General features: G+C 41.4%; 11 protein-coding genes, 2 long non-coding RNA genes and 3 other non-coding genes across 27 annotated transcripts; 8 read left to right on the top strand and 8 right to left on the bottom strand.

Moving 5' to 3' along the window:
• Nucleotides 1-798: 798 nt before the first annotated feature.
• Nucleotides 799-1,064, bottom strand: LOC139433847 (uncharacterized). The gene is made up of 2 exons (XR_011643252.1): nt 1,010-1,064; nt 799-848 (listed from the first exon to the last, which is right to left on the bottom strand). It is a non-coding gene; the product is annotated as an uncharacterized lncRNA (long non-coding RNA).
• A 229-nt stretch (nt 1,065-1,293) lies between these two features.
• LOC117447324 (uncharacterized) lies at nt 1,294-2,609 on the bottom strand. Its single transcript, XR_004552215.2, has 3 exons — nt 2,330-2,609; nt 1,904-2,040; nt 1,294-1,387 (listed from the first exon to the last, which is right to left on the bottom strand). It is a non-coding gene; the product is annotated as an uncharacterized lncRNA (long non-coding RNA).
• Nucleotides 2,610-8,570: 5,961 nt separating this feature from the next.
• On the top strand, nt 8,571-17,681 carry LOC117446452 (retinol dehydrogenase 11). 2 transcript variants are annotated; one of them, XM_034082619.2, is made up of 7 exons: nt 8,571-8,730; nt 10,317-10,494; nt 12,643-12,882; nt 14,489-14,578; nt 14,717-14,905; nt 15,637-15,746; nt 17,269-17,681. In XM_034082619.2, exons 2-7 carry the CDS (start codon nt 10,338-10,340, stop codon nt 17,446-17,448), a joined length of 966 nt encoding a protein of 321 aa, XP_033938510.1. In that variant the 5' UTR covers nt 8,571-8,730; nt 10,317-10,337; the 3' UTR covers nt 17,449-17,681. The 2 variants fall into 2 exon arrangements, with proteins under 2 accessions (XP_033938510.1, XP_071059199.1); XM_071203098.1 differs by lacking the exon at nt 8,571-8,730 and having other exon boundaries at nt 10,228-10,494.
• Nucleotides 17,682-17,788: 107 nt separating this feature from the next.
• Nucleotides 17,789-31,187, bottom strand: mlnl (motilin-like). 3 transcript variants are annotated; one of them, XM_034082620.2, is made up of 6 exons: nt 30,195-31,187; nt 19,629-19,814; nt 19,028-19,158; nt 18,278-18,376; nt 18,070-18,175; nt 17,789-17,911 (listed from the first exon to the last, which is right to left on the bottom strand). In XM_034082620.2, exons 3-6 carry the CDS (start codon nt 19,145-19,147, stop codon nt 17,904-17,906), a joined length of 333 nt encoding a protein of 110 aa, XP_033938511.1. In that variant the 5' UTR covers nt 19,148-19,158; nt 19,629-19,814; nt 30,195-31,187; the 3' UTR covers nt 17,789-17,903. The 3 variants fall into 3 exon arrangements, with proteins under 3 accessions (XP_033938511.1, XP_033938512.1, XP_071059200.1); XM_034082621.2 differs by having other exon boundaries at nt 19,028-19,153; XM_071203099.1 differs by lacking the exon at nt 30,195-31,187 and adding an exon at nt 27,282-27,322.
• A 784-nt stretch (nt 31,188-31,971) lies between these two features.
• LOC117447446 (small nucleolar RNA SNORA26) lies at nt 31,972-32,092 on the top strand. Its single transcript, XR_004552224.1, has one exon. It is a non-coding gene; the product is annotated as a small nucleolar RNA SNORA26 (small nucleolar RNA).
• Nucleotides 32,093-32,110: 18 nt separating this feature from the next.
• nop56 (NOP56 ribonucleoprotein homolog) lies at nt 32,111-37,213 on the top strand. The gene is made up of 12 exons (XM_071203261.1): nt 32,111-32,140; nt 32,251-32,340; nt 32,430-32,544; nt 32,899-33,063; nt 33,260-33,458; nt 33,991-34,178; nt 34,490-34,641; nt 34,837-34,937; nt 35,443-35,591; nt 35,777-35,898; nt 36,133-36,246; nt 36,499-37,213. The coding sequence occupies exons 1-12, from the start codon at nt 32,111-32,113 to the stop codon at nt 36,778-36,780; spliced, it is 1,707 nt and encodes a 568-aa protein (XP_071059362.1). The 3' UTR covers nt 36,781-37,213.
• Nucleotides 34,257-34,377, top strand: LOC117447447 (small nucleolar RNA SNORA26). Its single transcript, XR_004552225.1, has one exon. It is a non-coding gene; the product is annotated as a small nucleolar RNA SNORA26 (small nucleolar RNA).
• On the top strand, nt 35,987-36,054 carry LOC117447456 (small nucleolar RNA SNORD57). The gene has a single exon (XR_004552234.1). It is a non-coding gene; the product is annotated as a small nucleolar RNA SNORD57 (small nucleolar RNA).
• A 1,166-nt stretch (nt 37,214-38,379) lies between the features above and the next one.
• ubap2a (ubiquitin associated protein 2a) lies at nt 38,380-52,966 on the bottom strand. 6 transcript variants are annotated; one of them, XM_071203096.1, is made up of 27 exons: nt 52,864-52,966; nt 50,921-51,058; nt 50,478-50,555; nt 49,950-50,060; nt 48,641-48,803; nt 48,434-48,520; nt 48,276-48,348; nt 46,614-46,711; nt 46,235-46,293; nt 46,062-46,132; nt 45,595-45,772; nt 45,214-45,484; nt 44,721-45,022; nt 44,003-44,226; nt 43,399-43,666; nt 42,994-43,036; nt 42,682-42,853; nt 42,368-42,413; nt 41,936-42,230; nt 41,679-41,770; nt 41,446-41,496; nt 41,273-41,354; nt 40,779-41,192; nt 40,117-40,221; nt 39,556-39,623; nt 39,260-39,451; nt 38,380-39,171 (listed from the first exon to the last, which is right to left on the bottom strand). In XM_071203096.1, the coding sequence occupies exons 2-27, from the start codon at nt 51,014-51,016 to the stop codon at nt 39,076-39,078; spliced, it is 3,735 nt and encodes a 1,244-aa protein (XP_071059197.1). In that variant the 5' UTR covers nt 51,017-51,058; nt 52,864-52,966; the 3' UTR covers nt 38,380-39,075. The 6 variants fall into 6 exon arrangements, with proteins under 6 accessions (XP_071059197.1, XP_033938891.1, XP_071059198.1 ...); XM_034083000.2 differs by having other exon boundaries at nt 41,273-41,366; nt 41,446-41,493; XM_071203097.1 differs by having other exon boundaries at nt 41,446-41,493.
• An 814-nt stretch (nt 52,967-53,780) lies between these two features.
• On the bottom strand, nt 53,781-62,343 carry dcaf12 (DDB1 and CUL4 associated factor 12). Its single transcript, XM_034082825.2, has 9 exons — nt 61,911-62,343; nt 59,842-60,132; nt 58,906-59,181; nt 58,090-58,150; nt 57,701-57,894; nt 57,072-57,137; nt 56,287-56,449; nt 55,839-56,017; nt 53,781-55,711 (listed from the first exon to the last, which is right to left on the bottom strand). Exons 1-9 carry the CDS (start codon nt 61,968-61,970, stop codon nt 55,553-55,555), a joined length of 1,449 nt encoding a protein of 482 aa, XP_033938716.1. The 5' UTR covers nt 61,971-62,343; the 3' UTR covers nt 53,781-55,552.
• An 812-nt stretch (nt 62,344-63,155) lies between these two features.
• Nucleotides 63,156-72,578, bottom strand: ubap1 (ubiquitin associated protein 1). The gene is made up of 7 exons (XM_034082874.2): nt 72,380-72,578; nt 69,892-69,938; nt 69,613-69,737; nt 67,122-67,928; nt 66,474-66,632; nt 65,962-66,063; nt 63,156-65,779 (listed from the first exon to the last, which is right to left on the bottom strand). Exons 2-7 carry the CDS (start codon nt 69,929-69,931, stop codon nt 65,639-65,641), a joined length of 1,374 nt encoding a protein of 457 aa, XP_033938765.1. The 5' UTR covers nt 69,932-69,938; nt 72,380-72,578; the 3' UTR covers nt 63,156-65,638.
• A 2,696-nt stretch (nt 72,579-75,274) lies between these two features.
• Nucleotides 75,275-84,566, top strand: ube2r2 (ubiquitin-conjugating enzyme E2R 2). Its single transcript, XM_034083406.2, has 6 exons — nt 75,275-75,864; nt 76,215-76,404; nt 78,950-79,036; nt 79,169-79,266; nt 79,774-79,908; nt 80,234-84,566. Exons 2-6 carry the CDS (start codon nt 76,228-76,230, stop codon nt 80,517-80,519), a joined length of 783 nt encoding a protein of 260 aa, XP_033939297.1. The 5' UTR covers nt 75,275-75,864; nt 76,215-76,227; the 3' UTR covers nt 80,520-84,566.
• A 765-nt stretch (nt 84,567-85,331) lies between these two features.
• On the bottom strand, nt 85,332-88,217 carry nudt2 (nudix (nucleoside diphosphate linked moiety X)-type motif 2). 4 transcript variants are annotated; one of them, XM_034083408.2, is made up of 4 exons: nt 88,109-88,204; nt 87,414-87,466; nt 87,187-87,314; nt 85,332-87,075 (listed from the first exon to the last, which is right to left on the bottom strand). In XM_034083408.2, the coding sequence occupies exons 3-4, from the start codon at nt 87,308-87,310 to the stop codon at nt 86,759-86,761; spliced, it is 441 nt and encodes a 146-aa protein (XP_033939299.1). In that variant the 5' UTR covers nt 87,311-87,314; nt 87,414-87,466; nt 88,109-88,204; the 3' UTR covers nt 85,332-86,758. The 4 variants fall into 4 exon arrangements, with proteins under 4 accessions (XP_033939299.1, XP_033939300.1, XP_033939301.1 ...); XM_034083409.2 differs by having other exon boundaries at nt 87,414-87,478; nt 88,109-88,194; XM_034083410.2 differs by having other exon boundaries at nt 87,414-87,463; nt 88,109-88,175.
• Nucleotides 88,218-89,578: 1,361 nt separating this feature from the next.
• On the top strand, nt 89,579-93,289 carry rfesd (Rieske (Fe-S) domain containing). The gene is given in 5 exon segments (XM_034082111.1): nt 89,579-89,591; nt 89,594-89,662; nt 92,163-92,321; nt 92,619-92,653; nt 92,939-93,289. Coding segments are annotated over 5 exon segments (627 nt in total).
• Nucleotides 93,290-95,870: 2,581 nt separating this feature from the next.
• Nucleotides 95,871-132,703, top strand: rhobtb3 (Rho related BTB domain containing 3). Its single transcript, XM_034083656.2, has 13 exons — nt 95,871-96,306; nt 96,669-96,900; nt 97,666-97,858; nt 104,961-105,118; nt 105,376-105,484; nt 107,815-108,010; nt 108,096-108,292; nt 114,588-114,697; nt 116,060-116,165; nt 126,538-126,711; nt 131,052-131,218; nt 131,456-131,552; nt 132,585-132,703. Coding segments are annotated over exons 1-13 (1,860 nt in total). The 5' UTR covers nt 95,871-96,304.
• On the bottom strand, nt 132,311-136,940 carry glrx (glutaredoxin (thioltransferase)). Its single transcript, XM_034083655.2, has 3 exons — nt 136,650-136,940; nt 135,373-135,504; nt 132,311-132,717 (listed from the first exon to the last, which is right to left on the bottom strand). Exons 1-2 carry the CDS (start codon nt 136,854-136,856, stop codon nt 135,391-135,393), a joined length of 321 nt encoding a protein of 106 aa, XP_033939546.1. The 5' UTR covers nt 136,857-136,940; the 3' UTR covers nt 132,311-132,717; nt 135,373-135,390.
• Nucleotides 136,941-141,315: the final 4,375 nt, after the last annotated feature.

The following is a 141,315-nucleotide window of genomic DNA, read 5'->3' as shown; positions in this document are numbered from 1 at the left end:
TTTTCAGCTGTAATTGCATTATTGCATACTTTTTATTGACAGTTTTGCATTTGGAGAGGCAGGGTGACAACGGAAAGCTTGGTAGCCTATTACTTATTAAGAACAGTGTATGGAAAAAGTGATGTGTGTTAGAACAAAACAAAGTCAAATGAATGAGAAGGAGAACAAAGAGGGTTAGGGTTCAACAGAAAAAGATTAATTCAGCCAAAAAACACAATTTTGATTAATCTAAAGTGTAAAACAATCTTCAACACAGACCAAATTAGTGCCCTTGGACAACAAAATATATGGTGGGGCAAAGAAACGATAAATTAAATTGAGAGAGTGGGAGACTGAAAATGATACTATGATAAATATTCAAACTATTTACAAAACTATTTACAGAAGCTTCTGTTGAACCATGGTTCAACAGAGCAACACAAACAGGTTTGTCAACAATACAAATTAAAATGACGAGGCCACTTTGCCAGGGGGAGGTGATCCAGCGACGAGACAATAAAGCAATTCATATTAAGTTCTGTTGAGACACCACAGGATATAAAACCTTCCAAGCGATGACCTCTCCTCACCTTTCACCTGTATTTCCTCAGGAGACTGAGGTCCTTCAACGTCTGCAGCACAATAAGCACCCACCCACAATTGTTGTTCGCACAAGCATAATTGTGCAAACAACAATTGTGGGTGGGTGCATTTTACAAATATTTACAAACAACTATTTGCAAAAAAGCAACTATTTACAAAAAAGCAATACAGAACTCTAGTCTAGGGCATCCAGGGGCCTAATCATTTTGAAAAAAACAAGAAGGTTCTTTGTGAAAGGGACATCCTCTTCATCTGTTTCCTGGGCCCTAAAAAGCAGAGCAAGAATAGGAACAGTGGTGAATAATGGGAGAGAATACAGTTGGGAGCAGACTGAACAGAGGACAGCAATATTCATGTTAAAATGTTTGCACAATAAATATTATGGCACTTTCGTTTATATTGCATTTTAATAGATCAGTTGTCATACATAGCATTTGGGTGCTCTAATCGATCCGAGAAGGGGTTCCGGATGTATGGCTTCCTAAGGACGTAGAGCGAAGGAAGAGATGGATGCCAATGGTCAACAGACAAAACCTGTGTCTGACAGAGGACAACAACAGCAGAAAACTCTGTCATGTAAGTAATGTTCACAGAGGTGACATGACTTGTTAACATTTGAAAGGGCATCATATTTCCAAGTGTAGAGAATTATGACTCTTCAATGACATTTGAAGTGTGCAGGGGAAACTGATCAAACCTACCTACCCACAGGTACACTTTGAAGACGACCAATATATTGGCAACAAATCAGGAGGAAATTTGAGGTTGAGGCCAGATGCTGTTCCAACAGTATTTATACATCGGCCTAAACCGAAAAGGAGAAAATTCACGTCAAGGAGTATGCCTCCAGCTGTCAGGAATAATGACCACACCTATTACTGCACATCAAACATTGGTATGATATATGAAGCTAACAATGTTTCCCATGTTATATAATTCAAGGATAGACTACACTCCTAATGCAACTTTCAGATTATACAGCTTCAAAGCTACCAGGGTTCAGGGATTCTCTGAAGATGCATATACCACATGTAGATCATCTGCAGATTTCTTCATACTGTAACATTGCCAATAGACGAACTTAGATGAATGTCACTATAGGAGTGTAGTGTACCCTTAAACGACAATAGGTGCACATGTAAAGGCAGCATACACATATAACAGCAAGATTGCCTTGTTATTGCTACAGAGATTCAGGGAGATATTGAGGTGGAGTTCCAAGGGAATGAAAGGGACATCACAGACAGAGAGAGTGAGACAGGTGTCAGCAGACTGCCAGGGGCCAGTATGTCAGGGGCCGACAATCAAGAGGCCACCTTACCAGAGATCAGTGTGCCAGGAGCCAGTCAGTCAGGGGTCAGCTATGAAGAGGCCAGTTTGCCATGGTCAGGTGCTCCAGGGACCAGACTGCCAAGGGCCAGTTGTGACCGGGCTCACGTGGAGGATCTAATGAGGCAACTGAGAAGGGAGAGATTACTAAGAAAGAGAGCCGAGAGGGCTCTGGTAAACCAGAAGAGGATTCATTCGGCATTAAAAACAAAACACAATTTGATTAATCTAAAGTTTCAAAAAATCTTCAACACAGACCAAATTAGAGCACTTGGGCAATCAAAAAAAGGTGGGATACGGTGGGGGAAAGACACCGTGAAAAAAGCAATACAACTAAGGTTCTGTTGTGGCACTACAGGATATAAATGAGAGAGCTGGTCTGCTGGTATTAAAATAATTTAAAAGGGGTGCACTTTACCGTCCATCAGATGAGGTTTTCACCCTTGTTCAGAACGTGGAGCAGCTGTTCCGTGTGAGGATGAGCGATTCCCTCATGGAGTCCTCAAATGCAGTGTCACAGCTGGAACAAGAAGCCATGTTGCTGGACAGCAACCTGCCCTCATGCCATGACCTGAAGAAAAAAAATCCTCTCAACATACATCAGGCTGAGGTTAAGGATTGCATCAAAGTGCATCAGGGCTGAGAGGAAGGATAAACATAAAGGGTATCTTGGCAGCAAGAGTCAGAGTAAGAAGGCAAAGAAGACCCAACAGACCTCTGCAGCGAAGGTCATAACATCTAGGCCACTGCCAAACACCTTACTCTGCCACACACCTATTCCCGGTCCTCCGTCAGCAGCCTCCAGCCTCCTCTTCCTTCAGCAGCAGCACCCTAGCAGTACCCTCCTCCAGCAGCAGCCCCCTCCTTCAGCAGCAGTACCCTCCTTCAGCAGCAGCAACAGCCATATGAGGCTGACATATGAGGCTGAATAAAAAAAAGTGCTAATTATTTTTTTTAAGTGTTTATTTTGTTAAAAATAAACATTTTGGATGCATGACCATGTTTTAGGCTCACCCTTCATTCACTGCTGTAGAGTAGCCTATTCAGTAGGCTATTATTTGTTTAAGACTGAATAATACCTTTGAAGAACAATCATTAAACTAGTGTGTATATTACAACACAAAGGAATCTATCCTAGCATGCCATCAAGCATTAAAAAGTAGCGCTAGGCTAGTTGTACAGTACAGATAAGTTAACACGGAACAGTACAAAAAAAAACTAAGTACAGTCAACGTGTCACATAATGAAATGTTAGTATATCCCAAAATGCAATGAAATATTTATCACAAACGCCACTAGTGCTAGCAGTTAAGTCATATCATACAGAAAAAGTCATACTATACAGAAAAAGCCGACTAAGGATGGCTGACACAGTCAGGTTCAGCAGATAAAAACCAAAATAACAATAAAAACACATAATCAATCTAAATCCTGCGTGTTAGTTACCCAGCATCATTGATATATAAGCTGCTAGCGATTCATTACTGAAATCTTACCTTCAAAGCTGAGGAAGTCGCGCTAGCTAACTAGCAGGCAATGCTAGCAAAATGGGTTGTAATAACCAAGATAAAATATAGATAATTACGCTGTGCATATACAAATGAAGACCAGTATAAGCATCATAAAGGGCCTCTGATACAATATAGACAGTTGACAATTCAAAAGAGTTCGATATTTCAGCAACTTACCTCTGGAACTAATCGACGCGCCGTAATGTAAGTGAATGAGGTCCAACGCCCAAATGACAATATGTTGAACTATTTCGATGTCCATACCCCGGAAGTAGGCGCCGCCATTTTTTACAACGGAGGTCTATGGGAGTGTCGTAACTCTTATCTCTCTATGGCTCTGGTCTGGTGGTTCCTCCATTATCGCTCCTCCAACCCACTAACCCCCGCTAGAACCGCCCCTGACTCAAAGCCACTGCCACTCATCGACATGTTTTGCCGTCTAGAGGGCAGCTGCAGTGGACAAAACTTATAAAACTCAAAGGAGACATGGATTATGTGTGTGATGAATCAACAAAAAAAAGCTAGATTCCTGGCACTTTATTTCTCACAGCTTCCAAGTAAATGTCTTTTGCATGACGCATGTTCCTCATTTCCATAGCACTATAGAATGCCCAGGAAACTGAGACATTGTTCATGAGCCAGAGAGACAATTTCACAGTCGTACAGTTAAACATTTGGAAGTGGTTGAGTCAAAAGGAATGTCCAAATCTGCCTTTTTTTGTATAACATCGACACACATTCAATACTGGAAAAAGTATGACAATACTTTCCAAAAAAAAGGAAAAGTATTGACACCACACTGGGAAAATACTTCAATTGCAGGATCTATTGTATAGTCCATCCATCCATCCATCTTCTCCCGCTTATCCGTGGTCGGGTCACGGGGGGTAGCAGCAGGGGCGGCGCCAGGGGGGAGCTAGGGGGTGCTGAAGCACCCCCCAGGATTGCCTAAGCACCCCCTAAGCACCCCCAAGAAATATATTTTTCCCCCCGAAAATTATTATTATTATTTTTATTAAATTAAATCAGAAAAAGTATTGATTACAAAAATGCAAATGTGAAACAAACAAATGTTTGACCAAAAACATAAAGCCAACACTGAGTGATATGATTAGGCACCGTATCACCTATAAACTCCTTCTTCTGACTTACAAATCCCTCCATGCCCTCGCCCCCCAATACCTGTCTGACCTTCTCCGCTACCACACTCTATCCCGGAAGCTAAGATCATCTGGACAGGATCTCCTCTCCACCCCCCGCACCAGGTTGCGGACTTTTGGTGACAGAGCCTTCAGTGTGGCATCCCCCACCCTCTGGAACTCTCTCCCCCCCCGAAATCCGCAGCGCCTCAACCCTGGACATTTTAAAAAAAGCGCTCAAAACGCACCTTTTTACCAAGGCTTTCTCCACTGTATAGTTAGTTTAATAGGTTTATTTTTCCGCTACTTCCCCCCCCCACCCCCCTTAACCTGTCTGCCTTTTTTCCCCTACTCCCCCCCCCCTACCCGACTTGTAAAGCGACCTTGGGTTTCCTGAAAGGCGCTGGCTTTAGAACATCCCACTCCACTGACACATGCCTTCTTTATTTGAGCGACCACATCAAACAAGAGGTGGACGAGGGCAAGTACTGCGGCATGGTGATGCTGGACCTACAAAAGGCTTTCGACACTGGCAATCACCCCATTCTGATTGACAAGCTAAAAGCAATTGGTTTTGATAAACTATCGGTGAGCTGGATGCAATCCTACCTGGAGGGGAGAGAACAGATGGTGGAGGTAAACGGTACTCTGTCCCCCCCCCTCCCAGTGAGCTGTGGTGTTCCACAAGGAAGCATATTAGGTCCGTTACTGTTCCTAATTTATGCAAATTACATGTCATCAGCATGTGACTGCAACTTGTTCCTGTTCGCGGACGACTCAGCCCTGCTGGTCTCTGACAGGAGCAGATTGCAGGTTGAAAAAACTCTCAGCTCCGAGCTCGGCAGAATCTGCACCTGGCTCGCCGATAATAAATTACACCTGGGTAAAACAGAGTCCATTCTCTTCGGTTTCGAAACATAATCTCAGCAAATACGACGACTTCTCAGTTGCAGTGGGTGACATTATTGTCACAAGTAAGAAGGAAATTACATACCTAGGATCTATTCTTCAGGCAAACCTCTCCTGTGACAAAATGGCATCCAATGTAATAAAAAAAGTCAATCAAAGAACTACATTTCGGATCTCCTCTCTGGTAAACAAAAACACCCTGAAAACTCTGGCAGGAGCACTCATTCAAGGATACTATGACTATGCTTGCACGTCATGGTACCATAGCACCTCCAAGGCGCTAAAAATAAAACTTCAAACATCGCAAAATAAACTGGTCAGACTACTGCTTGACCTTTCATCTAGAACCCACCTCACCTCTGCCCACTTTGACAACCTAGGATGGCTTAGAGTAGATGACAGAGTACAGCTACTTGCAATGGGCCTGGTCTACAAGATCCACTACACCTCTATGGTACCCATGTACATGTCAAAGTTCTTCCCAAAGGTCAAGGAATACCATGATCATAACACCAGAGGGAGCTCCACAAATCATGTGAAACCCAGATTTGGCACAAAAAAGGGGGAATACACGTTTCGAAATTATGCCACATCAAGGTGGAATGCTCTTCCCACAACTGTAAAGGAAAGTAAAACTTTACTTACCTTCAAAACCTCTCTTAAAGAGCACCTTCGGGGGAGAGCATTGCAAAACTGGCCCCGGTAATGGTACACATCTCAACCTGTCGTCCAATGGACAGCCCCCCCCCATCTATGTATATACTCGCATTCAGTGATGTACCTGAACGCGTTCAATGAACGATCGTTCATGAACGCGTTCATATTTTGGGCGAACGTGAACTGAACGTACTGTATTTCCGCTAGATAAACGTAATTAAGAACGCGTTCATTCTCAGCGCTGTATAACGGCGTTCAAAAGTGCGTTCATTCTCAGCACTGTATTATAACGGCGTTCAAAAGTGTGCCAGATTTCATATGCCTTTCAGCCGAAAACCCAGTTAAAACTAGGCTTCAAAATAATGCGGAAAACCACCCAATCTGGCAACAGCAAGCTGCCTGTGACGCGTACGCGCCTGTCACCCCTGGCTGTCGCACTAAAATATAAATATACTAAATATATCAGACTCCTCACAACAAACAATGTGGAACCGCGGAACCGGCGAGCATTGAATGAATGAATGAATTAGTATGGACGAAGCCGAGAGCAGCTGCAGCAGCACTCGCTCAGAGTGAGACTCTACGGCAGGGGTGGGGAACCTCCGGCCTCCGGTCGTATACGGCCCGCGAGACAATTTGGTACGGCCTTCGAGGTAATTTATAAACACACGCAAAAAATAAAAAAATGAAAGAAATCTAGACCGCAAAAAAATTAAACAAGCGAGTACCTGTTTTTCCTGGCCAAGGTCAGGGTCCTTGAACACAACACGAGCCTAACGTGTCATCACGTGGTATATGTCTCGACTGACAGGGGTGCAGTTCTGACGGAGAGCACCAGAACGCCGCTCCAGCACTTCAGAAATGGCAGTACCGATAAGTCCATACACATGCCGCAGTTTCTGCGTGTCTGTGTCTTTAGTTGAAAGCCCAGTGGCGATCTGCTCATCTGTCACACTGATCAGACAGTCAATAACTGTGTTGTTATCATTAGCATCTGGTTAGCTAGCTATGCTAACGAATATAAGAAGCTTTGTCTACAACCAGTGAGGTAAAGGCACATCTTTATAGGATCATTATAGTTATAAAAAAAATAAGAGAATAAAGTAAACAGGTATAAAATACTATATGACAGTTATTAATAAAGAAGAATACAGTTTGAAAGGGGAGTGATTTGTCAAATATCCATAAATTAAAAGAAAATCTGCTTACAGTTGTGTTTGGGTGTTGAGAGATGTGTCCATATATCTCCTAATGTTGCTCTCAAAGTGCAACAAATCTTCCCAGGGGAGCATGCCCCCCGGACCCCCCTAGAGGAGGTTAGCCCCCCCCCCCCCACTTAAATCATGTTCACATGGATAGGAAACTAAATACATTTGCACACATCTTGTGTCCATATCTTTCTGTTTTGGTGGTCACGCCACACCGTGCACGTGCATGCATGCGCGAGTCATGGTGAGATATCTGGATTAAGAGGTTGCTTTTTCTTTGCACAGCATGAAATGAATGGGCTGTGATTTTAGTTTTTTTAAGCAGAGGTCAATAACTTGTACGGCCCTCTGAGGATATTGTAAACATTGAAATGGCCCATTAACATCGTACAGGAGACAAATAATAGCTCGCAGCAACGTATTGAAAAAAGAACTATGAACTATAAATTAGTTCATTTTTGAAACCATGAACTTTAGTTCAACATTTTGAATTATGAACTATGAACTGAACTAGTTCATTTTAAAATGTGTGAACTGTGAACTGAACTAGTTCATGTAGAAAGTGAACTTTCCCAACACTGCTCGCATTTTAGACTATGTTACTAACTGTATATTTGTAGATTTGGTATGTCTTAAATGTCCGGTTAGGATGTATTAGAACGAAATCTAAAATGAAAATTGTAAATAAGCAATCTGTATGTAAAAAAACCACCTGTATGTAAATTGTAAATAAGCCATCTGTATGTCAAATATGTCTTATATGTCTTAAATGATATGATGAATTGGAAATGGGGGACCCTGATGTAAACAAGACGAAAGTCTTTCTCTGGTCTGCATCCCCTTAACAATTGTATTTTTTGAGCTGTACTTTACTGTACCCAATATACAAGCTGTTAATAAAGTTTTCAATCAATCAATCAATCAAACTATAAAAATATTATATATTATTATTATTATTATTTTTGACCTACCCATACGCTAAATTACTTTGTGACACTTGAGGGACTTCCTGTTAGCTGGAGCCCCAAATTATTTGCTAACAGCAAAGTGACAAATGGATCGGTTTTTAGTCCTTAAACGTCCACGTGTGGACACTCAATCAAAACCAACTGAAAGCGAGAGGGATTGTGCACATAATAGGCCTCGTGAGTACAAGTAGCTTACTGCTGGGTCTCTGTGTTTCATTCAAGCTCTGCTCTGTGTGTGGCACGAGCCATTTTGTGTGCGTGCGCAAGCGAGCGAGAGAGAGAGCTCGCGCACCGGTGGGTATCTACCGGAGATCGTTGTGGTTAGCATCTGGTGCTAGCTAGCCAAGCTAACGGATATAAGGAGCTTTTACGACAACAAGGTGGAGGGAGAACTCTCTCCTGTCAGACTCAGATAACCTCAGCTCAGGTGAAGTAAAGGACTCTCAGTGTTTAGATAGTTAACTGTAATCTAGTTATCTCAGTGGGTCTCAAACGGTTTGTTTTAAAAAGGGAGTGATTTGTAAAATATCTATAAAGAAATAGAAAATCTGTTTACAGTTCTGTTTCATATGTATGTTGAGAGATGTATCCATAGATCTCATCATTTTGCTCTCAAAATGCACCAGATTGATGCTTTTAACTTCAATACAATTTAAAAATAAATCTTCCCGGGACCCCACTAGAGGAGGTGAGGACCCTCCTAGAGGAGGTGAGGTCCACTCCCCACTTGTAAAAACGGCACTTTACCCCTGCTTACACCTATATGCCGTGAGCTGATTACCGAGCATTCATTGTAACAGTCGCGGGTACACTGTGTTTGCGTGTGGGGAGTGTTGCAGTCGAAAATTCAACTGTAGCGCTGGTACATTAATGGGAAACCCTTAATGTTTGAGCACCCTCTATGAAACGTCAAGCTACCCCACAGCACCCCCTAGAGAAAATCTCTGGCGCCGCCACTGGGTAGCAGTTCCAGCAGAGAGCCCCAAACTTCCTTTTCCCTGGCGACATCAACCAGCTGTGACTGACGACGCTGAAATTGGCTTCCGATTCAGAGCATCCGATTAGGCAGACCTACTTATCTGTTGAATTTTTATTTGCAACAAAAAATTATAATAAATTTGGGAAGTAAAGACTTTATTCTTCCTTAATTAGCTGTCCAAACTTACCCGATTTGATGAGTGTAGGTCTAGTGCTTTCAGATCAGGACCTGGTCTAATGTGGTCTACATGTAAAAAAAAAGCACTGAAATCTCCCTTGTTTGTATTTTCACAAATAGAATTAAGGTTTCACAAATCTGAAACTGGGTTATAAAGAATCTTTAGACCCTCTGGGATCATCCAGTCCAGATTTCATGAGTGTAGGTCTAGTGGTTTTAGATCAGGACCTGGTCTAATTTGGTCTACATGTAAACAAAAAGCACTGAAATCTCCCTTTTTTGTATTTTCACAAATAGAATAAAGGTTTTACAAATCTCAAACTGGGTTATAAAGAATCTCTAGACCCTCTGGGATCATCCAGTCCAAATAAATCGGCTATGCAGCGATTTAAGAGGTTCAAACACGGAGGATCGTTCGCTCAGCGCTGTAAATTAAATGTCCCTTAACGTTCCCCTTAACTGCCGAATCGGATGCTCTGAATCGGAAGCCAACTTCAGCGTCGTCTCTGACTGGGGGATCCCAAGGCGCGCCCAGGCCAGCGAAGAGATATAATCCCTCCACTATTGTATAGTAATTTACCTTTTGAATGCAGGGCTTTTACTATATTTTTGTTTAGTGAACTCATCAATGTAATTCATTTTATAGATTTTATAGGATTTTTTTATAGAGAATTGTGAAGAAAAATGTAAACCAGATGTTGGTGTGACGTGAAGTTTACACCCCCCTTTAAATGAAGCACAGCCCCTTTCTGCCCTCTCTTGGACTAACAGTTGCTGAATGTTTTAGTCACACCTAGCCTACTCAGATATACCAAACCGGCCAGCTGCTCCTGTCCTCAATCATTTCTTGCTGACAGACGCTGAGCTCTGACTGTGCAATGCATTGGTTGGATTTATTGTATAACCCGGTGTGGGTACTGTCCACGGCTGTACTGGCGCTCGTGGTGCGGATCCAGCGCAGAGGGAGCTGGGACCCGCAGTCCTGTAGCGTGCGGCTGAAGGGAAAGACTGCCATAGTGACAGGAGCCAACACAGGTCGGTCCATTTAACGCGTTCATTCTGCAGGACTGTAACAAGGGTTTGGCATGCACTAACGCAAAGTTACCAATATTAATGTGGCAAAAAGTCAGTGTTAGTCAATGTAAAGTCCTGTTATTTATATGTTTCCCTCTTCCTAAAACCTGGTTCAAGCGTTTCTTTGAATAGCAGTTTGGATTAAACAGGAAATGCCATTGAGGAACATTCTGACTCTCCTCTAGGGTTTAACAAACTATTAAAAGCATGTGTAGTAATTTTCCGTAATCAATAAAAAAACAAAGAGTCTAAAGGTCATGCTTTTTGTGATCATTAGACTGCTAACAGAGAAGATATTGATGGATTCTATTTGACTGATCAATAACTGAAATTGGTCTTGAAACACAAACCGCAGTAAGGTTTACTATATGCTACAACCTCATTTTCATTTAAAAAATCAATAAAAAAAGTCTATAGGCCTAAGCGCCTTTCTCCAAGGCTAACGGACACACAACAACCACAAATGCTCAATAAAAATACTCAATAACTTCCATGTCAGGCAGTGCAATGCTACCATAATCACTTCAAACATTAATGGTCTCCTACAAAACACTATTTGAATCATTTTGGAGATTTTCTTTTGTGGAAAATGTTCAAAACCCACCTGTTACCAGAATCATAAATGGTCTCATTCTGGTTTAACTACATCAACGAGTTGGAAATAATATTACTTTTTGCATAATTTCGGTGATTTTTTTATTGTGGTAAACATAATAAAACTCCACTGTAATTTAATGCTACTGAAATTGTTTCACATTTCAATGTTGTCTTGTTGGTTAAACTGAACCAATAGGTTTTGAAAAAATATGCATTTGCTCAGTCATGGTTAACATCGTTAAGGGAAAATATTCAATAACTTAAATGTTATACAGTGAAGGGTGGCCAAAATCTCTTCATACATTATTGTTGTTATTATGTTTGTAATATTACTTAAAAATATTGGTGGAATTTTCAATTACGTTTTACAATTGTTCTTCTGATTATGGTCTTCTGTTGGTTGTACTACACAAACATGAGGAAATTGGTCCTTTTGCTCCATCACATCACAACTTTAATGTTGTTGTGCGTCTACAGAATATGAAGCTGCCAAGACATTTGGACCACTAGCTGGAGGAAAGCTCCCTGTGTCCTTTAGAAATATCTGGATTTAAGCCTGACTGGAATCCTTTAAAATAATGTTAGCCATATAGCCGAGAGCGTTGAGAGCCATTAGTGGTGTTTTACCAGTTCTTGGATGGGACGGGAGACTGACTTCGAATCGATTCGGACTTGGCAACCATTTATTTATGTCATAACCTGTTAGTGTAGTATAACCAGCAGAAGACCATTCACGTGTGACATGAGAAGCACTATACTGCAAAAACGTGATGTTACAAGAACATTTTATACCAGAAATGTTCACCCAAATTAGCATATTTCTTCAGAACTTCAGCAGCAGCATATTTGAGCTTGTGGCAGTAACTGACAATATTGATTAAGCTCATCAGAGAAGTTGTTGTTTCTGAACCAGTTCTGGTGGTATGTCAACACAATGCAACCATCACCTTGCTACCTTTTCTCATAAAACTTGTATGTGTTCTCTTCTGCCTCACTTCAAGTAAGGCAGAGTTCTTCAAGTAAAACACTTCAAGAGCTAAAATTCCCCGGCAATTCCCCGGAACTGAGTCAGTGTAAACATGAAGAATTTTCTGTAGGATGATAAAATAGAAATAATTTCTCCAGAGAATCAGATTTTAAGACCTCTATTTAAAACGAGCAATGGACAAGGGCTTAAAACGCCAGCACATACTGGTAACTTTTCATATTCCACTTATAAGACACCAAACCTGCTGGAAATCACTTGACTCAAGGAACTTGACTAAGTTGGCAGACACAGGGACTACCTGCAAACTCTGCAAACATAGACAGGACTTAGTCACTTTTTTAATGAGAGCATAAAAGGACAGATAACCAACCCTACCGGTTTATTTAGATTTGAGGACAGTACACAACCCCAGGCTTGCATTTATTCCACAAAACCACATGACTGAACATGCTTAAAATAGAGCCCTGAAAAGCTGATGTTATCACGTATTGTAAGCCAAAGTTGTGCTCTCTTTGACTCCCTAGGAATTGGGAAGTTCATTGCCTTGGACTTTGCACGTCGTGGGGCCCGTGTTATTCTGGCCTGCCGAAGCCAGGCCCGGGGGTCAGCGGCGCTTGAAGAAATCAGGGAGAAAACCGGAAACTCTGATGTGCACCTGCGTCTGGTGGATGTGTCTTCTCTGGACTCGGTCAGGGAGTTTGCTGAGGGGATTCTCAAAGAGGAAGAAGCGCTCCACATCCTTGTCAACAATGCTGCAGTATCAGGTCACAACATAGTTTAATAGCAAAACTGGAATTATAAGCAACCACAACTTTTAACAAGATTTACTGATAAATTCCATTCAGTATAAAAATGCAATACAACAGACAATATGTAATATCATGCTATCGGAATTCTACTCAATCTTAAAGGTATAGGCTACCCCCTGGACATTTCGATAATCATCAAAAAAAGATGATTTGGACAAAAAGATGCTGCATATTTGGGCTAAATCGAAGATTGAAAATGTTATAATCAGGAGTAAAACAAATGTTTTTGGAAACAAAGTAGGCTACTTTGCTAATATAATTCCTGTTTATTATTATTATTATCAACATAGTTACTTTTTTATACAGTGAGGTAAATGGTAAATGTGCATGTATGTCGTTCAGTATGCGTTTACAGGTGAATACGTCAGCATTTCCTGCCAAATACTAGCCTCAAAAAGATTACAATATAATTAATGCAAATAAACTACTTCTACTAATAATCATAATCATAATCAATTCAATAATATAAATACTATATTATTGTATTGTAATATTGTTGTAATATAGTCAAGACAAAACATGCTGATTACATGATAAAAAACTGATATTTCTTAAATCTGTATTCAAATGTAGTTCCCTCTGTCAGCAATGTATCAACAACTACACACACATTTCTATCAGTATTTCTCTGTGTTGTGGTTGACATGATGATGACTGCAAGAGTTAAGGGGAGAGGCTGAGCATCACCATGAAATGTGCAAATTGACATAAAAATGAATAAAAGGGGTAAAAATGCTCCATGTTTTTTAGGCTGTAAACTTTAACTGATATATGATCCAACTAGACAGACAGTGTATCTCTCTTCCTCCTGTATATTAGCAGATAAAAGGCATCACATACTTGAATGAATGGTAAATAAAGAATGCTGGATATAACTGCATCTCCATTAGCCTATATGCTCTGCAGAGACTGCCTTCTTCATGTTCTGAATTGCAGCTGATGTTTTAATATGGCAATTGGCAATTTGACTTATACAACTTTCGCAAGTTGTACATTTGACTCAAACAATAACCCACCTTCGAGTGATGCTCTAGTTTCTTCATGTTTTATTTGTTTCCCCTCTTGCTTGCGCCGGACTGAAACTGTCTTTTCACCGACATCTCTTCACCTGCACTAGTGGCCGTATCAAAGCCGTGATTAGTCAGATGTCGATTCATTGCAACGGTGTCGGGTGCACAGCAGCTGAGGCCCTCTGGGCGGGGCCCCCTGCGCAAGGCGGGGCCCCATGCAGCCTGCGTGATTGGCCTGTAGGGAGGGGCGGCCCTAGTTTTAATGGACTCAAATACTCATTCCACAATGGAAAAATCCAGTCACCATGTGTTACACATCTGGAAGTAAAGAAAAGACATGCCTGTTGGAGTCTCTAACCAAAATAATTTTGCAAACTGACCCACTGCTATTTATAAGACAACTAACCATACTACAAACAGACCCAGCTCAAAAATGCAATATAATGTGATGCCATATCAGCAACAAGTTCGTTTTGAGAAAACATTATCTCCTCATGACCTGACTGTGTGTTTATGTGTACATTTAAATCTTACCTAATTTCAACCATCAGGCTTTCCTAGGGAGATAACCAAAGACGGGTTAGATGCTTCTTTTGCCACAAACCACCTGGGACCGTTCCTCCTCACCAACCTGCTCCTGGGTAAGACTCTGCAGTCTCACTTTATTACAGAAGCTTTATTGTGGATATTAACTGACTATCGCGGGTCATTCTTATGTAAATATTTATAATAAACAACATCTTTCTCTCGCTTCTTTTCCCTTTTCTGACTCACTCCAGACCTGATGAAGCGTTCTGCTCCGGCACGCATTGTCACCCTCTCCTCGGTCAACCACAAGAAGGGCGAAGTGGACTTCTCTCACTTTCGCGGCGAGAACCTCAACTATTTCATGGATATTGTCTACAACCACACGAAGCTGCACAATATCATCTGTACCAACGAGCTAGCACGCAGGCTAGAAGGGACAGGTAGGATCAAATGAAGATGTTTTTTGGATTATCAATCATCAGTATGGATAATGCATGGGCTTTCCTGTTGAACAAGTGCTACAAAAAGTAAAGTCTGGGTTTTCAGAAGCAATAAATATCAGTAAATAACACATCGGGAAAAATAGAAGAAATTCACCTTTTTTATAATTTGTAAGCTGCCTTTTGGTTGTGACCGGTCATTTACTAAATGCTTACTTAAGAGTACTAGACGAATTGTCAACCTTTACTGATCACACATCTAAGTGTATTTATTTCAGCCATTTGAACTTATAGTTCCTAAATGAAGCAGATGAAGGCTCACAGGCATTCTTTTAGCAAAACAGCTGAAACTAATTGTCTAAGTCACCTGAGGAGATCAGAAAAAGAAATCTGTAGAGGAAACCCAGTCACTGTTTCTGTTTTCCGGGATGGGAGTGTGTGTGTGTGTGTGTGTGTGTGTGTGTGTGTGTGTGTGTGTGTGTGTGTGTGTGTGTGTGTGTGTGTGTGTGTGTGTGTGTGTGTGTGTGTGTGTGTGTGTGTGTGTGTGTGTGTGTGTGTGTGTGTGTGTGTGTGTGTGTGTGTGTGTGTGTGTGTGTGTGTGTGTGTGTGTGTGTGTGTGTGTGTGTGTGTGTGTGTGTGTGTGTGTGTGTGTGTGTGTGTGTGTGTGTGTGTGTGTGTGTGTGTGTGTGTGTGTGTGTGTGTGTGTGTGTGTGTGTTATGTGTTTATGCAGGTGTCACCGCAAACTCCGTCCACCCTGGTATTGTCACAACTGAAGTGTTGAGACACTATCCCTGGGGTGTTCGTTTTCTTTTCAACCTCATTGGATTTTTCTTTTTCAAGGTCAGTACTGTGTTGCATTATACGTTGCAGAGTCAATGTCCACATTCATGTCTCCACTGTCTTCATGTCTTGCAACCATCAAGGTAGAATGTGATTGATTAATGTTCAGGAGCATCCTTTTGTTATATGAAGCCACTCCACTAGTTGGCTGGCTTTAGAGGTAAAAGACTTGTTTGGTGAATCAATATTGTGTAAAGTAGGGCATCTGGATATAGAATTAAAAGCCACCATAGGCTCAAACTCTAATTAGAAGTCAGGATGTTTGGAGATATGTTATTAATGATTAGCTCTGACAGCCAGGACTGAAGGTCAATGTGCAAAGATGACTAGCTGATCACATCAAAGTAATAATTGGCCTTCATGCTTAAAAGCCCATTTGCGTTTCACATCTGGGAGTATGAACTGAATGTATTCATCATGCTTCCAGGGAAACTTTTGTTTTCATTACAGGCTTTGTTCCAGACCTCCAGCAAGTCAGTGAGAGTCAGCCCTTGAAACAACAATTTGGAATCATTACAACCTAGATTTATATGTTGAAATTAAGTTGCTGCGATATCGAATAGCGTCTTTACTTAAAAGTTCAAGAAACTCACTGCCACCTGAAAACAAACAGAAATGGGTTTAAATAAGTCAACAATGTATATTAGGAAACGTGTTTGTTTTTGTGGGTGAAACTGGAGGAGAAGGCATTTCAATTGGTCCCTCGGGAAAACAGTGAACTGTGAAAACATCAAGGAAGGTGCAATTACAGATGAACTGAGAAGTTGTTCTGTAAACTTGAATGGAGGTTTGGAAGAGAACATGATGTGTTACAGCTTAGTTTTGTTTTTTGACCGACTGCAGGGTTTTCTCAGAATTGCCATCACATTGTTTATGTGTGTTTATACAAATAGCTTACTGGAACACACCGATAACAGCATTATGTAGCAGTAAAAATCAATGTTGGAAGAAGTACTCAGATCCTTTACGTAAGAAAAAGTACAAATGTTGTGCAAAAGTATTGGCATCAAAATATACAATATGCATAATGGATCTTTTCAAAGTATAATGTTAAATTGGTTATTATCTGATCCTGTGTTTGATACATGTAAGAGCATTTTAGTACTGTAGTTTGTGAATGTTGGACTGTTGAATTTAGATACTTGAAATACTGTGTACAGTACTGCATATACCATATCAGCAAATCATGTGTTCTTAAATATACAAAGTAGTAACTGTTAAAATAAATGTGGAGTATAATATTTGCCTCTGAAATGTAGCAGAATAGAAGTATAAAGTAGCATTACATGGAAATACTCAAGTAAAGTACATAATACTTTACTTGAGTAAATATACTTTATACCACTCATTCATCCATTCCAAACTCTGTGTGTATCTAAGCTTAACATCTGGTTATACTATACACACATCAGTGAGGAGATAACTTCTTGGCTGCATATCTGAACCGGCGCAGATAATATCTGTCCTTTTTGTTAACTGTGCTCTCACATTGTTTCCTTCACCACTCTTGTGTTCCTCTCAGACTCCAGAGGAGGGTGCAGTCAGCTCGATCTACTGTGCGTTGGCAGAGGAAATGGAGGGGATAACTGGGAAGTATTGTGACTGCAACTGCCACTTGGTCCTCCCCGCCCCTTTAGCTCGAGACGCTGCCCTCGCGGTCAAGGACTTTGAGATCTGCGAGAGGCTGACATCAAAGCTCTGAGACAACTATCAGGCAACGGGAGGCTTGATAACAGAAACGGGGTCAAATTCCACCCTCACTTACTACACCTCTTGAGTGAACATTTGTGACATGATGTGTCTTTAAAATCATCAGGAGATGTTTCTGAATACAATTTGATTGAAGTAATTTTAAACTCAATTAAAAAAAAAATGCTTTTTGCTTTTTTGTGAACACTATACCAAATATGTAATGTCGCTTTGATTCAGGTTTGATAACCAGTGAAATAAAAAGGGGTTTCGTGAGACATGCTGACATCACGCGGCCAACTCATACTTCCATTCTTCTTCAGAAAATGACAACAGACGTTCAATACAGTATGTGAACATTCACTTCCCTTTTATTGGATGATTCATTAAAGCATAATAAAACATTTGAGCATTCAGTGCTTTTTGAAGAGTTTGTACAGCGTTCATCCCCTGGTGTCTTCACCCTGGCTATTTGGCTGTGGAGACAGAGATAAAGAAAGAACAGCATAAGGTTTTGATCCAATCACTATCACTTGTAAGTGTGTATAATAAAAGAAGATACAAGGCCATGTTGTACTGTAGGTTTGCTTTTTTTTAATAGACTCTATACTGTCCATCTTCTTAAACACTTTACCTTTCTGACGTTCCTCCACTATATCATGGATGATCTCTTCGAGGACCGGAGCAACCTGAGCTAGCTGTTCGGGTGAAAGACGGATGGCAATCTCCACAGTTTTATCCTGGACAAACAGAAGAAGAAGTGTTAATGGCCTGTATTCAACATTGCTGTGGTGAAAACAATATTGTGGGTCAGAGGTGTGTGTGTGTGTTTGTGTGCTCACAGGATTGCCATGTTCCACCTCAGGAAGCTGTTGGACTGTAACCTCTTCAAACTGACCGTCCTCTGATCGAGGCTCCATGTCCTTTCTACCTTCTCTCTCCTGCAGCATACAAACACACATTTACGCAACAATAAAAACCTACTGTCATACAGTTAGGAAAAACAAACTTGAAAGAAAATGGAAAACTACAATGAGACCGTTTGGACTTCTCCATTCATTCTGTCTTTGTCCAGTATAAAGAGCCACAATGCTTACAGAAATCCCTCTAACAATACTAATGTTTTTGTTTCCTCAGCCTATAGTTTGTCACCTTCACACTGAGAACATCTGCTTGACCTATTTCTCTAACTTAATTATTCATATTTTGCCAAATTAAAGTACCCAATTAGACATCTCAAACTAAATATTAATCCGGATTTGATATTCCATCTTTCCAGTTGGATAACATTGACTCACAGTTGCAAAAAGTGGAGATGTGTTTTCATTAGCAAGTATAGATTGTTATTTATTTATGCATGTTATTCTATTCATTGATTCGTTGTTTGGCAATTAAATGTCTTAAACGAAACAGAGATGTGTTGTTGTCCAATTAAAACCCAAATATCGGGGTGAATCTCATAACTGAGAAACTGATAAAGTAAATCCACAGGACAAAAAAATTGATGAAAAAGCTCTTATGAGAGTTTAGTGGGAGTATGACATCACAACTGTGACTCAGGCTCTCCGTCCAATCAGACACGAGCTGCTTACCTTCATCAGCATCATCTCTTTGGGACTGAAGAAGGTGATGTGTCCCTCCGTCCTCTCAGCCAGCAGCACCACTAGGCACGCCAGCACCAAACAACCTGTCACTGCTCCACGCATGCTCATTCTGCTCTGTTCTGGACACACACACACACGTTCAAATACAAACACATTACATATAGGCACACATGCAGAACAATGTTTCCACACCAACATGGGGTGCACTGAGGCCAAGTCACTTACAGAATGTTCTTTTAGCAGTTGGAAAGAGTCAAAATAGGTCAAACAAAATCAAAATTAGACAGTGAGTGTGTGTGCCAGATAACTAAATTTAGAGTAACAAGGACACATGTCATTATGCAAGGGTCGACAAATAGTTGATAGAGAAAGAAAGAGGCGGGGGGAGTAGATGGGGGGGGGGAGAGGCGTGGAAGTAACAAACAACAGGCAAGATAAGAGAATGAGTGGACCAGCCATACTTTACAACAGCAAGACAGCTCTGTACACAATGTAAGGCAGGACGTCGCAGAGAAGAAAGACAGGAGCAACAGACAGCGGGGGTTAGAGACTGGAGGGTGAGTGAGAGGAGAAGACATATGTTACTCACGTGCTGTGTCAGCTTTGGTCAGTTGTTTAAAGAAGTGTGCGTTGGGATGAGCAGGGCTGAACTGTTCTGAGCGTCTGCTTGTCCCGGGCAGCCTTTATACCGAGCCCTCTCCTGATCCCTGAGCTTTTACTGACCTCCCTCACATCCGCTCCTCAACAGGCTCCTTCAGCACTCTCCTCCATGCTCCTGGAAACACACATATTACTCAGGAATCTGGCTTTCGTATTAGTTATTAGGGTAGTAAGCCTGCCATGCTGTTACTTAGTTGACCTTTAACACGAATGACAATAGGAGACATTGATGAGAAAAAGGAAAAGGAAGATGAATTTGAAAGAAGATAAACCAGAAGAACAACTTGGTTAAAAGGGAATGTGTGAATGAGTTAAAGAATAAAAGTATTAGCACCAAATTATATGAAAACTAAAATGGCTCATTATGCTGTATGGACTGATTCAGGGAATTTCTCAATTATACTTTTTAACATTATTTCCTATGCGTTACACAGATGGATATCCACAAAAATAGTACATACATAAAAAATGAAAAATACATATATTAAAATAATCAAATCAATATTATCTAAAAGCACAAAAAAGCAGGAATACATAAACAAAAAGTGTTAAAGCTAAATTAAAGTGAAATCTTTATACATCATTAAAATGTCAATGTAGGAGATAGTAGGACTTATTTAAATTAACTTATATAAAGTGTATCTGCTGTGTCAAAATTAAATAGAGTTATCAAATGGAGTGGAAATAAAAATATGTTTGTCTCTGATTTGGAGTGTAGTAGATAAAGTGGAAAAAAGTGGAAAAAGTGGAAAACTCAAGTACAGAACTTTGGTAAAAGTACTAAAAGAAACTTGTCGCATATTGACTGGGGGTGTTGTGTGAGCTACAGGACACATGTGTTCCTCACATACTGAAAAGGGCTGATATGATAGTGAAGTGTTACACAGAAATCTCTTATATCATGCTATTAACCTTCATATGAAGAAGATAAAACTAACTCATTCATAACTCATTTTAAAACCGACTACTGCTAACTGAGAAGCAAAATCTGTGCTTTTCAGTCACCAAGTTAAATATGGAAACAAATTATAGCGAGTAAGATGCTTGAATTTGATTGCACTTAGGTGAAAGTACCGTCATATTTTTCATTAAAAATTATAAATGTGCGAGTTTTTTATGTAAGATTTTGAATGATCAATTGGTGATAAATGATTGGTAGATTCATTAAATAGTACAAGACAATGAATCTTAAACTGTTTTGAAACTGGAGTGATACTTTTTTTTTTTTAAATGGTAAAACACAAAATATGCACTGGTTTCAGCTTAATACGGTATACTGGACTTTAATTCTGTGTGTGTGTGTGCGTGTGCGTGTGCGTGTGCGTGTGTGTGTGTGTGTGTGTGTGTGTGTGTGTGTGTGTGTGTGTGTGTGTGGGTGGGTGTGTGTGTGTGTGTGGGTGTGTGTGTGTCATAAATGTTCTGCTCTTAGCTAATATCCAACATAATGTGACATTTATGGCGTGCCGTTGATGTACAAACAGACCCACATGCATCCGTTCCTCGGTAACATCATGACCCTAAAGAACTCTAACAATGCTTTTCCTACAAATAACACTCATCGCAGGATATATTTATTATTATTTCACCCTGCAGGAGTGGACTATTAAAAGTATAGCCACCACTGTATCTTGTTTAGTGCACTTCAATGACACAAGCACAGCTTTGTATCTCCTCTGGCACTTCTAGTAACGCCACAATGATGCACAAACCATGGTTACATTTTTTCATCACCTAACAAAAGTCTCTTTAAAGGTTTCTCTTATGTACACGTATAGTTGATTTGCCTTTAGCCATATAAAGTGTTCAGAGCTTTATTTCAAACCCAGTTGGAGTAGCCAAAATCAGTGCACATGTCTTAAATACTGCTCACTGCACTGACTAGTACCGTTGGATGTTTCCGTTAAAAGATAAATCTGTCAATATTCTATACATTCTTAATAAATCCAAAAACGACAAATTCCCAACAAAGATAAATAAAGTGGTTAATTAATGCAATTGTCAATTATTTGAAACTGGAGGAGAAGGCAATGACAAAATATTTGTCAGCAACTGTTGTGATCATTTATGTAACTTTTAAGTAGCCCATGTTTAAAAAAAAATGCAACCATCAAAAACTGGTTTCAGCTTCAATATATTTGAGCAAAAGTCAAAATTATGAATAAATATTTTATTTTGATGTTTTTTGAGTATAGGCTACTTGTCAGACCAAACAAGATATTTCACCACGAACCTGAATACTAGACTTTCATGTGTCCTCCAAATGTAAAAAAAGAGAACAAAATCATCAAACTTCACTAGATAACAAATTACTTCAGTAATTCTTTATCATTACTAAGTCCCAGAGAAACATCCTGCTGTCTAAAATACATACTAAAGCACTTATGCTCATTTATTTGTGGCAGAAAATAGTCCCCAACAAATGCACTGTTGCTTATCTTTCTTACAGTGCAGATGCTTTTCTGCTTGCTCTTGCCTCTGCTTACTTTTTATGCTGATTTTCCTATTCTTATTCTCTGAAAACTTCGAGCAGCGGCTCTTGGACATTAACTTATCACTGGGACAGTTCATCTTCGTAAATAGACGGAGGGTTTCAGCCATATTTCAACATTTTTACGACGACCTCAGTCTTACAGTAGCGTGGCCTAGCAACAGCTAAAGCCTGGTAGGCTACTGCATGCTATTTAGCTTAAGCTAGTTGGTAGCAAAATGCCTCCGTTCTCTACAGATGACTTCCACAAACTTATACAGAAGATGGCTGTGTTGGAAATGAAAATGCAACGTTTGGAAGTTAACGTGGAAGTGAATGCACTATGTCGTGGGAATGACACCACTTTACCAGTGTTGCAAAATAATGGAAAAGGGTATGCTAACTCACAGCTAGTTAGCAGCTACAAGGATTCCAAGGAACAGGAGGGCTGTGTACTGGGTAATACATCTACAAGTGGTAGTCCTCCCTGGAACTCTCTGGGTGCAAGGCCGAAGAGTAAATCATTTCCATGGGATTTGGGAGGACGGATAACAGGCAGAGCCCAGCGCTCTGAAATCTGTGATGCGACCAGCTGGCCTGCATTGTTATCACCCAGGAAGAGCGCCTCTTCAACCCCTAAACAGCCGTGGACAGCTGCTAAAGGGAGAACTACAAACAATCCTCCTAAACCACCAAGTGTGCCAATCCAGAACAGATACGCTCCGCTGACCGAGAGCCGGAGATCTCTTTCTGATGACCTGGATAACCCGTCCTCTTCACACAGCAGGGTAAGGACCAATAGCTACTCCAAAAGTAAAAGGCTAGAGGGAAAGCTAACGACTGGGCCTGAAACTCTGATTGTGGGTGACTCTGCTGTATGAGATGTAAAAGGTCTGTGTAGTAAGAACAACACCAAAGTACTCTGTTTTCCCAAGGATGTGGTCTCTGACTTGGCTGAGAAGATCCTGCATATTGGGGCTGAACATCCGACTGTGAAGAATGTGGTACTGCACATTGGAACAAATGATGTTGTGAAACAAGAGTCAGAAGTGCTGAAAGAAGACTTTAAATGTTTGTTGGAAACTGTCAGCTCTCTAAATGCAGAGGTGTTCATCAGTGGCCCTCTACCGCCAGTCAGAAGAGGAGTGGAGAGATTCAGCAGATTGTTTGCACTGAACACCTGGCTTTCAACTGTCTGTATTGACCATTCTGTGCATTTTATTGACAATTTTTACTTTTTCTGGGATCGCAGACATCTTTTTAAGGCAAATGGAGTTTGCCTGAACAAGTCAGAAGTGAAATTGTTTATCTCCAACATATTCAACTGCCTGCGTCATCAATCTGTCCCCTCTGCCAAGGACAAGCAGCAAGAGGAATCAAAACAGGAGAAAGACACAGCACATCACGCAGAAAACCCTGAAGAAGTATCACTGCACCCGCCTGAGGAATGTTCTGATTATGGGAGACCTATGACACAAATGGAGGAATCTCCACTGCCCGTCACCCTCCCTGTCAACACCTTTGAGGATACTCTTCATTCATCCCCCAGCTCTCTCTACTCTCCGCTCACCCTCGCCCACCCCCCTGGAGTTCGATGACCGCATGAAGGCGATACGCAGGGTTGGCAGCATGTCCTTTACCCCCGCCCCTCAACGACGCCCACCAAAATCACCGAAGCAGAGATGCGCACCATCTCCCCCGGCTTCATCACCATGCCTACCACAATCATCCAAACCAAAACAAGACAAGGAAGATGGAAGCAGATTTCCAAACCCCCCTTTCTACAGTGTAGCCCTCACCCTACCCTCCTATGATGAGAGGAGCAGGGTGGTGGGTCCTCCCTCCCCTTCAAAGCCTGATAGGGATGTGTATGTACAAAACGCTGCAAACTGATATGTGCTGGGTCCAGGCTCAAGGGCGTATGGCACTCTCAACTCTTTCCAGGACATGCCGGGGCCCTGCCTGCCTATAGCTTTGCCGATATCTGTGTTGATAGGTAATAGATTAAGAGTGGTGAATCATCTTAGATACAGGAAGCGCTCAAACGTTTGTGTGAGTTTATCTAATTTAGCAGTGATTCTATGTCAGCCACAGCTTGTTACAAAAAACCTGACTGATAGTGTGTTTAACGAACTTAAACTAGCTTTATTAAATGTCAGGTCTTTGGCAGGAAAAACATTTTTAATCAATGATTTTATCACTGAGCACAATCTCGATTTTATGTTTTTAACAGAAACTTGGATTGAACAAAATAACAGTGCAGCTGTTCTTATCGAATCAACACCTCCCAACTTTAGTTTTATGAGTCAGGAAAGAATGCATAAGAAAGGGGGTGGAGTTTCTATTCTGTTCAATGATTCCCTTCAATGCAGGAAGACATCTTATGGGAACTTTGCTTCTTTTGAATATGTGGCCCTTCAGCTGAAATGCTCCTCTCGAGCTCTGTTCCTAAATATCTATAGTCCACCCAAATACTGTGCAAGCTTTTTTGATGACTTTACTGAACTGCTGTCTATAGTGTGTATTGACTTTGACCGTCTAGTCATTGTTGGTGATTTTAACATCCATGTTGACAACCCCCAGGACAGAGGGGCTAAAGAACTGTTTTGTGTTCTTGATAGCTATGGACTGACTCAGCATGTGACGGAGCCCACGCACAATAAGGGGCACACTCTGGACTTAATTATCTCAAAGGGTCTGAATATCTCTAAGGTTGTGGTGACTGATGTTGCACTCTCTGACCTTTCCTGTGTTTTCTTTGAGAGCTCTATTTCTGTTCACACAAGTGTTCAAAAAGAGGTAACCACAAAGCGATATTTAACTGAAAATACTAGAGAAATGTTTACTCAGAATTTTTCTTCCACACTTGCCCCTGCTAACATCTCAGTAAATGAGCTAGTAGATCATTTTAATTCAAAAATAAAAAATGATATAGATGCCATTGCTCCAACTAAGGTAAAGGAAGTGACTGGGAAGAAAATATCTCCATGGAGAAAGGCCATGACCGTGAGAACAGAAAAAAGAGAGTGTCGAAAAGCTGAACGTAGGTGGCGAAAAACAAATCTCCAGGTTCACTTTAAAATCTATAAAGAGAAACTTGGCCTTTATAATTTGGAATTGAAAAACGCACGACAATCGTTCTTCTCTGACATCATTACCAAAAACAACGCACGTGCCTTGTTTGCTACCGTCGACAGACTAACTAACCCCCCAGTGTCAGTAGCCTCTGAATTTCTATCCACCAGGGCGTGCAATGATTTTGCCTCCTTCTTCACTGACAAAATTCAGAAAATCAGACAAGCAGTCAGTGCCTCTGCATCAGGAACAGCACATGTGTTGTCTCTGTGTCCACTTAACATCGATTCAAACACCATGACACAATTCCATCAGATTAATGATAAAAACCTAGAGGACATTATTCAACTTCTGAAGTCCTCCTCCTGCTGCCTTGATATTATTCCAACAGGATTTTTCAAAGATGTTTTTCGTTACATGGCCTCAGATCCACTTCATATAATAAACAAATCTCTTCACTCAGGTATTTTTCCACAGGCCCTGAAAACTGCAGTCATTAAACCGCTCTTAAAAAAGAATAATCTAGATGCTTCAGTAATGAACAATTACAGGCCCATATCAAACCTCCCATTTCTAGGTAAAATCATTGAAAAAGTTGTTTTTCAACAGTTGAGTAATTTCTTGCATTTAAATAACTGTTTCGATGTGTTCCAGTCAGGCTTTCGTCCAAACCACAGCACTGAAACTGCTCTGGTAAAGGTCTTTAATGACATCCACTTAAACACAGACAGTGGCAGAACTTCAGTGTTAGTATTATTAGATCTCAGTGCTGCGTTTGACACTGTTGACCACAGCATATTACTAGACCGACTGGAAAACTGGGTGGGACTTTCGGAAACAGTTCTAAATTGGTTTGAATCCTACTTAAAGGACAGAAACAACTTTGTTTCTATAGGTACATACACATCTGAGTTGACAAATATGAAATGTGGGGTTCCTCAAGGCTCCATCTTGGGGCCTCTTCTCTTTAACGTCTACATGCTACCACTGGCTCAGATCATGAAGAACAACAAAATAAGTTACCATAGCTATGCGGATGACACACACATTTACGTAACAATTTCACCAGGAGACTATGCTCCAATTCAAACACTGAGTAAGTGCATTGAACAAATCAATGACTGGATGTGTCAGAACTTTCTCCAATTAAACAAAGATAAAACTGAGGTAATGGTTTTTGGAGCCAAGGCAGAACGTATAAAAGTTAGCGCTGAGCTTCAGTCTGCAATGTTCAAAACAACAGATAAAGCCAGAAATCTAGGTGTAGTCATGGACTCTGACCTGAGTTTCAACAGTCACATTAAAACAGTTACTAAATCAGCCTACTATTACCTAAAGAATATATCTAGGATTAAAAGACTAATGTCACAGCAGGATTTGGAAAAACTTGTCCATGCTTTTATCTTCAGTAGACTCGACTACTGCAATGGTGTCTTCACAGGTCTCACTAAAAAATCTATTAGAAAGCTGCAGCTGATTCAGAACGCCGCTGCTCGAGTCCTCACTAACACTAAGAAAGTGGATCACATCACTCCTGTTCTGAAGTCTTTACACTGGCTTCCTGTGTGTCAAAGAATAGATTTCAAAATAATGCTGCTGGTTTATAAAGCACTGAATGGTTTTAGGCCCAAAATAAATTTCTGACCTCCTGCTAAATTATGAACCATCCAGATCTCTCAGGTCTTCAGGGACTGGTCAGCTTTCTGTCCCCAGAGTCAGAACTAAACATGGTAAAGCAGCGTTCAGTTATTATGCTCCAAATATCTGGAACAAACTCCCAGAAACCTGCAGGTCCGCTGCAACTCTGACTACTTTTAGATCCAGGCTGAAGACTTTTCTTTTTGTCGCTGCTTTTAATTGAACTATTCATATCTTAGACTGCACTGTAACTTTTATCCATGTATTTTTTCTTTTAATGTTTATTTTATTCGCTTTTCTTTTTAATGACTGATTTTAAATGCCATTTTCTTAATGTCTTTCATTTTTTGTAAAGCACTTTGAATTGCCTTGTGTTGAAAAGTGCTATATAAATAAACTTGCCTTGCCTTGCCTTACTACGGTATGAGTTTTCTCTCATCTCCCTTCACTCTCCTTCTTCTTCTTCTTTAGTGTTTATTGGCGGTTGGCAAACCAACTTTTAGGTGCATTACCGCCACCAACTGGACTGGAGTGTGGACAAGAGACTATGCAGAAAACAATAAACAAAACAAAGAACCAAAACTCTAGATTATTTTTAAATGTATCAATTTCTCTTAGAAACGTAATAATCTCACAATATATATTGCCTGATTTTTTCCCTAACAGCCCTGATAACGACAAGTCATATAATTTTGCTTTCTTGAGTGTCTGGAAAAGCACATTTCTCTGAGTAGCCTACTATATTTCCTTCAAAGCAGTAAAACATGCTCAACAGTTTCTGGCTGGCTACAGTGTATACACTTTCCGGTTGGATGCTTTCCTATTATACTTAATGTATGATTGAGACCTGTATGACCTATTCTCATCCGGGAAATGACATTTTCCTCCCTTCTTTTAAACCCTACCTTCCTTCCATCCCCCACATACCTTTGAATTTTATAAAGATGTCTTCCTGTATCACTAAGATCCCAATGTTCTTGCCATGTTGTTTGTGCATATTTCTGTATGAATGTTTTAACCTCCGCTTTGCTGAGTGGAACTTCTATCTCTATGTTCATAATTCTGAGTGTTTGTTTGGCCAGAATATCCACAAAGCCCCATCATCTGCATACAAAGATTTTCCCATACTTGGATGAACTTGATTAAAGATGTCATGTATCATTATATTGAACAGCAATGGACTACATACACTACCTTGCGGAGTACCATTTTCCACAGCATAAACGCTTGAATATTCTGCACCTACTCTTACTTGTATTTTTCTGTCCAGTAAAAAATTCATAACACAATTATATGCTTTACCACCAATTCCCAATGATTTTAACTTGATCAGTAGTCCTTCCTTCCAGAGCATGTCATAAGCCTTTTCAATATCAAAGAAGACTGCAATCACTACTTCCTTATTGGTCTGTGCTTTCCTGATGTCTGATTCTAAGCACAATATAGAATCCATTGTATTCCGACCCCTACGGAACCCACTTTGATATGGGGACAACAGATCTTTACTTTCTAAGATATATGTTAACCTTTCTGTAACCATTCTCTCCATGATTTTGCATAAATGAGATGTCAGAGCAATAGGCCTGTCGCTAGATGGATCTGAAGGGTCTTTCCCTGGCTTTAGGATGGGCACTATTATCGCTTGTTTCCACACTGAAGGAAGTTGGCCAGAATCCCACACCCTATTAAACAACCTTAACACAATGACTAGAGTGTTATCTGTCATGTGTTCCAACATTTTATAACAAACACCATCTTTCCCAGGAGTGGTTTGACGAGCACTAATAATTGCTCTTCTCAACTCAAACATACTAAAATGCAGGTCCAACTGATCCCCTAACACTGCTACTCGATCCAATATTCTAGGGTTTTCCATTAGTGTATTATGTCTGCACTGCCTGGCTTCCTCTGTAAGGTTATCTGAACTTTCCTAAATGTTTGAGCTAGAAGTTCCGCCTTTCCTAAGTTTGTGACAGCCATTATGTCCCCTCTGCTCAAAACTGGCAACTCATAATTCCTTCGAATTCCCCCCATTCTCCTAATCATGCCCCAAACATCTGCAAGCTGTACTTCTCTTCCACTACTATTGCAATATTGCCTCCAAAAAGTGTGTTTTTGCGTTCTTATTGTTCTCCTCACTATAGCCTGGGCCCTTTTATACTGATTCAAAGCTTCCTGAGAATGGAGTTTTTTGAGTTGCCTGAATGCTTTATTTCTGTCTTTAATGGATTTTCTACATTCACCATTCCACCAGGGTACACTCTTGGTGCGCCTAACTCCTGCAATTTCCGGAATTGTTTCTTTAGTTGAATGAATGATAACCTTAACCAGCTCATCATTGAATCTATTTATATCATCATAATTTTCCTCTTGAAGTGTTTTACATCCATTCATACTTACAACTTGGAAGGCATCCCAATTAGCCTTTCCCAATTTCCATCTAGGAATTTTCTTTACCTTTTCAAACCTTATGTTGGTCCCAACTTTAATCATTACCGGATAATGATCGCTGCCCACTGTAGTATGCTTTACCACATTCCATGTACCTGCTATAGCACTAGATACAAATGTCAGATCGAGTACTGTTTCTATATTCTTCGTGCAATTATATCGTGTTCCTTCTCCAGTGTTAATGCACACTAGCCGTGGTCATCTATACATTCCTCAACTACTGCACCATTTGCATCTGTGCTACTGCTTCCCCATAGCAAGCTATGTGAATTAAAATCCCCACACCATATTACTTTATATTCGCATCCTCTAATATACTTTGATCTAATTTCCCACATGGATTATAATAATTTACTATATCTTCTATAGGTCCTCTATCATTCCATACCCTTATAACTATTGCTTCATGATCTGTACTTACATGCATAACTTTGTAACTTATACCACTCTGTATGCATATTGCAACTCCTCCCCCTCTGCCAGAGTCCCTATCTCTTCTAACTGCAGTATATCCCTTCACAATAAAATCCAGTTGGGGTTTCAGCCATGTTTCCTGAATACAAAGTACATTAGGTTTCACTCCCAGGTTGTCAATATATTTTTTGAACTCTTGTCCATTTGCAATTAAACTTCTAGCATTCCACTGCAGTACAATTAACACCATCAGGATGATCCAGTCCATGTCTGAGGTTGTTGGACGTCATCATTTAGGATATCTTTCACATTTTCCCAGTGCATCCCTTTCACATCAAGGTACTTTTCAGCTGATTTGACAATTATTTTGATTCTTTCATTCCGGCTTGTAGTCTGCGCTGAACAGTTGATAATCTCTGCCATAAACAGTACAAACTCTCTTTTACTTACTATCAGAGTGTCCTCCTTCAACTTAACACAGTTGTGGACTTTTCCTGTTTCTTTGCTCTTATTGTTGTTTCCCCATTTTAACCTGCGTTCCGCCTGAAACTGTCTTCGCTGCCTCTGCATAGCTAACTCCCTGCGTCACCCTGACTCGCTGCACCTCTTCTGCTTTCTTGCTAACCTCACATCCCCGGTACGCTGAACTATGCTCCCCTCCGCAATTGCAACATTTCAGCTTTGCCCCTTCTTCACATTTTCCGTATTCATGATCTCCACCACATCTGCCACACCTTTGTTTTCCCTTGCACACTGCCGCCACATGTCCAAATCTCTGACATTTAAAACATCTTAGTGGTGGTGGAACATACGGTCTCACATCATAACACATATATCAAAAAGTATCTTTTCCGGAAGCCTTTTTTCATCAAAGGTGATCAGAACCGAAAGACTATCTTCTTTAATCCCATTGCGGTTTGCTTTCATGCGTTTGACATCACTTATTTTTGCATTTGTTATATTCCCTTTCACATCATCAGCTGCTATTCTGACTGGGATTCCTGTCACAACTCTCCTGACTAGCTTTTTCCCACTGAACAGTGAACATTCCACTTTCTTACCCTCCACGGTACTCATCTTTATTGCTCTCCCCTGTTGCTCTCTATCCCTACACTTGATCAACATTGATCCATTCCTCAATACTTTAGCATTCATTACATCCCCAATTTCTTTACTGATGGATTTAGTTAACCATATAGGGTTCCACACGCCGAACGAAGCTCCCTCTGTCTTGCGCAAGTTTCACAACCACCATGAACTCCTGTTGCCTATTTCCGACTACTCTTTCTCTCCTATCATCCTCACTATTGCTCTCATCCCAATGAGTATTTCCTCCCTTTTTACGTTTCTTTCTCCAGTCCTCACTATATCCCATTTTCCATTTTCACAACTCCAGCCTCCTATGTCCATGTCTCCTAACTCGCTTCCTGCCTCGTCATTTCCCTCTACCATCTCTCGTCCAGACAGAGGAGAAAGGAAATATCCAGTCATCGTAAATAGTAGGAAGCTGACTTTCCGCTCTCTCTCCAGCAGGTGCTGCTTTCCCACACGGCCAGTTCTCGCGTTGTTTGGCTGTTCCCGCGGTATTTAAGTCATGTGGTAGTCTGCTGAAACGTGTAGCAGCAGTCTTTTCTTTCGGTGTTGGAGCAGAGCAGACGCACACTGCGTGCTGCTGAAGAGATTCACTAACCATGGTAAGTACTGGTGCTGGGTGTCTGATTTACAAAGTGTGTTATTGTAGGATGCTTTAAAACAAATATGTAATATAATTTTAAGAGTAAAAAGGGGTTTACATGTTTACTGTTCAGTTGAAGGCCTTTTAACATGTGAGGCAGCTAGCCACCCATGTGGCTAATACTGGGAAATGCGTCATTAAGTTGAACTATTCAGGCTCTCACTGAATATGGTTGATTTGAGATGATTTTGTACGTTGCAGTGATTTTTCACTTTTAAGCAGTGGCATCAGCACATTATTGATCAGTTTGATCCTGTGTAAATGTAAGCATCGCTGCTAGCATTAGTTAGCTCGGAGGCACTTTTTTCGCAAGGGCCCAGGTCAACACGTGGGTCCAACATGGCGACAACGTGGTTACGTCTGCGACTCGTCCTATTGTTTATGGGCTAATAACGTAAATAACCAAATCAAGGCTTATGAATTATTTAATTTAAATGCTACATTGTGCACATCCACATGCATTTAAAACTTAAAACACACCATGTCCCCTATTTGCCCACTCTGGACTAATACATGTCCTTAGTGATTAACACAGGGGGGCAAATTGAATCTCTCATAAACCTGTAGTGAAGGAACACCGTCCTCTCTGCGGATCCTGTCGGGAGAAACAAACAAATGCAATTACTTGTACATGGTTAATGGCATTGGTAGTAATCTCTGCGTAACACCTGATTGCATGATGGGTATTGGTTTGAAACACTGTAAAACAGTACATTCGTCATTATAAAATTGTATGAGTTACACTCTAATCCAACATATTTACCTTCTCAGGTGCTGCTGCACGTGTTGTTCGAGCATGCGGCTGGCTACGCGCTGTTTGCAGTCAAAGAGGTGGAGGAGATCGGCATGCTGCTTCCTCAGGTTTGTCTTTACTCCGTGCCTTTTTTAATGTGACACTTCATATTTTTCTGACTGGACAGTAGTAGTAACATTATCTTTTTTGTTTTCAGGTTGAAGCCAGTGTGCTGAGCATTGCCAAGTTTAACAGCATGGTGAGCCTGGCTGCCTTCTTCCCCTTCAAGTCGGCGCAGGGTGCTCTGGAGAACATGAATGCAATTTCTGAAGGCAAGATCATTTTCTTAGTTTGGGCTGCATTTGTGTCCTCAGTTGTAATGATGTATCAATCTGTCAATCCACTGATTTCCTGTGCTGACAACTTCCATGTAACCCTGAACAACTCAGGAAAGCCCTTTGAAATGCATGTGTTCTGACTTTCAGCTAGTTTATAATGGAGGTTTAAACAATTGTTAACATATTAGCAGTAGCCCATCATAAATGGCCATATTCTGGTTTTTGGCAGATCCACGTATTATCAGATCACAGTGTTGCATCTTTCAAATGGCTTTTCTGCATATTTAAAAGTGTAATGTTAACCACGTCTCTACTGACCAATAAGTAATCTTCCTCCTTCACTTGCAGGTGTGGTTCATTCTGACCTGAAATTGTTCCTAGAGACAAACCTGCCCCTCTCTGGGAAGAAGAAGGCCGTGTTGGGGGTTTCAGATTCCAAGGTCGGAGCATCGCTACAAGAAGAATTTACTGTGTCCATCCAGACTGGGGGGGTGGTGGCAGAGATTAGCAGAGGTGAGGATCATTTACCTGCCCGAGTTTAAAAAAAGGAATATCCTAGCCTTGAGGTTGTGGCCTGTGGTGATGACATTTTTTTAACCCTGAAACTCATGAAGGTTCATACTGAAAATCTGAACAGGCACTGGTCACATGCTGTTCTGTCACCCTTCCACTGAACTCAACATATCTAATCTGTTGTCTGTCCTGTCAGGTCTGCGTCTGCACTTCCACTCGCTGGTGAAGGGTCTCACCGGCCTGGCTGCCTCCAAGGCACAGCTGGGTCTGGGCCACAGCTACTCCAGATCTAAAGTAAAGTTCAATGTCAACAGAGTGGACAACATGATCATCCAGTCCATTGCTCTGTTGGACCAGCTGGACAAGGACATCAACACCTTCTCTATGCGTGTTCGGTAAGTACATCTGATAAAACTAGTTAGACAAACACGGGAACTAACATTAGACTGACTTCCAACAATAAAATGTAATGTTAAAAGCTCATTGAGCCACTTGACGGCCATTTGTGTAAAAAGTGCAATTTCTTGCGGCTATATTGGTGTCCTCAGTTGTAATGATGTATCAATCTGTCAATCCACTGATTTCCTGTGCTGACAACTTCCATGTAACCCTGAACAACTGAGGAAAGCCGCTCACAATTTGCTGCAGAAAGTAGTTCAAAAATCGATATTCTCAAAAAAAAAAAAAACATAATTAATAAACGGTTTCCGTGTTTTGACTCAATGCGTTAAGTTTCCTGTATGATGCCATCAAGACAAAGGCACTTTTCCTAGACCTTGCCAGTTTCAATTTGCAACCCTAGTTGAGTGAGACCATTGCTGTAACGTGTGCAGTCACTCGCCAAGCATGCCATAGCTTTGTGCTGTGATTTCCTACATCTGGTTCTTGTGCGTCTGACATCTAACAATCATTTCCTTGTGTCTTCAGTGAATGGTATGGATACCACTTCCCAGAGCTGGTCCGAATTGTGCCAGACAACTCTATGTACTGCCGCATGGCTCAGCTCATCGGTAACAGGAAGGAGCTTTCAGAGGAGAATCTGGAGAGCATGGAGGCCGTGGTGATGGACGGCGCCAAGGCTCAGGCCATCCTGGAAGCATCCCGTTCCTCCATGGGTACGCAAACATCATTTAATCTTTGCATCTGTATACATCACGTGCATTTGAAACTTAAGAACACACCATGTCCCCTATTTGCCCACTCTGGACTAATACATGTCCTTGGTGATTAACACAGGGGGGCAAATTGAATCTCTCATAAACCTGTAGTGAAGGAACACCGTCCTCTCTGCGGATCCTGTCGGGAGAAACAAATGCAATGACTTGTCAGTGAAATCTCTTTGGTTGTGTTCAACCTACTGCACAACATGGTTAATGGCGCTGGTAGTAAACCTCTGCTTAACACCTTTTCTTAATCTATCATTCAGGTATGGACATCTCACCCATTGATCTGATCAACATTGAGAGATTCTCCACTCGCGTGGTGGCTCTGGCTGAATATCGACTCGGGCTGCAGGAGTACCTGCGCTGCAAGATGGCCCAAGTGGCGCCAAATCTGGCCGCTTTAATCGGAGAAGTGGTGAGTTAAAGTGTTAGTTGTTCGCTGTATATAAATTACTCGAGGACCAATGATGTTTTTACCAAATCTGTCAATCCCCTGAATCTCTGTGTTGATACTTCCGGTCCTGACGGTCCTCCTGAGTAATCCGTTTCTCATGGTAACCCCACCAAAGCTCTGTTTGTCATTGAGCCCTAATGCCCTTTTCTTCTTCAGGTTGGAGCTCGTCTGATCTCCCATGCCGGCAGCCTAACAAACCTCGCCAAATACCCAGCCTCCACTGTTCAGATCCTGGGAGCAGAGAAGGCCCTGTTCAGGTACTGGGGCACCCCCTCCCTGCTGGGGAATAAAGTGGCTACAGTGATGGCAGGGCGGGGCAGGAACCGAGCAGGGTGACTGGAGAAGGCTAAGGTCTCCTCCAGAGTGATCCCTCTCACCCAATGCACCCCCACAGTCTGAGCAGCCACTCAGCACTGAGGTAGAACATCTGATGCACTAACATTAAACTAATCGAGGAACTGACCTCCAACAATAACATGTAATGTTAAAAGCTCGTTGAGCCAATTTATTTTTGTGTAAAAAAAGTGCACGTAATTTCTTCCAGCTGTATTGGTGTCCTCGGTTGTAATGATGTATCAATCTGTCAATCCACTGATTTCCTGTGCTGACAACTTCCATGTAACCCTGAACAACTGAGGAAAGCTGTTAGAAATTTGCTGCAGAAAGTAGTTTAAAGAAAATATATTTTCAAAACAAATATTAAATAATTCATAGAAAAACTCAGGGGTTTCTGGTTTTAACCTGGTTTTTATTGTCAAACAGAGCATTAAAGACCAAAGGAAACACCCCCAAGTACGGCCTGATCTTCCACTCGACGTTCATTGGGCGCGCTGCAGCCAAGAACAAAGGCCGCATCTCCAGATATCTGGCTAACAAGTGCACCATCGCCTCCCGCATTGACTGTTTCTCTGGTGAGTTACACGGCCCTGTTGAATTTCCTTTGTGGCATTATTGCAATGATGTTTACATTTTTCGTCAACAGTAGTCATCCTTCGGGTTGGTGGTGATAAACTTTATTCTGAGCAAAGCCACGAAGTTGCTAAACTGCTGTAATTGTCTTTACAATTTTTTATTTATTTTATGTCTGTGCTTGCAGAGGTACCCACAAGTGTGTACGGTGACAAGCTGCGCGGACAGGTGGAAGAACGCTTGGCTTTCTATGAGACGGGCGATGTGCCACGCAAGAATCTGGATGTCATGAAAGAAGCTGTGAAAGAGGTGAGCTCAGAGAACCAGTCGCGGCTGTGTGCTACACACGTGACGCATGGATCAAATGTCTCCTACAAAGTTCAGAGTCTGTTTATGCTGTGGATGATGACAAGCTTTGTCCTGACCCTACTGTGGGGGTACAACATGATTTAATGAGCCTGACGCAGCATTAGGATATAGAAATTATGGAAAGAACTACAAGCCAGTTTGCAACCATTTAATGTGTTTGTTTTCTTGTCTTAGGCTACTGACGTCGCAACTGAGATCAAGCGTAAACTTGAGAAGAAGGAAAAGAAACGCAAGAAGCGTGAAAAGAAGATGCAAGAAGACGCTGGCGAGACCAACGGTGAAGCTGAGGTAAGCAGGTTGGATGTTCTTTCAGGGCACGCATGTTTTGATTTGAGATTTGACCCTCACATGGTCCTCTCTCAGTGTACGACATGCTAAATTATCATGACTCCGAACCATTGGCTGGTCCCAAATAATGGACCCGATCACTGAAGTGAGTCAGACATTGCATCCACAAAGAGCAGGATGTGTGTGTATATACATTGAAGGCTAGCTTGGAGTAAAACATGAATATAGTTAACCCTTTTTACTGTCTTGCAGGCAGAAAATGGCGTCGCAGACACAAAGCCAGCGGCCGAGGAGATGGAGGCGGAGGCAGCTCCTGCGGCAGAGAACGGAGTCGAGGACACCCCAGGGAAGAAGAAAAAGAAGCGAAAATCTGAGGCCGTGGAGGTTGCTGTGGTCGAAGAGGAAACGGAAACACCTTCCAAGAAGAAAAAGAAGCGAAAGTCTGAGGCTATTGAAGCAGAGCCTGCAGAAGAAGAGACTGAAACACCAGTGTCTGAGAAGAAGAAGAAAAAGAAGAAAGAAACCACAGACTAGAAAATGTGGTCAAAGACTAATCTTTATTTTTTTTGTACAGCTTATTTTTTATCCATTTTATGCTTGGTCCTACACTAGTAAGCATCTTTATGTTCCAGCTCGTTTGGCAAGTTAGACTGCAAAGAAATGATTATGACTGTGCCTTGATGTCGGTTACATTTATTTGTACTTTTGTAAATAGCGATCATTAAACTTTGTCAAAAGAGAAACAAACTGTCACGCGTTGCTTAATGCTCACTTGTATTAGCACCTTCATCAAACCTTTGCTGAGACTCAAGTCCTGTGCTTATAATGTTGTCATCTAACCAAGGCAGTCTTTAAGGCCTCCAGCCTCACTAATCTGTTGCCAAAGCCCACTGTATAGTTCCCCAGGAAATCAGTGTGGGTGTAAATGATTTTGATAAATGTATCGGATTAAACTGATCACATTAATGATGGCTCGGCTCGATTGTCATTAATCCACATTCACCAGCATCCTCTGCTTAAATATAAATTGCCAATCAGTAATTGCACGGATTTGTAAAGTATGTCATCTAGCAAGTGACTTAAAAACCTTTCCTACCCTTTTCACTTCTGCAGTCACATCTTGCTGGTTTCTGAAGGCTGTCAATTGGGTCTAAAAATCAGTTTTATTAGTCTCAGCGATTCAGTCAAATTGACACAATCCCTAGAATTGTCATAGTTCCAAACTTGTATAACATTTGAGTTGCTTGATCACATCACAAGAACTGCAGCCTTAGATTTGTCATTGTTTTGACTTTTGATCATTAAAGGTAGGTAAGAATGGAGAAACCGGGTCGAGTGCGCTGGAAGTCGAAAGTACGCAGTCGAAAAAAATCTGCCCCTTCCTTACAGAGCCCCTCCTCCAACACACGACCAATGAGGGCACGAGTTACATTTGTGCACGAGATGGAAGGCTGACGGGCAGATACCATCCAAAATGATTGGTCGTGCTTTTTACAGCACCACGGCTTCCACAGATGACATTTTATGTATTGTCAAAGCATTTAATGTAATCAGTTATCTGGATGTTAAGAGCATTCCATGGAATATAACAAAGTGTTTCTGAAGTGAATTACCTACCCTAGCTTTAAGTCCTGAGTAACATTTCCTATTCCAGTAAATAAAAAAAAATGTAAGCTCCTGAAAATACTGTTTTCCATCACTGGTGGCCTGACCATTGGAGCAGCAGCTCTGTATGGTCTTGGGAACCATAGGGTGGACTGGTAACGGCAGGTGTTCTTGAGCAAGGCACCACATCCAAACAGCTCCCTGGCCCAGAAACACTGGCAGCCCTTTTGCTCTGCCACCTCTCCAATTATAGGTCCTTTTTAATGTTTATACATGAACATGCAAGTGTATTTCCAGCCTGTGTTAGTAATTCGGGGATTAACAAATCTTATCTGCACAATTTGATTACTTTGCATCCAGCCTGTCATGAACATGTTGGCACAGTGGTCTCCCTCAATCATTTATATCAAATACATTTTTCTTTGCTACTCTGTACTGAACTTCGTTTCATTGTGAGTATGAAGCAACCTGTGAGCTTAAATCCAGAAAAACATTGTGTTGAGTAAATATTGATGCCAGACCGATACAAACTGTTCAGAACTTTTAATTTGGACAACAAGGATTAAACCAATGTTAAAATGACATCAAATCCAAGGCCGGGCAGGTGAAAACCAGCCAGTAAGAGTTGAGGAATGAGAGACAGATGGGAGGGAAACGGGGCAGAAAGAAAAGTCAAGCTATCAACTCAAGTCACCCTCAATATAAGGATTCACAGATGCGGGAGACCAAAGTTACAAAAACGTTTTTCTTCTAAAATAAAAAAAGGCCTTTGCCGTGAAAATGATGTGTAGAATCTATGTACATCACTCTCAGATCATGTATGCATACAAAAAAAATCCACATCACAGGATGCTTGTGTTCAAGTATATTCACCAACTTCATCTCCATGATTAAGCATTCTCGTCTTTCCACATTTTTTTTTTTTTTTTTGAAATAAAATGTCCTTCAAAATAAAAACCAAATGCAGAATACCACATTTTATGTCCTACCAATACATATATACTGTATAAATACATACATAAATATATTTTACATACAACAGCCATAAATTTGAAAAGGGGATATACAGAGCAAAGGGGAGGGTGGGTGGTAGTGTGTGTTTTTAGCTTGTGTTGTAAAATGGTTTGTCCCTCTATGATCTCGTCAGTCAGATACGCAGGTGTGGTGCTGTGTGTTGGTGTGTGTGTCCATGTTCACGCCACACACACTGCAGATGTGGCCGTCTCAGTTGGCCCAGTAGGGGGAGCTGCCGTAGCTCGACTTGTTGACTTGGCTCTTCTGCTGCAGGCTGTTGGACTGGCCCCGCTGGTTGGGAACCCCCTGAACACACAGAGAAATACAAATTAGCTTCCCAGAAACTCACGGGTAAAAGCCTGAGCGACCATAAAGTGTCTGCGGCGTGGGTTACCTGTCCATCCTGAGCAAGATGGTGGTGCAGCAGCTGTGAGTGTGGTTGCTGGTGAGGCAGGATGTGGAGGAATGGAGCCGGTGCATAGCCTCCAGGAGCTGCTCCAGGGTTCAGAGGCCCCGGGCCCCCCAGTGCTGATGGCAGACTGAAGGGAGGAGGGGTCCCCGCATGGAATCCCTGCTTATCAAAAGACTGGAGAACGAAGATGAGGCATCAATTAATCAGGTCTTAATGATCTGTTGGTATAAACAACAACTACACAGCAAGAAACAGGGCAGGAGTTGTGAGAGGCTCACCTGCGTCTTATTGTAAACACTTCCACTGATGTCTGGCACCCCCGAGTTACTGGACGTAACGGAGACGCCTAGGAGAGTTACGCACCAACATTTCTATTAATTTAATTTACCAAGGGTTAAAAATAGGTTATGCAGACGTGTGGAATGGGATACGCTTAGCTATCCAAAGCTTGAGAATAGGGGCTCTGATACTAAATAAAAATGATTTACAGTATATATTAATCACAAACCCAGAATTGGAGAGCCTGAATAAATAAAAAACACCAAACACTAACCAAATAACCTCAAAACTAAACTGATCTAAATCCAACTACTAAATGGTCCCAAATATTGTATTTCATCAGTTTAAACATTGGTATAACATAAGTAAGATAAGCACAGAAACATAAGGGAACATAAAAGTATATTTCCAAGTAAAGGAACTTGCTGAAGCCCCCCCCCCCACCCATTTAGGGTAGTCAAGCTCAGACATATATTAACAACACATGCTTTTAATTATAATTCCGGACAATTTGAAAAATCTCAAATTATCATTATAAAAGACGTGTCTATTTGTCGTACCTTTGCCAGGCCCAGAAGCAGCAGATTTGGCTTGTGCCTGTGAGGAGGAGTTGTATCCTTTACTGTAGTCGACTCCTGCCGGCCCCGCTGTCAGCTCCTCGTACCCTGCACAGGAAAACAAAGTTCAGCCCTCGAGCAAAACACATCACTTCCTGTGCAAGACAAACCCCAATACTAATAACAAAAGTGTTTAGTATAGTATTCGTTTTATTTGTCCCCGAGGGGAAAATGGGTTGCAGCCCATCACAAAGGCATATAAAAAGATAAGACAATACGTCACTGACAACAACATAGACACAGATTAAAACAAACAGATATAAGAAAACCAGATATCGGCAGACATGACGAGGGGCCTATAGGTCCTCATTTGCGAAATAGAGGGGACAGGGCCAGACCAGCTGGGTTTATGTAGGAGTTTGATGGCTTGTGGGACGAAAGACAGCCGAGATCTGTTCTTTTTTTAACAGAGGGGGACGATATCTCCGCCCGGATGGCAACAGTTCAAAGTAAGAGGCAAGAGGGTGCCTCAGGTCACTCACAATTTTAAAACTCTGTCCTTGTTTAAGCATTGTTTAAGCATTCTATATTAGCAAATGAGATTCCTGTCAATTTACTGGACAATGTTACGGGAGCTCCTTGAATGAACATTGGTGTTCACTGACCTGAGCTGAAGGCGTGCTGTCCGTAGCCGCTGGGCTGCTGCTGCTGCTGCTGCGTCTGCTGCTGGAAGGGGCTGGCCGAGGGGTTACCCAGACCCAGGCCCATGCTGTGCTGCTTGGCAGAGGCTGGACCCCCGGGAGGAACGAACATGTGGCCGTACTGGAAGGCAGCAGCGTTGGCCACAGCGCCCGGCATCCCCGCGTAGTAAGGCAGGCCTGTGTAGCTGTAGCCCGGGGGCAGGAAGGCCTGCTGGCTGCTGTGGTGCTGCGGCTGGCCCTGGGGCTGCTGGGCCTGGGGGGGCTGCTGCTGGGCCTGGTTCTGGCCTTGGCTCTGGCCCTGGGAAGGCTGCTGGGCTGCCAGGCTTGCGGGGGGCGCCGGGGAGGTGGAGTCATTCCTGCCGAACTTTGTGACTTCACCTGACAAATATTTGAGATGTCAGGCGAGAACAATCACGGGGATTTTGGACAAGGCCATCAAAGGGGGGCCAGTGTTTTACCTGAGTAGGGGTTGTTGGCTAGGCCCCCGTCTCTGCCAGAGAGAGTCGCTGCGGGGCCCGGGAATGTGATTCCATAGTAATCCTGCAAAGAGGGCTGAAGGACAGCAGAGGATCAGAAGGAGCCACACAACTGGATACAAGTGAGTCCTACGGAGTGTGACGATGAGGCTCACCATTGGCAGTCTGGACTGGAGCATATGGAGGTCTTCGTAACCATAGATCTGCTGTGAAACACAGGTAGTTAGCTTTTTTCTTTTTAAGAAGAGAATCAAATGTTGAGTTTATGAATAAACATTTGAAGCTTCAAACTATTCAGTCCAGTCCTAATGCAGCCACAGAATACTCTTTACGAAAACAAAGTAACAATAATCCACTTCAGTGACTCTAAATCCTGAGGGGTACTCACTGGGTATGCTGGCAGCAGCCCCCCGGGGCCCATGATATACTGGTTGGGCAGTAGAGGGGGAACTCCCTGTGACAAGTTAGGGGGAGCTTTACCTGTGAACACATTGACACAACAACCATCACGTGAAGAACTACAAATACAATGAATTGGGCTAATCACAATGTGACAGAGATCACACATTCCCCTTGTGTCAGTGTGTGTGTGTGTGTGTGTGTGTGTGTGTGTGTGTGTGTGTGTGTGTGTGTGTGTGTGTGTACCAGAGGAGGAGAGCAGGGGGTTGTTCCTCTGTGCGTTGAGGTTGGACGTGGCATTAGCTCCATTGGAGCCGAGTCCGAGCGCCGAGTTGGCGGCGGCCATGGCGGCAGAGTGGAGTCCGCTGGCGCTGATGATGCCGCCCACAGAGCCGCCCATGTTGGGCATGTTCACCAGGTGGCTGATGCTGCTGCTACTGATGCTGCTGCTGTTGTGGGAGGAGTGGAGCGACGAGGGCTGCGAGTACGACCCCGTGGAAGGAGCCAGAGAGCTCACACCGCTGTTGTCAACACAGGTGTACTGCGGACGAGAAATAAGTCCATTTGAGTTGGTGATGCAGAGACACAATGTTGAGTTTGCTAAACCAGCTGTTTTGTATACAGGGTTAAAGATAACACGGGAGACTTTGCGTTGTGTGTGATGACACTGGTACTTACAGTTAGAGCGCTGGAGCCCATAGCTGAGGAATGACTGCTGACATGGCTGTAGAGTGACGGCAGAAAGGAAACGGATGATTGGCTGCACTGATAAAACATTTGCAAAGCTGCATCTCACTAACAAAGAAACAAAATGGTTATTTATTAGCTTAAGAACTGTAATTTAACAACTGGTAATAAATGGTAAAGAAGTCAAAGCCAAGCAGAAAAAGCTGGGAAACCTTTTGACTTGTGGCCAGATTTGCAGGAACGGTAGGCAAGTTTTTTTGCATGCAACATTTCAGTTTGTAAACCGCAACACTGTGTTTTCTGACCTGCTGTGTGAGTTGAGATGGCTGGCAGAGGGCATGTCCTGGGCCAGGCTGGAGAGCGCGGAGCTGTGTGGAGGCATGGAGGAGGGGAGGTGGGAGGAAGGTGCCGAGGGTCCGTTGGTGCAGATGTTCAGAGACGGCGACTCTGGCTTCGGAGTGGAGGATGCTGATGAAGCTGAGAGGAGGAGGAGGAGGAGGAGGAGGAGGAGGAGGAGGAGGAGGAGGAGGAGGAGGAGGAGGAGGAGGAGGAAGGGATTTATTTTGTCAAAATGCCACAACCCAAACAGGACGTTACAATAGAAGGTATAAACTTACTGTCGAGCGCGGGGGCAGAGGTCCTCACACCATTCAGACCATTCTGGTGAAAAGAACAACAGAGCTTAACAGATCGATACCACACATCATATTTCTAAGTAACAGTCAGTCCATTAACCACAGCAGGTGACAGTCAGTTTACTTTTGTTCCACTCAAAACATCCAAACTCTAACTTTAAGTGTCTATGGGCAAATGTCCGTATGCTCAAGTCATCTCAAAGTTTACAGTCCAGAGTTTCCCAATGCAGGGCGGACCCTCGACCGCCCGTTTGCCTGCAACAAGCAATACATCAGTGTCCGGCTGTTGATACAACTATGCTGTAGAAGAGGATCCTTTCTCATCCCAGAATTCCCCTGAAAAGGCTCCAGGGTGATGATGATTTTTTTTTGGCTAATTCTACTCACCATGACTGGCCCCGTGGCCTCTTTGCTCTGGGAAAAGGCCAGTCGTGAGTGAGGGGGCATGGTCCCATCGTAACCTCCCCCCACTGAGGAGTAGTGGGAGGAGCTGGGTATGGAGGAGGAGGCGGAGGAGACTGTCGAAGAGGAGGGAATGCCGCTCCCTAATGAGGAGGGAGTGAGGTTGGGCAGCTGCACTGAGGAGTGGTACACCGGCTCTGCTGAGGAGAGGGGCAGAGGCAGGGCGACGGAGAGGGGGCTGCCCAGCGACTCACTGCGGGACAGCAGTGAGAGGAGAACAACTCGTCAGATAAAACGTTCGACTTTATTCACAAACCATATCGTTTCTGTAATATCATTCACTTGAGAGGAAACTAATCAATCAGCAGTAAGGATGTAACTAGAACCGGTACTTTGGTGCCAAGGTACATCTCAACTTTACTACGATGTGTTCAAATGTAATCAATGCAATCTTTGACCTTATAACAAAAAGTTAGTAATCGTAATCAACTTTGTTTAGTTTTGGTTTTTTACCGCAATTGTTAACTTTCATTGGTATTGACTTCTACATTTGTGGTATTGGTACGTCCCGGGTCAGCAGCGGCAGTACCTGAGCGGTTTGGAGTACAGGCTGGTCTGGCTCTGGATGCCTGGTCCCGGTGCAGGAAGAGTTGGGGCGGGGGCCGGGGTGGACTCCCTGGATTGGCTCACACAATTGTCGACGATTCCGAACTCGGGCATTGCCGACTCCGAGCCGAAGTCCAGCGCTCCGAACTGGAGATTCAGACCCGGGACTTCAGCCGAGCCCGGCATCTCTACCGCGGTGGCGGGAATCTGCCGGGGAGGGGGGGGGTTATAGGTTTGTACCAAACTATTTTATGAGACAATGTTACCATTTAGGAGGTTGTACCCTGATGTGTGATTTGATGTCAATTAAGTAGTACTTATTACAATATTTGTAATAAATAAAACAATTAAGAAAATTATTTTGATGATTAGTAATTCCTTCGGTTAAGACATTTTAATGCAACAACTTAACTGTAGTTCCAGTTATCAACCTATGAATGAGTTTATGAATATATTTAGGTGTATTAAATATGAATTATCAATGATAACTGTTTATACTCTGACTTGCTCAAACTAGAACCCCGACATGTTGGTGGTAGGATGGAGGAATACTGTTGTCATCACCGTCGTCACATACTCATTTCATGACCCTAAAAGTGAAATGTAGCATCTATTCGTAATATCTTGTAGTAATAACTACTGGAGCTGAATTTAAGAGATATCCCAACTCTCTGTCCAACATCTTCAGCCCCCTGCAGTACCTTTGATGATGGAGGTATCCTTCGTTTCTGGACTTTGAGCTGCGCCCGTTGCTGCTGTGGCGTGTTGCCGCCCTGAGGGTCCAGCCCTGCGCCGGGGGCATGAGGTTTAGCACCAGCAGCCATCGCCTGGCCTGCCTGTGCCAGGGGGCCGGTGAGGTGGGGGGCGGGCGAGGCGGAAGCAGGGGGCGCTTGGTGTTGCGATGGAGGACTGGGCTGACGGGCCAGAGGCAGGGAGGGGCCCGCATGCCTCTGGACCAGATGGCTCAGCACAAGAGAGGGCTCGGGCTGCAGGCCAAACTCACCTGCAGACACGCAACAAACATAGGACAGGGTTTACAAACACTACACGGGCCTTTGTTCATATACTGGAATGCTTCCAACTGACAAACATCATCCCTTCTCTTATTGAGATGTATCGTGCATGGTCCTCGCTAAGTTAAGACTCAAAATAATAATGTTGAAACATAAAATGCAGCATGATGGCCACACTCACGGCTGAACTGTGAGGACAGTGAGGTGGAGTTGGATTCTGATGCCTTGATGTCCCAGCTGGATGAGGAGGGTGGAGGGACAGGTGCTCCCAGGCATGGCAGTCGTCCCATGGAGGGGTTGCTCCCTTGGGTGCTGGAAGGAGGCGCCGCCTGGGCCGAGGGCAGCGGACCCAGGCCAGGACCCTTCAGCTGTTCCAGTATCTGAGCTCCGGCGCTGGGCGGAGGCCTCTTGGCCTGGCCCAGGTCCCCGAAACCAGCTCCCAGAACTGACGACTGGCACACATGGGAGGAGAGGGCGTAACCATCAGTCTGTGTGTGTATGGGTTCATTTACATGTGACGGATGAAAGGAATGAGTCAAATCTAAAGAAATGTTTTCATTACCAGAGCAGCATGAGCGTAGCTTGTGCTGCTGGTGGTGCTGCGGCCGGAGGGGGGGTGTTGCTGCTGTGGCTGGTGGTGGTGGTGGGAGTTGGTGAAGACCAGACTCTGAGAGGAAGAGGACGAAGGTGGTTCTCTTCCTCCGCCCACAGGCTTCTGCAGCAGAGAGGCGAGGTCCAGACTGTAGTACAGTGCCGACAGTTAGAAAGGGCTTGCAGGAGTCGACAGTTGCCAATGTAACGGGTTATTAATAGATACAAGTACATTCTAAGTAGCAATGATTTATCAACAATATACCTCTATAGTTTGTCAAGTAAAGGTATTCCTTCATTGCCAACATAGTTTTAGATTAGTATAAAATAACTACTTAGCAATTTGTAGCAAATAATAGTCTGTAATTATTCTGAAGTTGCACGACAACGAAACATCAGGGCCACTTTTAATGTTATAATTGAGCTGGTTTTAGCTACCTTTGCCCAGGTGTGATGTGGTTCTCAGCAGCAGGTGCACATGAGGCGGTGAACACTTTGGTCTCCGATAGCTAAACAAACAAACAACAACACAGGAGACATTGTTTGAAAACAAACAACCACAACATTGTTACTGTGATCTACAGACTTCTGCTGCACCAGTCTCAACTCACACTGACATCCTCACTCCAGTCCTCGGACGCCCAGTCCTCCAAGGTATGTCTCCAGGTAACTGGAGAGAAACAGATGATGAGTCACAGAATTCAAATACAGGTGGGATAAACAGGTTAACGCCATGTGAACATTTTTCTAAAATACATTTGAGCTACCATGTGAGGCAACCCTGCCGCTGCACGGAGCAGAGGCCGAGTAGTGAGGTTTTTATTTATTTGTTGAACACCAGCACTGATAAACAAAAATGACCTGCATGGAATATTTCCATTAAAATATCAAAAGAAGCGAATCAACACCAGGTAGTAATGTCATTGCAAGATCGTTGGTAACGACTAGACTACCGACAGCTGAAGAGCATATCAGTTCTAAAACGCACACCTGTGCCATCTGTGCTGTTGGTGCCCGCTGTGTCCCACATCTCACCCTGTGCACCCCCTGATCCGGACTCTGATGTGTAGTCCGCTGGGTTGAAGGTCCTGGGGAAGAGGGAAGGAGCGGTATATTTAGTTACACAGAAATAAAGTGAAGAGGAAGGAAGAGGTGGACTGATGCAGTTAGTTATGTTTCTTATAACACTTTCTGAAGGAGCTTTCGGTTCCTGGTTGTTGGGTTTTCGGTAGGGATGAGTACCGAGCCCCGGTATTAAACGGGCCCCGAGGCTGAATTATTAAAGACCGTGGTACCGTTAAGCTCCGACATTAACGGTCTTTTTATCGGTAATGGAGACATGTCAAAAATATATGTATATGTATTATTGCTACACAAACATTATATTCCGTTTCTAATATGCAAAAAGCGTGCAAAATGCGTCTTTTTAGTATTTTCGATCTTTCCAATCCAGGCGAGAGATCTCTCTCCCCCGCCTGCTTGGGAGGGGGCGGGGCAGTTTACACACACGCAGCTGCTACATGCAGCAACACACACGCACGCAGCTGCTACAACATGCAGCAACACACACACACGGAGGAGATGGCGGAGAGAACGCGCTCCGAGGCGTGGTTAAACTTTACCCGTCTCGATGTGGACAATGCTCGTTGCCAAAAGCACAATAAGAGTTTGCATGTCAGGGCGGTAACACGAGCAATGTGTCTAAACATTTAGCAAAAGTGCTCCACTTCCAGACGGAGGAATGCACCGGGTTCCACTGTCTTTCTAGTAGCTCTGTAGCCCCGTCCATGAGTAACGTTTCCACGTCAGGTGTTCTGTATGCTAGCAGCAACACACGGAGTTAACTCAATTATACAAACATGGGTTAATGATTAGAGGAAACTGAGTTATTTATTTTGTTAAAGTTTCAGCTATTCCGTTTACAGTTCTGTCATCAGATTATTTAATACGATTTGTTAAAACATTGTGGTTTCATTTGATGTGAAATATTATTTATTTTATTTAAATAAAAAGCAATGTTAGTTTTGTTCACAATTTGTTTAGTTAGTTTACCTTATTTTTTTCTCCAAAAGAACCGATAAGAGTACCGTTAAAAGACCGGATCGATATCGATAAAACCGTTAAAACCTTAGCGATACCCATCCCTAGTTTTCGGTGTCGTGGAAAGGGAGAGGGGAGATGCGTTTATTATTATGTTTTTCAGATGTTAATGAGACTGAAGACTCACAATCAATAAGGTCCAAACTCAAGAATACGTTACATTTACTGGCCTGAAAAACACTCTAGTAACAAAAGTACACCTAAAAGTAGAAAGGCTGCATGATTTGTGAAAAGAAAACAGATTGCAATTTGTTTTACTGCTTTGTAATTGCAATATGATTCATAATATCAGAGGGAATTACCCATTTTGAAACGTACTCACATAATCATTACAAATATATATTTGATGGGGATCTGTACCAAACAATGATTTGTATTAAGTCTGTGGAATACCATTAGTAGGCCGTACTTATCTGCAGCACCACAATACTTCCTTCAGAGTGATTTTATATTTTCACATATTTTGCATTCATCAAATATTTTGCTAACTGCGATTTTGATATTGTCCATGCTCTATTACAAAACCCATGTACGTGCTTGTTGTCACCATACCCCATGCCTTGGGCCGAGAACCGGGTCCCTGGTGGTCCTCTGCCTCGGCCTCGACCTCCAGATCCTGCAGATCCTGCGTAACATTCACAAAAAGGTCAACAGCGTCCACTACAGCGCTGGGGGTACTAACAAAGCGTTTTCAAGTGCTCACTGCTGACCTCGTCCCGCACCTCTGGCCCGGCGACCTCGGTCTGCACCTCTGTCCACGGGCATCACTTCCATCACCCCATTCTCCTCTGGACGCACTGTATGTGTTCAAAACACAAGTGCACATCAAATGAGAAAAATGGATTTGCAGTAATGATACTGTAAAGAAGGAGACAGGAAAGTCAGAATGAAATAAAGGTAGAGTTTATCCTCCCTACCCGGTCGGCTGCGGCTGGCCCCCCTGCCCTTGCGGTTGGCAGCCCCACGGCCCTTGCTCGCCTCCCTCTCTCCTTTCTTCTCCCTGTTTTCCTTGTTCTCCTTGCTGTCTGACGGACCCTCCTTCACCAGCGGTTTCTTCTTCCCTACCGTCTCCCATGAGGTCTAAAAACATGGGCAGTATACATCAGTAAGTAAACTATGCACTTTTTTAATTAAAACAAAAATGGCATCTTTGTCTCCATCAGTCACATTTCAGAGTTGTATAGTGTGGTTGCTTTAGCCTGTGTGTATTCTGACCAAGAGGCTAACGCAACGCGACAAAAACATTCCTGGAAATGGTTACAGAAAAGCTATAATGCCGGACATTTTCGACCAACTTGTCTGAAGGGTTCTGTTCTGCATGCAGGAAGAAAACAAATCGGATTGGGACCTGTGAGCTGTAGAAATTCAAAATCAAAACACTAATTATAATTTTTTAGCAACTACAATGAATGTTTGACTCATGTATTATTAGGCCACTCCTTTGTTTGCGCTGGTCATGATCTTGACGAGTTCGGTAGAAGAAGTTGTTATCAGAGGGTTGCCGTGTATAACACCAGTTATTTGCTATTTTTGGAGTTCCTCAAAACCAAAACAACAAGCAGGGCAGCTGTCTGGCCGGCTGCCCTGCAGCCTCTAGTCGCCATCTGTGCCGGCTGGTATGCATCACAAATGTTGGGACACTCACTCGGACTTGGCAGAACAACACAAGTGTTTTTTCCCCTTTAAACCTTCCCCTTGGAAACATGTCCTCGGTCTGAGATCTGTCCTTTAGTTTGTTCACCTTCATTTCAAAAGGCCAACCGTCTTAGACAAAAAAGTGATGCGAGCTACTTAGTGATTTTTCAAAGTCCAACAGTACGACGCTTAAAGCCGTGACAGCACACAATGCCATGCTTATTAAATCATTTGAGATGAATGGAATTCAGCCATAATTACGGTTATGTATTACACCTGTGCTTTTCTTACTCGAACATGTTAAAAGAAGGTCTGGTTGATTTGTGGCAGCTCGAGTATGATTAACAATTTAGAGCATGAATGATTTTTCTCACTTATGTTCACAGTCCATGTGCTCATCATCAATCTTTCTAATTTAAAATACCAATTTCATTCAAATCAATTATCGTTTTGGGCCATCGCATATTCTGTCTACCAAGCAAAATAAATCTATTCACACTATCTGAAATTGCAAATAAATATTGTTGAAAAAAAACACAGGCTAGTATGAGAAGTGTAACAAAGGGATTACATAAAACATGGTGTGGTTACCATGTCTGAGGTGCTCTCCAGGAGAAAGTTGATGGCTCTGCTCACATCCTCGTTGCAGTCGTGGAGCGCTACCATGCACTCATCCTGGTTCCTCCCAGTCACCTCCATCAGCTGGGGAAAGCAACAAATACACTTTGTATTGGAAATTCTGCGTTGTTTTTTTGTAAGTGATTTTAAAGTACATAGCATGTAGATATCTTTTCTCAGTGTGTAAACATAACATTGATGCCATATTAGTTGACAGCTACAACGTTAGTAAAGACTGATGGAACACGCTGTTTAAAACAAAAATGTGGCGTCAGCTTGGGACAGACCTGACTAAGCATGAATTCAGAATTTCTACAAACCAGCAACAGGATGTAGTTAGTTCAGCATTCTCTTGATCCATTCATTGCAACTAAATGAAGGTGTATATGAGTTCAAACCACTGCAGGAAACTCATTTAAGCCACAGACAATGTCAAATGAATAAACACATGATGGTTTGTTTTGTGTTTGGTGTGAACACAGCACCAGTAGTGTTCCTCACCTGGTTAACTTTGCCTTCGAAGTCAGCATCATTCTTGTCATAGATCACCTGTGCGAGCCGGATCTGCTCAGCTGTAGCCTTTTGGTTCACAGCAGAAAACAAATGTAAGAACGAAATATCTTCACACCGTATTAGTTACACCTATCATATTGTTAACTTGTCAGCCATAAAATCTTCCTTAACAACCAAACATCTATTATATTTAACACAGTTAGAAAGGTATGTATTTGACTATATTGTTACTAAGCAAGGGCCTACGATTGTCCCTATTGAAAGCTAATGTAGATCCTTTTCAATAATGATAAAGGAGGTCTCCTTGCATAATGTGTGCACTCTGGCTTTGTTGGCAAGAGTAATCGTGTGCACACTGGTGTTTTGTTTCAAAATCTCTATGGCTTAAGGCAGTGTGCTTTCTTCACGTTTATGTGGTTGCGGTGGCCCACCTGTATCTGTTTTTGTGGTTGTGATGTTTGAGTAGCAGCAGGCAGCGCTTTTTCCCGAGGGCCCCGGGCCTTTTCGCCGCCCAGCGAGCTCATCATATACAGTATATACAAAACTCTGTATGTACAAAATAGAAAAATCTGCAAAAAAGGAAACAAGAAGCGTGGAAGGATGAGTGAAATCAACCAACCGTTCTGCAAACACAAGCATTTCATTCACAATGATGTTAGAGCAGAGCCTCGATACTTTCCCATGTACGAGGGGAAAGAAAGAACAAAGTGCTTAATACCAACAATATGTGTTGTGAGCATAGCAAAGCTATATTGCACAATCATGAATACTGCTTATGAAGGCTGTAAGAGCAGTGGGCCACACCAGCTTTGCTGAGAATCTGGGTCAAGGAGGAGAAGCGACCTAGTGTCCTCTTACAAAAATCACAGACCCAAGAGTGTGAAGCAGAACAAACACCACACACCCTGACCTCAAAGCCCCTTTACACGCTACATAGTTTACAGCCTCAGATTATAAACACACATACACACTCACAAACCGCAGTAGAATATTAAATCCTCTCCTGCACAAGTTGTAACTTGATGCAAATTGGCTGTGATACCTTATAGACTAGTAAGAACTAATAATTTCAGTAGCAAATATTAAACACTTCTTAAAACCCTTTGCACACACAGGGCTTTATCCACCTGCATCTATATGGAAAAGGCAATTGCTAAATTCCGTTAAATGACAAAAGAACAACACGTTGTACTTTTGGAGTTGCAAGCTTTGACTAAGGTGGGTACTAGAATAATACCTACAGATATCCCCAGTGACCCATTTGTTTTATGTGAGAGAACAATAGCAATCCAGTTTACAGTGTCTGAGTGACGTTGCCAAATGCACTGCTGCCATTGGCTGCTGCTCTGAACAAAGCTTGTGCAAAAGGACGAACTGGCATAAAATGTGATTTCAATGAAAAATCTAAACCTCTTTTTAATATTGAAATACCTACGGCAGTAGCAGTATTTTGTACTCAAATAATACAATTATAACATATCATTACAAGTATGAGTCTCGACGTTCTTAAAAGATAAACAACAACAAACCATGACAGAGTAACTCCGCATATCTTGTTCATTACATTTACGTGTACAGTGACAAATAAATACCAGTTATGTAAAACATAACGTGTCAACATATATAAAACATCTACCTGGTAACATCTTACAAATAATTGACTAGCTACCGTTTTTTTTAGTAATAAACCAAGCGGAGCGTTGTTATGAACCGATGCTAACGTTAGCATGTTGCTATCATGTTACTTATTACTTGACTCTACATATTACTCTGTAACGGTTGACGTTCCGTGTATATGTTGCAAAATAAAAGCATGTCCTCGTAGCATCCTTTTTTTTAACTCAACACTGACCGATTTTGAGCTGTTGGTATTGTGGTCCCTTTGTCCTCGCTAGCACAGACTCGTGTTAGCTTTAACGTGCTAATGCTGACACCATAGCATCGATACTGAGCAGCGGGGATGAAGCTAGCTAACGGTGCTACCTAAATCTGCTCCAAGTTGATAGCCAACGGCTGTGTAACTGGCGTGCTCGTGTCTTATCCGTATTTATAGATCCGTAGAGTTATCTAACGATGCTGGCGGTTACATCAGACTCGTCCTCGAACAGATAAACAACAGGCTTGACGTCTAACAACATATCGGTGTTAAATCTGAAGAAAAAAGGCCTCTCAGCGGGGCACAATCCCATCCCGACATTGCTCGCCGGGAAACAAGACAACAGAAAAATTGCATCCTTAACAACCCCGCGCCGGATAAACAACGAAGCCAGCGAACAACTATTTCAGCGAGTAGGCGTTTAAATACTCATTTTAAACGCGTTGTGATACAGAAAGTGAACTTAGTAAAACATTAGAAAAATTGTGTTTTTATTACCTGCTAACACGCTTCACTCGGCCAGCAGCAGACAAGGTGGTCACGTGATGTGCCCTGCCGTGGTGGTGATGCTCCCCTCTCCTCTTGGGTCACAACTAACTTCCTAACGACCTTCCCCATGAAACACAGAGGTGGAAGAAGTACTCCGAATATTTACTTACATTAAAGTAGCCATACTACAGTGGACAAATACTCAGTTACAAGTATTAGTAGTCCTGCATTCAAAATTGCACTTAAGTCAAGTATTGGCTTCTAAATATACTTTAAATACCAAAAGTAGAAGTATTTGTTATGCAGAATGGCTCCTTTAAGCACCTGTTATGTTTAAATTGTTGTATTATAATTATTGGTGCATTAATGTGTTCATCACTTCAATGTTGAGCTGGGTAAATGTAGGGTTTATTTTGATTACTTCTTTATACACTACTGGGTAGCTGAACAAATAAACAAGCCCAAAAATGTATTAGTCCATTTATATTTTTTATTAATAATCCAAATATTTAACGTAACTATTTGTGCAAAATTACTGCTGTCGAGTAAAAAAATACCACATGTGCCCACAAATTGTGGTCGCGTAAAAGTATAAAGTAGCATAATGTGAAAATACTGAAGTACATGTACCACAATGTATTTTATAAGTACAGTACTTGAGTAAATGTACTTAGTTATATTCTACCACTGGAAAGACACACCTCGTTCGAACTAGACATACGGTTTGTATATGTATGTCTAAATATACGTTTTCTTGTTATTTAAAACGCACACAGCTAGACAATTAATCGAATATTCGATCACAATGCAGACTGGCCTACCAAAGAGACCTTTGAAAGCTTCCATTGAATCTAAATCAGCAGTGGTCCGTTCAATTCGAGGAAATCTCTCCATTGAATAAATAACGTCAAACATAAAAAAAAGTGTTACATCAATATACATTTTATTTTTATTATTTACTCTTTTTAAAGATTTTATAGCTTGTTTTTTTCCAGATGTTTATCTTACAATATCCTCAGATTTAGTCATTTGTAAAAACATTCATGAGGCATGTATTAAAAAAACAGGGCATCACCAAGTAGACATAATCCACACACTTCCTCAGACATATACATAAAAATGTATGCAATTGTCCCTATGTATTTTCACATACACACATTTATATATAAAATGCATTTTAAAAGTGTTGGTTTTTTTGTTCAATTTGTGGTCATAGTTGGGGTTTCTCTTTTCAATATGTCATTATCATGAAAACTGGAGAAAAGTTCCATGTAGAAAAGGAAATTATGATCGCCTGTGTCAGTCTTTCACAGAAAGACCTGAGGAAAGCCAAAACGTAACTCAAGCCTACCCTCTAACAAAAAGAAAAGAGCAGAACCGCTCACTCCTTGATACAAAAAAAGAGGAAAAAGTAAAGTTGTACAACTGTAACATTAAAAGTATGTGCCTGCAGCATCTAACTCCAGTGTAGAGTCGAAACTGTTTCATTAGTTCTCCTTGCAACCTTCCTGATGGGTGGTTAAGAAGACCAGTGAGCTACTACAGATTTTCTCTCAAGTTCCTGTGGAGCAGTCCCAGAATCATGAGGGGGCTCCTCTAGCTATCAATCATATTTGATGATTCTTAACTTGTTCCTAAATTTAAACTTTGTATAAATTCTCTGGCGATGCCAGAACAGTTACAGACAGGGACATATCTGGAGAGCAATCTGGTCTAAAAGAAAAGCAACATAAGCAAAGAAAGAAAATATATCCTTCAAAAGAAGGAGATATAAGCACCCATGACCAACTGAGTAAAGGTGAAAAAGAAAGGGGAAAATAAATAAAAAATAAAGCAAATTAGAATATCAGCAGGGGAATGCCTTTCAAATCACACATGGTCACAAAATAAAATATGCGTTTGATGGGATTTTTTCATAGCAGAACATTGCATTGAGCAATCTTGATGTTTCTCCTTTACATCATCTTAGTGAGAACACATGAACACAGTCTTATTCTGATTGGCTTCATTTTTTAACTTCTCAATCTGAAGAAAAGAGAAGTTGTTTGTGATTGTTGCGGGACAGGACAGGCTGTTCCAGTTAATATTCTTTAAGAAACATCAAACTGCACTCTGGTTCAGTCTTGCAAAATGAGCTCGCTCTTCAGTCCTCCTTCACCTCGCCCTCTCTTTTATTGCCGTCCATTTCAGTGAGAGAAAGGAAAGGAACTCTTTCCAAAAAAAATTCCACAGGTATTTCACAAAGACACTGTTTTATCAGAGAGGAAGCAGCGGTTAACACTATCCTTAAATACAAAAGCAAACAAGACCATATCATTATCCCTGCGGGTTGGATGTTTTAAATGATGAGAACCTGTATTACTTTATTCCTAATGCTTCTCTTGCGAGCTCCTCTGGGGCAGAATCCGCAGTTAATTGTTTTTACATTTTCATAAAAAAACTAAAACAACAACTGAGTAGCTGAGGTGAAAGGAGCAAAGGAATAATTGGAGGAGAAAGGGAGAGTGGACACAAACTTTAACATACACAATAACGATATTCAAAGCCGTGATACTGTGGGGTGCAAGATCATGCTCCTGAGTCCACGTGAGAGCAAAACAGAGGTGAGCAAGAGGGATTCCAAAGACTGATGTCAACAGACTGGAAGAGGGAGGGGATGGCTGAGGATGTAGTGATGGAGCGATGGAGGACACAGAGGCTAGCTCCACAGGCCTGCGTAGTTCCCATGCAGACCCGAACAGAGCGGTCCACCAGCTACAAACAGCTTGGTGCCGGAGTCGTCGTAGCAGTGCGTGTACACCGCGTTGGGGAAGGAATGAATGTCCGAGAAGTAACTCCTCCACGTCTCATCGTGATTCTGAGAGTTGGCGACAAGAAAGGGAGGATATAGGTGAGGGACGAAGGAAGGAAGAGTTATGAAGATGCACAAATTGTTATATATTTTTTGTATATATGAATAGCTTATTAAAGACAAATGTGTTTACCAGCCAGCCTTTCCCTGTGGAGAGTTTGAGGATGCCATCTCCTGGGCACTTCCGGTACCCTCCGGCTGGATTCAAAGCGTTCTCCAGGAATCTCTGGGCTCGGATGTCGTAGAAGAGTAGGGAACCTTGGCCGGTGCCCACCGTCACAATGTGCTCGTAGAAACTCACTGAACGGATCCCTGCAAACACAGACAGACGTTTCAATGCAAAGAGGTTCAAAGAGTAAGAAGAACACCGGTTGTCATTGAAAGAAGACCTAGGATATATCTCACTCTTACAACTTAATGCATCATTAAAAAGTATGAATGCTTTTTAAATTGCTAAAACTGGAATAAAAGACAAGTTAAAAAGGAAAGTAAACAGCGGTACTTCCTTTGTACACATCTTCCAGAAGCAGTTAGAGGTCAGTTGCTCTCTAATTGTGCCAATAGTTGTAGGCATCACTTACCGCTTCCTCGCTCTCGGGAATTGACAGATTTGATGCTGTGTGTAGGCTGCCGTGGATCCAGGAAGGAAACATGGGCCTGAGAACCCACAGCGTACACAGACCACTCCTGTCCGTATGCCAGACACACATTCTCTTTGCAGTGAGGCAGCTTGGTGGACAGGATCTAGAGGGATCCACCAATGAAATGTTAAATATCTTTACTTTGATTTAGCTTGTTTCTGACCTCTCATAGCTTAATAGGTGAGCTACTATCTGTGTATGAAGTTGCTAGAAATGACACAGGCAAGCAGGGGAACTAACTGTGTACTAACCTGCCTAGCTGCCTGTGTAAATCTAAGAAAATCTAAAAATGTTAGAGGAATATGTAATATTTTGGTTGGCAACTGATCTCATATTTAAATTCCACTGGCACTAAACAAAAACAATATAACAGCAGGAAGCTGCAAGTGGTCTTCATTAGCTAAATGAATCACTGGAATTGAGTTTCTAGAGGAAATGCATCACATAATTATTAGTCCTTAGCGATGGCCCATTATCATCCTTCTTATAAAGTGTATCTAATCTAATCTCCTTTTACAGTGGAAAAAACGATCTGCTCTGATAATCATCTAGCTGCACTGAGTTTAGGATGAAGCGACAGCACCCTTTGCAAAAAGGCTAACATGCAGATAGTGGAAGAGAGGGAGAATGCAGCGTGAAATACACGGCCAATGGGACGCGCATACTCGCCAGTCTGGTGACACAGACGGCATTATTAATAGTCAAACAATGTATTTTTAATTTACCTTGCACAAGTTGTACTCTGCTTTCCAGAGATGGAAGTAACCATCCAAAGACACAGCACCCAGTTCCTGAAAATGGTCAAAAAACAAATGGGAAGACAGAAGTGAATAACTGAAACCAATGAGTGCAGAGGCGGAGCCCACATTTCACCTGTCGGCTTGACTTCTCTGGTAACCCACTTTCAAAGAAATGCATCAAAACACCCACTCCTGTATCACATTTCAATCCTCTGCCGGCTTCACAGCTTTAAATATGGGCAACCACAAATCTCCAATTTGTCGCTAGGTCAGTGACAAGTTACAATTGTCACACATGACTTAAATGTATCACAACTGTATAACAGTTCACCACACAATCTGTTTAGCCAGATTTTGATTTAGTGGAGGTAAGCAGGACGTGTTTCAACTTCAAACAAAGTCCAAACCCATTCTTGTAACCCCATCTCAACAGCTAATTGATTTTGAACATGCATTATTTGTGTTAAATGATATAAAGCTTCGAGGCTCAAAGTATCTATTTCTCATATCTTGTGTTTCCTAAAAACTGGAACTGAATATATTAATCATTGTTAGAAATATTTCACTGACACCAAATGTGATTTCTAAACATTTTCCTTCAGGGGGAACCCTACCTTATGGTTGTTGTTGAAGGCCAGAGCGCGGACTTTACAGTTGTATGGGTTGGTGTACTCCTTGGGGATGTCCTTGAGGGCCCGATGGGAGATGTGGGCGTACGAAGGGACTGCCTCCTCATTCTGACTGCGCTCAGCCTGACTCATTACTTCCTCTGTCACCTCCCAAAGGCCCATGGAGCCATCTCGGGACCCTGGGAATTAACACAAAATGATATTGTGATTACCACCTAAAGGGTTTATACTAACAGAATACAATAGTGACAAATAAACTGGATTGTCCTTAGGGTGTGTAAAGGGCAGCAAGTTGCGCAGGCCTGTAATGTGCACTGGGCAATGCTTACACAGCAGTATTCATTCATACAGGCCAACTCGTATAGACAACTCACCAGAAACTGCCATGTTGTCACTGATCCACGCGATGGAGAAGATCCAATCATTGTGACCATCCTGAAAAAACAGATGGCTACTTTGTTAAAGCAAACGTTTAATACAACATTTTGTGATTTTGGTGAAATTGGCTAATGCTAAATGGTGACTGAGAAATATTAACAAAGTAGATTTCATTGTAACATTTGTACTGCTCTCTGGTTGATGGTTCAAAGAATCAATCACTCGTTTTTTGTAATCGTATCTAGAAAAATGTTGTTCAAATGGATTTCTTCTGGCCATTATTACTGCAATATCTTTCTAGTATCAGTATATACTTTTTTAAAACCACAATCTCTAAACAAGCAATACATTTAATAGTGACGTGTTTTGGGGGGATGCAGATAAAATGTGACATGGAGGAAGTCCATGAACAGCATATGTAGGGGTGGGAGGCTAATTATTTTCTTTCTTTTATTTTGGAGGGGCTTGGAAGTTTTATTGTAATGATTTAATTAAAATGTAAATTTAACTTGTACAGTTTTGCTTATGATGTGTAAACATTTCTGTTTCAATGCGCAACCCTACAAGAGCCCCTCTGCTGATGCGGTTGAACACCAGGGTAGGTATCTAAACTGACTAAAGATATGACGGAGTAATCAACATTCCCTCCTATAGGAGCACCTAAACTGTGTGGCTGGAGCACAGATAGTTCAACACGGTTTGAAAGAATCTAAACTAAGTGAATTAGAACTGAGAGAGAGAGAGAGAGAGGATCAGCACCTTTAAGCCGTAACAGGATGACAGTAAATTCAAATCAGATCCAAACCACTTACATCCCCAACGCACACAGGGTCCAGCGTGGGCAGCTGGTAGATGGCCAGGCTGTTGGGGTTGTCTCCCCCGGTGGCCAGAAGTGTTTTGGAAGGGTTCAGTTCGATGGCGTGGATCCCACAGCCCTGCTGGTCCAGCCGGGCACGAGAGCCCCCTGTTGGGTGGTATTGCCGTCCCACCACTGCGCCCACAACCCCAGAGCCTCCACTACTACACTCCCTGTCCTTTAGCATGGGAATGCGCGTTATCTGCCCCGTCAGGACGTCCGCAACGAAAAGCTGCAGTTAAAAGAAGGAAAGACGTCTGGTTAGAATAATAGATTCAGGAGTTCATAAAGAAAACAACCTGAGCCAGGTATAAGTGTCTATGTGTCCATTATTCAAGGAAAACATTTAAGAGAAAGAATCATGATATAATAACAATGTTATTAGTTTTTAGAAAATAAATGCTGATACTAAATGATAGAATGTTAAACCTGGTTATTTCCTGGAAACCAAGGCAACATGATTAGCAATAACCAAGGACCGAATTTTGAAGTCTCCAAATTGGAAACATTTATCTGCATCAGGAAATTCTATTATGTTTAATTTAACAACTCAATATTATTAATTTGGAGGCGCACTGGAGCTTTATATCACTGCACAAGGAAACACTGCTGACTTTTATGACAGATTACTGAATCAAAACAATAAAGCAATTTGAAAGATTTAGAGCCAAATCGGCCTTCAATAATTGTACACCGACAGTAACATTTAGACACAACTCGGGTATGGTTCTTCTATCGGTTTCAATCACCACAGAAATGCCCTTCTCTGTAATCAAATCATTTGAGCGCTTTTAACCTTACTGATGACCAATTAAGTTCTCTCATTAATATCAAATGTTTGAAATATATGGGTAATAATTAAATACAAGTTAGTCACAAAATGACATCTCACCGTGTTGCACTTGGTCCCACAGACCACCTGCCTGTGGTTGAGCCACTGCGACGCGAACACCTTGTTGAGTCTCCCCAGGGAGAACTCCCTCTCCTTCAGGATGCCGGGGAGCCTGCCGGCTGCAAAGCCCCGGAGGCTCCGCTGGAGCCGCACCTCATGCTGCTGCTGAGGTCTGAACTCCCGCCCCCGCAGGGCACACACCACCGAGCGCCGGTTGCACCACCACTGCTGGGCATGACGCGATGAACAAGATACACGACTCCGCTTGTTTGGTGCTTGACACCAGCCCAGCTAAGGAAAGAGGGGGGGAAAGGTTCATTTGGCCTTGTGTAAAGTCCAACATGCTCTCAGGCTATCAATAATGATGTTTTAATTACAACTTTGAAAGAGTTAGCCTATGTTTAAGTTAAATAATAAAACCAGTCTTAGAATAATTAAATGTAATTGCTAAATATATTTGTTGTCTTTGTTAATCCCCGTTTCATTGTCACAAGCTGTCTGTACTGAGCCATGCCCATCCCCCAGAGGACTGTCAACACATATATATTCCTCACTGCTACAGGTTTAAGATCCGTAGTGGATCATGGCAGGATAACAACAGAAACGCAGTCAGTGACATTTGACCAGGAAGGGTCAATGCAGGCGTTGCAACTAACGTGCTGAATATTATCTTACTCAGGTTGGCCAACATTATTGGTTGTCTGTCACACAGGCGCAGACAGCACCTGTTGTTGGTCAGTTGACCTCATAAGACCTACTGACCCCATTATCTCTGGCCAGGAATATAACAAAATATATTTCACACACACCAGCAAAAAGTATATAGCAGGATCACCTCAGGTACAATAGTCACACTGACCATCCACTCAAATTGTCTGGTTTCTAAGTCTGTTATGGAAATGTTCAAAACGGCCCTGTGCATTTAAAGTTATTCACAGCACACGATGGCCTAAATATTAATTCCCATTATAATGTGTGGAACATTCCTGGGCAGGAGGAAAACAACACAAGAAGTCATTTTATTCCCTGGATGTAAAATGAATTGGTGGTGCTTTTACTCAATATGTTTATATTGGTTATTTTTTATTTTATTATGTCTATCCTTTATTCCATCTTTTAAATATTGTAATGTCTGAACACACTGCTGCTCCTGTAACAAGAATTTCCCAATTTGGGATCAATAAAGTATCTATCTATATTTTATAGTACAACATACAATTCATACACACAAAAAGGTGGAAATCGCACCTTAAAGTGACAGTTGTATCAATGATTTACTATACATCAAAATTAGGTGATGGTGTTGTTGACACAGGTGATGGTGTTGTTGACACACTGCCCTAAAAAGGATCAGTTAGGCTTGAAAAGGGGGATTAACTTGTATTTGTTTAGATGTCAACAACTGGGCTCAGGATTTATTGTATGTATAGGGAAGATTATTATGCTGGTGATGAATGTTGTCTTTCAATTCATTCTATCCGGCTGTTTGGGACAATCTGATCTACGGTTGGTTGTATGTAAGTCAGCAATGAAAGCTAACTGTTAGCAAACGTTTCCGATATCGTAAACAGTAGCTTAATAGCTAAAGCTATGCATAATAATTGATTACTAGATCAATACGGCTTCAGTGACGATGTATGCTTTTTTTTGCGTGGTGACTACAAAATGACATAGGATTACTCCAACAAAACAAGTAACTGTTAATGTTATTCACTAGAAAAGTGTTATTTAAGCGTGATTATAAATAAATAATAGCAATAAAATGAGGTAGCTAGCCCTTTAGCTAACGCTGATAACAGACTGCCGTTGGATAACACCATGCAAACATTAGCCACGTTCAAACAGAAATGCATTGTATTATTGTTTAAACAAGACCAATATGTTGGTTTGGTGAATGGTTTGTCCCTATATTCAAATCAAATTGAGCAGTTACTGCGTTAAAAATGTCAGCAATGGGCTACGACATGGCTTATATGAGCTAAACCTGGCTAGCCCATTGCTAGTTAGCATGCTAACATAACTGACAAGCGTTAGCTAGCTAATCTGGATCTGCACCGGTTTCCGCCTACCTGTTGTTGGTCTTTGGGCTCTCCTGCCTTCCTTTTCCTGCTAACTGTTTTTCTCGCCATAATCTGATACACACAGCTCCCTCACCCACATGGAGGGTAAAAGCGACGCTGGACACTGGATCATATAATGGCGATATGCTGTTTCGTTTCTTGGCCCTCGCTGGCAGCGTCCGACGACGAGCAAGGGCGATCACATACGGGAGGTTGGTGAGCCGCAGGTTGAGATCGCCGCTGTCTTACTATCAATAGCTTGCCTCCTAGACTCACAATTAAAACTAAACTCCGGCTGTATTCTATTATCAGTTAAGATAACGTCGCTAGCTTCTGCCAGAGGGTCCACACTCTCCTTTTTTACTGGCAAGTCGCGTCAGCAACGGCGAAAGCATTGAGCAGCGCGCAGCCGCACTCAAATTAAACATCAACAAAAACAAGGTCGTACGTAAAAGCAAGCGTCATGCGTGCTCGTTCACGCCAACTGCGTGACCTCATTGATCACATGATTAGGTTTTCTCAGGTCTATGGGGTTTTCAATAAATGGCTTTCCCTGCAATCTGAAAGGGCACATTATTTTTGTTTCAGTGAAACAAATAGTACATTTAGACAATTTAACCTAGGCCTCTATTATTAAACAAATGTTATATGAAAACATGTGTGTTTAATAACAGTAAGCTTTTACTTTTTTTTATTCAATATTAGGTAATATATAAATGCAATGAAATCTTGAGCTATCACGTTAGTGCTATTGTATATAGCTGTCGGGTTAAAACAACAATGAAAATTAATGTATTTGGGCTGTGTTTTGTGACAAATTCTATGGTTCCCACAATACAATTGTTGTTGTGAACTTGAGCACTAATATAAGCCAGCCCACCAGTATCAGTTTAAAGCAAATCAATCTTAATAAAATTACTTATTACCGTTACCGGATTTTTTAAGTTTGTTACTTTGTAATCTTCCGTTTTTTTAACCATGGTGAGCTCCGGAAGACCAAATATGGCCTCTATTCTAAAACATAATTGACTTGTTTTCTGCTGACACACAGCTAGATGTTTCTAGTTGCCACGGACAACAACTGGAGAGACCTGCATTGTTGATGTAAACTGAAAAGAGAGAAAAAAGATAATACTTTTCCACCAGCTTCATGACAACACCTCTCAAATGTTTGGTCATGAAAGTGGTGGTCATACATGTAACATGACGTAACCAAATTCAAATTAAGCTCAAAAAGCAACAACAGCAACGATCAACAGTCTCACCACTGGAAATATGTGCACATTTAATCGTGAGGAGTTTCCAAATCATCCAAGAGGAAATTGAACATTTCGAAAATAACATTTCAGGAACTTGAGAAATAACACTCAACTCGGCCACCTCTTATTTTACCATTATGATATTTCAATGCCCATTCGATTTTTTAGCATTCCATGTTCAATTATGCTGTAGCTTAGAGGAGGATTGGATATATAAACCCTTGAACACGAGGCCCCAGTTGCTTTTCATCACTAGGACATCGTAACAGAAACGGGAGGAGGCGTTTCTGGAGGAGGCCCAGAACCTGCTATACTGCATTCACTCCAACCTTTGTGGCTGTCAGAGGGCAAGTGGACATAAACTTGCTTTATGTAATATTAAGGAAATCACGCTTTAGTTATGCAAGGCGACAATAATACCACTTGTGTGTTTGTCTGTAAAGTGAGTGAACCTTTATATTTATCACAGTAAATGAAGGAAGAAAGAAATCGATCAAGTCAACCACGTATCCAGAAAAGGCAGCGGGCTTAATTAATGATACTAGGTCCAACGTGACACATTGCCTTGTAATGTTGTTTGCCTGCTCCCTCTATTGTCCTATTGGAAAATGGATCGAAGGACATATTAATGATAATGTGTATCCCTTAAGCACTGAGATATTTGTATTTTTTTTCTCTCGATATTCTCACAACGATTCATTTCCTGAAAGCACGTGCTAACACATTTGATTTGAATGGTACATTAAGTGGAGAATGATTGTGTCTGTATTGGGGGAAAACGGCACTATATTTAGAATTGTCAAACCAGGGGTTGTTCTAAAATTATTTGGTGGTTAATACAATTTGTTTTTCAATTGTTAAACTTAAGACAAAGTAGTGGAACCACCCAAAGGTTAAGCCCTTAATCTGTCACCACGCCTCCAACCATCCCCATCAGGACAACAGAGCTCCTTATTATGGAAACGTCTCCCATTTCTGCCTTTGGTGCAACAGAGCACACACGCTTTTTACTTATCATGGAACTCAGACACATACTATAAAAATAAAAGGATCCTTCTTTTAAACAATTACACCCAATTAACATGAGGAATTTTCCATTTAAGACTGTGGTGATGGCAACACACCTAAAATCAACATAAACAATCCTATCATATTACACATGAGAAAAAAGAAAGCGGATGTGTCAACAAACCATGTACGATTAGATTTTGTGGCAAATGAATAGATGATGGGAGTCCGAAATCAAACCTTTTCTAGTAAGATCCACATTTCCAGCAAGGCTTGTAGACCATTCCTCATCCCCGAAAAATGACTTGAGGCTAAAAGCTCCAGTCAACAGTCACTCAATAAGAAATGTCTATTGCACTGTGATGTGGTTGCAAAAACAACGCTCGCTCACATTTTGTTTCTATTTTAAACCACTCACTCCTTTCCAGTCTGAGAACAGAAGTCGATGACGGTTAAAAGTGAGTTAACATATCTTACATAGCAAACTCTTTAATTGTAAATGAAAGTATCAGGGAACTATATCAATAAGTCGATAATTATGAAACACGTGTGCCTGTGCAGTATGTGACACATCAGTGCCAGTGGATTATGGGATATTTCTTATTACACAGGAACGTTCCCAATTTCTCCTCACCCTCTAACAGGCCATTCCAGTGCAGGTCAAAGAGCGAACTGGGGTAGAAGTTATAATGACGTAAACATCTAATATGCAGTTCCCAAAACAGAAATCAAAGACATGAAAAAAAGGGCCCAAATGAACAGAAAAACAGACATGAATGCATGAAAGAGTAGAACAGAACAAGGGCACCAGAGCAGAGAGGGCACTTTTTGAGAGTCAGTTGTCTGCCTGGCGACTGGGCTTTTTTTTTTACTTTTTCTTTTTTACTTTAAATGCAAGTCCAGTTAAAGAAAGCTACCTCAAGCCCCCCCAAACCACCGCCCCCATATAATAGGTCTGCACAGAGCAGTGGAAGAAGGCAGCTTAGTTGATTGGGAGTTCCAAGTGTATAAACGGGCTTGTAATGTGCTCAGAGTCTGTCACCAGGTCCCCTTTCGGTCCTTTGCCTGCACACTTCCAAGTTGAAGCAAATCGGAACAGCAATAGACAGACTGCAGCCCAATTCTTCCAGTTTCTCCTTTAGAGCTCAGTCATTCCTCCCATTCTTCAATACCCTCACAGCACAAAATCCTGGAACCTAACGCCAATGACTTCTTAGAAAATGAACACCACCGTTGAAGTATTGTTTGACCCCCCCCCCCCCTCCACTCTAGGCACAGTCTTTAAGAAGTGCTGAGACACGATACGTTTTAGCATAGAGAGAAACACAACTGTCTCCCAGCTGTCCCTTCCACAGCCAAGGCAAAGGGCAGGGCATGGTGTGATGGGGCGGCAGAAGGGAAAGGGCTGTGTTGGGCAGTAGCGGGGGAGGCAAGGCCCTTGTCTGGGCTTTGGTTGGCTGTTAGCTTGGCTCAGCTAGCTGCAGCCCGAGCCATCAGGTCCTCTAGAGCCTTGTCCTGGTCATTGTTGTGAACCAGCAGCACCTCTTTGATGGCATCGCGCTGAAATCCCATCTCGCCAAATCTCGACATAAGCTCAAGGAACTGCAAGGCCTGGGAAGGATGAAAAAATGCAATAATACTATGATAGATTATATAATGTAATCTATAGACATGATCTACTTCCTGAAACAATGTACTGTAGAGGTATTGCTTGTATTTTAAAGACTACACATTTTTGAAACTATTCAACTTAAAACCCCAATGAAGGTTTCTAAGGAACAGATTGCACAAACCTTTTCCTCCGAGCATTGGTACATCTCTAAACATTCCTCCACTGCACTTGAATCGAAGCCCCGCTCACACAGACGCCCATGGACAAACATGTAATCCAGTACCTTAGACAAACAATAAATAGATGTTCGTTATTTATCTGCTTTGATAAGCACGCTGTATGAGGCTTGAATTACACGTTACTACAAAAGGTTTTATTTTGAGAAAATAAATCATTTAAATTAAGTAATAGTAATGTTCGGTATGGTTTATCTATTGTTGTCTTTATAGTGTTTGTGCTCTGCATCTTATAATATCTTATTGTGATGCCTTCATTTAAAACCAGTCTGATACACGTACTCCATAGAACCTGTGATGAAACAACTTTATTTAAATGTAAAGGATATTTTTACAGATGTTCTGCACTGATGCTTCATTGAACATAATTGCACAATCACACAAGCAATACACATATTGAACAGTGAATATGCTAGGAATCCAGATTGCTGCGCCATGGGGCGGGATGAGGTCGCACCTGCTCCACGTTCTGCCCTTGTCTCTGCATGGCCCGTAAGACGGCCTCATACGAGTAGCCCATGCCCACGAGTGTTTCCACACACTGCCGCTCGCTGGGGGTCATGCTGAGCAGGGCCCCGCCGCACGGCAGGCCAGCACTTCCTGACCCTGGGTGGACCTGGAGTAAAAACATGAATGAAGGCCAATAAGGTTCCTGATGTTCCTTATTTACCACCACTGGTTAATCTACACTATGGCTGCGCAATGGATTGAATGTTAGGAGCACTAAGTGCCACATTGTTTGCCATGTCCTCACCATTCATATCTTTACAACCAATTTTTATCTAGCCGCTTCATTTTCTTCCAAAAGTGTGGCCGATTGAGGCATTCAACTTAAAAAGGCAGAATTTTGATGTTTTTCTTCATATCGAAAAAAAAAAAATGTTTTTTGCCAAATCATGCAGCCCTAATTTGTACATCAGCAACAATGCAGCAGCACAAGTGTCGTTAGTTTGTCGCTAAAATCAAGGACGATTCGTAATAAATAACCATGATCTTAATATTGATAACAAATTATAATGTTGCTATAACTGTGTAGACCTAATCTACAGCTGTGTCTGTATCCCACAATACTAGTCCTCTATGCAGTGTGTTATCTAATGCTCACCGGTTTTGGTGCGCCACTCTTGGTGTGGCTGGTTGGCTCAGGGGCAACGATAACTTCGGTCTTGGGTACGGTGGTTGGGCTGCCGTTGGGTAGGTTCTGTCGGGGAGCAGGGGTGGGTGCAATGTGGGGGTGGTACCTCACTGGCTCTGGGTCACCAGAGTCAGAGAGCTTGGGGAAGGTGAGAGAGCGGATGTTACAAGGCCGATCGTCTGTGTCAAAACTCGATCTCCCAGGGTGCCCAACTCTGTCCATGTCCAGCAAGGGAACTAACCCATTGGGTTTGTGGGTGAAGCCGGGTTTGGATGTGATGCTGGTGTTGGTGCTCGGGGGAGGCGGGCTGTTTCCACGTGACCCTGTCTGGGATACCTCTGGTGGGGAAACAGAGGGAGGAGGTTGAGGCTGGCTCTGGAGGATGGTCCTGAGCTCCTCCCTATCGTCCAAAGTTTTGAGCTCCACCTTGTCAAATGGGTCCTCCTCCCGCTCAAAGTCAGCTAGGTTGAGTCTGTGAAGCTGAGGAATGCTAGGCTGGATTTTCCTGGGGCCAAGGCTCGAGGCAGGCATTGGGGTAAGGATGGCGTTGTGGCTGAATCCTGCAAAGACAGGGTTCAGTGCTGGTGGTAAAAGGTCCTGGTCCTCTGCAGCGGACCGCCGTTTCTTCCCTCCACCGCCATCCATTTCCTGCGCGGCACACTCCTTGCGCTCCGCCTCCTGCTTGGCTGCGTCCTCTGCTGCTCTGGCTTCTGCTGCTCTGGCCTCTGCAAGTTCAACCCCCCAGCGCACACTTCGCCTCTCCAGAGAGAAGTCGAACTGTTGAGACCACAGGAAGAAGAGGGAGATGGCACAGAGTTAGTATAAGAGCGACATGACAGTTTAACAGAAAAATATCTCAAAGAATATTTACAATATAATTATCAGTTTTATAAATGATAAAAAGTTATTTTACATTTTCAACAGTAATAGCAGTTCTCCCAATATTTGAACAAGTATGCTTAACACTGACAAACAACTGAATTCCATTCTAGTACTTGAAGCATGACAAACATTTGGACAAAAACATAACATTACCGCAGGACAGAGGGCAGAGGCCGACGAAGCCGGTTCAACATAACCTGGATATCTTTGAGTTACCTGGTTTACCTAATCCAAAACAAACGCGCTCTCACTAAGCGGTCCTACGATGCTGGTTATCAACTCGTTAACTCAAGCCAGCCGTGTCCTATCTAGTTAGGTGCGCGTTCACATGAAAGGGGTGGTATCTGGAGCCTTCGACCAATCACAAACATGGACAAGCGTACTGACAGCGCAGCGCGTCATACTTCCTGAATGAAAAGTCAACTATAATATTAGACAAATAGGAAGAAGTTAAACTTTAAACATCCATGACTTAAACACTTTATCCAGGATAAAAGCCACATAGCTGCACCTGCAAGGTGAATACAGCTGGTAAAAGAAAAAGTGTTTGAATGCGTACATTAACAGCTTTATGATATCACTGCCCCGTCTAAGACACGATCTGACTTTAATTACATTTGACTCAAGTGTTTCGTCAACTTAATGTGTTGCTTAAAATAATACTTCTGCATACAGTATGTGACACTGAGTGTTGCACGGCCAGATACGGCTCAGCTGACTCAGATAAGGAAATATATGATACATTATGATGTGATATGAATGATAATGGGAGACATCGACGTCTGCACTCGCAGTGCCGCGGACTGTAATGTACTCTGATCCGGTTACTTATGTTGTGGCAGATATTTAAGTAAGCTTTCTTAACGCTAATGTTATAATAGTCAGATTGCTCTGAAGATGGAGGTGATATTCTATTCATTTTCACGTTCACGCAGTCAGTTGATTTTTGCCGGCCGTCTTTCCTGCAACGGAAGTCTAAACTGTATTTCCTTTCTCCTGTAATATGACTTGATCGCTTTAAACTCCGCGCACTGAGCTCTGATTGGTCAGCAGGCGGTGCTTTCACTGACTTGATCTCTTAGCCTGCAACCTAACCTGCTCCGGACCAGGCTAGCCGTTCAGCATAAGTTACCATGGAGATCTAGCTCACTAAGAAGTGAACCAGCATCGTAGGACCGGAAACCCAGAGTTTTCCCTGAAGTTAGCTCGATAAGCGAAAATCCGGCTTCATCGTACAGGCCTCAGAGCCTATAAGGATTAGCGTCATAACATAAACAGAATAGCTACAGCGTAATTATTGGAAATGAAAAAAAAAGTCCCAGTCCCTGCCGGCATTGCAATACACAATATACTACATAAGAAATAAGGAAGTAAAATAATGCAATACAAAAAGAATGCAAGGGATACAATGGTGCAAATAACACAGGAAAAGGTAGAATATGTGCATTTACATAGAATAGGAAACAATATAATGTGAAATTAAATACTGTAGAGTAGTATAAAAATATGTGCATTTGTAGATGCCTCGAAGCATTTCACTGCAGCACAAAAATGAAGATATTTCCTGTGCCTGACTAACCTGTGAGTCCGACAGCATAGAGTTGCAGTCTGGGAGACAGAAACCGACAGGCAGGCCCACTTTGGCCGGACAGCGGAATTTGTCATTGATCTTGAAGGGAACTTCATCAAGGTAGCTGATGGGTCCTGTGTAAAACAGAAAGAAAGAAGTAAGTAAATATTAGAAAATTAGACAGTGGACCTATACTGTAGGTACCAGCAGATGTTAAAGCAAACATTTCAGTCACAACTTAAAACAGTCAAAGAGTGAAACAAGAAAGCATTTAAAATAGGTCCTCACCATTGTTGTATGCATCTGATCCAGACTTCCTCGCAGCCATTTAGAGACTGAAAACAGACACGAGAACACCAGGTGTAAAGTTAATGAACAGTGGGAGTTCCATTTTTGTAAATGTCAAAGAGTATTACATATTTACATACTGTAGCATGTCCGCGTATCTTAACAAAGCACACCATGCTTCAACAGTGTAAAAAAACACTTTGACTGAGCTGATAAATTGGTCCTACAGAACAGAAGTAATGACACTTTTGTACATGGTAGTGCAAATGTGGTCTGATATGATTCACGATCCCATTGGCTTTTTAAATTCAACTGCTTTGTATCTCAAGTCATTGTTATTTGGTCATGCTGAGCAACAATGGCTGACATTATGAACACAGAGAAGCCTCTGTTTTCATATCCGCTGAACACAGTACTCTGATGTGGCTCAGACTGATGTTCAGAAGAAAAAGTGATAGATTTTATCCTATTATACACAGCTGCACGGCCAAGGGCTGAATTGTTAGTAAAGAAATCACTAAAGTTTCAATTAGCTACATTTTAGATAAACACTGAAATGACTCACTGATATATGATCGCTTTAAAGCTTAACTCTACGCCTCTTTGCTTGCTCATTTGATTTAATCGAAAATATCTTATTATTCACACAAGGAGACCCACCCAGCACAAAATAGCATTTAGACAAATGAAATGAATGGATGGCTGGTGAAGAAGTTTGAACATCTAGCATGCCAAATAAAGACAGATCATTTTCTAAGATGACTGGGGCGAGATGACGCGTTGTTCTGTGTCTACTGGACATTTAGATGGGAAAGAGTCACTTATACATTAGCCATTACAAACTGATAGACACATAGTATAGAGCTAGATGTTCTTTTAAAAGTTATTTATTCTATAGTGTATTTGTAAAAGACTCACCAAAGAGAGACATTGAATGTCTAAGGACCCTTAAATATGGCTGTGGGATTTATTGTTTCACAGATAAAGATTGTTTTACTACCCAGCCTGTTCATAGCTGATATCCAGTCACAGCTACATAAGATGGATGAAATGAGTATCAGTTGGACAAAAGAAGGACTCTTCGTTTAAATCATTGCTTGGTGCTCAAAGGTCAAAGTTATTGGACAATATTTACTTGATGTTGAAATGTTAAGATGTTGGTGATCTTATCTGGCCCACTAATCTGCCTTTCTTGTTGCTACGGTTATTCCCCTAGATGCAAATAAAAAAATGACCTACTGTTTTGTCGTGCGCAGCATATATCAACAACAGCATTATGTTGTGCGGAAAATAATAATTGAACCCTTGAAAGGGTCTAAATACAATCAAAGTATTGGAAATAAAACCCTGTTATCGGCCTATCACTGCTGAAGATATTGATGCATTAAGAGCCTTTTTCTGAAACAATAAGTAGCAATACACAGCAGTCTGTTATAAAAAAACTGCCATCTACTGCTAAATAGTAACAGCATCTACAAACCAGTGGCAGAGCAGCACACATGTGAACAACTGGCTTTAATTCCTAACATGCAGGTGAATTGTACTACACTAACATGGGAGCCATCCACCGTTCATTAGCCCCAGTTTCGAGTTTAGTCATCATACTTGGCACTAGACTACATCTCACTAATCATGAATGACCATGCAAATAGGCCACACGTGATCAAGAGGTGTCTTGTGATAGTGGGGATTTCTATTATCAGATTTCTTAAAATGGTAATATGACTTAGTAGTTACCCTATTGTTAGTTTCTTATAGTACAGTAAGGAATAATATTATGTATCACCCCTCGACCACAAGTTTATGTTCTGCGTAGCTTTAACTACTTTAACTATTTACTGTACTCAAGTACAGTTACGTTATTATTAGTGTTTCACATATAAGCGACAACCAAAACAGAACAGGACAACTTGCCAACGTAGTTTTGTTGTGTTTGTTAGTTTGTTAAGGGTGTGAACTCTTTTTAACTTTAAAACAATAACGAAACCATCGCAGTTACGACTGTTCAGCAATCAGGCAAGTTTACGATAAAATTGTAATTGTCAAGACTCCCACTTGTCAAGTATTGCTAGCAGATGCATTGATGTACGTTAACATTTATATGTATTGCCTGGTGTTATATAGCCAAGTTATGATACTGTTAATTAGCAACAAGCTAAGCTAGCCTATTATTATCTTTGGTCACTCTCAGCTCACCAACAGCGAACACACAGTGACAGTTTAGCTAAGAAGTCAACATCGGGTGTGTCATTGTTTTGTATTGGTGTCATTGTTTTGTATTGGTGGAATATTAACAATCATTGACAACCACCATAAGCTGCTGGCTAGTGTTTTTGAGGAAAAGCTAGGCTCTATGCTAATACACGTAGCTTCGCCAGTGGCCTGTCTGTAGTGTTGTGTGTCTGGGTACGACAGACCGCTGTCTCTGCTGCTGACACCGCCCCTGAAACAAAACTCAGCTCACATATAAAGCACAGACTCCTCTCACCTGTATCTGCTCCGTCTTCTTTTTTTTAAAAATGCAGACGACGTCTTGTCGAGGTGGCACTCAAATGTAAACTATGCTCCGGGAGAGTTTTATTTTAACTGGAATCTCTTTCCTGCTTCAGCGTGGGACGCCATCTTGATTTGTCAAGCTCCCTTCCACTGGTTCCTGTCTGACGTCACTCGCCTACATGATGTCACAACCTATGGTGAGTGGTGTCAGCATACTGAGGTGTTTCTTTTTAAAGACAGGTAGCAAATTATTATTTTAATCAACACTTTGTTTTGAATAATGGTTTAAATGGTATTGTATTACAACAACTCGGACAACAGCAACCCGGTTTATATTTTGCTAAAGGCTGCTTATTCGTTTTGCACTACCCAACAACAATGTTATAAAATAAAAAGGTGCAGTAGGCCTACATAGGCGTCATTTGCTAGTCTGGGGACGCTGGGGGACATGTCCCCACCACTTTTTGAAATGGCCAATTGTGTCCTCACCACTCTTTAAAAGTTGAATTTATAAATGTTCTGAAAAATAGCGTGCACAAAGAAATGTAATGAACAAGAATGTTCTGGTTCAGTGTCAAGATGTGCCATTTGGACATGTAAGTAAACTTTCAGTAGAAAATGTAAAAAAAAAAGAGTAGCAGAACGCCTAGTTTACATATTATAATATACAATATATACTGCCAGGATTGGTTTGAAGTGAATGGAATGTATACATTACCTTTTTTTTCACCCCTGGAGGTGGGTGTATGGAAGCCCATTTCCGACACTTAAAAAAATAATAATAATGAGATAAAAAGTCATAATTATGAGATAGGAAAGTCGAAATAATAAGATAAAAAGTCATAATAATGAGATAGGAAAGTCAAAATTATGAGATAGGAAAGTCGAAATAATGAGATAAATAGTAATTATGTGATACTTTGTCACAACAGACAAACTAGCAGCTCGAGTTCTCCTATTTATCTTGACACGGAAATGGATTGTGAGTACATTGAGGACTACTTTAAACGTGGATTTACAACAGATGACATTTTTTACTAAGCAAACGCACCCTTGAAAGGAACTGTGTGTTCAAGGCCTTCCCATGTGATGAAGATGTGTTCCATATATTTGTGGATCTAATGTCAGATTATAATCTGAAATTAACAAATGATTTTGAAACCGTTAACCTGTATATCGCGCTCGGACAACTGATGAACAATGAACTGGATCATTAACTTTCCTGGGCTAAATTGAAATATATATACTGATTGCAATTGTCAGAATTATAATATACTTTAACCTGTGATTAATGAAAATATAATTGTAGCTGTTTGAGACACGTCAAAGATGTACCAAATATTCTCAGTACATATAGTTGTATGTACATACAAACAAAGTAATGTGTTGCCCTTAGATTGACTATGTGTAAGGACAGGATACAAATGCAAAATACACACATGTATTAATTGAATTATTTATTGAATTATTTAAACAAATAGCATATAAATTGCTGTTTTCATTTTGACTGCATTTTAATCTAATTTGCTACAGCATCAGCAGCCTTTAATCGTAATCCATCGATATGTTTATGAGTGGTTTAAATGCTAAATTGTCTTTTGGTAAATAACAAGAACAGCACCTGAATAGAATAGTGCTTAAAAAAGGAATATGTCAATTATAACACATTGGACTATTATGTATCTCTTGTTTTTGTAATAAATCACTTATTTCCCAACATGGTAACGGGTGAACCGGATGTCAAGTGGTGTTTCTTCAGAAAGAACAGTGGGGCTGGTTATTTGGTGCATGTTAAATGGAGGTTAGATGAATGTCAAATGCTTTTCATTTTCAATAAACACAAGTTGTAAATATAACAAATTAAACACAGAGTAAGGTTGTTCCATTTGTCTTTCATATCCCAAATGACCCTAGACATTACCACATATAAACCATGTAATAACCATAACAGTATGTTGTCTGAAATAACTGATTTAGACTCAGGTTATTAGTGAAGTCTAGCAATATAAACCATCAATCTTAAACTACTTCCTTAAATGAGGTATTCACAGAAAGTTCTTAAATTGAAAACAATGTTCAACAAAAGTGGCTAAAAGCAGTGAAGAAATATTGACAAGATGCGCACTTTTTATCTCATAATTATGACTTTTTAATCTCATAATTTCAGTTTTTAGCGGCAGAAATGGGCTTCCATAGGGTGTCCCCTTTAGGCTGGCAAGGACACAAAATGTCTCAAAAGATGAAAACGAAAAAATAATAATAAAGGAATGGAAACATAAAAAGTCCTGTAGCCTACCTTTGTGTATGTTTATACAGAACAGAAATCCTTGTCCCCATTTACAAAAACATTTGTAATTGTTATTTACATTTTTAATTGCAATATTTATTTCAAGTTTCCTATACATTTTTTTTTTAAAAAAAAGTCATGTTTAGAATAGAGTTAGATTTTTATTTAGTAGCAACACCTTTAATAGCAACACAATTTTTGACGCTAAAACATTTATATCTGGCTTTTGAGGGTTAAGTGTACTTCTTGCGCCAAATCAAAGTCAATCAAAGTTTAATTATGCTTTACAGTTTACACAGAAATGTAAAGATGTAAGTGAAACTTTTCGTTGTATTAATTTATTCCTGTATTTATTTATTTAATTTTTTTCCACATGTATTTATTCTTGTATTCCTGTATTTAAACTTCTTCTTTTTTGTACTTATGTCATGTTCTGTCGTCCATATACATATATGTTGTCTTATGCTATGCTAAATTAAATTATTGTAATTACCTTTATAATTGTCTTAATTTGATAAATAAATATAAACATTGTTGTTGTTTTTAGGCATCGAGTGCGCGCACGTCACGTAAGATCCGTACGTGCTTTACGTTTTTCAGACACGCGCAATGATAGCCGGAAGGACCGATGGGAGGAAAATAAAAATCGATGAAATCCAGTGTATTTTGCGAGTCTAAACCTCTCACCTACTGTCCTTTACCGCGACCGTAGACTCGAATTTATCCGCCTTTTTCACTGCCACTGTGCCAGAGGGGACGGCAGGGCGCAGGGGAGCCGATACATTTGAAGCAAGTTGCTCGGTAGGGGTTTAGCTGACGTGTGGAGAAGTTGAGACTGCCAGAGAGCAGATAAACAAACACAAACAAGCGGCGATCAGCTGAGCGCCTGCTGCCCGAACCGAGCCAGCAGCACGGACAGATATGTCAGGGAGGTCTCCACTCTTTTGCCCGATAATGATCCACAGGACACCGTGACTTACAATCATACCACCTCCATGTCAACTGTCAACACTGGCAACACAAAGAATTTTCGGAAACACAACACGAGGACCAGCCATAGGCTTTAGCAGAAAATCCACTGCTACTGTCCCTATCTCTTTGTCAAGACATAGCCAGGACAACCAATGAGTTAACCGTCGAGTTTACAGCTTTAACTAAACGAGTTCACATTACAGTGCAAGGAGACTGAGGTAAACACTTTTTTATTAACTTTGCTTATTTTCCCCCCAATAGGGCCGTCGAAGTAAACCTAGCTAGCTTGGCAGGCTACATATCATGTTTGTGTTTGAATTCTTCATGTGGTGCTCAGTTTACAATTAGGGCTGTTATCTATTCAGGTGTGCTGTTGTATTTTGTCCTAGCGTGTTCTAAAAACCCTAAAGTCAATACAAACAAAGCTAACAGTTTGTAGTGTTTTGATGCAGGGCCAAATAAGCATTACACCATGAAATGTTAAAATACGTAAAAGTCGAATTCTGACAATGTCTTTTTTTTTCTTTCTCTTCTTTTCCTTTCCTTAATATGGGGCCACTGGGGTCAGCAGTGGGATTAACATGGCCCACCAGGCTACCCCTAGTTCCCAGAAGGCCCTGATGATGGAGCTGAAGTCTCTGCAGGAGCAGCCGGTGGAGGGCTTCCGCATCACTCTGGTGGAGGAGTCTGACCTCTACAACTGGGAAGTGGCTATCTTCGGGCCCCCCAACACCCTGTATGAAGGAGGATACTTTAAGGTGGGCCAAAACGTCATAATACCAGGAAATAGGACTGGGCGACGTGTTTAAAATCAAATATCATGGTATTTCCCATCAAATACCCCAATATTGATATTGCAACTATATTTTAGGGTTGACTACTGGTGTTTATACAAACATTCAGACAATGACATTGTAGATAAATAATAATCAGCAATGAGGAAATAATAACTAAGTGGATAAAGCTATAACAGCTAGTAATAATATATCACCTGACTGTAATGCTGCCTGGACCAGGAAATCAGGAAAAGAAAAATTATGATTTTCAAAATATCACAATATTGATTTATTATAGATATATTTCCAAGCCCTAGTAGGAAAGGGCAGACAACAAATGGCGCTGCTTTTAATAATGCGACACATTCATGAAGGTATACAGTGCAACTGTGCTCCTGGGCAAGTAGGATTTCAAGGTGATTGCTGCCTCTTACTGTGAACTCTGTTTAGCCAAACTTGTTGTTGTTGCACTTTTAAATCAGCAAATACCACAATGACTGGTCAAACACTTATTTAGTTTTTAATCTTTTTTTTAGGCAGGCAGTCATATATATTTCTTAAATGTTTAGTCTCTCTCCCCTCTCCCTCTTGTCCAGCCCTCTCCCCCTTGCTGAATGATGGTTGTGCTTGAGTTGGCTATTTTTAGCCGTGGGACCGATATAAACGGGACCTCAGTCAGCACAGAGAAGGGCACGAAGAGACTCATCTTCCTGTCTTTCATGTCACTTATCGAGTGAAACATCTAGAAAAATGTGGTACAGTAAAAGCCCACATTCAAGTTGAGGCAATGCTGCAATCTTCCAGGAATGCCAAAAATAATACAGAGCAACGCGTTGCTGCCATTACGTTTCACTCCACCTTTCATAGTGACATCCTTGTGTTATCTACTTACAAGTCAAACATATTTTATTGATTATGTATCCTTGAAATACGTGTGTTTTTAAAATCCGTTTAACATATCACAATACAGCATCTATTCTTAGAACCTGTGGTCAGATAAGGATAAACTCCACACAAAAAGATGAACAAATAGGCGAGACCACACAGCAACAGAGGAGGAATTGCTCTCTCAGGGTCAGAACACACAGCATGGGCCATATATTGAGTTTCCAATTTACCTAAGATGCAAGTCTTTAAAGGAGGCACGCATGCAGGCTGTCAGTCATACAATAGAAATCAAAATATTTTCAAAAAGAGGATCCTGAAGTTGTTACTGGTTGCAGAGATATTCCAGAGATAGTCATTTTACAAATGTTCCTATTTTCGAAGAGTCAGAAACTAATAGACTTCATGTTGTTTCGGTTATCTGAGTTATGTCAACGGGCATTACTTGGCTATTTTGCCTTACATGTTAATTGTCAACACAGTATCAAATAACATAACCATGCTCACATAGACATCCAGGAATTGGTGGAAGCTGGGAAACCAAGGAGGGGGGAAAGGAGGCCCACATTCTCAATCTTTTAAACCCACTGATGTAACATGTAACCAAGAACCTTTAGACACTGTCAAACCCAGGGCATTCTTGCTTTGAGGCTAGACGTTCTCACCCTTGAGCTACTGTGACACCACACTACATTTGAGATATTGATGATTCTTATGCTGACTTGAGTGTGCTATACAAGGAGGGCTGTATGTTATGTTATGATATGCAGGTGTAATTAATGAAATATGTTTAACTTTGTACATTTGTTTAACATGGAAACGTGTTTGTCATGACGTCTGTCTTTTAATATTCCAAGGCTGCTCTAGTGTATTGACTAGTGGTGGAGCAATGATAGTCCTATCTGAGGGGTAGCAGCTCAGGGAGAGCCGGGTGGTGTGACACACACCCAGACCTACACGCCTTTCACCTAGTTGCGCAATACCATGGAAAGAAAACACAGAAACAGAAGCACCAACTTCTCGTGTCGCCAAATGCCTAGCTCTCCTGCAATGTGATTAGACAAATGGCTGAGAGTGTATGATACAATGTCACTGTTGTGATTAATGTATACAAGAAAAAGGCTACAGGAAGCGTCTTTGTGTATGAGCTGGTTATTAGGGAACTTGTAAACCTAGACAACTCGGCACATTTTTATTTTTTAATGCAACATTAAAGTTGACGTTCATCGATTACATAACTACACTGAAGTTGTGTATATGATAATAAACCTTTTGAATATTTGAACATTACAGTTAACAACGTTGTCTCAGTTACTCTTGCTCTAGTTCCTGAATTTAAAAATGAATTTGAAAGCAAATAGCATTTTTCTTAGAAACCGCCAACACATTGCAGTTTCATGCTGTTTCACTTCATTTTTATTTTAGGGAGGCATGAAGGAAACACTTAATATGTCTCACTAGGAGAAGTATGTCTTGAAATATATCAAATGTATTTGATTTAATTGGAAAGATTAAGCCTGTTTTTATTTGTTTACATATTCTACCTATCAATGTGCTTCACCAACCTCCAAAGATTGAAGGACATAAACTTAGCATTATGGAAGTCAACATGTTGACTGTCAGACTTTGTTTGTTCTTCCAGGCTCACATCAAGTTCCCCGTGGACTACCCGTACTCTCCACCGACCTTTCGCTTCCTCACAAAGATGTGGCACCCCAACATCTACGAGGTAAAATACTTTTAGTTTGTTAATTACTTTCTATACAATGGCATAGATGTAGGTTTTATAAAATGGGTCAATTTAAAGGCTACATTTAGGGCTTCTACTTCTTTGCCATATGTTATACATTTCATTTTTCAGAACGGAGATGTGTGCATCTCCATCCTGCACCCTCCTGTGGATGACCCTCAGAGTGGGGAGCTGCCCTCTGAAAGGTGGAACCCGACCCAGAACGTCAGGTAATCCCTAACACACGAGCTGCACCTCTGCACGCACTTAAACCATACTTTTCTGCTATCTAAATAAAATGATGATATGCATTTTATTTATATATTGGTTGGTTTGTTTGTATTATTGAGTGACTGTGATGAATCCGAACTATCTGTCCATCCGGCATCTGCTATACAATAAAAGATCCCCCAATAAATAAAAGAATATAAAGGTTGGACGGCTGGTCAATCGTGTCCAAGACTGGTATGAGATATTTCTCATACCAGTCTTGGACACGATTGACAAGCCTTAAGTGCTTGTTAAGTGCTCAGCTTAAGTGATGAGTCTGTATTTGAAAACCTGAGCACATTGGGTGCAGCATGTACTGGAGCCACAAGGGGAAAGATGCATGGTGAAGCCTCTGCTTTGGTTACAGGTTTCAAAAAGCCCATGTAGAGCTTGTCTTTTATACAAATACATGATCTAATTTGTTTGGTTGTCCTCATTTCCTGTCTGTGTGGTTCTGTCTCCATCAGGACGATCCTGCTCAGTGTGATCTCTCTGCTCAATGAGCCCAACACCTTTTCCCCAGCTAACGTGGATGCGTCTGTCATGTTCCGCAAATGGAGGGACAGCAAAGGCAAGGACAAAGAGTATGCAGAGATAATCAGGTAATACACGATGTGGAAGATCTCATACATGTGCATACATTACATTACATGTCATTTGTTAGACGCTTTTATCCAAAGCGACTTACATACATTCAGTACTGTGGACAATCCCCACAGGAGCAATTTGGGGTCAAGTGTCTTGCCCAGGGACACAACGACATGCTGACTGCAGTGGGACTCGACCTTGCTACCCCCTGATTCGAAGTCCAGCACACTTACCACTGAGCCACAGCCTCCCATACACATTTCTAAGGCGTTAGACAGGGAATCCATTCACAAAGACAAATGTCAGAAGCTTTAAATCCATTTCCCGATTGGCCCACAGGAAGCAGGTGATGTCAACGGCGGCAGAGGCTGAGCGTGACGGCGTCAAGGTGCCGACCACGTTGGCGGAGTACTGCGTCCAGACCAGGGTCCCCTCCCAGGACAGCAGCTCAGACCTTCTCTACGACGACCTTTACGACGACGACATGGAGGAGGAGGACGAGGACGAAGACGAGAGCGACATGGAGTCCGTAGGTGAAGCCGGGGGGATGAGCCCCACAGAGGACGGCGGGACGTCAACCAGACGTTACGACAACCAGGACGACTCCGGCAACGAGGACTCATGATGATCAGGATGATGACTCCTCCTTGCCAACTCCCCCATCCCAAAGCCCTCCTTTTTGTGTGTGTTTCGTCTGGTGTGTGTGTGTGTTTGCACATACAGTGGGGTCAAAGGTAAACTGCCAAAAACGTTTCATCATTTATTAAAATAATACAAATGGTCAAATAGTAGTGCTATTACTTTTTCAGAAAAGTTTTGGTACCGTTTTCAATGATCGTCAGAGTTTTGGTGTTTCCACCGTTTGCCTTAATTACAGCTTGCACTCTGTCTGCCATCAGATGTTTCGCAGAGATTGAGAATTGAAATTATTCCAGCACTGTTTGAGAGCACCCCCTTCCCCCCCCCCCCCCCCCCCCCCCAAGTGTTTTTGAGTTAACATTATATTTCACCTTTTTATAATCGCAGAAATGTTAGCATGCTACTGCACAATAGAGCGGTATTACTGCGCGATTTATCACATTACAAGTTACTGACTCTAGATGAGGCAAAACAGCCCAAAAACGAAATATATCCATCTTTGTTTTTAACTCTAGTTATTGCCCTGTTTTTAAACTTTTTTTCTTTTTTCATTCGTATGGTTGAATTTCGTCAGTCATTAAAATTGTCGGTACTGGTATAACATTTGACTTGCTTTTGTTTTGGTAACTGCACCAGTTTGTCTATCTTTTAACTGTAGTTGGGTTGGTCTTGCTTCTTGGATGCAGATGCATAAAGATGTAGGCTTTAAACCATAGTGCCATCTCTACTTCAATTTCGTTTTTCATTTACAAAAATAAATTCTTGTTTTTGGAATCTTTCCAGGTCTTTTAATCACTTCTGCTTTTATGATTCGGCATTTTCAGTAGTAACAATAACGGTTTATTACTTATGAAAGCTGAAGTGCAAAACTTCTAGCAGTAGAGTAATTACCACATGGGAGAGGCCATAGCAGTTAGGTGTATGGTGGAAAATCCTAGCTTTTCATTACGTACAAGAATATCCCAAAGATAAAAATCACATGTTAGCTCTAAATAACCTCCCGCAAATCAACAAAATTGTCTTGATAAATGATGAAAACAAGCTGTCCATGTGGTGGTCTCCTGAACCCCTGTAGCTGGCCAGCTCTTTGTCTGGTTAGTCAGATTGTCTGGTTTTGTGTAATAGATTGTCTCCATCCACCCGTGTCTTTAGTTGTTGCTGTTTTGTATTGTTCTTCTTTTGGTTGGTTGAGTCTCGTTCCAGACTTGTCCCTTGAATTATCGGTGTGCTTAGACTGATGGACTCTTTGCTGTTTGACTCATTAACCAGTCGATGAGCTGGCCAGTTCGTCCTGTCACTGTCCATCATTGTGGCAGAATATCTCTGTCCCTCTCCCGCCTGTCTGTTCGACTAATGCAATCAACATAGTCCCCGTCCTCTTGAACCCCCCTTCATTAGTGTTCATCACGACTGCTCCCTTTTGATCACTCAAAGCAGCGTCTTTCAGTTAGGGATTGTCGTCTCCTATACCTTTCTCTGCCTCTTAAACCTCAGGGCCTCGATAGACTTTCACTGAGAGATAAAAAAGAGAAACTCTTACATTACAATTGCTCCTCACCTCCACCTCATCTTCTTACTTTCTGCATCACTGGGTGGTTGCCGAGGGCAGAGAGTGAAGTGAAAGTCTCTAAACCCACAGCCAGCGTGTTAACACATGACTGGGTGCTGCTGTTGGTCCTGATTTGGCTCCTTTTTGTGTTTGCTTCTTTGTATGCAAATGTCATTCGAAAATCAAAACACACCCGAATCGACATTTTCTGTCAGATAATGCTCACACTATCTTTCCATAGATGTGAAAATGTTACGTTTTTTTCTCCGTTACTCAGACTAAGCTTAAGTGCGGCTCTCCGTTTAACGACAGGGAAGGAATCAACATGCAACTTAGCTACCCATTTGCATTTGAATGATTATAACACTGATTGCGTGTTGTGTGTTTCTGTGTGTGCGCGTGTATATTTACATTTACTATTCATCTGTCGACAACAATGTCAGGGTTTTCTTGTTCCGGTCCCTGGAACAAGTGCAGACTTGTGTCAAACCAGTGAGTTTGTCCAAATGACCTTTTAGACTTTGTCCAGTGGAGAAACCATTGTGTGTTTGCACAGTGTTCTAGTGCCGTGTTGGTGAGGCCTGAACTGGCTGAGGATTTAACCGAATGAAAAAAGAAAACGCCCTCTGAGTATTAAACTTTGTACACACTGAACAGCATGTGATTATAGTACTCGCGTGGCATTGAGTAAACCACACACATTTTGAGTTGTGTTTTTATGGCTGGGGTATTAAATCTGTTGCCCTTTTCGCAGAGCAGAGCACTGTGCAAACCTTTGACTCAAACAGATGGATTTTATGCCAAGGAAACCAAGTGCAGCCCCACAAAGGTTCATTTTAAAGACTACGGAGCAATGGATGCATGTGGTGGATTTAACGCTGTGTGAATTTACTCTTCCTTTTGGATTTTAATGTGAAGCCAAAGGAGTGAAACATTTCCTCCTGGCCTTGCGCTTCGGAGGCTCACAGAGACTGGATTCTGTTGAGGACACAGAGGAAATCTACTCCTGAACCGGATCTTTAATGGATTTGATATCAAGGCACAACAGGAAAGGGATTAAGGCCAGAGATGTTGAACTTTTCTTGATGTGGTCCACATTTTTTTGCCCCTCCCTCGTCATACAGAGAAGAAGTAGAAAAAGTGATGACATGTACTGAATTCATGTGTATCTGCTAATGTACTAGTTTGACATTTTAGGAAGTATGCTGATTTTTGGTGGCAACGAATATCTATACCACTTTCTTCGCTGAAAAGAGTTAGCTTGGCTTTGTCTTGCTATTTAACCTCAGCCCCTATTAAACAGCAAATTGTCCCTTTTACTTTTATGAGTTGTGTGCAGATTCAACAAACAAGCTGTTACGTCTTATTGAGTAAGCTTTAGAGAAGCTGATATGAGGCTGACTTTGGTATCATAGAACAGCGCCATGCTAGCTTTATGCTAAACTTAGATAACAGGTTGCTGGCTGTAGCATTGTTTAAACAGAGAAACATGCTAATTATATTCTCATCACACTCCTTACCAGAAAGCTAAAAAGCGTATTTCCCAAAATGTCAAACTCCTTTTTTTCACCGCACCTATTTTCACCTTTTCTATATGAAGCCAAGGCCATAAGCTGGTTAGCTTCGCTTTGCACCAAAAATCACATGTTTTAGCTCTAAATAAAGGGAAACTGAAAAAGATAAAAAACTAATTGTGAAAAAGAGAAGGCCGTTTTCTTGGCCTGTAGTTTACCTTTGGACAGAGCCAGGCTGTATGGTTCCCTCTTTTTCCAGTCTTTGTGCTAAGCTAAGCTAAATGGCTGCTGGCATTAGCTTCACATTTATCAGACAGATGTGATAGTGGTATCTGTCTTCTCAACCAACTCCAGGTAAGAAAGCAAAGTTTCCAATAATGTTATCCTCTTTAATTTAACAGTTGTGTCCTATCACAAATGTAGAAATCAGAATCTGCGTTATTGTTTAGGCTTAGTGTTGCCCTTATGATAGCAATTCAATGATCAGTTTAGAGCAATCTTAAATGCTCCTTCTTTTTTTTTAGTCAAATGTATGCCTTTTTTATAATGAGGACAGGAAAAGAAAAGCTCAGGAGGCCTTTTGAGGGGAAAGAGCAAAAAAAACAATTATCTCCGAGGGATTTTAATTTTCTTAACTCAACCTAAGAAGTGACGAAGTGACACACTAAAAAGGACTGTCCTCTTAAGATGTTGAGAGGGTCTTCCCCACAAACAGTTCCATACAAAGGCCTGAATGAAATCATTTAGTTCATTTAATCTGGTTGTGTGTAAGCATGTGTGTACACAAGTGTCATTTTTTTAAAGTATGGGCCTGTGTGTGTCCACAATGCGTCCTCACCCTTTGATGTTAATGCTGTCCTTGTTGGGTTTTTCTTTGGTTTTTCTGTATTTTTTCCTTATCATTTTGTGTTTGATAGGATGCAAATGTCACTCATAAAGTTTCTATTGTAAAAATAAATAAATGACATTGTTGGGTTTATTTTCATTGTAGCTCTGATCACTGTCGCTTAGTGAACGTCACGGAAAAAGGACGAAGCACAGCAAGTTGGTTTTTGGATAGGAAATATTGTAGTGAGTGATATGCAAATGCGGGGCATACAGTTAATGTGGTTACGTTGGACACTCCTTCAAAATAAAACGGTATGTCATTGAGGCCTTTTGAAAAAGTTCTTACCTTATTTAGTACTCTGGTCATGATGGATGATTAGTTGTTTTTAATTAATGTATTAGCTTAAAGTGTTGGATCAGCCAATTTACCTAATCAGTGGTATCTAGCCATGGTTTATTTGTCCTGATGTTGAGATACCTGATATTTCTGCCTCAGTGCCATTCTGATTAATTGTAATGGTAGTCATTCTTAAGGGGTCAATACGTCTAACAAGTACTTTACTTTTGTATACATTTATTTGGATGCCAATACTTTCACTTGTAACAGAGTATCTTTACAATCTAGTATTTCTATTTTACCTAAAATATAAATTCTGAGTACTTTTTCCTCCATTGATTACAACTGATCATGACACTGAACGCATTGAGATGATTTTAAGATATTTCACAGCTTATAATATGATACATAAACTAGTAAGGTGCAAAGCAAAATGTTTATTCGCAAAGGGAACTCTAATTTCAATTCAGAACAATTGGGAGTGTTTTAGAACCGGGAGAGGAGCTTTTCTGCTCAACCGGGCATGGAATTAATTACTGCTTTAATGACGCCCTGATGGGTCTCAAAGCAATAGTTCAGCTGCTCGATGCAGTGTTACTTTATAATGTTTATGCCACGTGAAAGTCTCTCACTGACCTCCAGCTCACTGCTCTATCCCGTGTCCTTAAAATACCCAGAAGAAAAGTGTCTGTTAATTGAGGAGAGTACTTATGAGTTGCAAGAAGACAATTGTTTCTTTAATTACTTTAATTTAATCCCTTCGACAGGGGCCATTAATCCTGCGTGTGGCATTGAGAGCAGAATGTTCCCGTTTTTAGTACAATGTGACTGTCACAGTGACCAGGATCAAGTATAAAAGCCTGTCTTTAATTTCACTCTTCCCGAGTGAGAGAAAAAGCAGTGTTGATTAAATGTATTTTTGGTTCTTCCCGCTCTTTATGACTATATTCCATCATCTAACTTTCAAATTACTTTTAGGTTGTTGAACAACATGAGGGGGTCGGATTGAATTAAAAAAAATATACTTTGAATCTACAGATTCTGCCTGGATTAATAACATATCCACGGTGACCGTACATAAAACCTCTGCTCAATCGTGCCATCGTAAAATGAGATTTATGTGTCAATGCTGCCTGTTGTTTTTATAACATTATTGTTTGTCCTAACACACTTTTTTTAAGGATTACCTTAAAGGGACAGTTAACCTCAAAATCAAAGATAGATATGTTCCTCCTGCCTGTAGTACTATCAATCTTCATCATTTTATCATGAGTGGCAAACAGCACCTAGTTCAAATCCCACAATCTAATTTATGATGTGGTAATGCTGCATGTTTGCAAATGGCTTTATAAAATATATTTGTAAAAGAGCTATATAATAAATAGTTCAATATATAACCCTAAATAATGGTTAACCTAATGTCCATTGTTTGAGATGCATGATCTCCCAGAGTCATTGCATAATAATGGCCTCTCTAAAAGGTCTTGACAGAAACTCTTTTGGAAAGGTGATTGATGTATCTCTCGCTTTTATTTGGATACTGAGAGCTGAAAAAAGGACAGACTGTTTCTGAGCTCATTGCACATCTGGGTTGTGTTTGAGAGCTTGCAGGGTTTTGTAATCTGGTGACCAATGTACATCAAAGATATTGCTTGTTTTGTCGCCACCCTGTGGCAGCATCTACTGCTTACATTGTATTTGTATCCAGTAAGTAAGTGAGTAACCGTCTCCTTGCTTTATGTTATGGTTTATTTACTTGTTCACATTTATGTATTCAAAACTAGGGAAGCCAATTTATTTTAGAATCATGTATTGTTGTATATTTTCTTCAATTTAACCTTTGTCTTATAAAAAAGAGAATATACTCAGCTTTACCTATATACAGTAGAGACACTGTGTTACATTAGGTGCTCTGCTAAACCAAAGTCTGAGGTCCCTCACACCAGCAGACGCTTCCCCTTCTTTAACCATCCCTTCTGCAGCGTGTACATTTGGGTTCATTGCTTTTTGTCCTGCATGTGTGTGCTTGCTGCTCTCAGAGTGTCCTGCAGGTCTTTGTGCTGGGCCAGAGTGCAGGCCTCCTCCAGCCGGGCCCAGCGGTAGTCCTGGTGCTCGTCAGACAGAGTCACCGCTGTTCCTGTGTCTCTCAGCTCGGCCAGCCAGTACAGCACCTCTTTGGGTTTGCCTCGCACCTCGTAGCGCAGCTCCTGCGAAAAGCCGTCAACAACCTTCAGCTGCTCTTCTCCAAGCCCCGCCTCCTCCTTGGTCTCCCTCAGGGCTGTGGTAAGGTCGTCCTCGCCCGGATCCACATGACCTGATGGAGAACAGCTTAGATGTCACTTAGACAAAGAACATTTAAAGTTAGCTCATTAGTGTCTATACAAACTACTTGAGGAATCTGTAGGTTTTTTTAATTTGTAAACACCTTTGGGTGGGGTCCAGTGGTGCTGCCCATAAGAGGTCTGCAAGAGGAGGTACTCGATGTTGTCTGGAGGGACACAACTGGCGAGACGACGAAACACTATGAAGCCACAGGCTCGCAGCGCCATCTCCCTGTTTGAAAAATGCACATTTCGCATTATGTTTGATTATGGAATCCCCCTATAGAAAGCAAAAAGCGACTTAGTCAAACCCCTTGTCAGTGGAGCTCACCTGTTAACGTAGATATTAGACTCACCACTCTTTAAGGGAATACCTTTGCACTGCTGAGGGGGAAACTGTTACATTATAAAATAATATTACACGCAATATTGGTTATTACTTTTTCACAATGTTGTAATGGTACAATGGTACAAACATGCTGTTTGGCAAGGAAAAGCAGAGTAGTTTAAAGTGTATTTTACTGGTTAAACCAATGCATATTCTGTGCATATAGACTAGAGCTACATATTTTTTAATTGTTTTAAACTTTTGGTAGTTTATTTAAAATTGTTACCATGGCACTTTGGTTAGGTATGTTTATGAATGCAGGACTTTTACTTGCAACAGAGGGTTTCCAAACAGTGACGTGACTTATTCCACCTGTGGTAGAACATGTTTTTTTCAAACCGGCGTTAGCTAGCACGTTGTAACTTGTGCTGATTCTGTGATGGATTTTACAGCGAGACAGACCCAACACTGCTGCAACAGTGGGATTATTTACCAGACCAAAACAATGATCAGATTTGATAACATGCAACAGTATCTCACTTCTCCACTGGCACAGATTCGCTGTCAAACCTCGGCAGGCTTCACTTTCTGTTCTAACTCTACATACATGTTCGCTGTTCTACCGTCAATGAACACAGACTGCTCGTTTGACGACTATCTCAGTGACTTAACATAAAATATGTCAGTGTTTTACTTACGGTTCACTGTGAAATATTTGCTAAAACGTTGTCTGTTCCTCACCGACAGACAACACTGCGGAGCTCAGCGGTGCTCTTGGAATAGTGTCCGGTCCTCTCTGAAAACGAAAATAAACAGTTCCGCTTTGTAAAACTGCTTTGACAGTAGGCTACTCGTAGCCACTGCCAGTAATGAAAGATAAATGTATATAATAAAATAATCTGAGCTATGTAACTATGTACATAAACTCAAGTACTGTACTTAAGTACACATTTGAGATACTTATACTTTACTTGAGTATTTCAATGTTTTGCTACTTGGTACACAATTCAGAGGTAAATTGTATACTCTTACTTCACTACATTTATTTTGTACCTTTAGTTACTGGTTTGGATTAATGATGTGAAATATAATCAATGATGTGAAATATAATCAACACTTAAGTAATACTTCAGTTACACCTGGAGTAGATACACAAGCTACCCTGCACTACACAAAGTGATTAAAGCTGCACCTTTACCAACTTTGATTATACTTGAATGCATCAATAGTTATAATCAACACATATCATGTATCATTCCGAAATTGACCAATTTTTACTTTTACTTTTGGTACTTTGAGTATATTTTGATGCCAATACTTTTCTACTTTATCTTGAGTAACCTTTACTGAAGGACTTTTACTTTTAACAGAGTATTCCTAGACTCTGGTACTTCTACTTTTACTTAAAGGGGACCTATCATGCAAAATGCACGTTGTGATGTCTTTTATACATAAATATGTGTCCCCGGTGCGTCGGGGAACTCATGCAGCGTCAGAAAATAAAATCCTCTCTCCAGGTAATTCCAAAGGGTTCACATCTTTTCTTGCAACTGTATGTTTTCCAATATAGCATAATAGGTCCATTTTAAGTAAAAAATAACTTGTAACTACCTGCACACTGCTAAAGGTACATTAGATATAGGCCATATGTAGATATTTTAATAATATTTCCCCCTCTAATATATAGTGCAGTAAAAGTATAAAGTGAAAAATGGAGATCTTTGCTGAAAATATGCTAAAAATGTACTTGTATCAATCAAAAATAGTGAGTAGGTGTATATAGTTTCTTTCCACTACTACTACTATTATTACTACTACTACTGCTACTACTACTGCTACTACTACTGCTACTACTACTGCTACTACTACTACTACTACTACTACTACTACTACTACTACTACTACTACTACTACTACTACTACTACTACTACTACTACTACTACTACTACTACTACTACTACTACTACTACTACACATCAAGTGCAGGCAATGATTAAAATAATGAAGAGATTTATCCTGTTACTCAATGACAGATCAAACAAAGCCTTTATGATAAACTCATATATTTCTCCATGATCTAGCTGCTGTGCCTGTGGGAGACAGATAAGAAATGTACCCAGAGTAGATAGGGCCAACTGAAGACTGCTTGTGTGTGAAGATAATAGAGATGGGGCCTCCTTCCCTGCACACCGAGCTGACAGCAGTATGGTTGTTCGGCTTGACGGAGGAGACACTGCTGTTGAGTTTCAAGGTAAAGACAAAAATTCTCCCAAAGTCAAGTGAAAAATATATAGAGACAGGGATAATCAGACAGACACACAGATGGGATGCAAGAACACAATGTAACTTTGATGGATTTGCTCAAATGTATCCTCTAGTCCCTCAGGGAACACTTAATGAAAAATGTGTAGTTTTCCTGACATAAACAATTATTTGTGCTTCTCTTCCTCAATAATAGCTGCCTGCGTTGTAGCCAGATGCCTCAGGACATGTGACTTGACTACGACTGTGCTTACTCAGGCTGCACTGAAATGCTCATTACTCCACTCCGCTATACAGGATTCACATTTGGGGTCAGCTTCCCCTGCATCCAGATAGAATTGTGTATACTGACTGTCTGACACTCACTTTAAAGTGACCAATGCTTTTGTAAAATAATGACATTCATATAGGTCATACATTACAGTAGGCTTACTGTAATCACTATGCACTTGATTTGTCTCTGGGAACACCCAACTGGCAAACAAATCCTTCAACTTTGGATGTATACCATTCTGATATGCTAAAGCTTCACGCTGTCCTTAGTCTTTTACTCTGAAAGGTTCACTTAAAGCTGTGGTTGGCAGTTTATTTTTCACGTTATTCTGCAAATATGTTATGGTGACCTTTGAGCATATTTCATATTGGTTCTCATCCTGCAGCTCTCCCCTCTCTGTCTTAGTATGCTTATGTGCTTCGCCTTCATACAGTAACCTGTAGTAATGTGTTTACACCTATGGTTTACACACATCAGGATACATTCATCATGAGAGCCTAATGTCATTATATAGCAGCAATTCCATTACAATTACCATCCTGATTTATTTGCAAACGTGTGAGACATTTCAAAATGACTGTCTTTGATTAGAGTCTCTAGCTAGCTAAAATACCAGCATAGGGTTTCAGAGATAGTGAGAAACATTGCTAAAGCTAAGCCTCCTGCGAACCATAGCCAAAGGCTCATGGCTGCAACTAGTTTACAGCAGCTAATGGCTAAGCTCAAGGCTAAACTATTAGCAAAACATTTTCTCATGAGGCGCGTTCACACCGCAGTACTTTTCCCACTTTAGTTCCGATATAGTTCCGAAATGTTGCGTTCACACCAAAAAGAGCCGGAACTAAAATTAGTTCATGAGAACCTTTTCACCCCCTTTTCCGTCCCTGCTAGAGAGCAGGGACTTTCGTGGGAGAAAAAGGTTCCTATAGGCGCATGTCTCTAAAAGTTTAGCCTCACTGCTGCAGCCCAGCCATGACTGCTATGGTTATTAGTTGTTCAATTTGCCTTCTACCAACCATATAATTGAGTTGCTGTAAATTAGCCGCAGCTAAGGGAGCAGCTGCTAAAACTGTTTGCATGATTTTCTTTCTCAGAAATGCTGTGAATATATTGGGGTCTTCTTTTTTTGGGTTGCTTTGCATTTTTGTTATTGTTAAAAAAAGAGGCTTGAATATAAACTCTTCCTGCAGGCTATCCCAGTGTTAAATCAGGCTTACACAATCTTAAGGCACATGGAGCTTTATTTCCAATAGTAACACTGAAAGGTAATCATTGAATTTTTGCCCTGACTTGCCAAAAAGAAACTGACCTCCCCAAGCTTCAATGGTTCGACTATTTATACAGTAATGAGGCATATATAAGCAAATTAGTATTGCAGGTCTGAGCAGATCTGATGTGCCAATAGATGTCTTTACTCTGATTCTTCAAGCTAAATATTTGGGAGGTGTACTTAATTTAAGATGACAACTCTGATGTGAGGTGCCAAAACACAATAATCCCAGTGGCAAATCTAAAAGCCTAATATTTATATTAATTATTATTATATGTAAGTACTGACCCGGAAATACACAACATGCTGCACCATTGACCTTCTTTGGGGTATAGTACTGCTATTATTGTGATATGGTTAAAGGTCTCCTATTATAGCCTACTCTTTTTCATCAATATATTATAGGTCTGAGATATATACAAAACATGCATGTCTCTGAAGTGTTTGGCTTGAAATACCAAACAGATCACCCATTGTAGCATCCCATAAACCCCTCTGTTTCAGCCCTGTTTCAAAAGTGCTGATTCTCTGTCTGTTACTTTAGATGAAAATAAGGAGCCCCTCCCCACGCCCCTCTGAGAGATATTTGGAGAAAAGAACACAATGGTGCTCTAGGAGGAGATTCAGGTGATAAGGTGGGGGGGGGGGGGTTACCTTGGTTGGTGATTGGCTAATGGTTACACAAGCCAAAAAATCGTTATGACATCATAAAGTGGCCAAAATCTGATCAGCTCATTTCCAGACAGGTTTTTATATAAATGGATCAGGACAAAAAGAGAGGGAATCTTTTTTCCTGACACTTTCAGAATCTCTTTACACGAGGGGACACATGCTTATGTATAACATACATGAAAAATTGGATTTTGCATGATAGGTGACCTTTAAGATGCTTATTTATTATAAATACAAAGTTGTGATATTTTCTTTTGCATTCTTACCAAGCAGCCTTTCACAGAGCCATGGAGCCCACAGGAGGGCTTTATCTTGTGGGGAAGAAGGATGAACTGATTGAAGCAAAGCGCTCTTTCAGAACACTAGAGGGGCGGGACATATTGATCATCTACCACCAGAACGACTTCTATGCTATCGACTCTTACTGCTATCGTGAGTTCAGTTTTTCTTGTGCATGACTAAAAACAATTCATTCTTAGAGAGGGAGATGGTGATTAATTGGCTGTTAAACTTCATCCAACCAACAGTCAGTCTAAATCTAAGGTGTTTACCCATGCTGGCTTCCACTGAACAGACAGTCCTGGACGTTTAACTCTGAGCGAAATTGCTTTTTTAGCCAAAGAACAATTAGGCACATTTCACCTTTTAAAATGTGTCCACTCAGCAAAATGTTGTGTGTGCTCTGTTTGCTTATTCTACAATACACTGATCCTGTTCCCTTCTCAACAGACGCTGGGGCAATACTGCAAAATGGAGACATTGAGGTGAAGTTTATATTTATTGAAAAGATTAGAGGTTTTTGTGTCTGACCCAGGGTTAAGGAGCCAAAAATGCCAAGTTTGACTGTGCTTTTGTGTTTTCACCACAGTCATGCTTTTACCAGCTATTCCATCTGCATTATAGTCCTTGCAAGCGACTGCTGGGCTAATACATATTATTACCTTAATAACCTGAATAAAATTAATGTTATGCTAATGTTGAATGACTTAAATGACCTGCATTTATCCAACATAAGGTTGTTTACCTGTTTTCTGTCAACACTCTTACAGGAATTTGACGGCAAGATGTGCATAGTTTGTCCGAACCACAAGTACAAGATCTGTCTGGCCCAAGGGGAGGGCATTTACAAGGCCAGAGACCCCAGGGAAAAGCCGTCTGTGCTCAGATGGTTCTCCAAGGGTGTGAAGAAGCGGACTCACACGGTCACTGAGAACAATGGGGATGTCTATGTCAAGCTTTATGAGCAAAGAGGCTTCATCGAGTCAGACTTCTACCAGGGAGAGAAGGGCAAGGTGCAAAGGAAGTCAATGGATCCTCTACATTATTGTATGATGAATCTACTTGGTGTCCGATATTTAATGACGGATACAGTAATTTTACTTGGGTCTTGTTTATCTTGATCATAGTGTTTACATTTGTATTTGTGGATTACATTATATTTAAATGTTGTACTTAAAAATAAGGTCCCATCTTTTAAGGTGGACAGTGTCAACTTATTTCACAGAATAAACTTTTTTTCACGAGTGATTTTGATTCTATAGTGGCACGGAGCAGCTAAATGCGTACCCACACTGGTGTATCCCTCTGCATTACAATATCTCTCATGTATTATGCATACAGCGAATGAATCAATCAGATAAAAAGGTTTAGTCTGGTCGATAATGTCCTAAAGTGGAAAATCGTTAATGTAAAATATAAAGATCATATGATGGCCATTTCTGGTAATAACTATGTCTGGTCATTTCCTGAGATTACATCAGAAAGCACCAGTCTCAGGTCACAGGCTGCATGGGTTTCGTTCGTGACATCTTTCCCGTACATTGGCAAAGAATTCCTTGAGCAAACGCAACAAATAAAATAAATAAGTTTGCTGAGGACGCCGTACCAATCCCTGAGGTTGTTGAATGTTTGTTGCCAGCAGCTTCAGTCAGGTATACAGTGGCTGGCTCATGGGCTCCGTGCTGCAGACAGAAACTCAGTTTTGTTTTGAACATTCAACATCCTCCTCTAACTCTTGCCGAGACAACCATTGAGTGTATTTCCCAAAACGTCAAACTTTTCCTTTCATGGTCATGATGTCAGAATCATCTCAAAATCTGATAGTTTTCTGATGCAGTAATGTTGTAGCCTACTTAAAGAATAACTAAAGGGATTCAAAACCTTTTCAGGAAATGTGCAACCAAGAAACAGATTTTTAAAAAACTGTCAAAATTGGTCCTACTATATCTTGACATATGACGGTACAATACGGGATTTTGATACCAATAATTTACATTTATATTATTATAGTATTATAAATATTATTAATCATAATTTGTTGCAAGTCATTTTGTGATAGTTTGTTGAGCATTTGATGTAAAGAGTCAAGCCAGTCACATCCATATTATTTCTTTGTTTTTAAAAGCCATGGTGCAGTGTAACCCTGACATGACCCAAGAAGAACTGCAAAGCCATGGGTCAAGAACCGTGAGGCTCGGGGTTTATGATGTTCTTCTGTGCATGAATGATGCTGCTGGTCTCTAGCTGGCCTACAGCAAACTCCTCATATGTGACGCATTGAACAATCACGAAATGCACAGGGCACTGGGTTACATGGAACAAGGTACATGGCACTTCTGCAAAGTTGAATTGAGAATCTGGAGGTATTATTATGCGCAGATAGTCATTTGCAATAGGTCAAGTGGAGGACTCTTTGTCAAGATAATGAGCAGACTGTCAGGGGAAACCTGGGGGAAACTGCATAGCAGGACTAGAGGATATTATTCCAGAAGGAGAGTAAGGCACACCATGTAGCGCTAAATAAGTCTTTTAAACCAAAGGCCTATACTCTCTGTAGGTTTTATGTCTTGCATTATTCATTGTGATTATCAACAAGAGAGGCTCTGATAAAACCTTTAAGGCTTGAGCTATTTTTCCTCTCAAAAAGCTCGGAAAACCCTGGAGTTTTTCCAAGAGGGAATACCAAACAACAAAACACCCTAAAGCCTGTTAAAGTTTATATTTTTGCTATATCAGCAAATTCTCTCTAGACATTATGGTTGTCAGTATTATCACCGGTTGACATTCAACCCCATGCTCATACATCTTAGCAAGTATTTTCATGTGGATGAGTTCAGTGTATATGGCACAAATTTAAGTTATGGAATAAGTACTCAGATCTTGTAGTAGAATTACCACTGAGTAGGAATACTCTCTTACAGTAAAGCTGCAAAAGAAAATGTTTCTCAAGTAAAAGTAGAAAAGTATTGGTATCAAAAAAGTACTCATTCTGCAAATCGGTCAATTTCTGAATAATATTATATGATATGTTTTGATTGTAATTATTGATGTATTCATGTGTTTATCAAAGCTGGTAAAGGTGCAGCTCGTTTTAATGGCTTTATACTGCAGGGTAGCTTGTTCATTTCATTTCATTTCAAGCCTTTATTTAACGAGATTGGTCCCATTGAGATCATAGATCTCTTTTTCAAGGGAGACCTGCAGCATATAGGTTGTGAATGTTACTCCAGGTGTAGCTCAAGTCTTATTTAAGTGTTGATAATATTTCCCATTATTATTCCAAATGTACAGTAACTAAAGGTACTCCATAAAAGTTATTGAGTAAAAGAACAATATTCACCCCTGATAGTAGCAAACAATTGAAAGTAAAGTACAGTTACCTCAAAATTGTACGTGAGTACATCTACTAGTTACTTTAAACCACTGTTGGACTCATGATTTTGTATTGCATTCACCCGAGGAAGCTCATGTTGTACTATCATTTGGAGGAGAAATAACCAGCTATGATACGACTAAAAGGTTTGACTGAACGAAAAATCAAAATTCCGGAATGTCTACTGCACGAGGTTGTTTGTGTGTGTTGACGCGCGCTGCTTCTACGTCTGTGTCCGCGTGCGTGTTGCTGAGTCAGGCGAAACCGCTCTCTCTCTCTCTTTCTCTATCCTTACCCTCTCTCTCCAGTTGCTCTTTTTCCAGTGAGACTTTGTTTTATCCGCCGACGTCATTCATATGGTCTGGACGCCGAGGCGCGAGGCTGCCCTCTCCTCGTCGCTAATTGTATTTCCCACCGTCTGACAACTTGTTTTTGTGTTAGCGCATTGACTGCCCATGGGCGCTGCTGTCCACACACACCGTGCTGCTGCTGCTGCTGCTCCGCCGGCTGTCCGGTGCGCCTCTGCGGTCGGTTCGGGTTGGTATTGGGCTATTCCTTTTATGAATGAATAACAAAACTGGGGGGAAATGCGAGTGACAGCAAAACTCCCCAGCAGCCGTGCTCCCAGGGGGCCAGCCATCAATGAGAGGGATTAAGGACGGAGCCGAGCCGCGGCTCATTGCGGAAAAGCCGACTGCAGACTGGAAACGCACTGTGAGGGAAACGGGCTCCATAGCGTGAACAGAAAACCGCGGTGACCACAATGTAAGTTGCTCTGGAGCGGCAACTCATTAAAGCATGGGAGGAGAGGGGGGCTTCCTGGTAGGGTTGCATGCTTTATTCTTGTCAGTATCACTGCTTGATATTATCCATCACCGAAAATATGTGTCAAAGTGTGTGATTTATTGAACCATAAATCCCTCTCTCAGGTGGGCCTTGGCAACTAGCTTCTTCTCAGTCATTGTTAGTGACATAACGGTGATGCACTGGCTCCGTGATAGACATGAATAATAAGGACCTAAGCAAACAGAGGTGCCTGCTCTGCCTCAGTGCTATACATCTGGTTCACCATCATGGTGATGTGCAGCTTGATTCAAGTCACTTACAACAAACCACATGGCTTACAGGTCCATCCACATCGTGGCTCTGGGCAGCGAGTGCCCCGGAGGAGTGGGGCCCGGGGAGGAGATCATGGGCCAGGGGCAGCTGCAGGGAGGCCTGCTGTGGAGCTACCTGGGCCATGGAGCTCTGGTGGGACCATGCGACCTGGAGAGCAGCATGCACAACCCGGCCTTCATGGAGTACAGCTCCCTTGTGTTTGGAGATGTCACTGTGGTGGTCCGGGATTGCCCCAGCTGGGTAAGATGCTTATAGAAGAGAAAAAGAGACCTTTTGCATGGGTTGATACAGTGTGAATCATTGCCCTGCTCATTCATGTGTCTTTTTCTTGATTTGCAAATGCTATCAGATCTACTTTGTGTTTCTTTCACACCGTTCTGCTTGTGTGGTACTAGTCACAAGTCACAATTTGCACAGGACAGTTAGAGAATGAAAAACACGCCATACAAAAGGTCTAATTTTGTCACATCATTGTCATTGTGAAAGAGTGTCACCCTGATGACATGCTATTTACTTTCTCACTCTGCTTCTATTTCTCACAAGCTGTACAACATTTCAAATTCCAAGGCCACTTGCTAGTTCCAGCTCTGATTGCAGGCTTTATAGAAATCACTCTATTCTTAGCAGGGTGCTATTTTAACATGCACTGCACACACACAAACATTAAAGAAACTTGTGTTCTTAATGGAATATGAATCTGACTGTTGTTTTTAAAGCAGAAGTGCACACTTCCTATTATAAGGCTGTCAGTCTCAATTCTATGGCTCTTTGTCCTTGTTCTTTATTCAAAGCGCTGAAAGCTTTTTTGAAGGGTTTTTTCTGCTCAGGCTGGTTTACATGTTCTTGGGGGTAAAGTCCCAAGTGTTACACTGAGGTATTTATTCGTAGGGAGACTCAGAGGGGAAGGATTAGAGTTGCCTAGGGTAAGCATGATGGTAAAGGTTGGGTATTCTGACCATTTTCTATATTGCCTTGTTCATAACTGTTCTCCTCTTGCCTTTGCAGGACTTGTTGGACAGTGATTGGGCCAGTGTACGGAAAGTTCTGGAGCAGGCAGACATCCTGGTCATTAAATATTCAGTCACCGATAAGCTGGCCTTCCAGCAGGTCCGAAACGGCTACGCCCCGAGACTCCGCCCTCTCCTGAGACACTGGGGTGTGCCGGTCATCCTGGTTGCTGTTGGAGCACGGCTAAACGGTGAGTATTCTCTTATTTCTGAGTAAATTGAGATTAGCCTACAATGCTCTGAGAACTAATGACCCCTCAAACAGGCATTGTTGTACTGGAACAAAACGACTTATCTCTCAGCCATTGCATTTGATAAACTGGTGTTTGCGGGGTGATAAGCCGCTGCCTGAGTTATTGAGTTTGATTGCAGGACAATACCATGTTCTTCTTGCCTGGTCAGTGGGATCACTGCCGGAGCCTTGCGTCCTCTAGTGCAGTGGTTCCCAACCTTTTTTTTACCAAGGCACCCCTGAAAATATTTCTCGACCCCAAAGCACCCCAACTTTTTGTAGATTTAAAAACCACTTCAGAGCTTAAACTAAAAACAATAAATACACCATAAATTGGTGTTCAAATGTGTATTTAATTGAATAGAACATTTTATAGAACAAATAATGTATTCACACATAATAACAAGAACCAGACTAAAAATGTCAACACCATTTCTATGATGAATTCAATATTATAAACAGGTCTACTAAGTAGGCTCTTTTGTTTTGGCTGAAAATAGTAGGCCTACCTGTGTAAAAACCCGACGACATATCAATACAGTTATTATTTTACATTTGGATTTCAAAAGAGGCAGGCCTATGATCACTTAGATTAAATAATAACTTAATAGAATTGGAGGGATGAAACAATGCCCTCTGACCTGACTGTGGTCATGTGACACATCAACCACATCCCAAATATGAAACATTCTGCATTTCGCTATCCAGATAATACTGATTGACAAAGTCATAAATCATACATTTATAAGAAAGGCACACAAATTAACATCCAAACATAAACATTTCTCAGACCGTTACACGGTGCTAGTGCGACACTTGTGCCTGCTTTTGTGAGCAGAGTCTCTTGATGCGTGGGGGGATAGTGGACAGCGCAACGCGGAGGTCCTGCTCCACTGACAGCCGGGTGCGGGTCTTGTTTTTGACATATGCGAGTGAGGAAAACGCCAGCTCGCACAAGTAGGAGGTTGGAAACTGTAAAAGCACCTTGATGGCACTCTCTGAGAGGGATGGATACCCGTGTCCCACAAGCAGCCAAAATATATCCAGACGTAGTTCCCCGTGCTTCAGTTTCAGGGAGCGGTCCATAGATAGCTCTGCGAGTTCATTCTGAGCTCTGCTGTTTAAACTTGTGGCTGATATTAATGACAGAGGATTAAACGGATCCCGGAGCCAATCGAAGTCTTCATTCATAGGAGGCAAATATGACTCAAACCTCTCCTCCAGCACTCTCAGGTGAGCAGCTACAACTTGTAGAAAAATGCTGTCTTGTGCGCTGGGCAGAGATGGGGTCATTACTAAACAAATGTAATATATTACATATTACATATTACTTTTAAAAAAAAGTAATATATTACACTACTTCGTTACTATCTACATAAAGTAACTCGTTACTTTACTCGCCGAGCACGTACGAACTGCGCATGCGTGAGTGGCAATAACTCTCCTTACCAGCAGGCGGCTGTAAGGGATACTTCTGTGTAGCAATGCAGTGGGAGTCACGACTCAGGAAGGAGAGACGGTAGAGCAGGAGCTTTGATGTCAAACACTGGAGGTTTATTTGGAGTTACGGCCGGAGCATTCACATCACAAGTCACAGCAGTCACGGTGAGACTGCACGGGTGATTGCCACGTCAATTCTGGAGAACCTCTCTCTCTCGTTAGCCCATTTAACTGGTTTCACAGAGAGTAATCAACATATTTTGATAAGATAGTTTAACCAGTTTGGCACACTCAGTCACTTGCGTCCGTCACTTATGGCCTCGAAGATGTCATACCTTGGAGTCCACAAACAACAAAGAAGGAAGTGTCCCAGTGCACCCACAACAACAGACCATCTGTGACCTAGTGTTGACCGGTCACAGAATGGGAACAATAACATTATGGCTCAAGCAGCCTATGTCCTTAAAGGAGATAAACAGACATCAGGGTTGGTCCTGTACGTCATATCTAGGAGTCTAGGTCAATAATTTCCCTAACAGTGGCGGTAGTGTGTATTTGTCATTCAAAACAGGCAACAGCCGGAAGACAGAGAAGAAGAACAGACTACGTGATATAAACAAACAACAAATAGCGTGTGCGGTAGCTTCACCTTAGCATGTGTTCTTTGCAGGTGTTTGATGATGTTTGACGTGGTGTTTACAGCAGTGGATAACAGCTTCTGGCCTGGACACAGATTGCACCTCACCGTCACATTCCTGTCTATTCTTCGGACGAACTCAAAATAATGGGCATACCTCCACCCAGGGCCGCCCCTCCCTACAGGCCAATCACGCAGGCTGCATGGGGCCCCGCCTTGCGCAGGGGGCCCCGCCCAGAGGGCCTCAGCTGCTGTGCGCAGTTCTCCACTCAGTTCTCCGCGCACCCCCCGCGAGAGTGAGAGGTGACAAGGGGAGCACGTCTGTAACCCGACACCGTTGCAATGAATCGACATTTGACCAATCACAGCTTTGATACGGCCACTAGTGCAGGTGAAGAGATGTCGGTGAAAAGACAGTTTCAGTCCGGCGCAAGCAAGAGGGAAAAAAAACAAAACATGAAGAAACTAGAGCATCACTCGAAGGTGGGTTATTGTATGAGTCAAATGTACAACTTGCGAATGTTGTATAAGTCAAATTGCCAATTGCCATATTAAAACATCAGCTGCAATTCAGAACATGAAGAAGGCAGTCTCTGCAGAGCATATAGGCTAATGGAGATGCAGTTATTTCCAGCATTCTTTATTTACCATTCATTCAAGTATTGTATGCCTTTTATCTGCTAATATACAGGAGGAAGAGTGATACACTGTCTAGTTGGCTTATGTAACAGTTAACGTTTACAGCCTAAAAAACATAGAGCATTTTTCCCCTTTTATTAATTTGTATGTCAATTTGCATATTTCATGGTGATGCTCAGCCTCTCCCCTTAACTCTTGCAGTCATCATCATGTCAACCACAACACAGAGAAATACTGATAGAAATGTGTGTGTAGTTGTTGATACATTGCTGACAGAGGGAACTACATTTGAATACAGATTTAAGAAATATCAGTTTTTGAGCATGTCATAAGCATGTTTTGTATTACAACTATATTATAATAAAATAATATAGTATTTATATTATTGAATTGATTATGATTATTAGTAGAAGTAGTTTATTTGCATTCATTATATTTTAATCTTTTTGAGGCTAGTATTTGGCAGGAAATGCTGACGTATTCACCTGTAAACGCATACTGAACGACATACATGCACATTTACCATTTACCTCACTGTATAAAAAAGTAACTGTGTTGATAATAATAATAATAAACAGGAATGATATTTGCAAAGTAGCCTACTTTGTTTCCCAAACTTATTTTTTCACTCCTGTCGGTAGGGGGGTGGGTGGGCCTCATCTCACAATGTCGCTTGGGGCCCCAAATTGGCCAGGGGCGGCCCTGCCTCCACCCCTCGAAAGTTATCGCTGACTCAGCCATGTTTATGCATCACTGCATGTGGAGATGTGGACGCGCAAGTCGCGCAGATTACATACATAAACCTGCGGCAGAAACCCCTCTTGTCTGTCAGTGTGATTATGACTGATTTTAATAAGTAACGAAGTAACGCGTGTCGGGGCAATGTTAGTAACTGTCGTGTGATTACTGAATTATAAAAGTAGCGCGTACACTACTCCGTTACCGACAAAAGTAATATTATTACAGTAACGCGTTACATCCAACTCTGGCACTGGGTCACTGGATGTCAGCGGAAACATTTCAATGTTTTTCTTGGCGACTTTATTTTGCCACAGTCTTAACTTAGATCGGAAACCATTGAGTTTGTCTGTGGCTGTCAGGATCCATCTCATTCTTCCCTTGCATTCTGATGTTGAGGTCATTGAGGTGGCTAAACATATCTGCCAGATATGCAAGCTTAACCCACCACGATTCATCATCCATATGTTCTTTGTGGGGTAAGTCGTGCTCATTTGCAAATGCAACAAGTTTGTCGCGGAGCTCGTAGACACGGGGACAGCACCTTGCCCCGTGACAGCCAGCGGACCTCCGTGTGCAGTAAAAGGCCATGGTGCTCAGCCCCCATCCCATTGCACAATGTGCTGAACAACGTAGTTCACTATTTTCACAGCTTGTTCTAATACTGCAGTGAGGTCTGGTGGCATATCCCATGGCGACAAGGGCTTCTCGGTGTAACATGCAGTGGGTTATCTGTACATCGGGATTTACCTGTCTCACTTTATTTACAAAGCCTTTCACCCTCTGTTCCATCATGTTCTGTGTCATCCCTGACTGTGTTGTTGAGGGCTGGGGTGCTTCTTTATTTATTGTCACTACGTAACGATCCATCTTGTAATTATTTGGCGCGAGGATAAAAAGCTGCTCTGCACACCGTAAACAATGACGGCTGACGTAAATCATGAGAATTTAAGCAGTTTAATATTTCTAAATCTGAACAATATATGTTTTATTAGCTTATGAACTCCATTGTACATGTAATAAAATAAAGTGTATATGAAGTGAAGTTTATTAAGTGAGAAAAACATTTGGAACATAAAAATACGTTTTTTTGCGGCACACTTGGACAGTGCTCACCGGTTGGGAACCACTGCTCTAGTGTGTCCTTCCAGCAATGTGGAGGATATGCTCACAATTACATCTCCTCTTGGCTGCCTCTGGGCGGTCAGCTCACATGCTTTCCTGCAGGAAACACGCCAAAGAAAGACACTAAGTTGATCGTTTATGACCATAAAAAGCCCTGCAAGCAGACAAGAACTTGTACAGCTGTCGTTTCATTGAAAAGTGCAACACAACAGTAGCTTGTCCCTAAAGAGGACTAAGACACTTTACCAGCGGCAGCTTAATGCATCACAAATTACAAACTAGTATGCTGGTACCTCAGTGTGTCTGCATGTGATTACACACACACACACACGCACGCACGCACGCACGCACACACACACACACACACACACACACACACACACACACACACACACACACACACACACACACACACACACACACACACACACACACACACACACACACACACACACACACACACACACACACACACACACACTGACCCTTATTGATTCCAGATTCTGTACAGACGCTCATCAAATGCACCAGGTAGTATTTTTAGCTTATCTGCACAGCATACTTTCAGATCCTGTCAGAGCTCCGCTGCAGAATGATCACAGTGGAAGTCAAGTCTTTGCCAGAGAGATAGAGAGGAAGACAGGGACTCTGGAGCTGTGGACCAGAGCCTTGGTTTGTGTTTTTTGTTTGTGGCTGACGACTGTGAGTATTTTCATGCTATCCCCTCATGATCGCAGAGAATGACGGCTGAGCTCCGAGCACTTCCTGCTGCTTGACTTAAGACCACCTAAGGCACAGCTGTGGCAGAGAGCGCTTCTGTACGTGCATTAACACAGCCAATAAACCGGTGCTGAACGCAGGAGCGCAGACAGATTTATCCAAGGGCACACACACACACACACACACACACACACACACACACACACACACACACACACACACACACACACACACACACACACACACACACACACACACACACACACACACACACACACACACACACACACACACACACACACACCACTAGTATGCCAAGTCACCGCCTGTCAGCCACTCACACACACTGTGCTTTCCATCCCTCTCTCACACAGTCCGTCTCGATGTCATGCCTGTGGATTATTAGCTGTATGATTGATCAAATGCCTCAGCTGTATGTCCCGCTCATTCTCCTTTTAATCTCTCTCCTCCTTTGTGCTGTCTTTTTTTGTTGCCTCAAGCTAATCCCTTCAAATGTTGTCTGATTTGGTGTCTTTGGTCCCCACGCTCACAGTGTGGATGGTCCTACTGCACACACGCTCTGCAGATTTCATTTAATTAGATCATCTATTTGATCTATTGTTGCAAGAGAGTTCTTTGGTTTTTCGTTGGAATTAGTAATCATGTGGAAATGGAAGTGCAAAATGCATCAGTATTCAATCAAAGAACAACCTAATGATATTTCAGGAACAAAGAACAGAGCAGAAAACAACAATCTTTCAGAAAATAAATACACCTATCTCCTTTTGAGATCCTTATTAGTTCACATCATCAAAGCACAGGCTGTGGCGTCTGTTCTGCTTTGAGAAATTCGTTTTCTATTTGAATTAAGTAAGTGACAAGTTGTGTTCTGTCACACATAGGATCTATTTGTTTCTCCTGTTTAGAAGGACCTTTTAAGCACTGAAACTACATTATATTTACACAATAGTTTTACAATAGTTTGTTTACACAATACTTTACTGAATTGTTGTGATGGTGTTGATTCTGCATTTCTCAATCTGATATGTTTCACACATTCAGCTGATTTCTTTAGCTGTCAGTACATTGTCCATTTGGAGAGGGTCAAACTGGTTGTTACCCAGCTTTGCTCTGATTGGTCCATTCTGGGAGTGGATTGATTCTTAATCATGCAGATCACAACAACCGCGGTGAAAGCTGGGACTATTCACAGTTAGGGACGCACTCTATTGGATTTTTGTCAATAAGCCAATATTTTCTAACAAACTTGGGCCGATTTCGATTGCCGAAACCAATAAATGCACATGTTTGCTACATGGAGGCACCTGTCATGGAATCATGTTGGAAACGTTTTCCATTTCTGGCTGATATTTAATTTTCAAAACCCTTATTCTCCAGTAATGTCCTACAACCCTATACACTATAGGCCTTACCCTTCACGGTGTTGTCAACTAGACATGGTCTGAATGAACATTCAAACATTCTCTGATAAAAAGGTATCGAGAGATATTAGCTCAGTGTGCAATTATTTGTCTGATTTCTGTCTTTGAAACATATTTTCATCTATGTCTTGTTTGGACAGCAACATTAAGGTTTACAATGCTGCCATCTGAAGCACATCTGGTCGTTAGTTGAGTTAGATACCATGCATGGGCTGTATTTCACGGCCTAGTGGAGCTCATTTTGTGACAAGCATTTCCAGCCCTGGCTGTTCAAGTCATGCGAGGTTAATCGTAGAATAAACTCTGCTCTTTGAATCTAGATGAAGGCCCTCCGTGTACCTGTCCGCTGTGTGCGTCCGACTGGAGCAGCTGTGTGCCTCACAGTGAGGGTCTGCAGCTGTCCCGGGACCTGGGGGCCACCTACCTCGAGCTGCCCTCTCTCAACCACGTCTTTGTGGGACGCTACTTCGGCAGCGTGGTGAGTGGTCACATAAGGACACTACTTTTTCACCCGACTTCTCCTGACAATAACCCTTCAGAAATGTGTTAAAACCTTCCAACTCTTCCTGTCTGTTACACTCGATAAACTCTGCATTTCTTCGCAAACTGAGTAGAGGAGAAAAGGACAGGTGGCTATGTTGGTTTCTTCAAGAAGAAAGCAAAGAGTTGATGACGTAACATCACTATTTTGGTACCTTGTATTTGTACTAACGCTTGCATTTCTGCATTGTCCAGCTGGAGTACTTCATGATTCAGTGTCTGAAGCACAAAGCCAAAGAGAGGCCGGAGAAGAGAAGAGGAAATAAAGTGAACGATCTTCGCCCTCCTCACTTAGAGCAACCAGGTCAGAGGAATGCTATGGTATCTCAAAACTAATACTGCGTTTAACTGGCATTTCATTGGGATAACCCTTATGAGGAAATACGATCAATGGCAATTTTTTCTTTTCTAGTATTTGTATTTAAAAAAATCGAGTACTTCTTGTTTTCTGTCTTTTTTGAGCATTTAGTCGGACTGACTCGATTGTTACTCCTACAGCTTACAAAGCCATAAAAACAGCTGAGCACAAAGGATTTGATCCAGATCAATATCCTCTGTACCACACTGAAAAACAAGGGAAGAGACAAAGAGCTAGGTAGACTCCTTTTCATTCAACGACGTTTGAATCAATTTAAGACTGAGCTGTTTTCAGCAACAGTGGGTTTTTCCGAGGCATCGCAGTGATAGTAGTCGGGGTTGATTACCTATTAACGCACCTTTAACCATGCTTTTTTTAATTGATTATGGTTTTAAGATGACTTATTAGCCGTGTCTTTAAAGGTGCCGTGTCCATTCAGTAACATCCTTAATGTAGGGGGATGTGTCTTTAACTTTAGTCCATCCTATTAAGTTTAAATATTTATGTCAGCTATGCAAGATTTATGCAATTTTTTTCACAGGTTTTCTCTTTGAGAAGCTGCAACTAGAGAATGTCTGAGAATGACACGCTTAGTTGATAATCCAAAACTGTCCCTAAACTAAATGGTTCAAACCCTAATTAAGTTGTAATCTTCTTATTTGAAAGCCAGAATTTCAGATTGCATTTATAGTTATATTCAGAACAAGCCAAATGGTGTCAAAATATTTCATTTTGCAGTCAGTTTGCAGCTGCAGACTGAATCATACTGCTCAGATAACACAAAACTCTTATCAATACAAGAGATAAAGGACCACAGTGGACGATGATCAGGAGACATTCATACACAGCGAGCAGCAGAGATGCACCCAGGTTGGTTATTGTAGAACATATTAAAATAAACAAACCAAGCTGGAGAGCTTGACGGATGCATGTCTGTTGCTTTTCCTGTGTTTTAATGCTCTATTTTTTAAGACTTGTTTTTTATCCCAATTGCCTAAAATCGGTGTGATTAAGTCAGCAAACAGTTGAAATTCCTGGCTCACAAATGTTAGAACAATTGAAAGCTTTCTGAGTGTAATAATTGATTAAAAGAAAAAAACAGATCTAGTTGTACAATCAATTTAAAAATGGGAGTCCAGTAGTTTATGTTGTGCTGAATTCATAACTACACTCCTGTCTCCTTCCATTACAACTAGACTACTACTGCCATTCCTGTTCTTTTCCCCATACAGTTTTTACAAAAGAAACCACCTTATTTAACACAAACTACGCTGTTAAATAACGATCTGGCCAGCTAGATCCGATGCATGACTGACATCTTTGAGTCCCACCAGAAAGGCAGCAAGTGCTGGCAGATTTATCCGTGCCTGTCCAACACTACTTAGCTCTGCTTATGCTGGGGCCTGCATTAAACATGACGTGCACTGACTCAGGAACAGCACCATTTTCACGGCCAAATCTGAGCAGCCATAAAAAAGGAGATGAGTTCTACAGAGAAGGGAGCAGTGTGTGTTGAGCAAGGATAGGAATGTAATAGGACAATGATTTGTGAATCCCCCTCCCCTCGCTGCTCATTCCTTTTCACTTTTGATTAAACGGAATAAATGAATAGACGTGCATTATATGTTTTGTCTCCTTATTTTTATTATAACACTTTTTATTGCAGTGTTTTACGGCTACATAGTTCACTGCAAATCATTGATCTGTTGCCTAGCTTTTTCCCATTTGACCTTTAAACATAAACCTTATTTAAGCTTTTCGATGTGCTGTGCTTCAATTTAAAAATTGTTATCATCAAAATAATAGTGATTGTGAACTCTGTAGTTTATTCTTCACCAAGTTTAAAACAAGGAGGAACAAATACAGTCTGTCATCAGTGCAAAGACAAACATATCTGAAAGCGTTTTTGTTTTTCCAACTTGAGCAGAAGGGCATGGCACAACCTCACATTGGTCTCTCCTTTAGTTCTTTCTTTACTAAAATATCTGCACTTTGTCTGTCACTATCACTGCATCACAACTCTGTCACGGCATTCACCCAAATTCATCATCTAAAAAGGTGATAACACTAGGAGACGAAGACAAGGTAGATTGAGGAGAAACAAGTACACCAAAAAGTGCAAAATACCACACTTTTGAAGTGCTTTGAACACAACACATCTGGTGGTTTTGCCAACATGAAAAAGCAGGTGAGCTGAATTTCAGCTGTGACTGTTCATTTCCACAATAATCCTATCCATCTTCCCGTCCTTACTTCCTCCTCCTCCCTCCCTTCAGCACGCCTCCCCCCCATCCGAGTGGAGGAGTCCAGCTTCTCCCAGGACATGCAGTGGTTGTTGGAGCGCGGTGTGCAGTTCGCCGATGTGGCTTTCTACGCCGGAGACTCTGGGAAAGAGCTGGGATGGGCGCACGCTGCGGTTCTGTGTGCCGTCAGTCCGTACTTCAGACAGCTGCTCCTGGGGCCCAAGACCAGGTAGGAGCCACATTGGCTTGTTCACACGATTGAGCGTTACAAACTATTCCACCAATCACCTGAATGTTGCCGCCTGATTGGACAGGGAACGCCCCCAGTCGCGGTGTGTTTGCAGAGAGCGCGATGGAGGCCCCAACTCGCTGCTCTCCAACTGGGATGGGGCGATTATTGACGACATGCCACGATCAGAGGCGCACTCGACAGGACGCCTCTCTCGTCTGGTGGTGAAGGACCCCCTCCTGTGTATGTGCTTGTGGGAGACCCTCATGTTCATTTATAGAGGTAAATAACAGACACACACAGCACACTAGCTACAACTGAGCAAAAAAACAAATGTTTCGTTTCTTTTCCAGAAAATGCTCATTTCCATTTAAAGGGGTTATATTATAGTTAGTTTATGGTTCATTTTGCTATTTTGTGCCTCTATTGACATGTCTCCATGCTTTAATGTTCAAAAGGGTCTTTATTTTCCTCATACTGCCTGTGCTGCCTCTTTTCACCCTCTGTCTGAAACCACAGCCCATTCTGATCTGATTGGTTAGCTGGCTCTGTTGTGATTGGTCAACGGTTTAAAGACGAGTTGGAGCGCCAACCAATAGAAGCGCATAGCGATGTCCCTATTTTGCAGAATAAACAAAGGAGTCCAATGGAAGTGTTTCAGGGAGGGGGGTGTGTGGGAGAGTCAACTTCTCGATTTTAGCCTCTGCAGACCCTTTACATGCACACAAACCTATATAACACACTATAAGATAAAACCCAAAAAGCACAATAGGGCCCCTTTAACTCTGTTTTTGCTTTAGATACATTGTAGATTCCTCTGACTACGAAAAGTTAATTAAAAGCTGAATGTACTGATTATTTTCTTTATTGATAAATCATTTTGTCACAAAATGCCCCAATTATAATTTTCCAAAGCCAAAGATGACAAATGTAAGTGTCTTGTGTCAGTCCAAAGCCAAAGCACTACCTTCTCTCTTATAGAAGACAGAGAGAGCCTGAGTGATCATCCATGTCAAATGTTATGGCAATCCATCCAGTGCGGTCTGCCCTCAGGGCTTGGAGAGGTAGAACAATTCACATCGAGAGCATTCGGGTCCTTTCTCGACTTAATGCAAACCCCCTAAGAGCAGATATTGTCACACAATTCTGCTTTTAGGCCGGTTGGAGATTTTCTCAGATATTTGAAGCACTCTGAAACCTAGCTCAAGTTAACATTTAAATATGTTCACGTTGTTACCTGCGTTGGGCAGATTTAAGTGCTATTTGTGTACACGTTTATTCTTGGTTCACAACAAGCTAACACCGGCAGGCTTTATTTTGTTATGTTTTAAATTGTTATTATCCAAGCTCCCATCGTACACATTTTATTATAATTGAAGAGGCCTTTTTCATTATTATTAAGGTAGCATTTTTTCATTGTGAAAGCACTTTTGAGATTGGTTTCTCCAGGTTAATGTTTTGTTTATGTTGTTTTATGGTTGGGAGCTGGTTCTTAGGCTTTTTCCTGATCTGCTAAAATCAGTCTCTTCTCAGAAAGATTAATATCTCTACGACTTTTTTGGTCATTGGGGTCAAAAAGAGCACTCCGTGAAAAAAAAGAAAAATCAATATATTGCACTTCAAAGTATAAACTTAAAATATGACATAGGCTTAGATAATAATAAGTGAATTCTGGGGGAGGCTGCCAAATTCTGACTGTATTAAAAGATGTTCCAACCTACATCACAACAACACAGAGGTGCCTCCCATCCCTGCTAGAAGATGCTCAACCCGACTCCCTGGCATCAGGATCGGAAGTACAGGAATAATAATAATAATAAATGAGGTGGAGATTAGAATTCAGCACCGTCTCCAAAAACAGCAGCCAACATGCACTTAGTCCAGAGAAATCCGGCTCATCAGTTAACTCCCATCACACTACATGATTTATAGGAAATGATATGCATCCCATTCTGCATTGCAGTCATCAATCACTTCCTGCTTCTAAATGCCACAAACTGTTCAAGGCATTGACTTGCATTCATTGTTATTTTAATAATTAATTATTAGTTTAATATCGTATTGGCTTAGTCTTTTGCCTGTACATTATATTACATGAGTTAAAACGTATGTTCTGCCATTAGGAGTCTCAACCAAAACAATAACTAAAGCATTTGGTGGCTCAATGATGTAGTCCGGGATCATGGGGGACGTTGTCTTCAACACCATGTTGTTATTGTAGTCATCTTCTCCTGGTTAGGATTCCTTCAGGGATCGTCGTTCAGGACGTTTTCTTTACAGGGAGACGAAATATCTGCAGAGATCTCCTCCTCTCCAATACACGCCGACCCTAAAGCTGTTTCAGGTTAGAGTTAGTGTCTCTCTAACGTTTCCTCAGATTGTTTCTCTGACAACTTAAGATCCAGATGTTTTGGAGGTATTCACCAGGGAAAGATTCATCCCCAGAAGTCCTCTCCTCAACTCAAGAAACAGCATGGGTGTTACTACTAACTCTGATAATTAATCACATTACATTTAATGATTACCTACGCGAGGGGGCAGGCTGCTCCTCCCAAAATACAGTTTGGCATTCACCTCATCTTTAATTATTTTCTGGAACTAATAAAAACGGGATGTTAAGAGCAGTCCATGGAATATAACAAAAAGTGTTTCTGAAATAAATGACATACCCCGCCTTTAAGACATGTTTCCTTACGTTGCCAATAGAATGAAAAGAGGTAAAATCATGTTTTAAGATAAATATCACTTTTTAAAAATTACTGTTATGATACGGTCACAAGAAAAAAGGGATCATTGAGGTCAAAAAGTCCATTTATGACAGCTTCCAACCTGTGGACATTTTTCCATTACAAGCAACCGAATGAAATGGATAGCTAGCTTGATTAAAATTACAGATTTCTTTAGTTTTGAGAACTGATGGAAGCATTTGGGATAATGTACACAATCTAAATAAATAAAAACAAAGGTCTAGATGGGCTTTTAAAATATTTCAATGTTATATATTAAAGCTTTAAATACAACTGGATGGATATAGCTAGACATTCAGCCTGGGATTTATATTCCCCTCCAGATGCAGTTACTGTTTTTCCAATAGTTTAGATGTGATGATGAATGTCCCCCTGGCAGCAGAAGGCGATCCAATGTTCCATTACGGTGAGGAACAGAAATCAGTCATTTGAAAGTGCTTGATTTTAAGCGGCAGTTGTATTTTAATCTAGTTTCTGATCATTCATCATGTAATTCTGTGATCTCATGCTAATTTCTTACTTGTAGTTAGATGCCCCCAGGCCACTCCTGTTTCCTTTGTCTCCAGCTCAGGCATTAGACACAATGGACACGTGGATCGGGACACTGAGCGACGTCTGAGCAGAGCTTCCATCAAAGCAATGGCTAATGAGATTTGTTGATAGAATCTGACACAGTTACAGTGGCCTTACATTCATCATTAACATTATGTTACATTAACTTTTATGAACTCCCAGACACACGCAGGTATTTCACATGCAACCAAAATCTTTGCAAGTTGCATAAAAAAGGTTCTCTATTGGCGTATTAGTCCTATTTAAACATCCCTGTGATATTCTTTGCAACATCAGTGCCTTAATGAAAACGTTCTGGGTCTGCAGCTCAGGGGCTGCAGTGCTTCATGTGCAGTCTGCACGCCGCGCCGGAGCCCTAATGGCAAAAAAGCTGCGCTCACATATGATTCATGGCCGCCTCTCAACATGTATGTGAGCAACACTGTTGGTCCGACACACATATACACCAGAGGCAGACACACATCGGCTGAGTGTGTGTGTGTGTGTGTGTGTGTGTGTGTGTGTGTGTGTGTGTGTGTGTGTGTGTGTGTGTGTGTGTGTGTGTGTGTGTGTGTGCACTGGTGAAGGGAAGAAGATTATAGGGTTAGACTGAGTGACTATGAATAAAAATAAGAAAGCCAGCGATGGAAAGACGGAGTGTGCAGTGTGTGTGTTCATGCACGCATATACACTGTAGTGGCTTTTTCTCAGGGTAAGACAGGAAGCGTACAGGAGTGAACATTTGCGAGCCAGGTGGAAAAACGGAGGTGAGGGTGAGAGACCGGGGGTGCTTGAGATGCAGGAGGTGGAGAGTGTTTGGGTGCCGGGAGTGCTGGGCACTAGAGCATACTGTCAATGTGTGTGTGGGGCTCTGAGAGAATAGCGGAAAGAGGGAAATGCGTTCATGTGCAAGGCATTATACCAATGTCACGTTTCCAGAAAACACTGCAGGGAGACTCTGTGAAGTCTTGTGTAAAGAATTATGCTGAACCTTCAAAATAGTGCTTCAGATTGTAGGTTTAAAGCAGCTGACCTCACATACTGTGTATTCAGAGCCAATACTTAGCGTTCATTTTGCAGCAAATCCACAACATGCCACACTCAGCATTCCTCGAGACGGGATGCATTTCTTCTGCAGGCAATTCAATGCCACTCATTTGCCAGCTGTGGCTCATTTGTATTGGCTTGGCAGAACTCATTTCCATAACAATATCAAGTCTATAAACGCTCACTCGTGCTATTATTCCGCGCTTGTTTTTTTGTCACTGCAGTGTGTTCACACCGTCACAGAGGCCATGCTGAGCTTGTGTGATGTTAACTCTGGGAGACTCTGTCTCTTTGTGTAGTGAGCTGCTGAATTATTGAGTTTGTCACTTGGGTTCTATAGTGTGTGTGTGTGTGTGTGTGTGTGTGTGTGTGTGTGTGTGTGTGTGTGTGTGTGTGTGTGTGTGTGTGTCAGATGAATCCTTCTGTGATTGTGCTCATCTTGGCTATATTTAGACGAGAGACCAGTTGTTGTAATTTATCAGTAGTTATGGAAAAGGTTTAGGAAAGACAGGAAATCAGCGGTTGTTCCCCAAAGATCTATTCTGTCAGCATTGTGTTGATATGTTTGTGTCGGTGACTGCAAAGGAATACACAACCACAGAAACATATTTGTGAGAATATAAATGAATGAAATGATGTCGCATCGCTGCAGCTTTTGCATGAATTCCAGGGTATCCTGTTGAGTTTGTCGGCATCATATGTATTTTGTGTTGGGTTTGTCTGCATGATGTGTCCTCTCCAAAGCTCCTGAGCTAATCTCTCTCCCCGCCTCTGAGGTGTCTGCGCCATGCAGCGTTATTATCCGGCACCGGGTGTGGAGGTAATCCCTCTATCAGCCCAAATACCGTCATTATGAACTAATGATGAGATAAATCCAGCCCGGTCCGGCTCCCTCTCCCCTCAACAGCCTGTTTGTGTGTCCCACTGAGATACAGTGCGCCACCTCAATCAGCTGCAGGGCTGCAGGCTTTGTGAGGGAGGAGGATCCCTCTGAAGTAAACACATGCAGCACAGACGCAGAGTGAAACATTTCACCTTTTCTCATTGAGTCTTTATATTTCACATCTTTTTTTGATGGTGACTTCATTTGTGTTCCAGCCCAAATGTGTATTTCCCTATTTATTTATTGCATACTTATATTTGAAGCCATATAGTGGAATCCATAATCCTCTCGCGCGCACATGAGGTGTGGAATGTCTCAATAATAATATATTGGTGTGATAGTTTGAGTTTCTAAGCATGTATGCTCACAGTAAACAACTGCATTTACATTAATAATAAAAACATGTATACAATTATTATGCAAATGTATACATGTATCTACATATATGTACATGGCATGCATATATATATATTCATACTCATACAGTACATACATATAACAATGACCATACACTTACATAAAAGATTGCACATACTATGTGATAAAACAACAATGTGCAAGTAACATTTTGTTTATGACCTGCTCACCTGACCTTTCATCCTCCCCAGCTGTGCTTTGTTTGAATGCTTATTAGCAAATGATGGCATGCAACACATTAAAGGAAGATGCAGAACAATGTAAACATGACTTTCTTCACATCAGTATGTTAGCATTGTAAATGGGAGCATGTTAGCATAATGGTGTAGATTACAAGCAGCGCCCTCCCTCAATACGCCTCACTGAGCTGCTCGTCAGCTGGCAGACTCTTGTTTAAACACACTAGTGTTCAAACTGTGTTTTCAGCCTGTAAAACGTGTCCATATTATCGATGTGATCGGATTAAAGTCGAGTAAAATGCAGAAACTTTAATTTACTACCTGTAATTTAAATGTGCAAAATGTGGATCAAAGTTGTACACATCCTAATGCATTAAGGCCTAGTGCTTTGATTAGACGGCAACCAACTGGAAAAAGACTGAGCTTTTAAAAAACGGACCTAAAGTAGAACAACATGTGAACTATTATCCAATTACAAGGGAGGCAGATTTGTTATGGCCACGTGTGTGTTTTGCAAACGCCTGGGTCACTGTTTCTGATACTCGTGGCATCTGGACAGCTTGTTCCACCCATAACCACAATAGATGATATAAGCAGACACATTTGAGAAGGACCTAACTTTGTCAGCACCAAAGTAAGGTCTGTGGGTGTTTCAGGACACAGTGCCAGCTCCAAAAGAGTTTGCCTGCGTGTTTCTGTAAACGGTGCTATTGTGGGTCCGAAGAGTCTGTGTGTGTTTGTGGATGTTTCAGGAGCGTGGGAGTGGGATCACCTACAGGAGGCGCTGGAAGAGAAGCTGAAGAATACGCTCGCTGCAGCTCAGCTGATCGAGCGCATACGATCCCTCATCGGAAAAGAAAAGGTGAGGAATTCAATGTTTAAAATCACCTCTCTTACACTTACAGTCACGACAAAGCACAAACTGAAACATACATAACATTAACTCACCTCTGTTTGGACAACTAAAGATCACGACGGAGGAAGAAAAACAAGAATATCTTATAACAGTTGTCTTTGCAAAAAGAGGTTAAATATTTACTATCTTTCAAACCTTTGAAGTTATGAACACTTGTTTTCATAGCTGCAGACTAACAGCGCCTTAACTAACAAGACCATGTTTGAAAAACAGCCCGGTAATAAGTGGCTATAATTAGCTTATTTGCATATTATCTGCCCGCATCACCCCTCAGATACTGTGGGAACTAGGACAGAATAAACAAGAGATGCCTTCAAAAGAGAAGGACATTCTCACAATTACTGGAAGATTTCAATCTGCAGCGTCGCATCTTAAATGTATTGTGTCTATTTGGGAACACGAGGTGTAATAGGCAGGCAGCAGATCTTGACATTAGAGACGTCAGGAGAGCTGACATATCTGCGCCTGACAAGCCCCTGGCACCATGCACGGCCCACCGACCCATCTGTAAGGAACTAGGTCTTTCACCTGAGGCGGTGCTGACACGCCGAGTGACAGCTGGGCTACTTTAACGCAATGAGACACCATAATGTCCTGTCGTGATGTGATCTCCTCCTCTGAAAACACCCCGGGGTCCGCTTGCTCTGCGCGGAAACCGGCTGAAATGAGCTTTCTTTTGTAAGCTGTTCTAATGATGTACAAAATCGAAGAGTCTTGATTCTGTTGCTGCCTTCCACTGAGGTCCGTGTGTTTGCCGAGCGCTCCCTCTGCAGCAGAGCAGTGCGAGAATATGGAGTTCTTTATGCTCCAGTTGACTGAGAAAGGTCACAGGATGGAAATGGGTGCTTTGACGAGACTCACTTAAAAACAGCTCTCGAAAAAGACACCCTGACAGCTGCTAACTCCACCTCTTGTGCACTGCAGCGAATACACCTCGTGCATCCTTTGAATGCTTAAATGGAAAAGGAACACGTTAAGAAATTGACAGTTTGGACAAGTGTGTGGTTGCCAGTCTCAAAAGCCCGTCCCGTCATGTCGATCTTGGCATTGTAGTTTAAGTATGTTTGGGTAGCGCTAAGAAAGACTGGCAGAGGGCTCATTTGTATTCAACGGAGGAGGTGGGATACATGCATGGAATGGCAAATGAGCTGCTAACTAGTACCTGACATCCAGCAGAGGAATGTAAACTCTCTCTGTACTTTCCTTTTGGCTTCTTTTTCTTCTGTGTGTGTGTGTGTGTGTGTGTGTGTGTGTGTGTGTGTGTGTGTGTGTGTGTGTGCGTGCGTGTGTGTGTGTGTGTGTGTGTAGGGCCCCAGGGACACCCCCAGCGCCAGGGCGGCTCAGCTCGGCCCCCAGACTCTTGTCAACCTCTTCAATTCTCCTCTCTACTCTGACGTCATCTTCATGGTGCAAGGTGGGCCACGTCTTATCTGTCGGAGACGTTCACAAATGCATGCGCCGTCACACCGCAGAGGAAGGTCACATTTCATTTGCCCTGATTGGATTATGATGTCAGTCCAGGGTCTGGGCATACAGCACATTTTGAGGCAAATTAAAAGAGGAATGGTCCAAGGGGCGATTTTTCCAATTCTCTATTAAAAGGATCAAATCCAGAAATAATGTCCGAAGGCCTCTTCTAATCCATATTTATCTCATAAGAAGTGCAGCGAGCCGTTCGTGTCCTTGCACCCCTGAGCTGTGTCATCGAGGTCACAGAGACAAATGTCTACAAGAATAGTTTACGCTTCTTCTACGATTTTTTCACACTCGCCTTCTAATGTAATGTTTTGGGAGCTGTCACTGGCTGTTAATGGCACTTAATAACAGGACTTGTGCCGATGATTTACATGTCTTTGGTTTCCTGTTCTTTAAATGGCCCATTATAAGAGGTCATCACTCATAACCGAAGCCAAATGGAGTCACGTTTGACCTCTACTCTTCTGCAATGAGGGAACACAGACGTGTCAGTGATATTAAAGAGGCCCTATTATGCTTTTAGGCCTTTTCCCTTTCCTGTAGTACTGTCCAATCGCAACAGAGCCGGCCAGCTAACCAATCAGAGCAGACTGGGTTCTGGTTTCAGACAGAGGGTGAAAAGAGGTGCTGCTGCACAGGCAGTATGAGAAAAATATAGAGCTTTTAGAACATTACAGCATGCAAACATGTCACAGGAGAGGATCAGAATACAAATATGAACCTGAGCATAATAGGGCCCTTCAAAGGGTTTGGCTTGTGGAAAATAATACAAAATCTGTATGGGTTTGTGAACGTCTCCAAACATTATGAGATCAAAGAGGCTTTCTGTTTCTGTCACTCAAGATTCAATGCATTAATTACAAACTGTTTATTCTCTCAGTGTGAGAGAAACTTCTGCTCAGCAATGTTGATGGAAGGAATGGAGGCTGGAGTCCGCTTTATATCAAACACCTGAGTTTATTGAGAGCCACGGCCGGGAGCATTGGCAGGGTTCTCACACGACTTCATCATGTGATTCCCCAGCCAACACTGAAGATTACACAGAAACACAGCGCAAATCTACACAGATAATCAAGGAGGAGCCTCTATTTCGCGCGTCTTCTGATCGATAATTACAAACACATGGATTCAGAGACAAAGACAGTCTGTTAAAGTCCTCTGGCAGTTAGTCACAGTCCCCCAACAGGAAAGCGGAACCTTTAACCCTTTAACCTTTAAACCTTTAAACCCCTGCTCTAAGTTATGGCAGACCTATGTGAAACACAAAATGCTTTTTGGTACAAACACTTAAACAAAATATTTCCCTCACAGATCCACGCTTTTATCAATTCATTGATAACCAATTAACATTAGTCTAAGAATATTTTCAGTCACTACTTGAATCAAATAAAACGTCCTCAGAGTTGGGTGGATTCCTCATTACATTAATTACATCAAAAACAGAATAAGATTGGAACAGCCAATCACAATGGTTGATACAGACAACCATAATAGAAAAATCATCTTTCTTCAGTGTTTGATTTCTTTTGTCAAAAAGCACAATAATAACACATATGCAATACAAAAATATAATAGTAAAATATATGTTTCAAAAACAAGATCTTTTATCATTTATCCCTCAGTTAATCTCATTCATCAAACACAAATTCAAATTCAGCTTACATCTTTAAAGATTTACTTCAAGGCAATTCATAATTAAAACACAATTAGAATGTAGGATTATAAGAAATCCAATTGAGGTATAAAATCAGAATCATTAGGGATTCAGTTAAAAATTCACAGTTAAGGTATAAATTCACAGTGATGAATCGATCAATCTGTAATCTGTAAAGGTACAGTGTCCTCAATCTTTAGCATTACTTTTCGTTTACTTCAATACACTTATTCAAGAGTAAGGCACTTTACTACATACATTTTATTCAAATACGTTTGTTTAACATCTGAAAAGGAAAAGTTAGGCATTTTATTTCAACAACCTGAGGAAAGAAAAGTCAAAATATCTATTCGTGTGAAACCGTCAGGCAGGTAATTGTATTCACTGTATCAACAATGAGAGAGACTAGGCCCTCGTACTGTTAAGATTGCTCAGAGTCTGTGGGGAAAAGTTGTACCAATCCTCAGCCTCCTCGCTAATTCTGGATGCTATGTCCAGCTAACTAAACCAGCTTTCGTGAAAGGAATTGGGCTAAACATGGGAGAATGCATAGATTCTGGCATATTTTGGCACAGCAAACAGTTGCTAATATTGTGTTCATGTGCGTAGTCTAACATTAAACTTGCTGCAGAATTAGTTTTAGTTCGTTTAAATGGAGTGATTTAAGGCCTTTTTGAAAAATCTACATCACCTGCTGAGTATTTAAGTGGAGTGGATAGAACATTTGTTTTTCTATCTAAATGTAGCATGCAGTAGCACCTGGATTGGGAACCTGGTAATCTGGTTTCCTCGTTGTACATTTTACCTGGTAATGATTAAGGATAGTAACATTGTCTGTTATAATATTAGAAATATCTTATTGTTCAATACATTATCAATCTGAAAATATCAATTAATTTATTTTGTTTAGTGTGAAAGTGTAATCTGATCTGACAATTAATTTATTTGTTTAGTGTGAAAGTGTAATCTGATCTGACAAAATATATTTGTCACCACTATTTAACACATATCTGTTCATCGGAAATATAAAAACAATCATTAATTGTACATCTGTAATCATCTGGTCATTCAATTCAAATGTTATCTTTGTACAAGAGCTCGAAGAACATGTCCTCCTGACTCGTTCTCCTCCTCTCTTTATGACACAGAATGTCTGGTGTGTGAAGGCATCCTGATACTGTAGATTAGCACTGAGGTGCTGATTGGCTCAAAACTCTTCTTCCCCAGAGCACCATATTTCAAACCCCCCAATTGCTCTGCTTTTTGTGGCTCATTCAGTGAGCACTTTATGATCTCCCAGTGAACCAGAGGCTCATCTGCCTGCATTCCTTCTGCTATCTGCTTGAGAGCAGAGCCTATTCCAAGTGGCACATCCAGATGCCACCCCCGTGATGGGAGAGGTTAGGAAGAAATCTGCCCTTCCAAGAACCATGGAGCCTCTGAAGCCATCGCTCGTCCTGCAGAGTTGTCTGTTTGGCCCCCCCCCCGAGCAGAAAGATGAAGAAGCATCCCATCCCATCAGAAAGTTGAAGATTAGAATCCTCTCATCTCGAACGACCTCGTGCCTCCTTGCCCGTGGCTGGGGGTGCTCTCTGCAGCCAGAGGGTGTGACCCTCTCTCTCTGACCCTTGACCTTCAGAGCTGTCCTAGTGATTGGGTTAACACTTGATAGGGATGTTTTCCTGAGTGCAGACAACTCAAGGTAATGGATTAGCACATTATCATTCAATTTCAAAAATACGATAGGCCCCTCAGAATTATTTGGGAGCCTTCCTGACACATGCACATGCATACATGTAAGGTTTGTGTTAGTCATTTAACATCAAGAATCATATACTCATCAGTCCAAAGCAGAGAAATGTTATTTTAAGTTAAATGTGAGCTAGTCCCTGTGGATATAACCCGTTCTCAATTATTCTAAATATTATATTAATTCACCATTTACCGTTTGATAAAAGATTAGTTTATCAGAAGTACATTTCCTCTTCCATAAACATAGGTTTGAGAAATGAATGTTTCAATATGAGATCAATTACTAAAATATAATTGACTCTCCCCTCCCTTTTCTTACATATGTCACATAATGTAATAACAACGTAGGAGTCTATTTAAACATGGTATCGTCTATAAGCTATTCATCGAGAAAACTCAGTATCAGCACGCAACTTGCAAATAACTCTTCTCTCTTTCCTATCCCTCTCTTATCCTCATCTCTCTATTCTCTCTTCCACATCTCTCTCTATTCTCTCTCTCTATTCTCTCTTTCTATTCTCTCCTCCACAGCTCTCTCTATTGTCTCTTACTTCAGTTAGATATGAAATAAAACATACGAGTCCATGTAAGCATGGTAGAGGTCATAATCCATCACTCGAGAAAACTCAGTATCAGCTGTGCGCAACTAACAAAAACAATTGTGAGAACCATATATTATGCAGGAAATGCACACCTTTGTTGAAAAAAAACAAAACAAACAAAAACAAAGCATCTCTGATTTGGGAGGAACAGCTTCAACCCCCTAACATCTGAGTCACCACTGAAGGCATAGCATGAATGATAGTGGGCGTCTGAGGGTGTCTTTACTGAGAAATGTCAAACAAATTCAAAACCTTACATTTGAAAACAGGTTTGCATTCCTCCACTTAAGGTGACGTTATCATTGGAAACAATAAGAACAAACTATTTTGATATAGAATCTATAAATTGAATCTTTAGAGCAGAACAGAATGGTTGTATTTTTAGCCTAAGCTCCGTGCAGCCTCATGGTCTATATAATGTGAATATATGTAGTAGACAGTAACAGGCCCCTGACAACAGGCCTATACTAAAAATGGTAGGGGCTTTTCACAGCTTGCCAACCTGCAGGCATCCTCTGCATAGCAGTATGGATAGCCTTAAAAAACAAACAAACCCACTCTGTGGTAACGAGAGTCATATTTCTGACCCTTGTGCCCAAGTGAAGCCGTTTGACTCATCTGACTGACCCAAGGGTTTGGAGCTGGTGTGACAGGGAGGCTTCCAAGTGTTCAGAGCAGACGTCAAGCTTTCAGTTCATGGCTCGGTGGGGGGAGCAAACCCATGTGAGACAGTATCAACGGCTGTAAAGTTCAGTTTGAGGAATGTCATTCTCTCTGGGAGCAGGAAATGGTGTCCATTCTCGGACCAGACCATTAATGTCATGTAGCGCAGCCATAGCATCTCTGTGACTGCACTCAGCCGGTCTGTAGTAGGGCAGAGCTGGGTGACTTTTAGTGAAGCCGTCCGAAGCCATAGACAACAAACGGAACACAGGATCATCAATGTCTCTCTTTACCAGTGGCTCAATCATAAAAGAAATTAGTGGGGAAATGTGGAACACTAATCCATCATGTGAAATGTTGAGTTAATTTAAATAATTACTTATGGGATGAAATCAAATTATCATTAATATTAGAAACTAAAGTCAGTTAAAATAGGACTTGCACGGATCAGAATCTAATCAATACACCATTTTCCCAGCTCTGTAATGAAATGGATGACAAGCAGGTATGCAAACTTGTCACCTTTTGAATCCAAAATAGGTCGTTTGTGTGATTCATGTAGATCTGCAATACAAATATTATTTGGGGCATGGGCAAGGTTGCCAACTCTGGGTACCTGGCTGGATTGAGATTTCGATATCATGGGTTTAATTACACACATGCGCACGAAATGACTGCTATCGTGTCAGTAGCGGGACCTTAGCATATATGTAGGATATGTATATAATATATATATAAATGCACAATATTGGACACAGACTATAAAAGGGCACACAGTGTCATTCACTAATGAAAGTCAAACACATGTTTGTTTCCACTGTTTTATTGTGTGCCTGTCATGATAAGCAATTAATTGACTTATCAGCTCCTGAGTATTTTTTGTTGGGTAATCTATGGTAGGGCTAACTCATACATTGGTGAGGCTCAAATCAGTATTTGAAATGTAATTACATATTGATTGATTGATTGAAAAGTTTATTAACAGCTTGTATATTGGGTACAGTACAGCTCAAAAAATACAATTGTCAAGGGGATGCAGACCAGAGAAAGACTTTCGTCTTGTTTACATCAGGGTCCCCCATTTCCAATTCATCATGTCATTTAAGACATATAAGACATATTTGACATACAGATGGCTATATCGCCCCCTTGACGGTGAAACGCCACGCATGAGGTTTGGATTATTTCCCTGTCTCAATCCAAATGGAACTGTATGAAATAAAAAGGCACATTTGTGTGACAAAATTGACATGCTGAAAACCCAACCCCGCAGCGGCGCTGTCTGGGGGGATTTTTTTGAAATACTAACATAAAATACACATTCTCTCTTGAGATGAAAAATAAATCCATCGACAGTATTACTACACGACATATTTAAATGAAGCTGAACCTGCTGCTCCTCACAGAGGAAAAAGGCTGTGTGAACTACTTTACATTTGTGGATAAGGGTGGATATCCCCCACTGTCCTGTGTGTGAAAAATGGAAGACAGCCCACACCTATCAATCATCAAACCGTGGGGTCCTATTTCATTTTCAGCATGAAGCGAACTGAAAAACCTTTCCGGCTAACGTTAGCTTTAGTACTCTTGTTCTTGAGTAGAAGTACCAGAGTGTAGGAATACTACGTTACAGCAAGAGTACTGCATTAAAAATGTTACTCAAGTGAAAGTAGAAAAGTATTCTCATCAAAATATAGTGGAAATAGCGACAGTAAAGGTAGTCGTTGTGCAGATTGGTCCATTTCAGAATAATATATGATGTGTTTTATAATGATTGATCTGGTAGACCTGCAGCTAGTCTGAAGTACTTTGTAGACTGCAGGGTAGCTGGTGGATTCACTCCAGGTGGAACTAAAGTCTGATTTAACACTTGATTATATTTCACATAATTCATCCAGATCCGCAAAGTAACTGAAGGTATGAAATACATGTAGCGGAGTAGAAATACACCATGTACCTCTGAACTGTAGAAGTAGAAGAATAAAGTGGCAAAACATTTAAATACTCAACTAAAGTACAAGTATCTCAAAATAGTGCTCAAGTATAGTCCCTGTTGAGTTTATGAACTTAGTTACACCAGTGGCTATACAGATAGAAAGACTAAGCCTTACACAGAGGCATGAAAACACATCTATGAAAAATGCTCAACAATGCTGCCAGAACCACAAACTGACTGCTACAATTAAAATAAATGCCTCTATCCATCTCCATCAGATGTATATAGCACCTTTCAACGCAAGGCAATTGAAAGTGCCTTACAAAAAATGAAAGACATTAAGCATTAAAAGAAAAGCTAATAAAATAAGCATTAAAAGGACAAATACATGGATAAAAATTACAGTGCAGTTTAAAATATGAATAGTTCAATTTAACATTAAAAAGGAGAAGTTACATGGATAAAAGTTACAGTGCGGTCTAAGATATGACTAGTTCAATTAAAAGCATAATAACTGAACGCTGCTTCTCCATGTTTGGTTCTGACTCTGGGGACAGAAAGCTGACCAGTCCCTGAAGACCTGAGAGATCTGGATGGTTCATCATTTAGCAGGAGGTCAGAAATGTATTTTGGGCCTAAACCATTCAGTGCTTTATAAACCAGCAGCAGTATTTTGAAATCTATTCTTTGACACACAGGAAGCCAGTGTAAAGACTTCAGAACAGGAGTGATGTGATCCACTTTCTTAGTGTTAGTGAGGACTCGAGCAGCGGCGTTCTGAATCAGCTACAGCTTCCTAATAGATGTTTTAGTGAGACCTGTGAAGACACCATTGCAGTAGTCGAGTCTACTGAAGATAAAGGCATGGACACGTGTCTCCAGATCCTGCTGTGACATTAGTCTTTTAATCCTAGATATGTTCTTTAGGTGATAGTAGGCTGATTTAGTAACTGTAAATCACTTACACGTGTGTGTGTGTGTGTGTGTGTGTGTGTGTGTGTGTGTGTGTGTGTGTGTGTGTGTGTGTGTGTGTGTGTGTGTGTGTGTGTGTGTGTGTGTGTGTGTGTGTGTGTGTGTGTGTGTGTGTGTGTGTGTGTGTGTGTGTGTGTGTGTGTGTGTGTGTGTGTGTGTTTGTTTGTTTGGTTGGGGGTAGCCAGATGTTCTTCTTTGTGCCTTTAGGCCATAAAACCCCCAATGGTCGCTCTGTGGTCTTGCTCAGATTCTCTGCCCCTCCAAAGGTCACGCCTGTGATTGACCTCGGGTGCAGGATTTTAGGAGCAGAGGAAAGGGGAGATTCCGTCCAAAATGCAAACCTCTCCATGACTTGTCTTTAAAACGTTCTTTAAGTCCTGTATTAAGTCTTCTGTTATGTAGCGGAAAATCCCATTTAAAAATGAAGAGCAAAATAGTTTAGTTTACTTCTTTGTCTGTTCGGATTTGGAAATGTTTATGATTTATTTTGTGTGCTCGTGAACGAGAGAAGGAGAAAAAAACATCTACCTTTGAACTGCAATTACTTATCTTAAAAATTGCAACATTATACTCCTTTAAAAAAAATTGCTCAATTCATTTAAACACATTTATTATGTGCACAATAAAACCTCAACAAGTATATTGATCCTGGCTTAACCAGCGACCTTTACTCTATTGTTCATAAGCTCAGTATTTGACAACTATTAGGATTGTAGTAATGTCTGTATAGACCAATTGTACTAGAAATAATTTGAAACAGTTTAATAAAGAATGTTAAACTATATTTAAACTGTAATTGAACTTCAACGTATATCAATTATCTGATTCCAGTGGCCAGTTGGAAACAGACAATCAACAAGGTTTTCATTTTGCAGCAACAGCGCAAAAGTTTCAATTACTGTCTGACTACATTGCATTTAGCTGACGCTTTTATCCAAAGCGACTTACATTAAGTACATTCGACTAGGAAGACACAACCTTGAAGAAAACAGAACCCTATAAGTACATCAGGCCTCACAGAGCCAAGCACCTCAAGTGCTTCTCAACTGGCTATAGATAAGCCAGTCCTCATGTCTGAGTCTGGTTCTGTCTTATCTTCTTTGTTTTGGAATGTGTTCAATACATTACGGTTTTTTTATTATTCATTATTACCATATAATACATAGATTTAAGAATAAATGAAACAAATAATACAACATTGAGCTGTTTGAGCTTTTCATCTTTACATTATTGTTTTATTTCTCTCAAGTCATTTAATTTTGGTGAAATAACTGAAGTTTTAGTTCATTTTACCCTGGCTGTGGACTGATTCATTATGAGTTGTTACAACGCATGCACAAGACGGCGGGTAGACAAACAAACACGAAACAATTATACAAACAAACACTGCAGTTAGACAAACAAACATAAAAACTCTCAACAACTCAGCCTGACAAAAACTCTTCCAGCCTATTTTAATCCGAATTAGGGAGACTTTCAGAGGGGCCACTAATTATGAGAGCCCTCAATACTCATAATTCTCGTGTATCAGCAAACACAGCCAAATTCAGCAATTCATACAACATTCTCAAACCACACATTGAGCACTTTCTTTAGTTCAAAAGCGTCAATAATCGCGGATAATGCTGTATGCTCCTTTTTTCTGCATGCAGCTCTCCCCAGGGGGCGGAGAATCGGCACCTCAGCAGAAATGCTATTTATCCTCTGAAAACTCCTAAATTCGGCGATTTGTTTAAATACAAATCTTGCGACATTGCTTCTAATTCAGAAAATCCACTTTGCTGGTGCATCTCTCAAAAGTTTCTCTGAATATTTGTTGTGTGTAATTGCCTGGTGAGTTAATTCCAAGAAGCACACACAGAGGAGATCGATGAAATTCGATATTCCTAGGTTATCATTAGCCCCAAATATTCTCATAGTTTTCACATAGGCCGTGTTTGCTCGTAGACACCTGTTCCAGCAACAAACACGGGGAAATCGGCCAGGACAATATCCCCTTGACACCGATTCCTGAGGTTATAGATTAGCCTCCAGATGTAATGAGTAGAGAAACCCAAAAAAAATGCAGCAGCTCAGTTCTCTCAGGTAATTTTAATACACCGTTGATCTCAAACGCTGGCGAGTCAATCTCAAAATAGAAATGTACTCACCAATGTTTCAAAGATCTGAAGGTGCCTGTTCCGTGATGCCAATCTGTGAGAGAAACTTCTGCTCAGCAATGTTGATGGAAGGAATGGAGGCTGGAGTCCGCTTTATATCAAACACCTGAGTTTATTGAGAGCCACGGCCGGGAGCATTGGCAGGGTTCTCACACGACTTCATCATGTGATTCCCCAGCCAACACTGAAGATTACACAGAAACACAGCGCAAATCTACACAGATAATCAAGGAGGAGCCTCTATTTCGCGCGTCTTCTGATCGATAATTACAAACACATGGATTCAGAGACAAAGACAGTCTGTTAAAGTCCTCTGGCAGTTAGTCACAGTCCCCCAACAGGAAAGCGGAACCTTTAACCCTTTAACCTTTAAACCTTTAAACCCCTGCTCTAAGTTATGGCAGACCTATGTGAAACACAAAATGCTTTTTGGTACAAACACTTAAACAAAATATTTCCCTCACACTCAGGCGTTTCCACTCGCAGCTCTTTGGGACTTAGGGACGCTACTATGACATTCTAAACCTAAATGTTGCATGTGTGTGTTTGTGTGTGTGTGTGTGTGATTTTAGGGAGTGTGTTGCCAGCCCACCGAGCGGTGCTGGTGGCTCGCTGCGACGTCATGGCAGCCATGTTCAGCGGGAAGTACGCGGAGGCCCGGAGCCGAGTGGTGCCCATCCATGGAGTCTCCTCAGACACCTTCCTGTCCTTCCTGGAGTATCTCTACACTGACTCCTGCTGTCCTGGTGAGTTCACTGCCCACTGTGACTCCCACTGCTGGGTTACAATTACATTTCAAGGTCGCCAGTTTAGGTGCCCTTATGGGATGTAAAAACTGCGACGGGAGGCCTAAATATAGTCAGGAAATGTCCCTGCTTTCCTCTTTATGTTGTGGACTAATTAAATCCCGTAACAGATTTATTACAGTCGTGAGATGATTGAACTGGGAAACCCTCAGTCAGCGTGTTATTCATTCACTCCACTATAACTACCCTCTCAGGCTGCTGCTGTAAATAAAAATAGAGTTTTATAAGGGATCAAATCTCTAAATAGACAGGTCATGGATTTGTGACTGAGATCAAAGTTGCTTGACATGGATCAGACCAACATCATGACAGTCTGAAGGACAATGGACCTTTGATGGCCTCTTAATTTACGGCAGAAATAAGCACCATTACAGAAACACTTGAGAGCGGCACGGCGGTGTTTTCCCGCCTCGCTCCCCAAGCGCAGCCCAAAACAAAAGCGCAGATGAAAAGTCCCATCAACCATCTGTGTGACTGCGACATGCTGCCAGTGTCAGTCTCTAGGGGCCCCGCGGAGAACAAGCAGCAGGCTTGAAATCAAATTAGAATTAGTGATGACAAAATCAACCCGTGGCATCGTCTGCTTTTAGCGGGGCCAAGTCCCAGCCCCAAACGTGTTGTTGTGGTTGTCACTTTCTTTCACCGCGTACAATGCCTTTTAAAAGTCATTAGTGCTGATCATTCACTGGTGGTGGTAATACATTATTTTACGGAGATAACTCATTATTACATTTCCAATAAAAAAACATTTAAATTCATGAGAATTTGTTTAGGAAACCACATCCCAAGGTTTCTTCACCTCAAAGAAGTTGCCTCCCCTTGTGTATTATGTGGGCACCTTATCAAATTATACTTTGTAATATAAGTAAGTGTGTTGATTCGTTCTGAATAGGCATAATTCATATAAATGTATTTCATGCCAATTAAGTGATAGCCTTTCTGCGTAAGGAACTAAAACAATATCCAGACAGGGGCGGACTGGGACTAAAAATCAGCCCGGGACTCTCAACCGGCCCACTTAGGTACCGCCGGCCCACCTCGGTACCGCAAGTAAATTCCGCTAGTAAATTGTCGACGGGGGGGGGGGGGGCTAGTGACCTATCCGACCGGCCCACATCGTCGGCCCGGCCCACTTCAGTACCGGCCCTGTATCCAGATGAAGGATATCTCCATGTAACAAACTGTTGCACCTCCTCTCCACAATGTACTTGTAGCTTTCCCTGTTGTGCTTGATCCCTCTGAAAATCAACAGCTCTGAGCGTCTTTGGCCATTTTTACCTTGTTTTTTTCACCCAGACAATCAAGATAATAGCAGTTCTCCCTCCACAGACTTACACACTAGATTGTTTGCTTCCTGTCCAGTGACAACATTGCTTAGAGTCACGGTAAAAGACAGAAACCCCCAAAACGTTTTAGAAATGCCAGTGACTTGACCAAAGGGACTCCATTGTATTGTATGGCTTTGTGTCTGCTGACTCTTTGTTAAGAGCTTAGCCAAAACAACTGGATGAGCTGAAATATGAAAAAAAGGGTTCTTGTTGTGTTTATTTTTGAGTTTTTCTGCCCCCTAGTGAGGCAAGATTACTTAATGCAGCTCTGAACGACAAGCTTATGCAGTCATGCTTAAAGGGGCTGTGATTGCAGTGAGTGTATGTGTGTGTGTGCGTGTGTGTTACTGTGTGTGTGTCCATTGTGACATCATAAGTAACTGTAGTCCTGCTTGGATGGAGCCTCCCAACAACAGATGATTACAGATTCAAAAAGGCACTGAGAACAATCCATTACGACCCCTAATTAATAGATAAAGCCTTCAAACTGTAAACTAACAATTACAGATGTAATCACAACACTGTCTGTCCTCTTCTCTTCCTGTACTCTTATATAACGAAGCGGCTGAATGGACAATAAAAAAAGCTCCGAATAATCCATTCAGAAACACCAGCGACTGAGAGAGAACTGGCAATCCCATTATTTGGAAGAATGAGATGTTTTGATGAAAAATAAATCATGAAAATCCTTCAACAAGCAACCCGTGAGATGCAGCTTAGGAGCAGGGAGGGTGAGCCCGCTGTGTGCAGAGATACAGCTTCAGGTTGAATCATGTGAACAGGAAATTAAAGGAATGAAGCAGCTCCAGAGGCTTGCTGCACTGTTATGTAAGAGCTCAGCGCTCAAGGTCAACCCAAGGTAACTCCACCAGCAGCGACTAAAACTGAGGGAGTGGAATCAAAGGAGGAGGAATATGGTGAATCCTGTACATGGTGTGTGATAGTAGAATACATTTCCACTGCCTTCTTCTGTGTCTGGATGACTGTGCGGTGTGTGCAGACAATTGACTGAATGAAGTCACATCTCCTGATGTATCAGCATTCCCACTATCTGTTCTTCTACGCACAAAAAGTTTATTATTATTATTCCGCCGGGAATTTGGCCCTCTTCTCCTCCCGCATTGAACATCGCAGAAACTCCGTTCAAACATCAAAACGTTCAGCTCAGTCGGGAATCGATGGCTATTACTTTTCTCATTCATATCTTTCATAATCCCAGAGATACATCCCATAATACATCAAATGTTTAACCATTGAAGTGAATGGAGGAAATCTTCAGACTTCAACAAATCTTCATGCGAATTCAACTGCTAACTGTTCATTCATACTTTCACTCAGAAACCTCATTCCTACTTTAAAATGTTACACATCTTTCTGACCATGTTATAGAGGTTTTCTTCAGATTTTAACATTAACAAGAGTGCGTGATGTCACAGCTAGACGGTAGAACATCTTGAAATGGGTGTCTTTTAATCTAAGAAATGATGTGGTTTTAAAAAGGGATTTCCATTAAATCAGTGGGATCCATCACACTGGTGTTCAATCTTAGAGACTGAAAGAAGAAAGAAGACTGTGCAGAGTAAATATAAAATAACATACAAGTATAAAATCATGAATACATAATACTATTCTTGTTTTGTGATTTAAGGTTTGTGTCAGTATTACTTCTAGGGCTAGCTACCTTTTTTAAAACCAGTTATTGTAAACAATATTGAGTGAAGTGCTATTTACAGTTTACTCTACTGTTTTCTGTGCAGAAGCCAAAAACGTCAGTCATTTTTTTCTAATGCCCTTTCTCAGTAAAACAAAAGGCCCATTTTTTAAGTTAAGGGGATCATTTATAAACAGAAAACAACTAGTTCTCTCACGAAATCAGGATGTCTGCCATCAAGGGGACTGTCTGAGGGATTAATAACAGAAAAGTAAGTGAAGGCATACATCTGCAATTTATGACTTGATTATTAAAGAGATGAGGACTGATCTAATAACATAACAAAACAATGCAGCTCCTGCCGTGGTAGACCGGGATTTGAATCAAATTGGATGCTTGATAAATATTGGGTACTCCTAAACTGGCATTTTTATCTTAGATGTGTTGCTAGAGTTGTCGAGCTGCATCTACAGTAAGGCACGGCACTCCTGGTCTCGGTTAAACATTGAACGTATTAATAACAATTGTTTTCTTGTGAAAACGGATTGATTGTTTGTTTTTATTGAGATTGCTCAAAAATAAACTTGTTATCTCAAGATAATGCCATTAATAAAAGTGTTTTGATAACTCGTGAAATTAATATCTGGCTCTTTAGCTGCTTAATGTTCCACTATATTCAGCAGCCTAATCGCTAACCCTCTCTCTGAGGCATGGTGGGTTTTACAAACCTTTAGCCAGAACAGCTTGCTGCTTGTGCTGGAAATGCAACTTGTGAAAGCAGTGAGAGTGAATCAAAACTGCAAAGTTGTTTGGTGTAAAACTAGGAAAACGAGCTGAAAGCCGCTAAAATGCTCTGTAGAGATTCAGGGCGCTGCAGTCAGGTATTCATTCTTGTTTGTTTGTTACGATAAGCAATTCCTTTCACATACATAATATGTGTTCCCCATTGCATACAAGTATTAATGAATACAGATCTGTCAGGGCTTTGTAACATTCTCATGTAAGATGCTGCTGGATGTTGAAAGCAGCATGTGTGAAACTAACTAAATCATTGTATAACTATAGGGTAGTTTAAAGCTTCTCAAGGCAATCCCGGTGTGGCTCGTTTCCAAACACATATTGAGCAATAATCATAAAAACACCTACTTCACTTCAGGGAGCGTTTAAGCCTTGGCTTTCCTCTGGGGGACTAAACTCTTAAAACATGTCAGGCTATCGTATACATCTGGAATAAACTGTTCTCTCCATGATGTTTCAGCAGTGTTAGTGTAACACCTGTGACTGTGTGTGTGTGTACACAGCCAGCGTGCTGCAAGCCATGGCCGTGCTGGTGTGTGCCGAGATGTACCAGGTGAAGCGTCTGCAGCACCTGTGTGAGGTGTGTGTGTGCGCCTACCTTCAGAGCATGCCCAGTAGAGAGCTGTCGTCGACGGGCATCAGCGTGATCAGACTCCTCCGCCGAGCAAAGGTCAGTACGGCTTTGAATTTAGGGACGAATGGAGAGCATTAAAAGACCTGCAGCAGACGCCATGTTGCTGTGTAAACGGATTACTTCTTCATTATGATGCGACATTTACTTCAGCCACAAGAAAAAAGCAACTTCAGCCAAATGCTTTTTTCTGTGTAAGAGATATTCATGTTTATCTGTCCAAAAGCATTAATTCTTAAGAGAGTGATTGTTATGTGTGTGTGTTTGGGTTTTCAGTGCCACAATGCAGAGCAGCTGTACATCTGGCTCCTCCACTTTATCGCCAACAACTACCTGATCTTCAGTCACAAACCTGACTTCCTGGAGCTCTCAGGTCAGTGCGGGATGTTTTTTAATTGTATCAAAGCAATCACAAGGTGACAGGTTAGTCCCCGATTCCCCCTCAACACAGGAGTGAATAATACGAGGCCCTTATGACTAGATTTGAGGAGAATCTGTGTGCCACTGTGGTGTTTTATTTTAGCAACCTTTCATTTTTATATGATATTTTCTCTCGTGTCTCCTCCCGATATGTTTCATTGCTCTTGCGTTTACTCTATACCTCTCCCAAAATGCACAGTTACTACATTTCTAAAATCTCTGTACAGCAGAGTACATACAACTGATTTAGTGTGGAGGTATATTTTGTGATTCAGACTGCTGTCCCCAGAAAAAAAAGAATGTATTTTAATATCAAACACGCCTTGTGAGGGTTGTGCACACTTAAATTGCTGAAGAGAATGATAGAAACATTAAACAGCTGATTTAAACTATTTTAAATAATAATTAAGTCCAAACGCCTTCAGGCTGTTAAGCATCTGTTGTTTTTCTCACAGTAAATGTAAGAAAATGTCCCACTTTCTCTAATAAAAGTGCTAAAAGAAGATAACCAGAGTTATTTTTGTATGTGCGGCACAATATGGCAGGGTTTATGGATGACACTATGAGCTGTCAGCCCCTCTGAATAATGCATCCTTATAGTATGCTTATACTATAAGTTTATGCTTGAGTTACATAATAACTGCTTCTCAGTTATTATAGTCATGTATTTAATAGAAGCATAGGAGCAGTTAAACAGCAACCTCACACAGGTTAGTGGCAGAAGCACATTTTATTATCATCATCAGTCAAACACACAATAATCCTTTAAGGTCATTGGACGGGTACTTAAGGGCACAGGAGAAGTAAAGGCCAGAGTAATCGATCACCGCTAATCCTCTGTGTGTTGGTGTAAACTGAATTGGAAACAATCCAAGGTGTTACGCTGTTAGAGTGAGTACTGTGTGCGTCGGGAACAGTACATAGTGTAGTAATGATTGAGATGTGTTTGCAGGAGGTTACAGTTTATATGTTGTTGTGTTTCCAGAGGAGGAGCGGGAGCAGGTGGAGAGGCTACGCTGGCCGTCCAGAGGCTACCTGCAGGAGCTCAGCGAGTACCAGCAGCGGAGACGCAAGCTACGCAAGTCCCGCTGCATAGTCATGTGACCTCACCTGGATGCCTGAAACAAGAGGGAGGAGAGAAGAGAGTCAGTGACACTCATCATGTGGAGAAACTGACTTGTTCTGCTGGATGAAAGGCTGATTGTTGCTGACGTCATCAGACTTCTTAACCAATGGGACGCTTTGTGGAGCGGTGACACGCCTCTCCTCCCCCTGAAGGAGTGGCTGCGCATCCTTTAATGAATGACTTTACTATCATGTGCAATACAAAATGCCTCAAACCCCAATATTAAACATGACCAGAGGCTTTGTGAAAGATTATATTTACATTAGCTGAGGATTTCTACAAAAGACACAGAGTTACACAATAATTATTAAAAGACCGCACATCTGTTGGAAAACTTGCCGGGATCGTTGCAGGAAGGAAACTGTTCCTCTACTCGGAGGATGTTGGATTATCATCTGCACGCTGGAGAAATGAACATGGCCCAGGATGCATTCATGTCCCTAAAAGTGAAATATTTCCCGAGCCTCTGACTTCTCTGTGGCTCGATCAGTATTTCAGCGGTGACGTTCATGAAGAGAGAAAGGGAGTCATCTCCATCTGTAGTCTGTCAGGACGCCCTTTATCAGACCAGCAGGACCCATTTAACCACAATTTGCTTATTCAGATGATCTCAGATCACTGTCGGACTGACTCTGACTTTTCTTAACATTTTAAAAAGAGAATACATTTCGGTCGTTGTCCGTCAAAAGAGGCCCTTATATTTTTATTTCGAAAAGACTTGAAATGTCATTTTAATGTAACTACATATTGCCTGTATCAAAAGTTACAATACATTTAGGACAGTAACAAATGTATATTTAAAACTTTCATTGAAACCCTGTAAGCTCGTACCACTTCCTTAGCAGGTTCCAATGAAAAGATGTTGACAGTATTCCCTTTCTATTTGCAATAACACCTGATAATGGTCTGTCTCATTAATACAAACAAGACTTTTGTAGCATTTACATACACATTTAGGAAAAGCAACCATATCATGAACATACGTTGGAACACTAAGAACCACAATGCCTCTGGATGGATAACAATATTTATTTGATCCTATTTTTCTTATTTGAGGGGTTGTTTTTAATCATACCGAGAATATGATTTATTGGTGCTGCAAATTATTATTTTTGTAAACTAAACTGTATGTGGACATAATTATGACATGCTTTTTTTTTTACATTCGGAGTAGAGGGTCTCGCTATTTTACAGTCTGCTGTTTCGCTGGTATTTACTTAAAGGTGCATGATTATATAAAAAAACAAAACATGGAAGACAGCAACTTATGTCAGAATGACCTTCAACAAAATGAAAAATCAATGTGACATTTTGCAGCTATTTTTTATTCAGTAGGTTAGTCCTTAACAGTAATCAAACCGTATGTAATAGTATTTGTATCGGGTACTTTAGCAGAGGTGTATCAGCAGGCTGTTAGTATAGTACTGTAGATAGTACTGCTGCTGCATCACAACAGGAACATCAACTTTCATCCCACTAATAAGTCACATAAATCCTAATCTACTCCTAAAAAGAAACGAGTAAATAACAGCAGGAAGAGTGGACTGTAAACACGTGTAGTCCAGCGCTGCACTCAGTGTGGGCTGGGGTTGTACAGACGTCTGACTTTAAATAAAGACATGTTTTAGAATGAACAACATCACAGACTTGATCCATGTGTGCACTCTGCTGTGTTTGCATTTTATTTGGCAGAACTCATTCTGCGTCTCCCTCCTCTTGCCTCTAGAAAATCCACCTGTTTTGTCGTCAGATTGCTGACAGGTTCAAATAAAAACAACATCAAGTGTGTGGGAGAGAAACTCCACCACATTCACAACAACACACTAAAGGGAAGGGGAAACCCCGAAAAGCATAATAGGGCCTCTTCAAGTTGTAGTTCTTCGGAAAAAAACGTTTTATTTCAAATGTGTGGGTTTTTTCATTGTTGATTAACCACTTTGAAAACATTTTTTTCCAACATACAACTATTTGTTAACCATTTTAACCCATTAGCCCTAATACGCTTTCAGAGAGATGAACATCATTCTTCTAAAATAAATGTCCCTCATTTTCTGGTTTGGTGATGTTGGTAGGATCAGACTACATGATGTCTTTCAAGCTTAGATTAGGTCAGATTAGGAGAGCCAGTCCTTTGTGCTGTGAAGATGCTTAAAGACAGCGATGGACTGGCAGAAAATAACTTGACTAGCCTTTGCCTTCGAGTCATTATACTGCCAATCTTTTAAACTCTTATCTAATTATAACAAGTGTCAAAATCTTGTATGGCTGAAAATCCTCTGCAGTCACTCTACCTCCTCGCTCAATCATTCAGGGGCTTACTTTCATTTATCCCCCATCTGCTCATTTCAATCAGGATTTAAAACGGCGTGGTCCTGGAGCAGATTTACCACTAAGCAATTACTTCTTATCTCTTTAAGCACCACCTTGGGCGTCTTATTTGCCATCATTTATTTATTCCCACCCTAATGAGAGTTTACGGCTTCTAATGTATGCTCTTAATCACTTTCTGAGGGGCAACACCTACCTCCTTTTGCTTCCCTGCTATTGCAAAGGCTTAGCGGTTTACCTTTTTCACTATACGAGAGTGTGTGTGTGTGTGTGTGTGTGTGTGTGTGTGTGTGTGTGTGTGTGTGTGTGTGTGTTGTACCTGGAGGAGTGCAGCGGGTCACTGCAGGGCTCCAATTGACTGCAGCATGTTCTCCAGTTTGCCGCTCTGATGCAGCGCCATCACGTCGCTGCCGCCTCCGATACAATCCTCTCCGATGAATACCCGTGGGACCTACATTCAAGTCGATACACGAGAACCAGGGATGAAACTGGTAAATATGCAGGCATCGATTTTTTGTGTTGTGCATAGAGTCTATGAAGATAACGAGAAAAAATGTTCTACCATCAATCCCTTTAACATATCGTACACATAACGTATTGTACAGTGACAGAAAAAGGATAAATCGGCAACATTTGGATGGTTCCAGCTGCTCGAGTATGAATATTTTCTGATTACTATTTGGAGTAATTTGGAGGTTTGTAGTACGGGTTGGGCAACGACACACATTGATGATGTCACTCGAAGCCCTGCGTGGTTGTGCTGGGACTTTGTCACTTTCTGTTTACACACCAAACAGTGCATGACTAAAGATGTCTAAAGAAATTGCAGTGTGAATGCTGACATTACACTGAATAGTCGGCTTAAAGAAGCTATTAGAAGAAAGTCAACAAGTAGGAAGAGTTTGTTTAATTATTATAAATGAAACATTTGAATTAGAATTAAAAATGTATGAAAGATGTGGATCATTAGGATTTAAAATATATTATAATAAAAAGACAGTAATCTATAGTTGTAGTTCTAGACATAGTCTGCTTTAAAATAAATGCATGAGTCATAATAATCTTGTGATCATTTATACTAGTACAGGGAGCATAGTTGAGTTATTTTAGTGGTATTTGGAGTATTTTGAGAGTAGTAATAGGCCTGGTACTTCTTCTGCATCTTCTACCACTGCATATATAACTGTAACATGATTCATTGTATCCATGCAGACACACAGGTTTAAACCATGTTTTCAAAAGCTGACCATTATTCTTTGATCAGACATATTGGATCTTCATGATGTAATGTTGCTACAAACATGTACGTGAGGCTAGTGGGTTGTGTTGCTGCATCTGGGACCTTATTGATCTCACAGTACTGAATCTTCATTAATGGATTAAACGGGAAACTGTGGTCAAAAGCAGGGAATTAATCAGAAGTGTTAACATATTCATCACAGCTAATATAGACAACAAGGCTCTATGATGTGTATGTTAAAAACCTCAATTAGGCACACTGACTTTATAAGATAAACACATGTAAACGGTGGTGTTTCCCGGGTTTTAAAATGACACTTGCGTTGTTCAAACAATGACAAAGCAGCTCGTGTTTACCGTGCGGGCTCCAGTGAGTTCCAGGAAGTACTGCTGCATGTTGTCCATGTCGGTGCGGCCACTTATATCAATGCACTCCAAATGTCCCGGCTTGAATTTATACTTGGACAACACGTCTTTGGCCGTAACGCAGTACGAGCACGTGGGCTTAATAAAAAGCACCACTTTGTCTCCTTTAATTTTGGTCTGCACAAACTGCTGCGCCATTTTTCAGTCGCTGGGTAGAAGTGGACAGAAGACGAGAAGTGAAATCAAGAACAAAGATGATCGCTCTTCCTTTGGTCAATTATGGTGTTCAGGAGGATGACGTCAGAGGCAGGTTCCTCCTTCTTAAAGAGACAGTACACACTCTGCATGTGAAGGACCTTGGGAGAGAACCCCCTAAACGCACCAGGAGCGTCTGCGCTGCGTTACGGCCCGTCTACACTACAGCGTCGAAAGCTCCAAGCTGCTCCAAGCTGCCCATTCACTTTCAATGGGGTGACGTCACGTAGCCGCGCTTTTTCGCCGAACTGAATTGTGGGTAGCAGAGCGAGGCGTCTCAGGCGACCCAGGCGACCAGAAGTTGAACATTGTTCAACTTCTGGTCGCCTGGACGCCGGAGTAGCCAGCGCCAGCCAATCAAATCCCGTTTCCCAAAATCTGACAGCTGAAGCGCTAGCCAATCAAACCGCGTCTAAGCTGGGAGAGATATCCCGCCGTTCATTTCTATATTTCAAAAAAAGTCGGAGGAGAAACTAACTATCGCCGTAGCGAATCACCCGGTTTTGTATGACCAGACCCTCTTCACCTACCGGGATACAAACCGGAGGAACCAGGCATGGAGGGAGGTGGCAGAGACAGTGGGGGAAACTGGTAGATGTTCACCTGTTTGGGGAGTTTATATATATATTGCTCGCATAAAATCCCCGGGGGTTTTTGCTTTGTATGTCGGGGGCGGGAGATTCATGTGATTGGTTGTTGGCCGTGTTGCTTGAATAAAATCCCCAAGCTCCAGACACGCCCAGCTCCAAGCTATTTTTGGAGCTGTAGTGTGGACGCTCCGTTACGGCTGCGCCGCGGCGTTCGCAAAGATCGCGGCCACTCTAGTCAATGGGTGCTGTTCCACCAGACGCGCCGCGCCGCGGCTTGGCGCGTCCCAGAAGCTCCTCGCCGCAAGGAATTTCTAAAATATAGGATGAATCCTATTTTTGAAGCGGCGCAGCGCGGCGCAGGCAGGAAGTGATGAAAATCACCTTGTTGTCTGCTTTGCTGGTTGAGGGGGTGCACCGGGTGCACCCAAAACCGGCTCCTTCTCCTCCCCCCCACCACCGTCTTTCAAGTAGGAGAATACTGCAGCGTTCTCCTCCGGTTTACAGGCACTGTCAATTATATATATATACAATAATTATGATGATGAATGCATATTTTTTTACCACTAAAATACAGCAACACATCTTTGATTCATGTCGTTTATAACTGGAATATTACAATTATTATTAACTGTGTCTGTAGTCTACAACACAACAAAATAGGAAATAACAACAATAAACCCGATTTAAACAGACACAAACATAAACCATTTAACTACGTAGCCTACTTACTTGTAGAAGTACAAAATGTCCAGGAAATATTCCAAAATCAACAACAACTGCGAGGCTGCACACACGACGCTCCGCTTCCGCAACGTTTTGAAACGCGCCTGGTGTGTTAGGTCGCAGGAGGAGGTCGCAGCATGGCGCAGCCGTAGCGCAGCGTAGCGCAGCGTGGCGCAGACGCTCCTGGTGCGTTTAGGGGGTTAGGGGTGTTTTGTAGTGAAGTACATTTACTCAAGTACTGTACTTAAGTACGATTTCAAGGTACTATTTTGTTTTATGCTACTTTATACTTCTACACCGCTACACTTTTGAAGCCATTGTACTACTACATATTGTACTTTTTACTCTACTAAATGTATTTGACAAAACTTGTTACTTTACAGATTCAGATTATAAGATAAAACAAAATATAAATACACAAATAAATAAACCATGATACATAGGTATTGTACGGTGGCCCTGAAGTGCAAGACACCACAGCATTTCACAAAACACAACAGCATTTCACAAAACGCCACAGCATTTCACAAAACACCACAGCATTTCAGAAAACACCACAGCATTTCACATTGGACGGAAAGGGTATTCCTTTAGGGAGAACACTTCTTGTTTATGATTGGACATGAATATACTTTATAGGGATCCTATTAATATCTAATAATAAAATAATACAATTCAATAAGGTGCTTTAACCACCAGGGGCCTATACTACGAAGCTGGTTCAACCTAACCTGGATATGTTTGAGTTAGCCGGTTGGCCTAATCCAAAACATACGCGCTCTCGCTAAACTGTCCTATGACGCGGGTTATCAAGTGGATCGCTCAAGCCAGCCGTGTCCTATCTAGTTAGGTGCGCGTTCACATGAAAGGGGTGGTATTTGGAGCATTCGACCAATCACAAACATGGAGAAGCGTACTGACAGCGCAGCGTCATACTTCCTGAATGAAAAGTCAACTATAATATTAGACATATGAAGAAGTTAAATTAAATATCCATGACTTAAACACTTTATCCAGGATCAAAGCCATAGCTGCACCTGCAAGGTGAATACAGCTGGTAAAAGTGTTTGAATGCGTACATTAACAGGTTTATGATATCACTGCCCCGTCTCTAAGACACGATCTGACTTTAATTACATTTGACTCGAGAGTGTTTCGTCAACTTAATGTGTTGCTTAAAATAATACTTCTGCATACAGTATGTGACACAGTGAGTGTTGCACGGCCAGATACGGCTCAGCTGACTCAGATAAGGAGATATATGATACATTATGAAGTGATATGCCGTGGACTGTACTTAATGTTACTCTGATCCAGTTACTTATGTCGTGGCAGATATTTAAGTAAGCTTTCTTAACGCTAATGTTATAATAGTCAGATTGCTCTGAAGATGGGAGGTGATATTCTATTAATGTTCACGTTCACACAGTCGGTGATTTTTGCCGGCCGTCTTTCCTGCAATGGTAGCTTTTCTGTATTTCCTTTCTCCTGTAATATGACTTGATCGCTTTAAACTCCGCACACTGAGCTCTGATTGGTCAGCAGGCAGTGCTTTCACTGAGTTGAGCTCTTAGCCTGCAACCTAACCTGGTCCCGACCAGGTTAGCCGCTAAGCACAAGTTACCATGGAGATCTAGCCTGCTAAAAAGAGAACCAGCTTCATAGGACCGGAAAGCCGGAGTTTTCCCTGAATTTAGCCGGCTAAGCGAAAATCCTGCTTCGTAGTATACCCCCCAGGTGTCTCTTTCTATCAGCTCTGCACCGTTTTGGTGTAAATACAGCCTATCTACCAATTGGATCAAATATAAAAGTCAGCCGAATTAGTGTTGATACTGCAAGGAGACGTATTGTGTGAAAAGAAATGTAAGATGTTGTTTAATTGCTTATATATTTATGATTCACATTACGTTTTCAGTTTTGGCGGCAGTTGTTCCTGTTTGTCTAGAAGTCTTCTCAGCAGGGCTCTATATATAGAGAACTACGGCAGATATGTTATGTAATATTTAATGCAGCCGAACCGTGTATTACAATGCCGTTATGTGATGACTTTCAAAGAGAAAAGCAAGCACACTCGGAATAAAGTATTGTTTTATTTTTAAAAAACGTTTTCAGATTTCACATCACATAAACACCAAATCCCAGCATGCATTGCGGCTAAACCATCCAATCATCGAGCTGAGGATCTTGCCTACTCTGTTTCCGGTTTCGTTTATGACCGATGTATTTTGTTATACACACACATTCCTTCACATTTACATTTGAATTTGCATTAAAGTATTTCGTGAGGCCTTCTAACATGTTTTTAAATATAACTACGGTTGTAGCTGAAGAGTTTGTAAATTAATATGAACCGAAGCTGTTGCCTGGCAACTCAATCGCACAACGTCACGTCCGTTAATTCCACATCCACATGCATTGATTAACAACGATTTAATACATTAATGTAGCCTTTGTTTCTGCTAAAAGAGGTGTCGACCAGCTGGGGCAACAAGAAAATCGGTGTAATCGAGTGTGACTATTACAAAATAAATCATTATTATATTAATATTGACAATAACAACCGACCGTGGGGGTAGCATTTGCTTGGCATTTCCGGTTATTTCTCCACTGGTTAACATGAGTTAACAATACCGTGTAACTGTCATATTTGAAGGGACGAATTCGTGACATCTTCACGTGTCCTAGCATGGTAAATTGTCACATATTCACGCCTTGCCGTGATATCGGGTTGAATTTAATATATGGGATTCTAAAATGGGACATTATGCATAACAAGTACTTCTACTTTTGGTAGCCTGCTTGTGTATACATTTTAATACCAATACTTTTGGACTTTTAAGTAAGATCTTAAATGCAGGACTTTTACTTGTAACCGAGTACTTTTACACTGTAATATTTCTATTTTTACTGAAGTGAAATATCTGAGTACTTCTTGCACCACTAAGTAAGGATTAATGTGTAGCAAGGCGGCCGTTAATGAAAAACAACTCCAACATGGTGATCCATCACCATGGAGGTTTATTATTACATGGCTATGTATTAAAAATAGACCAACGACTTGACTGAAAATATTGATTAAAAATGATTTT

Source organism: Pseudochaenichthys georgianus, chromosome 5, assembly GCF_902827115.2.
Source record: "Pseudochaenichthys georgianus chromosome 5, fPseGeo1.2, whole genome shotgun sequence".
Lineage (NCBI taxonomy): Eukaryota > Metazoa > Chordata > Actinopteri > Perciformes > Channichthyidae > Pseudochaenichthys > Pseudochaenichthys georgianus.
This window is presented reverse-complemented; position numbering and strand designations above follow the sequence as displayed.

Excerpts from the sequence above, each read along its gene's own strand:
- LOC117446452 (XM_034082619.2), top strand. The coding sequence starts at position 10,338 with ATGCATTGGTTGGATTTATTGTATAACCCGGTGTGGGTACTGTCCACG. Across the intron at positions 14,579-14,716 it reads CCTCACCAACCTGCTCCTGG|ACCTGATGAAGCGTTCTGCT; the intron begins GTAAGACTCTGC and ends GACTCACTCCAG. Across the intron at positions 15,747-17,268 it reads TTGGATTTTTCTTTTTCAAG|ACTCCAGAGGAGGGTGCAGT; the intron begins GTCAGTACTGTG and ends TGTTCCTCTCAG.
- mlnl (XM_034082620.2), bottom strand. The coding sequence starts at position 19,147 with ATGAGCATGCGTGGAGCAGTGACAGGTTGTTTGGTGCTGGCGTGCCTA. Across the intron at positions 18,377-19,027 it reads AAGAGATGATGCTGATGAAG|GAGAGAGAAGGTAGAAAGGA; the intron begins GTAAGCAGCTCG and ends TGTATGCTGCAG. Across the intron at positions 18,176-18,277 it reads AGGTGGAACATGGCAATCCT|GATAAAACTGTGGAGATTGC; the intron begins GTGAGCACACAA and ends CTGTTTGTCCAG.
- nop56 (XM_071203261.1), top strand. The coding sequence starts at position 32,111 with ATGGTTAATGGCATTGGTAGTAATCTCTGC. Across the intron at positions 34,642-34,836 it reads CCGCTTTAATCGGAGAAGTG|GTTGGAGCTCGTCTGATCTC; the intron begins GTGAGTTAAAGT and ends TTTCTTCTTCAG. Across the intron at positions 35,592-35,776 it reads CCGCATTGACTGTTTCTCTG|AGGTACCCACAAGTGTGTAC; the intron begins GTGAGTTACACG and ends CTGTGCTTGCAG.
- ubap2a (XM_034082998.2), bottom strand. The coding sequence starts at position 51,016 with ATGATGAGCTCGCTGGGCGGCGAAAAGGCCCGGGGCCCTCGGGAAAAA. Across the intron at positions 48,521-48,640 it reads GGCCAGCCGCAGCCGACCGG|TGCGTCCAGAGGAGAATGGG; the intron begins GTAGGGAGGATA and ends GAACACATACAG. Across the intron at positions 39,452-39,555 it reads GTGTTTACAATAAGACGCAG|TCTTTTGATAAGCAGGGATT; the intron begins GTGAGCCTCTCA and ends TTCGTTCTCCAG.
- dcaf12 (XM_034082825.2), bottom strand. The coding sequence starts at position 61,970 with ATGGCGAGAAAAACAGTTAGCAGGAAAAGGAAGGCAGGAGAGCCCAAA. Across the intron at positions 56,450-57,071 it reads CAGAGTACAACTTGTGCAAG|ATCCTGTCCACCAAGCTGCC; the intron begins GTAAATTAAAAA and ends GGATCCCTCTAG. Across the intron at positions 55,712-55,838 it reads CCACAGGGAAAGGCTGGCTG|AATCACGATGAGACGTGGAG; the intron begins GTAAACACATTT and ends GCCAACTCTCAG.
- ubap1 (XM_034082874.2), bottom strand. The coding sequence starts at position 69,931 with ATGGCTGCGAGGAAGTCTGGATCAGATGCATACAACAATG. Across the intron at positions 67,929-69,612 it reads CTATGCTGTCGGACTCACAG|TTCGACTTCTCTCTGGAGAG; the intron begins GTTAGTCAGGCA and ends TGGTCTCAACAG. Across the intron at positions 66,064-66,473 it reads AAGGGCAGAACGTGGAGCAG|GTACTGGATTACATGTTTGT; the intron begins GTGCGACCTCAT and ends TGTTTGTCTAAG.
- ube2r2 (XM_034083406.2), top strand. The coding sequence starts at position 76,228 with ATGGCCCACCAGGCTACCCCTAGTTCCCAGAAGGCCCTGATGATGGAG. Across the intron at positions 79,037-79,168 it reads GGCACCCCAACATCTACGAG|AACGGAGATGTGTGCATCTC; the intron begins GTAAAATACTTT and ends TTCATTTTTCAG. Across the intron at positions 79,267-79,773 it reads AACCCGACCCAGAACGTCAG|GACGATCCTGCTCAGTGTGA; the intron begins GTAATCCCTAAC and ends TGTCTCCATCAG.
- nudt2 (XM_034083407.2), bottom strand. The coding sequence starts at position 87,310 with ATGGCGCTGCGAGCCTGTGGCTTCATAGTGTTTCGTCGTCTCGCCAGT. Across the intron at positions 87,076-87,186 it reads CCACTGGACCCCACCCAAAG|GTCATGTGGATCCGGGCGAG; the intron begins GTGTTTACAAAT and ends GTTCTCCATCAG.
- rhobtb3 (XM_034083656.2), top strand. Across the intron at positions 126,712-131,051 it reads CACTGACTCCTGCTGTCCTG|CCAGCGTGCTGCAAGCCATG; the intron begins GTGAGTTCACTG and ends GTGTGTACACAG. Across the intron at positions 131,553-132,584 it reads TGACTTCCTGGAGCTCTCAG|AGGAGGAGCGGGAGCAGGTG; the intron begins GTCAGTGCGGGA and ends TTGTGTTTCCAG.
- glrx (XM_034083655.2), bottom strand. The coding sequence starts at position 136,856 with ATGGCGCAGCAGTTTGTGCAGACCAAAATTAAAGGAGACAAAGTGGTG. Across the intron at positions 135,505-136,649 it reads AACTCACTGGAGCCCGCACG|GTCCCACGGGTATTCATCGG; the intron begins GTAAACACGAGC and ends ACTTGAATGTAG.